Source organism: Micropterus salmoides, unplaced genomic scaffold (assembly GCF_014851395.1).
Source record: "Micropterus salmoides isolate LMB-PRFRI ecotype aquatic unplaced genomic scaffold, ASM1485139v1 Ms_hic_scaffold_15, whole genome shotgun sequence".
NCBI lineage: Eukaryota > Metazoa > Chordata > Actinopteri > Centrarchiformes > Centrarchidae > Micropterus > Micropterus salmoides.
This window is the reverse complement of record NW_024040596.1, coordinates 13894438-14036028: the sequence shown is the minus strand read 5'-3', so window position 1 is coordinate 14036028 and position 141591 is coordinate 13894438. Positions and strand designations below refer to the sequence as shown.

Sequence of the window (141591 nt, the reverse complement as noted above, 5' to 3'; positions counted from 1 at the left end):
GACACCAGGGAAGAGCATAATTCCCTCTCCTCTTAATCTCTGCAGACTCAGGACCAGCCATACCCATCATTATTGGCTCTGTTTGGAAATGAATATGACCAGATTTTTCAGATCATTCTGGACCTGCAGAACACCTGTAGTTTAACTCTGAGGCCACAAGATGGCAGTGTGCTTCACTGATTTATTTTACCCTCTGCCCGAGAAGTCACATGTTGAGGACTTGGATGTTGTATATTTTTATTTCCACTAAATGAACATAAAAACAAACAAAGCTCTTCTGCTGCATTCTGCCCTAACCTAGCAGAGACCCTTTACATTTGGCTGATCTAACTTACATAACCCAGCAAGGACTAATTAAATTTGATATAGGAGGGGTGTCTGCCAAGGCAGCTGTTTCTTTTTATAAGCCTCTTAACTTCATCAGGTTCATTACCATGTGTGGCTGGTTTGAAAACCACAACTATTACAGAGACCACAGTAATACAATCGTTTTAAGAAGGATATGATATACAAATATTGCAGTTGCATACAAAGTTCAGTTTCTAAAATAACTTACAGCCTAGAGGAGACATAAATATCAAGATAGTTTGAAGTCAATGTCTATTGGGTTTTCTGTTTAACTCTTGTTTTAGTCTATGAAACAGCAAATCTAGTCTGTGACTCACTTTTAGATGCCCTTTCACCAGAATGATCATCATAGACAAACATACAGTTAGACTATTTTAAATTACTTGCTTCCGATTAAACACTATAAATCCCTGTACATATGTTTTTATTGTCATGATTAAGCCAACCTCCTTTGACAACAGTCAGCGCACATGCTTATTTTGTGGGATTTGCATTGAAGCCCACAATGGGCAGGCAGCAGCGTTCTGCGTCTGATTCCTGGTTTATAAAACCACGATTGGACAGAGTGAGTCACGTTGTCCGCGAAGCTGTCAGTCTGGTGCTGCACCATTGTTCCCGAGCACCCAGAAGGAGCGCTTGTGGAAGCACTGTGGGTTAGTTGCGACAATTGTGCCGGTTAGTCCAACACTATTCGGAATCCGGTACCGGTTTTAATGATCTCACAGCGGTTGAGGATTTCCGCAGAGGAACATGGTGACATGGTTTAAGGGGGGGTGGGGTGGGTCTCCATTGAGAGAGGGACGTCATTGACCGGCTGGATACTGATGATAGTAAAGAAATGAATGGTGAGTATAACCCATGGAGATAGGCCTGTATTTTAACACATGCATATTGATTAAATGGGAAAATACAGGCCTATTGTCTTTTTTCTCATGTCTTGCATTAGGCCTAAGTAGTAATTGGACATTTTACATGTTTTATGTGCTTGCTGTTTTGTGACCCATCCCTGAATGGTCTATTTGTCAAACTCTTCTAGACATCACACCTCAGTAGTCCTCAGCTCAGGACATATGCTACAAATAAATGGTCATTCAAATTTGAGAAAATACTTCAAGACCACGTTTTCTTTGTTTCACCTAAAGCATTGGTCCTGTTATATCTCAAATGTGCACAAAATAATCACTTCTCTATGTGTAGGCTATGTAAGAAATAGACAGAGAGCCACAGGGATCCTGCATGTTAGAGCTGCTATACACCTTTGTGTATTATTTTTGAGGTCACACAAGTAATGCCATGGAGGCTACTATAGGAGCCATCTGACTGGTATAAGGCCAACTGGCTGAGAGGCTCTCATGCAGACTGCAGGGAGAAGAGAGTCTGGTTCCCTGCAGAGCCTCCTGCAGGACAGGCAGAGGAGGCAGAAAGTCTGTTCCCCTCCTGCCTCCCCGGGGATGCCCTCCCCTCCACCACCTCCAGCTATAAAACACTCATAAAGATTTAGATAGAGCTCTGTCAATTATCCAAGCATCAATGGTGAAACTGCAAAGTTTCCCTTACAAAACCCTTGTACTACTGATACATACAACATATGCATTACAAAAAATGGCCTTGTGTTCATCCTGTTATGGCACCTTGTGTTGACTGGTATAACAAAAATCATTTAAAGCTCACCTCTTGGTTGATCTCTTCTAACTCCAGAAATGATTATGCAGACAGTTACTATAACATGTGGCTGCAGAGTAAATTTATATTTCTCTTCTCTATTCTTCACAGAACCGAGGCAGGTCACTGCAGTGTAATATATTTTTCTAAAGGTAAGACCACGTTTCCGTCTTGCTGTCTGAAATATCATACTGCCAATCTTCACAGTACATTAACATATTGAATTCATGCCTGCAAGATAGATGATGTTCAAAGCTCACACAACTGTTGCTACGCTGCCACAAAAGATCCTCTGATAACAAGATATGATGTGATGTTGATGCAGACAACAGTGTTTAGTTAATACAGACAGCTGCGCTATTCTCACCGGATTATACTAGAGTGATGCCTCTGATATCAAAATGATGAAAAGAGAGCATATTCATTCTAGAGTATGTTGTTTTGTATGTTTGATATTTATTTTTTCAATCAAGCATCAGTGCTACAAAAACGGGGAAATCACAGGACTTGACAGATACAGTTTCTTATGTTGCCTATGAAACCAAGTAGTTCAAATATGTTTACATTAATTAAATCAAAATATGCAGTGTTACCCTTTTTGTTTATTGTTTCTTTTTTTTTTACATATTAGGCTTGAATATGCCTGGTTCATTATCCATCCTTGCCTTCTTTATTGTTCCTCCGCCAGCTTCTTTTGTCAGAAAGAAAAGGCAGCACCAACAGTCCATCATTGTGCGAAAGCATGCCCTTAAACATGCGACCATGCTCACACAATCACACAACCATTTCCATCTCCGTGATCGAGATCTGAAAGGCGTTTGGGGAATTTGGAGCCGCTCTTCTTGTGACTGTGTATTTTTCCTCCTCAATCCATCTGTCCCCTCAATCTATCAGCATCCAGTCCTCAGAGGAGCAGAATTTAATTAGTACATGTGGCACCCAGTTAAAGGACACTGAAACATTAAGTAGATGTATTTACTTGTGAAAAGCTGCATCATTAAGCTGGCTTATTTGAATAAGTGATTCAGCCATGCTGCTATTACATACTGTAGCACAGATGGCTAAAGCTTGATAACAGTGAATGTGATCCATTAAAGATTCGCAGGAAAGGTGTTATGGCTTAACAGCACTAAGGAGAGTCTCTGCAGGAGACTGGTGTGGGTGAATTGTCTGCACACAAAGGTCCACATGCACAGCTAAATCAATTTTGTTTCCTTTTATGTGGGAACAACAGGAATTCACAGATTTACTGAGTCAGGATAAAGGTCAGATTGTAAATTGATTATGGTAAATTATATTTTCTGTACTTTTAAATTGAACGTGACATCTTTGAAGGCTGTATTTTTCCAATTTATTAGGATAAAAAAACAAGGTAACAGGCCAACACGCAGCAACACTGTATATTTGTAGACCAGGCAGCATTTTTTATGAACTCTGCATACCATATTGCATATTCAATGTGTTGTTCATGAATTGTCACTGTACATGTTTTATTTGTGGTTTCTCTTCCCAACACCGAATTGAAATCACAGCATCAGTGAAGTGTGCAGAAGGATTGTAGTATGAGCTAATATCAACCTTTTAGATTACAGAGCAGCTTTGTGTGGCTCAGCGGGGTTCACGGTTCCAATTTAGGAGCTTTTGATGTGACTCTTTTTGTGTCTTTGGCTCCTTCCTGGCTGAGCTCTGAGCTTTTGCGGTTCACACAGAGATTGTGCTCTCTTGAGATGTTGCCATGACACCTATTTGGAATCTTTTGTCTGCCATAATGAGTTTTATTTGTTAGTGCATGGTATGCCACCACACAGACCAATGTGAGTACAGACATTAACATCCAATGTGTTTAATCTGTTTTATTTGCAAATATTCTACAATACAGTACAATTTCACAATTAATACTGTTATTCAGTGATACTAGTAATACCACTGCATTGATACACAAGTAGTTAGTGGTTCAAACTAAGGAAAGCCCTAGTGAAGTAAATTCGGAATTTTGGATAAAAACAATTGAAGAGAAGATTGCACAACAAGTCTTGTTATGCAAATACGTTATGCACCATAAGGCTTGTAATAATTTACAAGATCTTTATGTGGAAACACTGCCTCATATCCGGCATTCAAACACCACATACATAAATGTATGATGAGAAATGTAATTAAAAAAATACTTCAATTAACTCTTCACTGCTTCTCATGTTATATTTTGTTGTGCCATATATAAATCTACATTCATTGAATGTGGCCTTGGGTTAATTACCCTATGCTGCCCTATTGGCCAGGTCACTTTTGTAAAAAGAGTATCTCAAGAGACTGTCTGGTTAATTAAGTACATTTAGTGTAGCCTCTAGGTCTGATTTAAACTTTTAAATCTGGATCAGAGGCTTTTCCTTTAAAGATAATGAAAGAAACTATTTTCTCAATCAGCTTCTCCATACGAGTGACAGGGTCCAACACGAACACACAATTTCATGGCGCCTGAGAGATTTCTGTATTTCTAGTTTTTCTCTCTGTTCTTTTCAGTAGTTTGGAGTGGGTGGGGCTCAGTTGCAAAATGATGCCACATACTTCCATGTCCCAATCACGGTTTAGCAAAACATTTGAATAAGAATCTGATGACAGTTGCTGGGTTGTTGGATCACTGTCTGTCAAATCTGATCCAACCAAACCCACACAGTCCTGATGAAGCAGATTAGCAGCATTTTGACTGTTAAATTCTTATTACTTTAAATTTCTGTGAAGATTCTCAGTCCAAGGAAGGTAAACCTATTTAAAGTTACAGAGGATTTGAGATAAATTTTTCAGGTTTTTAAATTAGTTTTTCTTGTCTTTTACAGCAACAAAAAAGTAGTTTTTCACTGTTTTGCATGTGTTGGCACAGTTTGACATGTCTCATGCTCTGACGCAGGTTTTTTTGACCAAAAAAGTGTGCAGATTTTTTGATCTTTTTAAAAAAAATTTTACTAACCAAATGTCTCATTATTTAATCTCTCTCTCTTTAATCAAGAGAAAACTGAAAGTTTTGCGAAAAATAATTTAAAAGAAGAAGAATAATATATTTAATTCAACAACATTGCTGCGATTAATTTTTCGACATCGAGACAGAAATTTAAATTTTAAGTAAAAGTTCAACAATATTAAATAGTGTATATTTGAATTATTGTTACATTGGTTGATATACGAGTCACATTTTACTGAGTAAGGCAGAAACATACCTACAAGATATAGCTGAAAATTGACATAACATAACAATCTTGATTACTTGCCTCACAGGCCATCACAACTTAACAAACTTGATTAATTGTCTCACAATTAGACTTTAACAAGATGTTTATCAGAATCATATAAACATAAACACATCCTAATGGAATTTAAACTCCTAATGGACGACACATTGAATAACACCCCTTAATTTTTTTTTTTATATCACTCTAATTCACCACATGCTGTAATCACATGCAGAGCTGGCCTACTTCACGAATGTTCCCAGATAACAGAATGTTTTGCATATAAAAAATGATTCAAGATCTCAAAATGATACTCGCAATATATAAATGATAAAGCTTGTCTGCAGAATATGAAGCCCACATCCCAGCCAGCCTGTGTGAGAGATGAAAGCAGCCCTGTCTCTATGAAATACTTTGGCAGCCCTGTTTCTGCCAGCAAACCAGCTTTTGCGAACTTTCAGGTGGCATGGGAAAATATAGTCATAAATAAAATATAGAGCCATGAATAATTTAGGTGAGCATTGTGATTGACATGGGGGGGGGAGTACCTGATTATGCTTCCTGCAATGTGCGACTTGAATTACAGCAAATCAAAACATTAGTCTGAATGTGAAGCTCACTCCTTCGTACTTGTCTGCTGCCGTGTATTTTGATCACTGCTTGTAGCCTAACAACAAAGACGGTTGAGTTGCTGGAAGAAATGTCTTCTCAAAGATTAAGTTTCAATTTAAGCATGTAGCACTATTTCATTAAAACACTGCTTTGGAGTGAAAGGAAAAAACACACACACACACACACACACTCACACACAGCATCACGTCAGGAGTCAAATGAGTTCACAACAAAAATATTCTCATTCAAGTCATTTACCACAATGTGGTAGTACACTGGCCACTCAAAATATTGGCAGTTACTTCCAACTCTTTATGCTTTAATACGATGTTAAAATCAAACAGGTGCAGCTAGATATGTAATACTGGAGTATAGACCGCCCTTTGCCCATGTGGTTAATAATGAGCTGTGTTTCCTCTGTTGTTCTATGAGGAGGAAGAACAGATCAATGATTCCCAGCACTCGGCTGTACTGTAGCTGCAGGAGGGAGGCTGCAGCAGGCATCACCAGGCTGCAGCTCCTCCGTGTGCTGAGTGCTGAGCAGTGGGCTACACACTCCCCCCTCCCACTCTATCTCCAGCCCCCGCTCCCCCTTTCATGTGTGTGGAGCAGATCTGTCTGCAGCCTCAGGCAAGTGCAAGTTAACAAATGTACAGAGCGCATGTGAAGTCTCATTTGCATAAATCTGAAGATGTCTCTACATTTCTTTAAATTAATTCCTTTGTGTTTAATTGCTGAATGCTTTCTTGCCTTGTGTACATGTGGAATTCTTTCAAACTGACTGAGAATGAAGATGACGGCATTTGACAATTAACAGTTACATATTTGCATAATTTGTCCATCTGACCTTCATTGCAGTACAATGGAAAAGCAGCCTGAGCAAATGTTTACTGTCACTGTCACTGTCACTGAACAAACTGTCAGGTGTTTTTCTCATTGCTTCCTCCCTAACACGAGTAATGACAGGCCAGTTGCACTTTCAGAAAGGAATTGTGCATACGTAAAATATTTTTAGATACAACATACTGGAGCTTAATTGCTGCATTTGCACATTGATTTTTTTTGAAAATAACTGAATAATCTATGAGGGTTTCTGCTGCTGCCGTTTTTCTGTTCTTATGCGCAAGTTATAACCCTTCAATTTTAACTATCCAATGCATTAATTTATATTTGGTGTGTGGTCCCTATGTGTTCTGCAGGGAAGGATACAAATGACTGTTTATTGTGTTATTCCTGAACATGATGGCAGCAAATACAGATTAAGGCAGATGCCCCCGACCAATTACAAAACACGTTCTACTGTGGCCTTGTGTGTTTGTGTGCTCTCTGTGGCAGGGATCCTCCACTGACATCATCTGTAGCTGTATAATCATCCAGGCCACAGCGTCTCCTCAGGGGAGTCCAGCTGAGACCTAGCCTCTCTCTCTCTGTATATATCTCTTTATCTCTCTCTCGGCCTAGCTTTCTCTCTGTCTCTGTCTTTCAAGGTTGCCATCTATGGCTGAGTGTGACACAAGTGATGGATGAGTTCGAACACAACCTCTGACTGGCTGCATGGCCGAGGATCTTTTGTGGTTTCAGGGTTTGTCCTCGCTCTGTGATTGCATCAGTTGGTTCCACCGGAATGCACCCATAGTCACTCAGACAGGGTCTACTGCATTAAAAAAAATATTTCTCGCATGTACAAAAAAAAGAAGAGAATTAATAAAAAGATCTGCCAAGCCATCTGGGCTGTATAAATGTGTTCTTCATCACTGTGGAAACACTAGTAGTCTGTGATGCGACCAGCCATATTGAATGGCATAGGCATTTGGCAGACACAGATACAGAACAAGGAAGCAAACTTGCAATGCATATCAATCTATACCCACCTAACCCCTATTCCCCCCACACATACACATTTGGAAGTCATTCAAAGAAGAGTCTGATGGTCCTCCTGGAGGAAGTGTATCTCTTAAAGATTATTATTTACATGCAAATAATTAGTGTATACATATGTACAGTAAATAATTAATGCTTTTTTCACATATTCACCTGAAACATTTCATATCAATGCAGATGGGATGTTCATGTAGCGCAGGGAAGGTGAGAGTGTGGAGAGTGTTTGACTTTCACACTGACTTTAAGCTGCAATAAGCAATTTTTGATCAACAGGGGGCAAAAATACTCAGCAAACTCCAAGCAAACTCAGGTGAAGCACAGCTGTTAATGCTAACCTCAAATTGATTTGGTATAGCTAATGTGTTAGCAAACACTTAATTACACAACCTATAGACACAGAGCAACGCTGGCGTCTCACTCTCACAAGTCCTATGTTCACTGGCCTGTTTGGTCTCCACCTTCTCCTGGGCCAAATATCTGGGTGTGTAGTTTGCTAAATGCCTGACTATCTCCACCTGCAGCTTGTTTCCTTTGACTGCTAAGCATGTAGTGGGCACTTGTCTGAGTCAAGCCCCCAGGAACAGTGCGGGGCTCTACGGCACTTTTAGCATAGTGCGAAAGTGTGAAAAACACTTTGTATAATTAGTATTTAATCCATTAATTCCAATAAAATGTGGAAAGTTTATAAGAGCTGAATTAGTAAATCAGGCTATTTCATGCTATTGATGTGTGCTCCCAGTGAGCAACTGTAATGGGAATGAATGGGACGCCATTTTGGAATCAAGTTTTTCATCCATGATCTGAGCTTGTTTGGTGGAAATAACTGCCTATGGTCTTGTAGGAGTGAGATCAAGAGAACCAGAGACTCAGCTATACAGTCTGAGTCTGGCCTGTAAACAAACAAAAAAAAATTATTAGCTTAAAGAGTCTCAAAGCTGCAGAGTCGGATGTCAATACATCATTCAAATTATCACTTTATGCATGTCTGACCATGACCGTGATCTTTTCTTACCATTTCTACCAAATGTACCTTCCCTATAGGTATAGAAAGGACCAGGCATAAAGATAATGTGCAACTACTGTAGTTGCACATTATCTTTATGCCTGGTCCTTTCTATTCCTGGAACCACAGATTTCAATGTAATGAGAGTACAGCGATCGGTAATCTATCATAGATCTGCTATCGTTCTCGTAAGCCTCTCCTTCGTCTCCTCACTATTTATCATGTATGGCGGCTTCATGAACTACCCAACAGAGGTATTCCTGTGCAATGTCTTTCCATTTATTGATGTGGAACGTTTTGTTGTTGATTCTGACACTCTCTTTACTATTTGCCTACGAGCCAGTATGTAGATGTGAGTGGAGTGCCAGCCTTAACATGAGTGAGACTACCTGGCCAATCTGTTCGATATGTTGTCTGATGATTAACCTATCCAGTAAATGTTTGTCTTTCATAATAACTAACATTTGTGGATCTCTTTCCCAGTCGATGTCCTTGATTTTGAGGAAGCACCTCTGGTATACATCTTTTCGAGGCTCTGAGATGTCTGTGGTCCAGGCCTCTGCACCACACGGTGAAGTAGGCAACAGAGTTTGGCAAAAGCGTGCTTGTGTAGCCGATGGTGTATTTCTGTGTCAGTATTTGCTCTGAGGAGAGACAAACTGCCAAAGTAGGCAAAGTGGTACATGTGAGGATATGGTGCAGTCCAGAAGAACACAATGAGTGCGCTGCAGATCTTGTTCTGAATGATGCCATGCATTTTAACTCAACACAGCCTCCCAAGGTCCTGTATCCCTAATGATTGCCAAAGGACCCTGGAAATAGCTATTGCAGGAAAGTATGTGGTTAGTTAGGTCATGTGTCAGAGCATAGACACAAGATAAGCGCCCTTAAATGATTCTTCTCCTGCTCCACATTGTTCACGCTCTGTAAAACAGAAAACAAACAAACAAGCTAAATGAACCTGTACTTAAGTATTCTTTATACAGTATTTGCTGTGAGAAATAACAAACACTCCTCTATTTATGTTTTAAATAATAGGACTCTGTTTGGAGATGTCATTAAAACCAGATTTTAGAATTGACCTTTCATCTGTTACAGTGGGGGTTGGGCACATCTTTTGCATATGACCTCAATTGCAGTATGGGTACACAAATGATTAATTCTTAACATTTTCTTTGTTTATTTTTTGCCTGCTGTCTTCGATTTCCTTCATTGAAATAAGAAAGCCTCTTGAAAGTTTGAGCAAATATAGGTCACTGTCACTGGTGCAATGGTGTAACCAATGTCATCTCTCCAGCTTAAATTTTGCATTTTTATGCAATGGGGCAGCATATATGTGTGATGCTCATGGGTGAATCATTAAAGGAATGCAAATGACGTCATCTAACAACACCGTTCATCAAAGGTTCTGCAAGAAGTGATCAAAAAAACAGGTGCATATATTGTATATTTGATAGTTATTATCATAAAACACTCACAGAGTTATTTTCACAGTGACATTTTAGCCTGTAATGATCTGAACAGAGTTTTGACATTTGAAGATAAAAGGGCAGCAGGACAGAGTTAGATCATGTTGGTTTTGCACCTATTTAATAGATACATGTATACATTTCCTGTTTATTTGTTTGTTTTTTGTGATATTGGGCTATAAATAATATTCCCAATTTTGTTTTGTCCACTCTTTGGTTGTTTTCTGCTAAGACCTTTGTAACAGCAGAGGACCTTTGTTCTCGTAAATCTTGCTGTGATGGAAATTTAATTTTGTCTAGTATGGCAGGATTTAGCTCAGACACTTAATTTAGAAGCTAAAAGCCTAAAGAAATTCTGGATGTACTAAAATAGATAGTAGAAGATAGTAACTTGCAGTGGTTAGCACTGTCACCTCACATCAAGAAGGTCGTGGGTTCAAACATCTGTCTGTGTGGAGTTTGCATGATGTCTGCGTGGGTTCTCTCCAGGTGCTCTGACTTACCCCCACCGTCCAAGACATGCAGGCTAGGTTAATTGGTGTCTCCAAAATTATCCTTAGGTGTGGATGTAAGTGTTAGTGGTTTTTTGTCTATGTGTGGCACTGTGATGGACTGGCAACCTGTCCAGGGTGTACCCTGCCTTTCGCCCGATGTAAGATGGGATTGGCTTGGTTTGACGATGGATGGATGGATGGAAGGAAGATAGTAACTTTGCTTTACACCCTTGCCAGGTGGCCTAGAACTAGACAACACAGATCCAACAGGCACAAATTACTGTTTCCTACCTATTAGTATGACTAAATCATTGGCATTCATTTTGATTGCAGAGTCTTTTAGTGGAGAGAACACACACACTGCTGCTGCAGTTGTGTCATTATGCTTGCTTGTTCTTTGGTCCTTCTAATTCAGCCATAATAGCCAAATGTAATCTTTGAGTGCTCAGCAGAGTCTGTCAGAGTATACTCAGAACACTTCCACTGGCTTCCTGTGTGCAAACTGCATATTTAAAAGGAGCTATTTCAATGGCTAAAGTCACTCAAAGGAGGGATATAAACCCTTAAATACACTGAGTGGCCTTTTATTGTGGCCAGCCTAAGGCACACCTGTGCAATACCCATGCTGATCAGCATCTTGATATGCCACACCTGTGAGGTAGATAGATTATCTCAGCAAAGGAAAAGTGCTCAGTAACACAGATTTTGACAGATTTGTGAACAATATTTGAGAGAAATAGGCCTTTTGTATACATAGATAAAGTCTTAGATCATTGAGCTCAGGTCATGGTGAATGGGGGCAAAAACAAAAGTTTTGCGTTTATAATTTTATTGCTACTACTACTAAACATATCCACGTAGCAAGTTATGTAGAAATGCAGCTCAGATTGCTCAACAGTAGTGGAACATTATAACAACTTGATGGAATAATGACAAAAGAATGTACAAAAAGAAGGAAACAGCACAGGATAACTTCATACTGATGTTTGCTTTGTAAAAGCTGTCAGATCTGTGATAATTGCTGCTTGCTAATGTGTCTTAGACTGTGACTGGATGGTGTTGTATAGCATACAAGAGAGAGACATTATGTGCAGTGTTAGGGAGAGAGAACAGGAATGGAGGAGGAGAGTAGTGCTGTCAAGCGAGGTTCAGTGAGGACACTGGTGAGGATTCAGAACATTATAGAATTGAATGACTGTTGTTTCCTTAAAGTTGCATCAAAGAAAAAACACAAATCCTTTCACAAAATGTTCACTTTTACAGATGTTGTATGAACTAACCCACAGTGGAAAAATTAAGAACCATATAAAAATGCTAATGTGAGGTTTTGAGGGAATGCTAAGTAGCAATGTCTCTAACTGCACTATTCTTGCCTATACTGCATTGTATGTGTTTGTGCTCAGACATTGTCATTTGTTTGTACAGACTGTAATGCTGCGCAGGCTGTAAAAAAGCCTCTAGGCTTATAGCTATCCTGTGTAAGGAAGTGCAGGACCTTTTATGTTAACATATGGTCCAATTGAGTGCAAGAATGATATAATGGCTCTCTAACTGCACAAGCTCAGGCCCCACTAACTCTTCTGCAAAACTTCCTGGCATAGGAAGTGCTGGGCCCACAATCACTACAGTGCAGACAAATCTTATTATTTTGCAGATATTTTATACTAGATGATTGCCAGTTCTGGCAACATTTTTATATATACAATGTGTATTTCGTATACCCATTATCCTTTACGCTTGTATTTTGTAGTTTTATGCTCTCTTTATGGTCCTATTATGTTGTTCTTGGCATCAGATGTTTCCCTTTTTCATGCCCCTTTCCATCTCCCTACACTCACTCCCTCACTCACTCACTCACTCACTCACTCACTCACTCTCTCTCTCTCTCTCTCTCTCTCTCTCTCTCTCACTTCCTCCATCTCCCCTTTACTATTCCCCTCTGAATCCTTCCCTCTCTGCATATCTGTTATACCCCCTCTCGCCTCATCTCCCACTGCCCTGCATCTGCCCTCCTTATCCATTTCTCCAACCCAACATTCTGTCTTTCTCCCTCTTTCTGATCCCCCCCACTCCCAATACCTCTGCCTCCTCCCCCCTGCTTGCCCCCCTCCCCTTCTCCAGCTCATGTTGGTAAAAATATCTGCAGACAGCAGGAGCAGAGGCATGCCTGTCTCTCTCTCTCTCTCTCTCTCTCTCTCTCTCTCTCTCTCTCTCTCAGACATCCCACCCATGTGATCTCACAGGCTGCCTCTGCTCTGCTCCACTCTATTCCAGTCAGGCTCCTGCTTTTCAGCCGGTTGCGGCTAATGAGCCTTTGTGTAGCCATAGAGAGAGAACGAAAGAAAGATAGAGAAGAGAGAGAGGAACACAGTGACAGACAGGGAGTTAAAGTGAGAAAGACTGTCGTCTTGCAACAATAAAGCATATGGTACTGACAGTGCAGTCAGAGCTGGAAAATTACAAGTCTCTCTCACACTCTTGCACATTTTTTTCTCATGCGCGTGGAGCTCAGGGGTCGCTGCAAGTCAGTGGACTGAAACAAAATGGGAACCTCTTCATTTAAAATCTTTCACCTTTTTTGAGTAGCCACATTTACGATTGTGTGGCCGTTCTGCTGTGAGAAGAGGTGAAAGGAGTCACAGTCTGCCAGTGGATACAGGTCAGTTGTTCCTGTCAGGGCATCACTTGGCATGAGTGTTTTGAGCCTTGTGTTGTCACATCGGTTTACTGTCACTGTGGGGACCTTGTGAATGACGAGGTGGAAAATAATTGCATTTAGAATGCAAGTGTGCTACAGTGCTGGGAGCGCTGTTGATTAAGGACAAGAGTTGGTTTCCACAGTTGATGTGTGTGCAAAGAGAGGCAAACACAGGGAGGGGCTTTCCAAGCAGGCTTTTGCTGCATTATTTTCTCTGGGATTTTCTCCCTTGTACCATAGTGTATGCTGCCCAGCCATGATTAGTGGTAAGGCAACAATGAAGACAAAGAAAGAGCTGTTAGAGAGGAGCAACAACCTCTGGTTTTTATTTAGCCATGATGAAAGAGGTTCACCCTAGATTACCCACAGCTCTGTGGCTCATGATGTCATGCCCATCCAGTGTCAAGATTTTAACTTTTGTGCTGTCGTAACAGAATGCAAATGAACTAGAAAGGCATTCATTTGAGAAAGGGAATCTGGTAAATGCATTAACATCATTTGCTTAGATATTAACTTAATTTGCTCAAGCACTGGTGCTTTAGTATAAAGAACTCTATACATAGCATATAGCATTGGAAACTCATATGGGAAATCACTAGTTGTGAGGGTACATTAGGATCTCCATGGAAACAACTTTTGGTATCAAAGCCTAGTGCAGCATCAGCTGAGGGCTAAGCATATGGATAGGTTTCCAACAATGGTATCTAATTAGGACCCTCGCTTGGAAATGGACAAAAATTGCACAAGTAATTTCTGGTGGAAATTTCCACTCCTGTTTGCCAACAAAGAAATTGGATTGTGAAATAATAATGTTTCCTTACTGTTTGATGTGAGATCAGCAGCTTCTGTTGATCAACATTTTACATCTCTTGAGACTAATTTAATATATTTCAGGATTAGTTCATTAGTTAATGTCATTATGTCTTGTCATAATCACTCAGCAGAGAAAGTAGAGTGATGGTTCCTTGTCAGCCAGCTCATTTATTGGCTTTACAGAAGCTTGTTAACTCTTCCTTAGAGTACAGCCTCTTACAGATTTCACTTCCAAATAGCTTTCTAGTGAGGTTACCCTGACAGACACCTCTCTCTTCCACTTTCTCCCAGATGGAGGATGCCTCACATTCCTTAGTTGTAGGTAGGGTTGTTGACTCTGGAGGTTTTCCAAATGCTGGCGGTGCTATGTCACCCCACTGAACAAGCACAGCCTCCTGGGAACAATGACCCTCTTGCTGGCAGCACAAGTCCTCTCTGGGTTGCACCTCTTTCTCTCAGGCAGCATTTGCATCTGTAATGACTTGATAGCAAAGCCCAGATGAAACACTGTGGCTGTCTGTGAATGGAACTCCCCCACAAGCTGCTCTGGCAGATAGACAGAGTGGGACTGGGTGAAGATGCATGTTGTCTTTACTGATTCCAGTTTCCAAGAGAGAATGCAGTGAGGGAAAAGCTGCCAGCCATAGCAATCCTTGCTGTGCTACAGCAGCTCTGTTGTATTACTGAGTCTATTTTAAAATGTGACATGACGTTCCAGCTGCTCTACAGCTAAATACATTAAAGGACTGTATTTTCACCAATGTCTGATGTTATGAATAGTGACAGAGATTAGGTCCTGGACTATTACAACCCATTATGCAACGAAGAATAGTGGCAGGATATTATTCCAAAAGAAAAAGGAGTAAGCAAAATAATATATGGTTTAATAGTTACAGTGCAGTAGTTGTTAGAGCCAGTTCCACAGTAATGGTGATTAGTTTTAGTGTAGTTGACTGATGAGCTTGTTTTTGTTTATTTGTCTAATTGCATCATCAGTCAGAGGGAGTTAATGGCCCCTTGCAATTGACATTGAAGTGGTCTTTAACACTTCTGTTACAATAGCCTCTGTATGAAGTGCTGTAACCACAAACATTTTGCTGTACCTACACACAAAGAGAGTGCCAGTTTAGAAGCCGTGAATAGCACTGATTTAAATGTAGAGCTGTAATATCTATTATCATTCTGACACTATTTAATGGTAGTTATCTCTGAAAGGTCTGTAGCAGGGATAATATGTATTGGTCTGTTTCCACTATTATATTTACCCTGCTTTATGATACGTGATTATTGACTGTCCTTTTTGCAGATTATAAGGCAATAGCCTGTCACAGTATAGATTTTTACTCTGCTCTGCAGTGGTCTGTAGCTGCATTTACCCGAGGCCTGTCTTTTTTTCTGTAGGAAGCATTGCATCTAACAGATGCTCATTACAGATGTACAGGATGTCAGTCATTATATACATAATGCACATGTTTCCATACAAATAGTACTTGCATGTATGTCTGAATTTGTTGCATTGCTTTTTTTGTGTTTTTTCTGTGAAATGCACTGTAATACATTTTAAGCCAGTGGGTAGTTTAAATGTTTTATGCTATTTGGGGTGCAGCTGCAATTAAATGCATTCACTTAATGTTGTAGATAAAACATATATGTTATAAGCAGTGCAAGACAAGTTGGTCCAGTCTCCTTTTTCTCTAGCCTCTCAATCAAAGACAGTGGCATGAACTTCCTGTAAGGCAGACGTACTATGTAATTAGCAGCTTTCTCCTTCCATCTCAGCTCCTTTGTTCCAAGGTGATCAATCGCCCAGGGAACGCCTGGGAGCTGGGATAGCAGCAGGAGAAATTGTGTGTGTTTGTGTGAAGGAGGGGGGTGGTCTGGGTCTCATTGCTAATTGAGTGTATTGAGGATTATGAAGGCACTAAACTGGATATTAAATAATCTGTGGCCTCTCTGCTGTCTTTTGGTTTCAGGTGCAGATGCGGCGGGCCATGAGTGGAATACTGAAGAGGAAATTTGAGGAGGTGGAAGCCTCCTCCTCCCCATGCTCTTCCTTGCGGGAGTCTGATGATGAGGTCTCTTGCAGTGAGAGTGGGGACAGCAGCGACAGTGTCAACCCCTCGGCCTCAGGCCCTTTCACCCGTGAGTGCCCGTTTCTTTTAAATTCATGCATTATGCTCAGTGTGTCTAACGTGCGCTACTGATAGTAATATTAATGTCATCATTTCATCTCAAAGAAAACAAATACGCCTGTCTGTTGATAACATAAATTTCCAGGCATAGCTGTGCAGTGGAGAGGAGAGGAGAGGAGAGGAGAGGAGAGGAGAGGATTGTTTGATGCTAAGTCTAGTGCTGTAATAAAGGTAAAGGATGTGAAGGCCACCTTTATCATTAGGAACAGCATCAGTGTACAGGCCCAGCCAGATGAATGAGCTGATGCAGTCTCAAGCTGTGTGCGCAACACTGTTGCTACTGTACACGTAAATGCACCGCTCTCTAAGAACACTGAATAATCATCTTAGTTATCTTCTTATATACATCATATTTTGGATTTCTTTGAGAAAGGGGCAATTAAAATTTTTGCATAAATGAAAAGACCAGCAAATGCACACTGAAAATGAGACATGATGCATGGTGGGTAAAGCTGAGGGCTGCAACTTTATTATTTTCTTTATTGAAAGATATGTGCAATATTTTCTCTCTATAAAATATCACAAAGTCATAATTTCCTCAAGCCTAAAGTGGCATCTTTAAATGTTAGGTTTTGTCCAACCAACAGTCCAAACCCAAAAGATATTCACTTTACAATAATTCAAAACAGAGAAAATAATAAAAAAGTAAAATAAACTAACAGAGCTATAATTCTGTGAAGTCTACCAGCTCTGCTTTTTAAAATACACGTGGTTCAAAAGAATTCTGCTGTAAGACTCTACGGTAACTCTTGACTCGAACTGACTTAGGTATTAAATAATGCAGTCTTAATGGAAAATAAACCAACCACAAAAGACAGGTCTCCTCTGCAGGTTCAAAAGGACGCGGAAGTCATCACTAATAAGTAACACAGTGCACATGTCAATTTAAATCTATAAGAGTTGAGACAGAAAGTGAGTGAAATAGATTATACAGTTGTAGTTTTTTAATCATTTTGGGGGAAGCATCTAGATACTTGTTGGTGCCAGAACGTCTTAATAATGCAGTTCTTAAAGAACAAAAGACAGGAGTAACATTTAGACAGCATGTGTGTGTATGTGCACAATTTGGCTACTTTCGTTTTAATGAAATGCAAAGTCATCATTAAATTGTGTGTTTTGACAATGCATTATTTTTTAAATCTGTATGAATGACATGCAGATGGGTCCCTGTAGGGGACGCAGTAAGGTGCTGCATCCCCAAACACTAAGCCTGGCCTCAGTGTCAGCTGCAGCTGCTGATAGCTAACAGCAGCAAAGGAGCTGTGCACTCTGAAGACTTCACTCCTGTGATGTGACATGTACAGTGATTGACTGTGTTGGCAGAGAGATGGAACAATTAAGTCCTAAGTGGTTATTCATCCCATGCTGTTGTGTTAGGGAGAGGAGGAAAACATCTGTAATAGTGTCTGTTTTTTAGTATATGAGAAACAGTCAGGTCTGAATCTGTCACTTTAAAGGGTAAAGGAGCACTTGCTGATTATAGCACGGCAAACTGCTTGCAAAAAAGGTTTTTTTCTTATAGGCTTTAATGGAGACATCCTCAAAAAAGCTGATTACATAGACCTTAATATATGTTAACTGTTTTGACACCTAAAACAAGCAAACATAAATGAAGCTTGGCTTTGCTCTGTACTGTCAGCCTGACAGCTCTACATCTGTAATGAAATGCATTGTCCCTTTTGCGTGGGTTGGAGAGCTATTGGAACCAGATGGTTTCTATTTGTCCTGTCCTTTCTGATATCGGGGTGAACACGGGGAACACTGCTTCTGTGAACCAGCACTCTTCATCTCTGGGCCAGGCAGGGGATTATTCATGCTCCACTGTTGCCCTCCCCTCTGCCCCTCCCTCTGGTAGAGATCTCCTTAAAAAGAAATGCAGAGGACTTGCATGCCAAGCGGAAGCACAGAGATGTGATGAAATCCTTCCCTGCAAAGCTGTGCTAAGATATGTAGAAGCTGTAGATATGGCAAGAAAGAAGTCCTCATATTCATAGTCATTTATCTTAACAGGCTTTACGTGGCTATTAAAACTGCTCTACTCCAACATGAAATAATGTATGAATGATAAAAAAAAAATTCAGCTGTACTGAAAGTGACATGCAGTGATTTACAATATGGAGCTTTAATTCTTTCCACATTGGAGTAATGGATTGTCAAAAACAGTTTACAAGTAAAATGACAAGTAAATGTCCCACTTTCTTCAACATTCCCTTTTTTCCTTTGCAGCTGACTCAATACTGAAGAGAGAGAAGCGCCTGCGGACGAGGAGGGTGCATTTTGAGAATGTGACAGTGTACTACTTCAGCCGGCGGCAGGGCTTCACCAGCGTGCCCAGCCAGGGAGGCAGCACGCTGGGAATGTCCAACAGGCACAGCTGGATCAGGCAGTACTCTCTGGGTGAATTTGCCCTGGAGCAAGAAAGGATCCACAGAGATATGCTCAGAGATCACCTGAAGGAAGAGAAGCTCAACTCTATCAAACTCAAGGTAAATACTTTGTAATCTGTATCTCTACAAAGTCATAGTTTTAAATGTTTCTGCACAAAGGAATTTATAAGCATTATTCAACCAAAATCAGTATTTTGGTAAGAAAGATTCTTTGTTTGAAACACCACATTGTAAAATAGCTTGGATGTGCCTCCTTCATTTGTTTTCAGCTGACTAAGAATGGCACAGTGGAGTCTGAAGAGGCCAATGCGCTCACGGCAGAGGATATTTCTGACGATGACATTGATCTGGACAACACAGAGGTAGACGAGTATTTCTTCCTGCAGCCTCTTACCACTAAAAAGCGTAGGGCATTGCTGCGCACCTCTGGGGTAAAGAAGATTGACGTGGAAGAGAAACATGAACTGCGGGCAATCCGGATGTCCAGAGAGGACTGTGGCTGTGACTGCAGAGTCTTCTGTGACCCAGAGACCTGTGCCTGCAGCATCGCAGGGATCAAGTGCCAGGTAAAGCCCATGACTATCAGTTTTATCCACGCCCTTGTAAACAGAAAACACTCTCTATTATTTAACGAGAAGGTGCAGGGATCAATGATTGATACAGTATGTTAAAGGATACACTTGGTTCTATCATGTCATAATGCCATTACACAGGTCATCTGTTTATGTGTGAATAAAATGAGCCGCACAGTAAAAGTTATGTTTTCTGTAGGTGGACCGTATGTCATTTCCATGTGGCTGCACAAAAGAGGGCTGCAGCAATTCAACTGGGAGAGTGGAGTTTAATCCCATCCGTGTCCGGACCCATTTCTTGCACACCATAATGAAGCTTGAACTGGAGAAGAGTCGTGAACAGCAGCATGCGCCCCCTGCCAATGGTTACATTGGCGATAACAACGACCTGGGAAGCGGAAACCCTCTCGTTCAGTCCCAGCACAGGTTGGAGTACTCTCTCTCAGAGGCTGTCCCACAGACGGCCAGCATGCACCTGCAGGCCGCCGATGAGATGGAGGAGCAGCTAGATGATGAAGACGAGGAAGAAGATGATGAGGACGAGGAGGAAGAGGAGAACGAAGAGGATGAAGAGGATGAGGAGGATAGTAGCAGTGTTTGCAGCGGTCTATCTGACTCCAGCACCCAGAGCTTGGCTAACAGTGACTCTGAGGACGAGGAGGACGATGATGAGGACAGAGAGAAGTCTGAGAACTTTCAAGACGACATGACAGCCCTGTCAGTGTCCCATACTGAGGTGGTCCCCTTGTCCTCAGTGCTGTGTTACAGCGATGGCTCTGTGGCACATGATAACCACATGAACGGAAACACTTATTTAATGAACTCTTCTTCAGCTGAGTACTATCAGCTGGGGAGCTCCAGCGCCATCTCTAATGGCCAAACCAGCCAACCCAGTAAACCCTACAGGGAAGCCTTAGCATTCCAGGATCCAGTCAGCCCGACCAACGGCAGCATGGCCCAAGGACCATTCAACATGTCTGCTGAGCAGTACACAGACTACTCTAACCAGGCTGAGGAACAATACACAGCTAATCACCCTTTCACTCTGACCAATGGCGTGCCCGCTGCCCCCGCGACCTGCTACACACCTGACCAGGAGAAAAAGATGTTGTCCAAAGCAACGTTTGTGGAGCAGCCTAACAACCACAATCAAACACAGTTTCAAAACTACCTGAACAATAACACCCAGGGTTCCTACAGCAGCCACAGCTCATGTACGACAGATGAACAGCCACAGCAAGAGTCCAGTGTTAATGGACACTCTGACCTGACCTTACTAGCAAACAGTACTAAGAACCTCCCTTTACCAGACCATTGCCCCGAGGTCACAGCTATCTAGTGGGCCTCGTCTTTTGAAGTGTTCTTTCGTCATTACATCTTGAGCCTGACCAAGTGGTATTTTAAGGGAACATAATCATGGCCTTTTAGAATTATCTGACCTTAAATTTCAAAGCAATGTACAGCGCCGTGGTACATTCTCATCTGTAACTATAAAGCCATAGGTTCCTGATGGCAATGTTTTTGGGTGAATAATTTGCCCCTGAAGGTTTCTCCACAACAATGTGTGTTAAACTGCAAGATGGAACAGATCAAAAACATGTTAAAACATCAGTTATGTCATGCTGTGCAATGTATCTTGTAACTTCAGATGTAAAGTTCTAGTTTTAAGCAGATATTGTACTGTAGATTTTTCTATGTCTACGTGTCAAATGTGCAAAAAGGTTTATTGTCAGTTTATTTATTGTTTCTGAATTACGTGTACACGTATATACTGTAAATGTTTTGATAACAATACGCATGCTGTTTTGGGAATCTCAGTGACATTTAGGGGGAAAAATTGCCATTGTTTTATATAAAAATGTGTTGTATACATAATGTACATTTTTCTTCTTCTTTTTGTCACTATTATAAGCTTTTCTATCGTTTTGAAAAGCATGAAAAAGCCTGAATTCTTATTTGTATGTTTGTAATACAATATCAATAGCATACAATGACAGAAATCAATTAACAGCCTTTTGCACTTATGTGTGGGGTTCCAGTGGCATGCAGTTGGTTTTAACTGGTAAAATATGGCCCCTCACTTGTTTTTCTCCACTGTTCTTACAATACCGTGATTTGCAGGTGTCACTACAAATGAAGGTTTATTCTTTCATTGATACAGGGATATTAATAAAGTAGCACTTTGACATATCTCCAAAAGTATGAGGAGCTCTATTCATTAAAGACAACATAACTCTTTATCATTGGATTATCATAAGAGGCTTCGTTTGAAAATCAGTCTCCATCAAAGTTCTGTAGACAAAATATTGACCCAAAATAATGTCAATATTTCATTAATTAACTGGTTATTGGATTTCTGATTCTGAACGCTGTAGAAACTACATTACACTGTCCAATAACTAAGTTTATTGTTTATTGTATGTTTATTCATGTGGATCTGATAATTATGTTGATTTGTTCTACTGAAGTGTTAAGTGCAATAGTTTGACAGTTTTTAAAAGACATTGCCTTTTAGAGGAAATCCTTGGAAAGCGGACTGAGATTGCTTTTAATTGCTTGTCATGGTACTTAATATTTTACCTAAAGCACCATTATCTTAATAAAAAGTATGCCACAGTTTCAGTAATTGTATGTAGGCGTAAAACAAATGTTCAAGGTTGACAATCAAGGCCTATTATCAAACATAATTCATATCAGTAAGTAAGAGATCCACAACTCCTGAGTCACGTGGAGAGCCATTGAAAAAGACTGAAAAGTCAGATATTCAAAAATTGCTTACCAAAAACCTGTAAGTAACCTTTCAACACATCTTACATTTGTGACAAAAAAGGAAATTGGAGTGACCACTGAACAATTGGGGGACTGCAATAATTTAGTGAGTAATTCTACTGTAATATGTTGCTGAAGTTCTTTACCTTGAGCTGTTTGCGCCTGCATGAATACAGATATTTGTCCCTCTTCCAAGCTTGCAAATATCTGCACACATTTTATAATCATTTGCATCAATATTGGAGTTTTGGTGGTTTTCTGTGACTGTGGAGTAGCTGGAACCTCTCATTCCACCTCAGTGGTACAAAAGAAGTGTACAGACTGCTTGCAGGGAATCAGTGGCATCAATATGGCCTATAGTACTAATATAGAGTAATTGTGCCAAAGCATACAGTGTGAGAAGGCTTGATACAATGAGACTGCATCCAGTTAAGAATCCTGTGTTGGATTTTTATGTTCTAGTATTTATTATGAATGATATATTGAAATGTGTATTTATTGTGGTTTACTAAAAGTCTGTATTGAGTAAATTGATTCACTATCTTAAAATTGTCTTTTGTTTCATGCTGGTTGGGAGTTGTAATGCTTCATGTACCTGATTTATTTAATTGTTTTTCTTATTCTGTGAAATGCATACATTTTGCACAAAATGGTAAAATTTTTTCCATGTATTTGGTTTTCCAATTGTAGATAGGGCCAACTTCATTTTTGTTTTGTTTTTTAAACATGGTTTTGAAATAAATTAAAACTGCTAAAAAATTAGTCAAAATTGTACACTTGATTTCTTAGTGCAAAGCGCCCTCTGCAGATCACAGGGAGAAATGAGACAAGGTGGTACTCAGTCCTACCCAACTTAATTTTTATTGACCTAAAAATAAGACCTCTTAATACAAAGTCTAAAAACAAAATAGGCAATTTCCAGTTTCCAAACACACAAGTATTTTACAATATTCCAGAGCCATCTTAACACTAGTGCCTGCACCAGAAATTCATTTGTGGACTCCTGTTTAGAGGAGAGTTTCAGGCATTTAATCAACAAATAGAGCTCCTTCGGTGCGTTCACTTTAAATTAAACATTCCCTTTTGATAAACACCAAAGCATTAAATTTGTTTTAATGAAACAGGTAAACCTTGTCGCAAATAAAAAGAGAATGATGCTTAAAAATCAGTCAAAACATCTGAGTGTTTGTATGTACATACGTATGTTATCAAAGTATTAATTATAGGTCAAATAAAAATGCATTTTAATCTTCATTAACCCATTTAATCTGCAGTCAGCTGCCAGCTAATTAGGTACAGCTAGGTAAAACTTACACATTCCAATATAACAACCCTGCAAAAACTACCTTCATGAACCTTATAATGTTTGTTTTTTCCAGCCTCCAAAATAACTATAAAGTTGAATCAACACTTCTCTAAAACAGATGCAAACTAAAACTGAACATTATAACCTTCATGAAGCTAGTATTTATTCCAGGACTGTTGTATTAGACTGTGGTAGTTAAACTGGCAAATGAGTGCATAGAAATTCTAAAAACTGTCTTGTAAAAGTTTTCTGGTTTGAAGACTAAAACAATTACCTCATGAAAAAATGAATTAAAGTATCCAATCCAACCCTGATCCGAAGATCACAACACTGTAAAAGCCATTATTCTGCATCAACAGAAAACTGCAGCAACCCCACCCCCCATCCCTCCACCCACCCAGTATAAAATGACATCTAAGGAAATGGACGTTAGCAAATAAAAGGTTTTGTAGTATTCCAAAAAAAAGGGACAATGCACATCATACTTGTGATTCAGGTTTTCACTTTCAGTTGCTTTGGTGCATATATTTTGGGATTTTTGTCCAACTTGAAACTCTTGTTTACAGTATATATGAATTACTGTAGGTTTTGTATGATTATGTTTCAGATTTTTACATCACGCTGGAAAATGTTCAGTGTTGGCTTTATATACCAACATACTGCATGTGTTGGTTGTGAAGACTTGGAGTAGTGAAAACATCACAAATACAAAAGAGGCACTTGTCAACACAGTGCATCGTCATTGTTCCAAGAATCTCAGTTCACAGTCTGATAGGGAGCATTGTGTCAATGCGTCCTTCCAGCAGTGGCACACTGTGGCTTCTCCCAAAGTCCAAACTTCCCAGCAGCAGCAGTTCAGTTCTTCTACGTATAAAAATAAATTAAAACTTAATGTCATTAATCTAAAAAAAATGCAGTCTTTTATACTCCTATGTCCTAGTTTGCCTATGCAGAGTAGCTATTTTTAAAGTGGTAGTTTGCACACTCAGACGAAGGACCAGAGCTGGAATCTGTCTGCGGGGTTGCAAAGGGCCAAAGAGGGATGCTCATGACGGGCACTCAGGCACATGTTTGATCTTGAGTTGTAGAACAACTGGTTCTATATGAAGAAAAGACAAAACTATTACTTTCCTAAAAAACATAACCGTAAGTATCAAAATCACAAACTGCTGCACAGAAAATGTAAAAGAACCAACTCACATCCTTCAGTTCCCATTTTTGCTCTGCTCCTACAAATGTGTTGCCGCCTTTATACTGGCAGTCGTCCAGCTTCACAGCCCCCTCTGCCCCGTGCAAACATAGCTCCTTCTGAATGTTGTGTCTAATCTCGTGATGTGTGGAGTACTCAAAATACTACAGCAAAGGAAACAGAAGGAAAAAAATGCCATCAACCACAATGATTCAAGTGAATCACATTTTAGAAGGTACATTTTCTAACCGACCTGGTTTCCTCCTAGTCCATGACATGGGTACATGATCAGCTGTTTCCCACCCTCATTGTCTTCTCCAGCATCTAGACATGAGTCTTTGCCCACATTTTTCACCTACAGAGAAAGAGAAGGGAAGGGGAAAGCAGTCAGAGGAAACAAAATGAAAAACTAACATCCAGTGCAAGCTGTTCAAACAACTTTAGTCTCTGGAGTGCTGTCAGTGGTGTCAAATTGGAACTGCTCAGTACCCTCTGGAGATCCTAAGTGGAAACCCACAGTGGCTAGACAGAGCTCTGAGGTTTGGAAAGATGAGAGCTGGTGGTGGGGTGTGTGATCTTACTGAGCCAAAGCGGAGTGGGTTGAGATCAGGCATGAAGACTTCTGGATAAACGTTCTTCAAATACCATGAGAAGCCCTTGCATTGCAGCTGCGCACGGAGGTCCACTCGTTTGGAGATATCTCCAAAGGCCCTCTGTGAAAACATTGGCAGGCAGGAGACAAAAGTGGTTCCTTTACATTGTTCATCTACGTTAGATACTAACAGGGCTTATTTTGCAGGGTTGACCTAAAATGCAATGATGATCTTTTTATTCTTATAATAATTAGTCACCACCCCGCTCTTTATCACTATTGTGTCATGTCTGAGAAAAACAGTCAGCTACAGAATAACGCCACTTAGGAAATGCTGTGAGTTTTCTGAATAGGGCACCATAGCTATCTGTACCAAATTTCATGACAATCCATCCAATAGTTATATCAAATATTTCCACCTGGACCAAAGTGGTATATTGACCAACACTACCATCCATAGAACCGCACTCATTGTCATCCAGTTACAGAAATAAGACATGACTCCATCGCAAAATTAATGGCATCAAAGAAAAATAGTAATATTCCACTTTGGATTTTTTATTTTACCTAGAATATCACCTTTCTAAAGTCAATGACTCTATTCCAGTGCTCTAATGACTTCTTTGTTGAACAAATTAACTACAGACAAGTACTCGATCACCATTCCTTTTAAACTGAAGCATAGCAGCACATTTAAAAGGACCTGCAAGCACCTCATGCTGGGACCACTAATTATAATGACGAGGATGCGGCTCACACTAGCGCACACTGATAGCTACTACAGTGGATTCCTCGGAACTGTTAACGGCAGCATCTCTCTTTGAAGCCAGTGGGAGAGGGCTGGCCTGCTCTGTGAGGCATAGCCCTAAGGGGAAATGTTTATGGCACCTATGGGACCACATGTTGGGAAATGCTGAGAGCCTGTCATTTACCAGAGCTGACTTCCTTCAGGCCCCTTTTTCTCTGTCGGTTAACAGTTTTCAGCCACTAATAGCCTAACTATTGCTCTCCATTTCAAAGAATGTGTTTCATTTCTACAGAATACACGCATTGAGAATTACAATAGTGAATTGCTATGGTTCTCCCAGTTATTATAACTGTATGCCTGACAAGTAGAAGTGAAAGATAAAGCTGCAAAGTAATTTGCTGCATTTAAAAGCATCACAGGACAGACACGCAGGATGTCAGAGGCGCATTACAGCCAGAAGCAGTACGTACATCTTTCGCCAGCTGCGCAGCTTGCTGGTTACGACGGTAAAAGATCTCCTTGTATTCGTCCATCCAGACCTCCGCCAGTCGCACCTGGTTACGAGCAATCACTTGTGTGCCCTTGGGAAAGGTGTGGGGGCTCTTGGTGCGGAAAACATGACCAACAATGGAACAAGGGATGATCTCCAGCTGCCCGCCACACTGCCACACCTGCAGGTTAATGGGAAACGGCACAGATATAGATAATGGCATGCAGTTAGACAAGCCTATACAGCCATTTGGATACTGGTATGATTCAACAGGCAAACAGGCTCAATGAAAAATCCTGCACATCCAGAATGACAGCTTAGTAATATCTTACCCTAAATGACATTTCAATATTCTCGCCACCCCAGATTTCCATTTCCTCATCATAACTTCCAATACGGTAGAAATACTCTTTCGAGATGGAGAAGAGCCCACCAGCAAATGTGGGAGTCCTATAGAGAAAGAAAAGGTTTTTAATGATTTCTTAAAATAAGCAAGAATTTATATAGTATAAGTTTGATATTCTATATTCATGCACACTTACTTTATAGGGTATGTTTCATCCTTCCTCCTTTGTTTCTCATGATCTGGAAGACTCTCCCAGCCAAAGGAAAGGCCCCAGTCAAAGTTTCCCCGGTTGTGGTTCTGGCCATATGGGGACGGTTTCATGAACTCAAAAGTATTGAGATCAATAGTGGTTATATCTGGACTCACTACTGCAGTGTAGTTCTCGGCTATCCTGGCCAGCAGAGGCTCCAGCCACCCATTAAAGCATTCACCTGTCATTCAACACACACAAATCAGTCACTGTGTCACAACATCTTTCTTAACAAAAGCCATGGCTTTACATTCCAAAACATTAGGAAACATCAGGGTTGTTGAGCAGTGGGTGTGTAAGTAAGGGTGTGTCTAGCATGCAATTGGTTTTAATGTGTGAGTAATATAAGTGGTGTTGACTAACAGTGGGCGTCCAGAAAGGTGAGCGTGTCGCCAGTGGCCACGGAGGCACCCAGCAGCCGAGCGGTGATGAGTCCTTTCCTTTCTCTCTGGCGCACAACACGGACAATGCTCAGCTGCTTCAAATACGCATCAAGCTCATCCTTCAACACATCTGAAAGTATGGGATGGTAAAGTTAGTGACTTAGAATATAAGTACTGAAAAATCTGATGAAATGATATATACGAGTGAATCTTGCTTGGTCTTATATAAATTGTCTCATAAAGATTATTGATAAAGTGTAAATAAATAATATTCACAGCACTCAGCCTGGAACATAAACAAATGAAAAAGGACAAAGTTGTCTTCCTTTCATCTTTAACATCGGACATGACCTCCATCTGTGGCCTGCTCCAAACAAATTACTGAGTTTAGAGTGTCAGATGGACTGCATTCCCAGAAATCTCTCTCCTCTTTAAGCATTTTGTTTCCTTCCTACATCAAACTGTTTACAAGAGTTAACTCTGACTCATTTCTAAGCACAGCCACTGCTAATTCCTCTTAGGAAAGTATTCACTAGCCCCTCGCTTCCTGTTGTAACCCACTTCATGGGCCACAGTAGGAGCAGGGAGCTCCTGTCTGCACATTTCGTGGCACAGCAAAGAGCTGCCCACCCAACATGCTGCATGAAATCGAACCCAAAAGAGAGCAGGGCGGTCCTGAAGGGCCCTATTGAATTTTACCATCCACGCTGGCGTCGTCCACCAGGATGATCTCTTTGAGGAGAATGGCAGGGGAGGTGTGGAGGACACTGTATACTGTCCTTAGCAGAGTGCTCCAAGCCTCATTGTGAAACACAATTATCACACTGGTGGTTGGCAAGGGGGGGCATCGCTTGAAGGTTTGTTCAATACATCTGCAGCGAGAAGGAAAAATAGCACAAAGATCTGACTGTCCTGTACAGTTCCTGAGTGGCACAATAGTCTAGTTATTACATCTGCAGACTCTCCCCCGTGGGGTGTCCATTTCAGCTGTGACACTGCATGTGTGGCAGCCTTTTGAAATACCTGCCACATCAGAGTGGGAGAGACTTTGTAATTCACTCAAATAAGATAGCCAGTACATGGACAGGCTTTATGTCTGTGTCATGTACTGAAATATACTTGGACTTACATGCAGTTGGATGTACTGTAGCTAGCCAAACATAACTGTGCTCTTTTCTGAACTGGCCACAGTAACTGGGCAGGCATGCTGAAACAAAGTCCCAGTCAGAACAATCATCTCTTGTGGTTTCTGCCTGAGACTTTCCTCAGTTGCAAAAAGCAAATATGATGAATGTGTTTGGGTTAGACAGTCAGTTTTGCACTGATCTGTGTGGGTGTTTTTCAGTGTGTGACTTTTAGGTGAATTCTGGGCCAGTGACTCAATCCATGGAGTCCTTGTAATAGTAAAGGAAGAGTACTTCTTGTTCAGCACCAAAGCTGAAACCACTAGGTGGTGCAATTTACATGTTGTTTCTAAATCAAAATAATTTGGTAAATGGAATTAGCTCAACTGTGTTCACTTTTTTTATAAACATGAAGGATTTTTGCACAGCATCACCAAAAGCATAAAGATTGTACAAAGTGACATACTCTGGTGGTCTTGTGTCTGCGCCCAGGTCTCTGCTCAAGGAGATGCGGTCACTGGCATAAAGGTTAAAGCAGTGTTTCTCTTCACCCCTGTCCTTCTCCTTCTGCTCTTCAGGGCTCAGTGAGTCTGTGTGATAAGGCTTCCCAGCTGCTCCGGGAGCAACGGGGTTCTGAGGTGGTCGGTCCAGAGCTGGCCTGAGCTCAGCAGCAGTGTAGTGACCTGGCAGACAGGGCACGCTGTCTGCACTATCCTGCTGCCGCACCGGGGCTCTGATCTGCATCTTTGGCATTGCATCCCTGAAGTTATTGACAGCTCCAATCACCATGCCCAGCATGGCATCCCGCTTCACTACGATATCCTTCAGCCACGGGTCCTCCTCTTGATTTTGGCTCGCCACTTCCCATTGTATGAAGAACACAAACGTAACAAAGACAAGGGCCACTATAACAAGTTTAAGTGGATGCAGTCGCCTTCGGAGAACTCTGCGCAGAGCTGTCATTCTTCTTCAACAGAGAGCAGGCTGGTTTTGGACTGAGGTTCAGCTATAATAAATAAATATATCCAGATGTTTAATGATGATTAAGCAGCACTGATGTAATTATCCAATTTAAAACATTGGGGTTTCAGAAAAAAACACAGGCAACATAGTGATCCAATACTTGTCACTACATTTACATCTTAGTGTTTAAAGCAGTTTTTTTAACTTTTTGTCATTGAAATCAAATAAATCACTTAAGTTGCAGTTCATAGTTAAGATAAAAGTAGCCTGCTGTTATCTACAAATCACATATTTAAAATCAGAAAACCAACCCGTGCTCTGGATTCCTTCAGAGAAAAAACACCACGTACCATGAGTCACTTAACTACAGATTCAGGTTAAAAAAGCACTTTAAATTATTCTTGTAAAACTCAAAGAATGGCATCCTGCTTCCCCGGATATCATATTTTTGTTGCTGTAAGTCCAAAGAAACCTTTCGCGGAGACAAAAGGATTTGCTCTCTGTTCTGCCTTCACAAAACTTCCGTCTCGTTGGAGCCAGGTGAGCTCTTCTCAGGTAGAGGGAGGAGAAGTGTTGGCGCGCCTGCGCAGGCGAGGCTTCTGCGTGTCAAAATCCATACCTGGAATATATGTGAGAAAAGTTAGAAGTGATCCAATCAACACGTTTGGCGGTTTCACTATTTGCCTTATAGCCTGACTTCTGTCCTGTTAAAAAAAAGTAGGATAATATTTGCCAAAATCACAGCTGCATCAACATTTTTCGTGGCAAACCTGTTAGCCTATTGCGCGAAAGTTAGTCTGCAGTCACTTCGTCTTCAGGAATAGCAATCTGCAGACTGTGTTCTCCACGGAGTTCCTCCGGTTCAAAAATGGTGTCATTAATAGGATTTGTTCAACTGGTCATTCACTGGGGCAGTTGCTGGGTTACAAATAACGGAGGAATGCGCTATACCCCACACACACAGCCCACCGCGTCCAATCAGGGTCTCTCAGAAAACAACCACATCTTGCACATACAGCGTCAACTTGAGGGAAAACGCACATGGTCAAGCTTGCATTTGGAAAAGTGAGTCGTCGTTTCGCTTGGGAGCTGCTTGGATTATTAATCACATCTGAGCTTTCCTTACTACTGATACAAGTTGTAAAAACTGACACTCACCACCGGTCACTGTAGTTTATCTAGTCCTTTAATTCCCCAGGTTCCCCACAGCGGATGGTCTTCATAAAGAGTTGAATGGTTGAAGGAGTCGAGACGTGGATTCCAGCCGCAGGGAGCCTGCTCTGGTGCCCAGTTTGAAGTCTCTCTGCCTTTGACTTGCACAGTGACTCCATCTGTAGTGACTGTGTTCCCCAGCACTTCCTATCCACGGCAGGCATCCAGTTTGTGTGCATTAAAATGTTCAGAGTGCCCTACATTCCCCCCTCCAGTCACGCTTGTAAATGTCTATGTGGCAACTGTCTGTGGGGATGCTGATGATATAAATTGTTTTAATCAGGAGGGGGCATTATGCTTCTAAACGCATCAATTCAATCTTGAGAAAACAATAAGGTCAAAAGGCCCCCACCATATTTCTAAATAATTTTATTTTAAAATAGAAATGTAAAAGCAACAAATACATTTATCTACATCTTTATAATATTCATCACAAGATAAAATATTTTAATATTGATTTCGACATAAATATACTATATCATTTCAAAGACAACATGTATGTCATGTATAAAATAAAAAATAGTTTGTCTAACAGAAATGTGAGCCCATTTAAATTTTTGATAAAAGAAGCTTTAATGTTCTTTAGAAAGTGCCCTTCTGCAAGACCCCATTGTTCCTATGCTACAAAATCAGAATTATTGTGGAGTTTGGCTTTGTAAGGAAAGAAAAAGCTTTCAGCTGAGTGTGTGCCCGAACCCCTCTGCACTGTTTCCTCTCAGGTTTGCCAGCACCCAACTATTCATATACTCAAAACAAATGTACATAGCAATGTGTTCAAGGGGTTTTCCCCAAAGAAATAATACACATAACTGCACAATCTTTTAACTTGACAGTAAAAGCCAAACAATAAAAGTGGATTCAATCAAAGTAACTTAATTCTCTTACAGAAACATTGTCTCTCTCTCTCTCTCTCTCTCTCTCACACACAGTTCCAACACTAAGATCTTAGAGCAGCACGAGCTTTGTCCAGGATGTCCTTTCTCATTCTCGGATAATTCGGATGAGCAGCCAGAACCTGTGGACGGAAGCAAAGATGATTTCACGGGATAAAAACAGATCTAATCTGTCAAACTGTAAACATCCACAGGTGGCTCACCTTGTGACACACATCTATAGCATCAACGTGCCTTTTTGCTTTCAAGTAGTTGAAAGCAAGCTTGTATCCTGATAAAAAAACAGATATTCCATGTTAGAAAAATACTTCTCATAATCCCTTTTCGTCCTTATAAATAGAACTGGACCTGTGATTTTGGTTGACACACCAATAGTTGGGTTAGTTCGATTTCCATATTTCCAAGCCAGTTCATAGTTGAGTGCTGCATCACGGAATGCTTGCTCTTTTTCCATTATGTAGCCCAGATATTCATAAGCTTTACAGCATGACTGTGGAAAAAAAGGGCAATTATTATCACAATGAAATTTACATAAAGTACGGCCACTACATTATAAAGTAACACAAACCTCCAAAAATAAGGGGTAAAGTTTTTTTTAAAAGAATTGCACTACCTTGTGAACCACATCATATTCAAGCGGTGACAATATTTTCAGGCTGACCTTGTTATGATTGAGGCATCTCTTTAAGAGGTCCCCGGCCATGTCATACTTCCCCGAATGGATGTAAATGTCTGCCAAGAGCAGCCAGCTCTTCTCAAACTCATCGGCGTCAACAATGCTCCAGTTCATCTTAGCTATGCGTTTGAGCTGGTTCCTGGCGCGGGGAGTTTGTTTGAGCATCATATAAGCTGTCGCCATGGCCAGCAGTGCCGGCACATGGTCTTTCTGAATTCAATCAAAGAATCCTGGTTAGATGGGATGAATCTGACAACTCTTCCCCCACTATCCCATTTCCATTTGTTTACAGCAAAACCACACCGACCTCACTTCAGTAAATAAAGTTAAATAAGAAAACATAATGTTAAAATCTAACAAATAAAATTCACAAAAAAAACTACAACTGTACAAGCAATGATATACTGTGCACACTCCATTAAAATTCAGCCTGATGCAGTGTAATGTGCACTTTATGACCAAATGGAATGACTGACATTAAGAGAGAGTATGAAATAATGCATGCTTCCTGGTGTGGCTATATTTACACAAGAGAGAGTGATGTAACTCATGCACACCATCTGGAGTTTACTTACCTCATTGTTTGCAATCTCAGTGAAAACACTGAGGGCTTTCTCTACATTGGCCTTCTGCTTAGTCGCCAGAAAGCAGTAGTTCTCCAGGATGCGGAGCTGTGTGTGTCCACCTGGTGTCTGAGGCTTTAACTCCTTCAGCAGCTTCTCAGCTGTTCTCACAGCAAGCTGCTCGGACTCCTGCTTCTCTGTGGAGTTCCTGATGAGAGACGGAGGTGAGCATTAGAAGTAAGTCTGTGGGTTAAAGGGATATACACACATACTCTTAGTATGTTCCAACTGCCACTCACCCAATTTCACCATCTAAATTCTCAAATACTTCTCCTCCTATGATGTCATTGTCAGGGTTTAGGTAGATTTCAATCATGCTATAGACAGCGTTTTGGCCCCAGTCGTTGTCTTTCCGTGCTTTGTTGAAGTGTCGCAGAGCATCATTAGGTTCTCCTGTGAACCTGAGCATCAAGAGCAAGCTTAGTCACTTATCTTAAAACACATGTCGCCTTTATTCCGAGGAAAGACTTTTCCAAACTTACCAAAGATAAAGTCCTTTGCAGTAGTTGAACCCAGGGTCAAACTTGGTCCTGGAAGAATATTTTTCCGCCATATCAACAAATCTGGGAACTTCTTCCAACTTCCCAGCCCTCCTCAGCAATTCAATAAGCCGTGACAGTGTTAGGTAGTTGTCTGAAAGCAACAGGTGTAAGTTACTATGCTTTCCGTGTAGAGAAGATCAAATTATCGGTGTTTGAAACGTGGCTCTGTTGTACCTGGTTGACGCTCCAGGAGTTGCTGAAAGTGGAAAACTGCCTGTTCATAGTCCTGCTTCCTAAACATAATGTCAGCCATCATCTAAAGGACAAACATATGTGTAATATAACTTAATGAATTAGTTCCATAAAAGGGTATGGTTAAAACTGTGGTGAAATACAGACAGAACAAACCAGGGTTGCATCTTCATTAAACTGATCATTCTTCAAAATGATGCTGCATTGGTCCTGGCACGCATCAACCTCGTCTAGAGTAAGGTACAACCGTGCCAACTCCAGCATTACCTATGAACAGGGAGTGCATTCATTTGAATTCATGGGACTACGTTCTTGGTAGAATCATGTAGATACATCAGACCACTCACTAAGATCACAAAATTTCAAAAACACAAGCACCAGACTCTAAAAGATGCCAGTGCTTGTTAACCACAGCTGCAGTTGAGTACACAGGACGTTTTTGATTCAGCTGCACTGACCTTGCGATCGGTCTCACAATACACAAGAGCTTCTTTGTAGAATTTGACTGCTCTCTCATAGCCCCTCTGACTTGTGTAGTGTTTAGCGATCTCAGCGCAGATCTCGGCAGCAAGTTGCTTCTGCATGGGGACAGCGTCAGGCTGCTCCAACTGCACTCGCTTCAACACCTTGGCCTGCACATCCCGTGCCTATACACAGCAAAAACACAACCTCATTTTCAAGACAACAATTAGCATCATCCTTATCATCTCTGTAGGAACAATTAAAAGAATATTGAAATACAACAGTGTGCATGATATGCATGATATACATCATGCATACATCATGCATATCATGATATACATATATGATATACATGATTATATATATATATATATATATATATATATATATAATATACACACACACACACACATAAGTGGAGCCACTTACTCTTTGTAGGGAAAGTAAAGCTTCGTCATTTTTGTCAACCTTATTTTGGATCTTTGCTAACAGGACCAGATAACGGCAATCATCTGAGAGTGCCAGCAGTTCATTCACTGGGTAGGTTAGAAGTTAGAAACACAACAAAACAATAAACAACTATAAACAACCAGTAAACATTTCCCAAAACATATTTAAGAGACGTTAAAATTTGCATTCAATTCAAAGCAGTTTGCCATTGCCAAAAACAATATTTGCAAATATTTTCTTTCCATCTTTGCATCAAGTTATTTATAGTTGAGCATGTTTTGCATCATGTCTGTGCACAAACTATCATCAAGACTAGATTTTCTTATTCTTACTCATTGTGCTGCTTGACATCAGGCCTGACGTGTGTGAAATACTGTGGCGTCTTAAGTACCTGGTTCATGGGCCAGAGCTTCATGCAGGACCCTCTCACAGCGCTCATGTTGCTTCATCTTCAGCAGCAGCTCAGCCAGGTCATAGCGCAGGAAGTTCTGTTGCTCAGTCTTCAGGGCTGCTTCATAGTAATTTATTGCCTGTGTGTGACATCAGTCTTGTGTCAACACCGGTTATTTTTTCTGAGTGAATTGTGTTTATCTTCAAATGAGTGCACAACACAAACCTTGATGTAGTTATGAGTCTTCACCAGGGCTTTCCCAATCTTGCTGGCTAAAGCGCCGTCTTTGGGGTTTTTCTTCAGAGCATGCTCATAAACCTCAATGGCTTTCTCTGGCTGAGGATAAACACATCAGAGGATATGTGGTGTCACAAGTTGTTGTCGGCGTGAAGTTTTTATAAATAATCTACAAGAAGTCTAACACGTTTGATTATTATTATTTTACCTTTGGGTGAAACATTGTGTGGTAACTATTAATCCTGTTTCCTCCTTTATATTGCCTACATAAAATATAGTGTGACAATCTTCTACTGTAGTTCTGATCTAGTAATAAACTGTTTATTATTTTTGTTAAAGCTTCTGTTGGAAGGTGTGCTGCTCAATGATCCCCTTTGAACTACCATACATACCATCATAATTAATAATTGATTCTAGTCCTAAACATAGCAGTTTTAGCTGATTTCTGTTGCAGGACTTGAAACAGTTTGCACTCCCTCATTACTCACAACACATTATTTTCCCGAGACATTTAAGTTATCCTCTCATATTTAAGATGATGACTTGAAAAGGTGTCCACAATTTTCCAGGTTTTCCAGGACACATCCAGGACACATGGGAAACTGACAGTAGGCCGAAGTATTGAGATTACTCCATTTGAACTCTGCCAAGAAGTGGAAGTAGACTTGCTCACTTAATGCCAGTGAAGGTGTTGACAACTAAGTCGCACTAATTCAGTCTTTGAGATACTCACTCTGTCTGATTATTAAAAATGGGGACACCCTGTGTCTAAACAATATTTAGCAAATTGTAGATGATGTTTCACAATATAACATCTCAGTTCGATTGCTTACTCCTCCACCAGAAATGTGGTCTTTTCCTGACCTGTCATTAAAAGGCTCCTCATTCAGAAATATGTGCAGTAGTCTTGTGGAGCTTTCCTTCTGTGTTTTCTATAATTTACAGCAACACATCTCCATTGATATTCTGTTTCATTACACTGCTCTCAACTGCAGGGCATGGACTGGAAGAGAGAGGCCCTGTGTTCCTTTTAGACTAATCATCTAAGGTAAGACCTTGGTGATGAACTTCATTACAGATCCAACACAGCGCAGACAAAGGGAAAAGATCTGACAACCACGAGGCTCCTTTAGTTGAATGGTACAAACAAGAATGTATAATAAGACTCAGAACAATAGTGATTACTTTACACAGAGGCTACACATTTCTATAACTCTTCTATTTATAATCTGTCTATAATGGACAGCTTTTCATTACACCTTTGCGTTTAGCTATTTTGTAATAGGTATAAAAGACTTGATCAAAACATAACTAGTATTAGACAAGATACCACAAAAATGTGGTTATTTGAAGTACATCACACTTTTAAAGCCATTCCAAGTTCCACACAAATCAACCGTTGTGAAATAAAAATATGATCATGGATTATATTTCCCACTTACTTCTTGAATGTTCATGTAGGCATCACCTAGTAAGAGGTATGTGTGAGGGCTGGGCAGCTTCTCCACTATTTCTCTGGAGGAAAGACAGAGATATCACTATCTTCATTATCTAGACATACAGTCTACCGGCCCCTGCTAGTCTGCTGTTCCGTCATGCTTTACTACATCTCAGCTGCTAATACAAGTAGCATCAGAGACCAGCAGAAGACTAGATGCAATTGTGCACATTTCATCTTCATTTCATGAATGGCTTTGGTTAAAAATCTTATTTGATTTACTTTATGTTTGTGGTCTTTTAAAACCTACTACAGACTCGGCTGGAAGAAGGTTGGTGCACTGTGGCTGAATATCCAAGAGTCATATGTTTAAGTTTCAGCCATTACTGTTCAGACAAACATTTACAATGCATTTAGTATAGTCGCTTATATGTTTAGCCACTATCTTACATCAAGATCACTTCAAGATTTCAGTATGCTTTGTCTGTTCATTCAGATCCAAATTTACTGCTTACCTGTAACAGCTTGCATAGAGACGTTTCTCTTTTCTGTGGTTCAGATATATGTCTCCCATTTTCTCCTTTGCTTGGACATAGTAGGGCTGCTCTGGGGTAATGTTTCTGAGCATACTCAGTGCCAGCTCGGTGTCACCACGCAGCAGGGCCAGGTCTGCATTGGCAATAGTGACACGCAGCTCCTCAGGGGTTCCCGAGAACTCATTTATGGCATCCTGCATCACCTTTGCTGCTTCATGCTGAAATTTTAAATGCATTCGCATTTTTACACTGCATGTTTTTCTTCAAGGATGATTATATATGTGAAAACCCAACGACACTATTGGGATGAAACCATTAAAAGGTACTCACAGCAGAGTACAATACAACACTATTACACATAAACCATAAAGAACAATATCTAGAGTGCTTTAAAGAGTACTTTCCAAATAAACGAGAGGGTATCGTGTAATGACATCAAAACCCACTGTTTTACCTGTTCTCCGTTGAGCCACAGGGCCTCAGCTAACTCCAAGAAGACAGAGACACAGTCAGCAGGACTCAGCTCAGTCTTCTTGTTCTTAGACTTGGACGTGGATCCAGCTCTGCGGACACCTGGAAGACTCATGGCCATCTGCAGTGTCTGAATAGCCTCCGCCAGCTCACCCATTTTCTTCTTAGCCTGAGCCTGGATCAGGTGGTACAACGGGTGTTCTCGAATCTGGAATAGACAAGAAGTCATGACCCATTCACACATGCGATCCCTGTCATTGACCAATATTAATATTGTCCAGGTTTTTTAATAATTCTGTGGTTGAGTTTGTGATTGTAGCAAGAAATAACATTAACGTCATTTTGATCATCCCAATCCAGCTTATCTGTCACTGATGACACTGACATTGATTCTGTATTAACCTGACTCACTCTTAAACCACTGCAGTTTTTAATAAGCCCAAACCTGACTACATAATTGTTTGTTGGCATTCAGCAATACACACTGATAATCTTGTCACTGCCGACAATATCTTTAAAGTTCCTCTCTGTGGAGACAAAGTACAATTACTGAATATGATTTTCTTCTTCCTGTCCCCTAAATCCTTTTCTATATTACTTGCCTATGAGGACAAGCTGACATGCTCCTGAATGTTACAGATAAAGGAGGCAGAGCTGCAATGTATCTGTACATTTGCCGTGGGCCAAATAAGAGCCTGAATGCACACTGTCTTGTAAACATTTAGCAGCCAATAATACTGTCCATGTCGATGGTGATCTTACCTCAAAGTTATGGCTGAGGCAGAGTTCAAGAGACTGGGAACACAATGTGAAGTTCCCCTGCAGCAGATGGATCTGTGCCATTAGCAGATGAGCATCAGCATGAGAAGGACACTGGTCCAGACAATGTTGAAGACTGCTCTGAGCAGCGTCAATGTCACCTGAATGAACACAATGGCAATGCAGTTTCAAATAGCATTTGCAGAAAAGAAACCAAAACATATTTGAAATGCAATGCTCACCAGACTGATATCTGACTTTGGCTAGCAAGAAGACTCCTTGAGGGAGACCTGGCACAATCTTGACCACTGTATCCAACAATGTGGAACAGTGCTGGAGCTGAGGAGCAGGAGGCTGGCCCTGGGCTGGAGGCTACAACAAGAATAGTACAATCTAATGCAAAGATTCTCAAACTTTTTTTAGTTAAGGACCAATAGCGATGAGTATCCTTGTCATACCTTAGCAGGACAAAGTGCAAGATACTCTTTGACAATCTCCAACAGGAAGTCAGGGTTCAGCTTTTCAAAGTACTCCACTCCCAGAGGCAGACCCTGCAGTGTGGAGAAGTGTGTGTCCACTGCATCATTCAGCAGATTGGTCACCTCTTCCTGGGGCCGGCGCCTTTTCACTGCCAGAACGGCACGTAGGTACAGTAGCTCCTAATGAAAGGAAAAAAGTAATGAATTAACAGGAGGAGAAAAGCAAAAATTGTTGGATAAAAGAAGAGGTACAAGAAAATAGCAGGGAAGAAAACCTCACAAAGACAAGTTGGATCAAAGACACCAGAAAAAAAACAAAAAGTCTCCCAGAAAGAATAATTGAAGAAAAAATACTGAATACTGCCAGGCGCAGCTGCTGCCTATCCTGCCAGGTGCTCCTGTTTAGTGCTTTTCAAACTTTTTTTAAAAGCATAATAAATTACTCTAAACCATGATGAGCCTCTTCCTCTAGGATACTCTTAATAAAGTGAAAGACATTTTATGTTGTCTGCATTTCTAAAAATACATTACCCCTGATTTGCCAATAGATTGTTGAATCTCTGTGAGAAATTCCAACTGTTGTTCTGCATCTTCAAGATGGCCCTCTATCAACTGGCAACGAATTATACCTGCAGAACCAAAATAAAAAATGTTACATCAGAAATTGAAAATGGTATGTAGTTTCATGTAGACAACATATTAATAACTGTAACACGTTACCAGTCAAAGCAGAAACACTTGTCTCATCCAAAGTCATGGCAGTCTTGTACCACTTCATAGCCTCCTTGATTCTGCCCTGAATCACCATCTGGTAGCCCAACTCTGTGGCTAATTCTGAGTCCCCTGATGCCACAGAGAAGGCTCTTTCCACCATCCTAAACGTCTGCTCAATCACTTTCTCATTTCGCCCACACTGAGACGAAACAAAAACAAGAAAAGCCATGAATGCTTAAATTCCAAAAAACTCTTCAGAAGTAAAGAGAACCAAAAATGTAGCATTAAGGATTTTAAAGAAATACTGAAAATTGTCTTACAACACGGGTGAAGGCTAGAGACATCCTGTAGAAAAGCTCTGGGTTGCGTGGTTCCAGAATCTCCAAGCTGCTGATGAGGTTTGAAAGCTGCTTTACTGACTGCCAAGGGAGATATAAACACTATTTCTGTAAATTGATCAGCACTTTGCCACAACTCCATCACAAAAGTCAGTATTTACAAGTTTATTTTGCAAGTTCAAAGTATGAAAGTGTGAACTTTACCTCTGTAATATCTCCATCTCTACTTAAAGAATGTAGAGCTAGCATCCGTAGTGCCTCCAGGTTATTTTTATCCTTCTGTAAAAGTCTGAAATATGACACAAGGTGCTGGGAATGAAGTCCATCTTCTACACTTAATAAGCTTAGATTTCTTTGATTGATAGTAATAGAAAATCTGATACTGCTGCAGTACTGTATTGAGCTCCCAGACAAATAACATTAAAACTAAAAGGAATTATGAAGGCTGCCAAAGGATGTAGAGTATACTGTGTGGTGCCTGCACCTCTCCCACTTCACAACATCCCAGTGATGGCACCACAGCGGCTCAAAACTCAGTGCAACTTGAGTAATCACACTTCCTCCTGTTCAAAAAACCTGAAGCAGCGCATCCTTGGAAATGTATTAGACTTCTGCACTTTGGCTCAAAGGCCTTTTTATGCTGTCTGACACTGGCCAAGGTCCAGAGGGGCAAGCACAAACAATGGTGTAATCAGTATGCACTGGTTTGAGGCATCACACTAGTGTTTCATTTGCACTTGAATGCTAAGCCATTTGTAAAGGCAGACTGTTTTTTCTGACATCCATGGTGGTGATTACAAATGTTTCTTGTGCTTTATGATCTCACCAGAGACATTGTAACGCTTCCTCCGGGGAAGAGAGCCCAGATAAGCTTGTACTATGAGATGTGACCTGTGTATGATTTGGGAGAAAGCTCCCAACCACCTCATCAATTACCTGTGTGCTGCATCTATGGTTTGCTCCCAGTCTTGAAGGCTGAGCAGCAGTTTCATCTTCTTGATGAGGGCAGGCAAGTACCCAGGGAAACTAACAACGACCTGGTTAACCATCTCCAATGCTCCGGAGTAGTTCTGACGATATTCATAATATTGTGCCTAGGACAAAACAAACATCACCAAGAGTATGTTATCATACACTCAGGCTAGTACAAAACTATAACTATTATTTAATATGAATGAAACGTCTAAATGTAATAAACCTATCAGGAACAACAACAATGGAAAAATATTTAAGTGACAGAGGAATAATCCAATTACTGTACTGTCCAAAAGAACTACAAGAGATTTCATATGATGATGGGAATAGCTGAACTAAACAGTAAACATGCACAAATCACTGTGATGGCAAGGGACACATTACATGCAACACTGAGTCACACTAACACAATAAGTACTGTAAGAGGCATAGGAAATGTGAGAAATGACAGCATCGCAACATTCTTCCTCAATTACAGCTGAGGAAGACTATTCAATATGGATTTTTAATTCCTATCTCACCTTTCCCATTAGGGCAAAAGCATCTGCTCTTTCTTTCAGTCCCTCATCAAAGTATTTTCCAGCCTTCCTGGCGTAGGCGTCTTTACCAGATGTCACATCTATCCAGGCTTTTAGGATTATTCCCTGTACAACACATATCAATCTACATTTTACAAAAATGCAAACAGTCTACATGAGAAGCCAGACTGCCCCTCTTATCATTACATACATTCCAAGACTTTGATTATCAATGGAAAAGTATTACTATTCTCAAAAACAAGACATAAATGCAGATCTCACCTCTCTAGAGCCACTGGAGAGTTTGATCATTCTCTCTGTGTACTCCCTTGCCTTATCATTTCGCCCTAACAGCCAGAGAAACATCCCAGCATAGTACAGACTCTTCGGAGATGCACTTTTGCGATCCTCTTTGACCTTAGCATCAAGTTCTTGAATTACTTCTCTGTCTGTGAATACAAAGACTCTTATTAGAATATTACAAACAAGTGTGTCCTGTCTGGGCAAACATCTGTGACATGAATAAAAAAGACTATGCTGGCCTACCTGGGTTTGTCTTTTTTTTCTCAGCATAGACAAGGGCCATTAGTGTGCAAAGAGACAAGTCTTGGCTATCTCTTATTGTTTCCAACTCTACTGAGGCTTCTTGAATTCGATCTGCAGTAAAGTAATGACAAAAATGCATGTATGACAGATGGCAGAGACTAACTAGAAAAGGCCCATGCTAATATGTCACACTTAACTTACCTTGCATAAGGGTACCATATGCATGGAAAAAAATGTAGATAGGATCATTGCTGAATTTCCTCTGAGCTGCTGCTGCAGCGTTTATAGCGTGATTGAAATACTTTTCATAGCAATAGTACCTGATCATAGCCTGTGGAAAACAGAAAGAGGCACGGAGTTTGTAGTTTACAGGTGGTAACTTTTAATCGCTATTTATCACATGCTGCAAGTTACAACCAATGTCCCTTTAATAACATAACACAGTAACATAGAAACCAAAGTTAAAAGATGAAACCTGTCTTTAGCTGCCTAAATTTTAACGCTAGCTAACTTAACGTTAGTAGGTTAAAGCCATTAACGTTAGTTAAGTTAGCCGATGTCCTTCTTCACCACGTCCAAAAGCTCACGTTAGTATTAATGTTATACATTTTTTGAAATGTCTTAAGAAAATTCCTTTCACATTTGTAGTAAACTCACTTACTAGCTTAACGTCTCTACATAATTTTGCCACTGTCCTGACTGGCTGCAATCCAACGTTAACGTTATTATAATAGTTAATTCAGACTGGGTGAGTAACGTTAGGTCGCTTTTATCTGGAGCCTTGCGCGCTTACATTGCATTAAAACATGCTCGCTTACCAACACCGTTTCTTCATCCTCCATCTTGAATGAGATGCTATGTGCTTAAACAGTAACTTAAAACGTAAAAATTACTGCTGATTTAGCCGGGTTGCATTGTACTTATAAGAACGATATTATTGCAGTTTTCGTTGTCTTATCGCCATCTTGCACCAACTCAGTTAGTGTTACCCGGTAACTAAGTAACAAATGCGTGTGGAACAGATTAGAGTCCCTTATTTTTGACTTTCAGGATCCCCTGCCGTTCCTGCTTTGTGTATCCAGCCTCCTTCACTATGTTTGATTGGTATATCCAAATCCCAACCTTATTTCATATTGTTTGTACATCCTTGATTGTTTATTTAGTAATGTTTGATGGGCGATGATTGGTAAACAGTGTTGGGTATCTCAGCCTGGTAGGAAGCCTGAGAGACTAAGCTGGGGAAAAATTACACTATGCCCTAGACGCCATCTTTAAATTTGAGACGCCCTTTGCCTTTGTATCTCCAGGTGGCGCAGTCATCCTTTCATAAAATGTGATGCTATGTATAGGCCGACTATAACTGCTACTATTACTACTAATAGCCCAATAATAAATACTATCTAGCTGATACTCTGCAAAACATCTATATTGGATAATATAGGTATAATCAACTGAAGTAATTCACAATTCAGATATGGTGAAGGGTTAAGGGGAGGATACTGTGTGTTTAAATAAAAAGGAACTAATTGATGAATTTCACTATGTGCCATGATTTTATAACATAGCATGCTTTGACTTCTACGGCATTTGAAGTAACATTATGCTACAGAAAAATATTGCATGTCAAGTTATGTTTAACCTAGGCTACCTTGAATATATGGAAATAATTTGAGGGAGGTCAGTGGCTTGGATTAGCCTACACTCACAAAGTTTGGATTAATGTGGTCAGTGGGCTGGTCAGCAGGCCTTCTGTTTGCACCATCCCAGTTTAGAAAATAAATTTAAATGTCAAGATCTTATCTCATTATTGTTATTGTGTAACATAAACAATATTATTGGGCAGCTAATAAGAAAATAAGGTTACCTATTAACACATCTTTACGTAGTTTACCATGTGCAGTGGAAACATATTTCCATTCAGCCAATGGTAATTGGTGGCCCAGTGTTATGCAACACCATGCATTGAACTCTTGATATCTACAGTGTTGAGTCCATGACAGGAGCAGCCAGTGTCCAGCATGAGTTCAACTGTTCCAAGAGAGACCTTTCCATGCGTTGTCAGATACTATTTAGCACTAACTCTGGCACATAATCATTACTCTCTGCGGCACACATCAATGGAAGAGTAAATCAGGTTGGTATCGAGCTCTGAGCATGTGCAGCAATGGGAAATGTCTGTGTGCTGTACCACACAATTTAGCTCACAGTTTTGAAGCCATATTGTGAGAGGCTCTTTACCAGAATAAAAACACATGATAAATAATATGATCTATTTAATTTAAATTATTTTGTGTTTATTGATGCATTAATCCAAATGAAATAAATTTTAACATTACTCATACAGAGTAGTTACATTGTAGATAATGAAGGTGTTGTACTGAGCAAAGCACAATAAATACTGCATGTGTTCTTGCACTTACAAAAAATGCAGTTGAAAACCTATTAGAGGAAAGACTGTGGAATATGTATCCCCTGGGATATACTGCTATAGCATTCTAATGGCTATATCCATTGTGGTTTGTACAGACAATTATTGATCAAAGAGCCATGAGCAATAACACAAGTAGCTCACTGCTAATGAGCTTTTATTTCTTTTTCCATATATGTTGCAATAAAAATGTTGCTTGACATTTGATTGCCTTACACTTCAGTGCACATTCATACAGTATAGGAAATGTACCCTTGTAAACATTCAATAGGTATTATATTGATGGTCAGGGACTTATATTTTCTTACATTTTTGCAGTAGCTATACTTTAATATCTGATGAAACAGAAACCGAAAATGAGAAAGGATTTGTACAATCCTCTGTTGTATTTCTACTTGGCATGGTGTTGTCTGTAAACAGAGGTATTTGTGTTTGTGTGTTATCATATGGCGCCGCAGACAGCCGCCTCAGGATTACGCTCCGTAGTGCTTTTTGTGTTTTTGTTAATTCTGATTTTATTTTATTATTATTTTATTATTGTGTTATGGTACTTTTTATATGAGTAAGCACATCATGAGCAATGTGCAATCCTGAGTCAAATTCCGCGTATGTGTACACATAGCCTACCTGGCAATAAAGCTGATTCTGATTCTGATTCTGATTCTGATTCTAAGGGAGTGGTTCACTGTAAACTGTGTATGTGCGATTTAGCGGTTGAGATAAAAAGTTAGTGTGTGTGTTTGTCTGTCTGTCTGTATGTATGTATGTCTGTCTATTAGCACTACGGGAAGGTAGGGGGTACTCACCACTACCTATTCAATGGGATTTTCCTCCAATCTATCTACAGCAAACACAATTACAGAGCTGTTATGGGTAGCATTCTCAGATTTCTCTCTGATTTGTTTTTCACCCAGCTCCTTCCAGCATGCCAGTGGCTAGATCCCAAGCCAAATAGACATCCTTTTACATATAACATGTCCATATATTATTCCCCAGCTCCCGAGACTCCAGGGGTGGGGACGGTAGACCAACTTCCGACCTCCCACCCTAATGCAGTCTAACAAAGGAGCTTGATGTCATGTTGCTGGGCAACGGCAAGGAGAATCTGCAGAATCACTCTTGATTTACTGGTCATTAAAATAGGCAATCTGCTGTTGCCATCACTGGAGCTGTGTGCTGGTTTCAGTCATAGGCTACATTTCAAAGTATATTGGCTCTCTTACATCTATTGGGGGATGACATAACAGGCAAAATTTTTTTACAGACTAAGAATCTTTTGACATCTAAATAATTGCTTTTGTTATAATGTCTTGAGTTCTGAGGGCATGCTACATTTATTTAGCGACAGCTCAATTGTTCTGCTCACTGGAAACAACATGTGAGCCATAAAGTACTGTGAGTGGGTGTGGCGCAAACTGATAATCGCATCATCTGTGAGACAGAATTGCAGGAATAATTAGCACTTTGCCATCAGCCTCGTGTTTACTGCCCTCAGGATTCAGCAACCACAATAGGAAAGCGATGTTGGACTGTAATGAATATTTGGACTATTATTAATAATTAATAAAAATGTTCTTTCCACTTAAGATGCTAATAGTTTCCGGCAGGAGCCACAAAGCGCACTCAGGAACAAGATTCTAGCTTTAGCACAGATGTTTGCTAAAACATATTGCACACTGAAAATTAAACTTAAACCTGCACACATTATGAGTTTTGAAGCTCCCTCAATGGCCAGGTGTGACTCAAATATTTTTGAGATACAGTTATTGCAATGTCACTCAAGAGGGTTTGCTTAAAGTGCTTTCAATATCCCAAGAGATTCAATAGATCAATATCAGTTCAAGCATTTACAATTTTAGGGCTCATTACATTTGAAAGGGTCACTGATAACATCAACATTTTACAGGTCCTGAAATGACAGTAATGCTCATTGTGTTTGGTAGATATCCGCATTGTAACAGTCATAAAGCTTATAACTGTAAAAGCTGATGCTTAATTCCTCTAAATGTGGTTAGCACTTTAGATCCATTTTTCAAAAATAAAATCCCCTCACTCGAAGCTATCAGGGCAGTCTAATGATTATCTATCAACTTCCTTGAGATATGATTATGAATCTGTGCCCTGACATTAATGAGATTAATAGGTATTATGATTAGCCTACACATAGTTTGGTCTTATATTATTGTATTGTAACTCAAGGTGATCTTGGATGATTGCAGGTTTTTAATATTTGTAGCTTACTTATTATTGTCAGCTGTATTTATTTATTTATCACAGAGAGGTGCATTTATCCATTATCTTACTTATAGTAACATTGGATTTTTATACATGTGTGGTGTACTGTTATTCTTTTTGTCTCTTGCATTTCCTGCTGAATCTGCTTTGTATGTCGGGACGTCAGCCCCTAATGTGTGGTTTTTGTCTGTGTATGTATGTTTTTGTCCGCAAAGCTGCAATGTTCCCTTTGGGCCCCCCCAAAAAATCTCCTTGGAGACAATAAAGTTAATCTAATCTAATTAGTTTAACAAACAGGGATGAGGTGCAGTTAACGTAGGGCATTGGTTCCTAACAATGGTTGTTTGGCTTCTGATATATAATCACAATGAAAATCTTACCATAAGAAAATAAGCCTTTGTAATTCTATTGTGAAGAAATAAACACGTGTGCTCAGACCTTCTAATAAGACTTTGCAACTTTTAGTTAGGAACAGCTAGGCATGACATTGAATCAAAAAATGTGGTCTTTGAAATAAAAAGTCTTGGTAAGAACAATATGAATTAATCTGATTTCAGGAAATAGTGTCAGCAGACATGTTTTCATTTATGCATATCAGGGAGAGGGAGGCGGTTTTTGAATAAGTGTAGATTAATGTGCTTCAGCTGTCAACTACAACTATAACATGTTTATCACTGCATAGTCAAAATTGTCAGACCAAGGTAGACAGGCTGACTCATGTTTTTATAGAATTTGTAAAATAAAATACCTCTGTTTGTGGGAAATAAAAATAAGAAACATGTTGAAATAGAATCATTGTGGTATATATTAGGTGATGTTTAATTTTTTTTTTTCACACATTGCCTACTCTCCCAACTGCAAGCAATGCATTTATGCTATTTGTGCTAGTTTCAGTGCCCTGTCAAGAATAGGCGTCAGCCTCTCTGTCTCTGGTGCCCTTTGAACAAATGACACAAGAGACCGGCCCTATGTGACCCAGCTGTGCCCAGTGCTCTTCTCACTGGAAATCCTACAGCTTATTCAAAATAATGCACACTGAGATCGGGACAAAAAATATGAACAACATTTAGAAAAAGAAAAGAAGAATTATTAAGAAGTATCATTTTACACCAGTTCTAGGATCTCTGCACCAGTTTCCTGTGAATAAAAATGTGCACATCACAATAAGAAGGAAATCCCTTCAAACTTCAGAAAATTTAACTTTACATGGGTAAATGAGGGACACAATGTACCTGCACATACTGTAAGAAAAAGTGAAATGAAGCACACTATTGCTGAGAAGCTCAGGCCCTGAACAATGTGGATACTGGAAACGGAAAACCAAACACTCACAAATTGCTACTCTGCTACTACTTATGTACTGGACTGGTAGCTCTGACCAGCAGACTTACATTTTTGTTTTCAGCTTAAACAAATGTTGATGAACATTGCATGATGAAAAGAATTGTTACTGTAACAGAGGATTTGAAGAGACAGAGTGACAGACAGTTTCACCTGAACATGTTAACAGGATCATTTGTACTTTAAAAAAAAAAGAACATGCAAGTGACATAAAAAGCAAAGTAAGCAAAGCATAATACTGAGCCAGCATTTAGTCTCACTCTAGTAAATATTTTTCCTATAATCCCCTTCCCTGAAACTGGACAATACCCAAATACAACAATACATACATGTTTTTATATGGCATGATAAAAATAAATGAATGTTTTAGGCATACTTGAGGTACATATATAATCTTTATTCTTCTTTATTCGTTTCAGTGAAATGGGTTATAGGAGTGTCTTGCATGCAGTTTACTTATACACTACAAGCAGTGTGCATATGAATGATGGGAGATGCTAAATTATATGTGATCAAAACATTCTTTCATTATGCATAAAGTATAGTGTAAGTACTGAACGTTTTTAATTTCATGCAAAATATACTTACATGAATGGAATTATATTTTTTATAACATTGAACAACAGATGTAGTTGTGATACAGTTTGGGTTGATGTCATAGCTCTGTGAAGAACTGACAAACGTAGCACAACTGCACACTATAAAATGTAAACCGAAGAAGGAAACGGCCAAGGGCAGATGAAATGTAGGATGCCAAGTACTTAAGACAATCATTCAGAATATTCTGAGCTTTCATCCAACTTAGATATTTATCATGATAAAGATTGTGAGGTAAACTGTAGAAAAACAGTTTACAAAGCACACAAAAACATAAAAGATCAATTTTCCATTTTTTCCAGTCACCATTTCCCACTAAAAATAGGCAGTTAAAGGTCAAATGAAGTGAAGTCATAGTCATATAACATCACCAGAAATCAAACACAGGGTCTTATGAAAAAAAAGATTACCGTCCACATAACAGTTTTCACGGACATTCATTATTTTTACCTCACAGCTCTTGCTGAATGTACAATGTCTCTGTCTACCTGAATATAGTAGAACATGGTGAATATATTTGGTTTTATATTCCAGGTTATAAATAGTAATTGTTCCATAAATTCCATAATCATTGCAGAATGCACAGCATTTTCATCATCAAAGCAATGTAGATAGAAAACAGATACAATGAGGAAAAGGTGGACACATGGAGGAAACATTTCGGAGAAGTAAAAAATTGTGAGATGAAATATGGGAATGATGTTTTTCTGCCAAGTGTTACTCCCCTGACACTGATAATCAAACATAATCAACACACTTGGCTGCATTTGTTTGGACTGTAGGCTAATGTCATGTTTCTGTAAAAAACGGCCATGTCATGGATGTATACTTTGCGTCATAAAGCATGATGGACAGGGATAGAGCATGATAAAAATAGTACACTCTAGCATGCATAATCATGGAGAAACATTCATGCAGGTCAACATGTCTTCATTAGCTGCAGCAACTCTGACACGGTCCCTTGGATTTGTCAAGTATTCTAAGAGCTATCAGTTAGCAAGACTAGCCTAAGAGCACTGCTGCTCACTGTAAAGACTACCCCCTGAAGAACAACCCTTTTGAAGATTTAAAAAAAAGTTTATAAAAAGTCAGTTGACTAAACTATAAATTCTTAAAGTAATAACATTGTTATTATACTGTTTTTTTTCTTCTTGAAAAATAAGTAGGTAAAGTAATACAACAGTCAGTGATATAACAGTAATTCAAGACACTGGATAGCAGGACTAGCTGCAATAGAAGATAAAGCATTAACTAATAATGTGTCTTCCCGAACACTTCCACATCCCCCAAAATAGCCAAAAGCTATCCTTGCTCCTTAACAATTGTCCCGTTAAAACCTGAATGAGCCACTTATCCATTTTAGGCACCATCCTTAAGACTCAAGTAAGCACGGTCAGTTTGGCATAGATATCCATACTAAGGAAGGTTGTAAACATTTGGTCATTAATTAAAATGTCTTTGTAGCATTCCAGCATTATTTTACAGATCTTGCTCACTGACATCTTTGCACAAGACCTCCTTTTCCCTTTTGTCTTTTTCATATTTGTTTTTTCCATTTGTTGTCACACTGTTAGATGAGGGTTGAGCTGTCGTTGAAGGTGTCAGTTCACTTTTATCTGCGCTAGAAATTTCTTTGAGTTTGTCTGCAACAAGATTGTCTTGTTCAATGATTGTTTCATCCTTTTGATTGTTATCACTGGCCGTGTTAGAGGACTTAACGGCAGCATTTCTCCTTGCATACTGTTTGTATGCTCTCTGGATGACAACGGCTGATGTGTCCTCCTGTTTGCGGCGGAGCGTGGTAGTGATGGGTTCGTACGACAATTTGGAAGGATTGGAGGCCATGAAGCGCTCCTCCATTTGCCCCCTTAAGATGTCCATCTCCCCACCTTCGCCCAGAACACGTTTTGTGAATGCAAACAGGATGTCCAGGCAGTGAATGCGTTCACCACTCACCATGGGTAGATCCATAGAGATCAGTTCAAGCTTGTTAGGTTTGGCTACACGTAATGGTGGTTCCAGAGCATCTGCAAATTGTGACAGTTTATAGTACTCCATGAATTGTGTTGCATGAGGATCAAACCTTTCCCAGACCTCATAAAACATTTCAAAATCATCTTCACTTAGTGGGTCTGCGCTCTCCTCTGTGGCCACACTGAAGTTTTCCAGGATGACTGCAATGTACATATTCACCACAATCAGGAAACAGACGATGATGTAGCTCACAAAGAAAGCAATTCCCACAGGAGGATTTCCACAGTTTCCTGTAGTAGGACTGCCAGGGTGCTCAGTGGAATTGCTACAATCTTCTTTATCTGTATTGAGAATGGGAGCTAGTAGGCCATCCCACCCTGCTGAGGTGGTGATCTGAAACAAACAGATCATGCTGTTGCCAAATGTCTCAAAATTGAAAAGGTCATCAATGCCTGCTTCGTGCTTGACGTAAGCAAAGTTTGACATGCCAAAGATGGCATAGATAAACATCACCAAGAACAGCAAGAGACCAATGTTGAACAAGGCAGGGAGTGACATCATCAAGGCAAACAAGAGTGTGCGAATTCCTTTGGCACTTTTAATAAGACGGAGGACTCGGCCAATCCGAGCCAATCGGATGACTCTGAACAAGGTAGGCGAAACAAAATACCTCTTTATCACCTCTGCGAGAAACAAACCTAAGGAAAGAAAGCAAAGCATATTAAACAAACTGTAAACAATACATGTATACAGACAAACTTCATGATTTTAATTTATAAGAGCACCACAGTAAACAGTGGTGAGTCATACCAAGGATTGACAGGATGACTACGATGAAATCAAATACATTCCAACCATTTGTGAAATAGTACTGGCGAAGCGAGATTATCTTCAACAAACACTCTCCAGTGAAGACGCAAATGAACACTTCATTTATCCTGTTGAGAATTTTGGCCGTTTCTTCTGACTGGTCATCAGTTTCCACCATCATGGCCACCATATTTAGCCATATTAGAACCATTATTACAATATCGAATGCTTGTTTTGAGGTGAGGTCAAAAAAGTATCCTTGAATTTTGTTCTGAAATGGTGGAGAAAAAAAAATGCATTTAAGGTGCTATGAAACAAAGATCACATTTGTAATGCAAATTACAGTAAATGCAGTCATGATTAAAGTTACATACTGATGGTCTAGGAATAGGTTTTTGTGGTTTCTTCGACCCCAACTTTTTCATGGCATTGTAGTATTTCTTCTGTTCTTCAGTCATGAAGATGTCTTGACCTCCTAGGTAAAGAGGGGATGTGAGGCATGTTAAATCACAGCAAAACTTATGAAGAGATACTGCAGAAAGAGAAACTGAAAGCAAAAACACTGCATCTCCACCACAATATGTCAGAATATCATATTTGGCTTAGAAAGTAGATTTAATACATATCTTTTTCTTTTGCTGATTGAAATTGTCTATGATGACACCAATGAAGAGATTGAGCGTGAAGAAGGCTCCAAATATGATGAAAACAACAAAATATAGGTACATCTTCAGGTTGACCTCATACTCTGGTTGTTCTTCTTGCTATATTAAGAAAGTGGAAACATTAGTATGTTAAAGTAATAATCCTTAAGATTTAAGTCCTGATTGATTTGGCTACAGGTAGTAACAGCATGTGAGATTTAATACAACAGGTCCTAGAATTCTGGGGGAAGCAAAGACTCCTTGACCAAACCTTTGGTGTATTTATTTACAGTGAAGCCAAACAACCTCATGTTGTAATAATTGCAATTGATCTGATTACATAACAGCTGGGCATATAAAACCGAGTTAATATACCCTTGAAATGGCGTTAAAAACAAATAAAATAAATAAAGCAGTACAGTAATATGTAATATGATGTTTTTCAATTTTGCATGGACAAAGGTATCATCTCAAAAAATAACAAGCTCTGTTACTATTTCTCATGAAAACTATTGACAGTGTTTTGCTTTAGTATTGACAGGTTTAAGTTGCCTTGTACTAGACAACACTGAAAAGCAATGCATTGTTTTCTGTGGTATGGAAAATGAATGTCAAAGAAAAACAATTAATTAACTTATAAAGACAAGCTGAATATTTGTCATATAACAACATACAATAATCTGTATTGTATTTCTTTTTAAACATTTGTTTGGTTTGTTTTTATATTTAGGCAATTAAATCTGCCATCCAAAGAGATAATTACAGAATCAATGCTGGAAAAATGACCATAAACAGAATCAAAAACATGACTTGATTTCATTAAATCAAGTATTACAAAGTATTTGGATATTGAAAGGCCTAATTTATAAGATTACAAAATGTAACAAACAGGATGAACTCAACTTGACAATTTGATTACCTTGTTTTGAGAATCTACAGCAGCATACATGATGTCCATCCAGCCCTTGAATGTAGCCTGTATAGAAATGATTATTACCAAAATATATTGTAATAGCCCTTTGTTCTGTCTATCATTGCCAATTTTCTACCAATACAGCAGTAACATAGTTAAAATTCCTCAGATTGCAATTATCCAACACTTGACATACATGATTTTGTTACTTACCACTTGCAGCAGTGCAAGGTAACCAAAGCCAACATTATCAAAGTTGACTTTGACGTTCTTCCAGCGAACTAGTTCTAGGTCCTTGGCCAAACAATCATTCATGTTTTTCACCTCTGATGGAAGGAAAGGCTTGTCTGTGGTTTTGTTGACACAACGGCCGTACTTCCCCGCAAATAAGTTGACTCCCATGATGCTGAAGATGAGCCAGAAGATGAGACATACCAGCAGCACATTGAATATGGAAGGAATGGCTCCCAGCAGGGCATTGACAACCACCTGCACACCAACACAAAAACATAACCCATCTGTACAGCAGCCAGAGACCACAGAACGTGGGAATGATGCACAACACTGTATACTTTGGTAATGGTAAGAATAGGAAAACACAAGAGTGAATGTTTCAGTGCCAAAATAAACATCAGCATGAGCTCATCACAGCTATGACTAACAACAACGCTCAAACACATTGATAACTGCATGGTATAGGTGGGGAAAGAATTAGGAAAAGAGGCTGGAGATGCTGTGTATCTAAAAGTGGTTCAAGTGGGTTACAACTAAATTTTTAAGAAACATTGAAACAGAACACCTTGTAGAGGCAGGATGACACCACAAAATGTGCTTACTGTAAATGGAAACATGAAGAAATCATGTTAAAGAACCCATCAAACAACATCCAAAACAGTGAAATTACAACAGAAACTAATGTAGCACTATGGATGCACATGAAGAGGCAGTTCATGCAAATGAGGGAATTTACTGGCTACCATGTGAGGAAAGACCAACATTTTTAAATCTAGACCACAACAATATGAAATAAACTAATCATTTAGTTTAATCATTTAATCATACCCCATTCAGTTTCATAAGTTATCAAACCCTGTTAAAACCATGCTTGCACTGCATGACAAAATATTGTAATGGTATGAGATGTAACAAAAATATTTATATATAAAATAACAGACATGGCAGTTACTGTGCTCTCAGACCAAAAGCAAAGTGAGCGTTGGGGGGGTGAGTTTACATACAAAGTCAATGCAAAGAAGCGTAGAGCCGCGACTTCCTGTTGGGTGGCACGAAGCGACGAAAGGGGGCGGTGCCGGCGATGCGAAGGCAACTTGAAGGCCTTCGCGTGAGTTGAAAATTTCCTACTCGAGCGAATTTTTGCGGGTTCTAATCGCCTTCTCACGTTGTATGTGAACACTTGCAGTGAATGTACTCGAGGATTAAATTTGCGTTTGGTCTGAAAGCACAGTTAGAGGGAGATACCACTCTTATCAATCTGAACATGGAGCCACCTGGTTAGCTTAGCAGAGCATAATAACTGGAAACAAGGCAAAACACCTTCCCTGGCTCTATCACAATGTAACAAAATCCACCTACCAGCACATCTAAAGCACACTACTTTACATTCTTTTTCATTTGTTTAATATGTAATTTGAGTGTGTCACTTGACACTTTCTTGGGTGATGCTAATGTGCGCACCTTGGGCTGTCACTCTGTGCTGTGCAAGTGTTTTGGCTATGTGTATTATGTTGTATTTGGGAGCCGAGTTTATGTTATACAAAGTCCCACTTTTTGACCCTTTTCTCTGGATCTTTAACTATTCGATCACCCAAATGAATCTCAGCATGTTTGCCATGTTACTGCTGTTCCTACTAGCTGTGGGAACTGATGCCCTGCTCAGATGGGAATACACTCAACCACTCAACCCTGCAAAAGAAGGAGCAATACATTGTTAATCTGGGACAAAATCTGCTAACCTGATATTGAACTCCTTGCTCTCTCCCTCTGCCCATTTTACTTGCCTTGTGAATTTTATTCTACATAGTTGTTTACATCCATTCACGGGCAAATGTTAACAAAACCACTGATCTTTTAGCCAACACATTACACAAACCGGATACCATCTCACCAGACTCCCCCATATTCATCCTTTGGGATGAATCCATTGTTCCATGTTCCATGGACAAATCACTAAATGGCTACCATCAATATGTGAACTGTATCATATCCATGCATAAGATCCTAGATAAATATTATGGCCCAGTTCCCGGAGCCTATAGGTCACTTGGATTGACTGAGCACAACATCATCATCAAAACATAAACTCCATAAAGCACTGAGGACACACAAGGGTTGTTTTGATTGCACCGCATGGTACTTGTTCCTGGATTCAAGTACAAGTCTAGATGAGCAAGTGTATTGATGTGGTAATTCCCACTAAGCTGATCACTATATTCCCAAATAACAAACCGCGGGTGACCAAAGGATCTGCTGAGAAGAAGAAACAGGTCCATAGAAAGGTGAAACAGGCCATCAGGCAGGGAATTAAAAACAGCTTTAACACAAAGATAGAGAGAAGACTGGTTAGTGTGGAGGGGGTCACTGATTTCTATCTGCCTAATGGACTAAACAGGTTTTACACCCACTTCTAGAGGCCTGGCCTGGCATCTCATATGGCGGAGCTAAAACATAGCCTTATGCCATCCACCACACTCAACATCCAAAAACAGGTTGTGGTAAACCTGCTCAAAGACACCCCAACCAACAAGACTTCTGGACCTGATGGCATCTGTGGCAGGACGCTCAAGCACTGTGCTGAGCAGCTCTGTGGGGTCCTCCTGCTGCTGTATCAATCCTCGTTAGATGGTCCCCAAAAAGCACATGGCTCACATCTCTGGTCATGAAGGGCCTAGAGAAGCTGGTCAAGTCCTACATCATGTGTAGTACTGGTGCTGTCCTTGACCCTCTACAGTTTGGTTACCACACTAGAGGAGTGGTTGATGCTAAACTGTTCCTACTAGAAACCATTCACAGTTACCAGGAGAAGATTGGGACCTTTGCTAGGCTCCTCTTGCCAAGAAACTAGTCACAATCTAGACCAAGATCTAATTTTATGGATTTTTTTAACAGGCAGACCTTAGTGAGTCCTTACTAATGGCACTTTATCAGACATGTTGTGCACTAGCACAGGCTCACCACAGAGGTGCATCCTCACACTCTCCTCCGTTCATGACTGTAAGAGCATTCATCCCAACCGTCACTTCATCAAACTAGCTGATGACACGGTCTTCCTCTCACGTCTATCAGGGTCTGAACAGGAACATGGCCCCGCCCTCTATGATTGAGTCGTGTGAAAATGCTCTGCTAGAGTTGAACATCACCAAGACCGCCTGGTGAACAAGGAAACTAAAAAGGAAGAAAGACTCATTACATCAAAATACCAGTATTCTAATCCTCTGTTTATTGCCAAACTTTGGTGCCAATTCTATTAAATGTATGGGAGATGCATGGGGAAACACACTAAATAAAACTCAACATATCTTCGTCATATAACCTTTGATGAAGTAATGCTCTACGTAGATCACACTTCAGAAAATACATTACTGACTGATTTTTCTGTATGTGCACATTCATTTATTTGCAGTTGATAAAATCAACACTTGGGCAGTAATCCCATTTTTTCTGTGGCCCTGTTGTGGCTATACCTAACGCCTGGTCACTATATCAAAAACTGTAGATTACATAACAGGCTCAGAGTTACTTTAGTTAGGGTATATCACCATTTAGCTAAGCTGCTAACATTAGTCTGTTACTGACCTCAACCACATATGCATAAGAAGCTGCAGTCCATTATAAATCTAGCTTAACAGAAATGTAACTTGCATGTAAATATATCATTGAATTAAGAAACATTCGAACTAAATGTATCTTCAAAACACATGAAACATTACCTAAATAACAACACAACAAAATGCCATTGCCTCCATCACCCAGACTGTGAATTGAGAGGGGAGAGATGAAGGAGTGGTCTTCCCATTCACCACTACACTAACTGCAAACTGAGTTTTCAGGTGTGGCAACAATGTGCATTCAAGTGCTAGAAAGTAACATAATGACCCTTCCTTCTCTTTAGGGTTCCAAGCAGCGAAGCCCTCTTGTTTTGTTGTCATTGTTCTTTCTTTCTATTTCTCTGTGCTACATTTTAGTTGTGAAAAAGGAACTGAAGGACAACTCTGTGCTCCATCTGGAGATTGTCACACAAAATATTTAAATGCCTATCCCCAAATGGATTTTTTCATTATTTATTTATTTTTTCTTTCTTCCATGTTTTAAAAAAAAAAAATGCATTTCAGCTCAACATAGTCCCAAACACGTCTATTGTTTTTTTCCAACGCACTTTAGATGAAACCACGCCCACTTCCCTTTTGTCATACATACGTGGTTTCATCTTAAGTGGATTGGGAAAATGATAGACGCATCCCAGCGCTTTCGCTTGTAATTGTCAGTCTGTGCATACTGGAAGACTTCATTTAAAAGCCGACTCCCAATTAGACACCGATTCCTTTTACTGGCCCGGGTGTGGCTACACGTTTTGACAAATAAACAGGTCTCAATTAGATGCACAATCTGGTGTTTATAAAAGTTCATTAATTTTATGAAACCTCTCAAAGCCCACCAGGTCACCCACATGAGCTAGTTCCAAGCTACTTAGATTGCACATACACATATAATGTTTCTAACTTTTGTCACTATGACATCCTACTCTTCATCAGTTAGATTCTCCACAATTCAATCTTTAACTTAAATTTTTGGAAACCATCAGCACCACAGTATAATTTATTCAGATTTACCAGCATGGTAAACAAGAGAGACAAAAAAGTGTTGACTGTGTTATGTAAGGGACCTCCAATCAAAAGAATCAAAATGTTTTTTCATTAAAATAAACCTAGATTAACATTACTACAATATCCTTCGGCTTTCATTCTTTCTAAGGAAGGCTACCTCTACTTTGATATAGGGCATTCTTTCTTTCCTCTCTCTCTCTCTCTCTCTTTTCTCTCTCTCTCTCTCTCTCTCTCTGTGAATGAGGTGGGCCTAGATGCACTGTCTCTCAGAGCTAGATCAAATTAATGATTCGTAATTGATAATTTATTTGATAGCTTCATTTTTATACAAATAATATTCTTACTGCTGTAATAAACAATTTAGTAGTAGGGGGCAACAACTAATCGACGTCGTCGACAAAAATCGATTATTAAATTCGTTGCCAACGAAATTAAACTTAAACCTTCACAACCTAAAACCTCCAGAGTGTGGCAGCACTTCACTCTTCAGGCAGCCAGAAAGGTCATGAACTGCAGCAAAGCTGAGCTCTCCTGGAAACACCGGAGCATCTGAAGAGGAGGCGCGTAACGTCGTGTCTCTGTGGATGATGAAGACTCGTCTCTGTAAGGTAGTTACGAGCTAGCTTAACACGTTAAAGCCGTGTTACTTCATGTTATGAGCTGAAACGTTTTCTATACAGTTGGTCAATTTAATTGATTACAGTAATGGAGCTGTGAGTAGCACATAAGTATGATACACAGCGGCCGCGTTCACATTCCAGATGTGCCCTGACTTTACAATCATAAACGATGCATCGCTCATGGCGACGTTCCCAGCTGGAGAACGTGTTGGAGAACAACACCGGACAATTTCATTCTTTCTAAAGAAGAGAAAACAGTTCTCCTGTCTGTGCGTGAGGCGTTGGCCAATCCGTCCCAAACTCCCTTAAAAGAATCATGGAGTTTTGTGAGTTGTTGAGTTAGGTGAAACTATATAAATGTTATGAAACGCTGTATATTACAAAATTGTTATTATTGATCCCCTCTTGTAAATTCGGCAAATGAAATGCATGACGCTATTCCTTTCTTTGTATACAGTGTCAGTTTGTCCCGGGGTTTTGCAGTACTGGCGTGCTGCTCCGTCACTGAACAGCAGATCAGCTGCTTATCAAGAGTGATTTCTGTGGAACTTTCTGTTGCTGCAGCAGAAACGTTCATTAAAAGATGCATTTTTGAAAGCAGTATTTATTTTATTGTCTTGACTGTTAATTAGCACGTGCCTAAAACAACCTCAGGTTTAATTTAAAAGCTAATAGCTAAATGAGAGGCATTGTATCATTTTGTGATTCATAATCTGAATAGTCGATTATTTGTTTCAATAATTGATAGATAATTGACTATCAAAATAGTGGTTAGTTGCAGACCTATTTAGTAGTAGCCTATTTCCCATCTTTGCTGAGCAAGAGTTTTGTGGGAAAGGAATTAAAGGCCTGTCCCATACAGACACTGTCCTAAATATAGGCAGGCTGGGTTTGTGATTGAAGCAAATAAAAGCCTGGGCGATTAATTGAAATTTTACAGTCTGTTTTTCATCAGTTTTTACTTTTACCCAAAATCAATTTGCTTTTGTGGATTATTTGAATTGAATGTGCCAGACAAAGAGTGAATTCCCCAAAATGTAGAACTATTCCTTTAATCAAAAATTCTCCATCACTGGTGCAATTTAAAGTGATGTTATCTAAGGGTTGACTTAAATATTTAAATGAGAACATTCATTTAAATATTTTAGTCAGGGACAAGGATGATAAATAACAGCTGGAGAAAGAGGATTAGGGAAGGAGAGGAATGCTTCATTTGCATGCATCACATTTTTAGGGTATCTACTCTCTAAATCTTATAAAGCCATAGAGCTTTCTGCTGCTCTTCACCAGACTTCCGAGTGCACATGTTCTTTAGCAGTGCAGTGAGCTGGTGATAGACAATGTACTGTGACTCAGAGTAGGTGGCAAAATCCAGTGACTCTTACCCTCATGCCTTCGAACCGTGACAGGGCTCTCAGGGGCCTCAGAGCTCGCAGGGTTCTCAGAGACTTGATGGGACCGAGGTCCGAATATCCGATGGCATTGGCTACCATACTGACCAGTGAGACCTAGAGCACATGCACACACAGAAGTCAAGTCATAAACGGAGGGGACAGATTACACTTAGTTTAAAGTGAGCATTGTCAGATACTACAGCATGCCTTTCATAAAAAACAAAACCTATTAAAAAAATGTTGTATGTGTGTTTCAACCTACATCAACAATGAGGAAGTCCAGCCAGCACCAGGCATTTGTGAAATACTTGGCAAATCCATACGCCACCCACTTCAGTAGCATCTCCAGAATGAAGATATAGGTGAAGATTTTGTCTGCAAACTCCAACATTGTTTTAATGGTCTTCCTCTTCTCAATGTAGATGTCTTCAAATGCCTGGATGTGAAGACAATGACAGTGTGTGATTAAGTGTAAATATTAATTTAAAAATAGATCTCACTTTACTTTGCATAGAATGAGACATTTTAAGTATTTTTAACAAACCACATCTGTGAGAACAGATTAAGTTGAGACTGGGTTAACTCAATAACAATAAATTAAATGCTTTTTAAACCCTCTGGTTTGAGAATCTACTGCTTGACGAGATATGCCACATACAATATGAAAATACATGAGAGCAGCCAAATCAGGTGTTTAAAAACTTTATCTACATTTTTCTTGATGCACGGACTTACCAGTGCCCCACTGCTAAGTAGGATCATGAAGATGATGAAGCTTTCAAACCAGTTGTGTTCCACTATCCGGTAACAGGTCTTTCTTAGAGTCCACCACACCTTCCACCAGCCCACCTCCGTATTTACCTGACAACACTGGAACTTTTGCACACAGCCTGAGCAGAGACAAAAGATATATGGTGATTTACCAGTGTAATATGCAGTATGATATTAACACCAAGGTTGTAGTAGGTTAAGTGGTGATAGAGGGGGTAGTAGTGTTCACCGTCGGGAAAGCAGGCATCAGGGTCCATACATTCTTCCAGTTCAAAGTCTACAGACTGTCCTCCCTCCCCACCTGCCATACCATCCACTGTGCTGCCCTCAGAGGAGCTGAACTGGTCATCGTCATCTATAAGCTTTGGATGAAGTAGAGTAAAACCAGTGTTAGATGAGCAAATGTAATAGAGCCATGGCATATGTGAGGAGCTGACATGCTGAGCACCTGCCTGTCCATATGCATTACATATCTTCAAAATGAAGTTATTTTCATAAGAAAATAAAAAAAACATACAAAAAGACTTGCACAAAACATAGTATGTTTTAACTGCCACTGAAACAGATGTCAGCTGATGTCTTATTTGAGGCTGTTGGTAAGAAGGACTTCACAAGAATCACACATGATTTCATTCATTTGAATCAAATGTATGACGGTTAATATAAAGAACATGCATGAATTAGTATTTGCTGTCACAAGATTTAAAAAAAAAACTTATCTGTAAATGTTGACATGACAATACTCTTCCTATCCTCTTTCTGAAGTGAAAATAATGAATTAGGACACCCTCATTAGTGCTTGTCAATCAGGGGTCTACATTATAAATGCTACTGTTGTCTAGCCTTGCCATCAACTCCACTTAATGTGTAAGAAATTACATTACACCAAAGGTGATAATGACGCTGATTAGTCACTATCATTTTAAATGTTTTAATTATGCAGCTGCAGTTATTTATTTAGATAGTCAAGAGTATAACATAGCCTATAAAAACATACTAAAACTGTCTGCCCAATTAGAGATACTCACAAAGTATAAAGTAAAAAGTAAGTACAAAGTCAGCATTTAATAAGGGAGAATTATAATTAAAAAAAATTGGAGATTTGAAGCCTGGTGGTGTCGTAGCCACATGGTCTCTCCTTCAGCCTGTTGTATGGCTTTCTACAGGGTGTGTCTCTTAATAGCTGGTAGCTGATAACTTGAATGCCTTCCTGGAGAATGCAGGAGCACTTGGCTGTCCTGGGACCAGCTAATGCAGTGCAGGGAATGATGTAAGCATGTTCCTGCAATATACTGTGAGCACTGAAGTCAATGTCTTGATGTTTTTTGCTTCAATCCATAGACAAAAAGGGTGTATCCTTATCCAAAATTCTTTTTCAGGTGCTGGATCAGAAGGCAAGAAACCACAGATCTGCTATACTATCTGCTGTACTGTGTAGATACTGTACTAATAGCTCCCATCAATGTTTTTCAAGCAATGTTTCAATCTTTGTGCTTCAATCCATCCATTGTGTTTCTGTCAAGAGTATATCAGCAATGTCACGAGTAAACAGTGATACATTTAGTGTCATTTTGAATCGTCTAAAGCATGGTTAGCAGAAAGATATGTGCTGAAGAAATAACTACAAACTGCCAATGTGTTGTCATTATCCCATGTGTCCCCATCATTATCCCATATCCAATGTTATGCTATTTTCAGATTACATATATCCTGGCTGGTCAGTGGATCATTGTAGTGCAATGGATTTGATGTCACAATGCAAAATCCATTCACAGTTTTATTAAAACCCCAGAAAATGAAATGAAAATGTACCAAAAGCTAAAGTAAGAAAACTGTTATTTTTCATTAGTAAAATGGTTTTCATAAATATTCCAGCATCAACCAAAATACAAATTCACTACTACTAATACTAATACTGGAGGGTGAATGAAATAAGGCCAAAAAAGGATGAGTGATCTGCTAAAAAGGTTATTGCATAATTATTGTAAATGAGGCAGTCAATCTCCACGATGAGTGTAAAGCATAGTAAAGTGTTCTTACAAGTCTTCTAAAACTTTGAGAGAATCTGTAAAGCAGCAGCAAGCAAGCAAGCAGCAATGATGAATTTGCTTACAAATCTTCGCATAAAATGTTGCCTGTAGGCAAAAATTAGTAAAAGCTGGGACAAAATTTGAAAAAGTAAGTACATCTGCAACAATAACATTGCAACAATCATATAATAGACAGTCAGTTGGGTTCTTTTTTTTCCTTTGAGCTTTTCTCCAACACAAAACAAACAACCCTCTTAAGAGGAGGATTCAGCTCCAAAGCACTCAGACTTAAATTGCACATAATGTAATCTACACACTAGTATTTTCCTGTCTATATGGCCTCTCCTCGTTAAAGGTTGTGGTTGATGCAGTGGTGGAAATGGCCACGTTTTACTGGGAGAACGATACTGGGTGGGTGTGTGTGTGTGTGAGAGAACAGTATCGTATGGGGGGGGGGGGGGTTGTTCTGTCTTGCTGTCTCCTCTCCTTTCCTGCTCTGCTCTCCTGCCCAACAACAACAATAAACACATGAATTGTCAAATATAATCAAGATTAATACAAGTTAACTATATAGTTAACTATATTAACTATTTTAAATGTAACTTAATATTGTTTCTAGAGCAGCAACAGTAATGTTTATAACAGCAAAGTCACTGTATATTCTTTATATTCTAAAAATGCTTTCTACATGTTTAAATGTTTATGCTTGTTGAACAGGTGTATTGATTAAGTATTGGCTTTTTACTCGTGAAGGTTTTATTGCATTTACAACTCAAGAAATTGACTTATTTTCCCCTGATTCACTTCTCCAACGTGGCCCCTCTGGTCTGCTGACCTCTGACTTTGCTCTGTGTGTGTTTTTGTATGAGCTCACAGAGAGCAGGTTTTCTGTGATTTCAATTTGTTCTTGATGTTCACTATGAAACATTAGCATAATTACGGGGCTAAAAGGGTGCGTCAAAAGTGAGTTTACTGGGTCCATTTGGATTTTAATGCATCAGAAATGCAGGATAGTACCTATCAATATCCCTGCCGCTTCCAGAACACCTGTAGTGATGACAACGCTTGAACAGAAACGTTACTTTTGGGACTAGTTCCATGGACCCTGCAATGTCGCACCTTCCCATTTGTTGTATGTGCAGTAGCTAGATTAGTGATGTGTTCAAATAATACAATAAATTAGATGTGTTTCATGAACACGCTTTAGAAACAGTCTAAAACAGCTATAAGCAATTTCCCACTATAAAAAAACATTGAATAGATTTTTTAAATCTAAGCTGTAACGCTGTTCCGGGAGTAAAAGTTGTGAAGGAACGGCGTTCCAGCTAAAAACCTATTGAATGTTTATAGTGGGAAATTGCTTATAGCTGTTTTAGACTGTTTCTATTTCCACCACTGGATATATGGGATCTTCAGTGGATTTTCGCTTCATATGCACTTACCTCATTGCCATCTACTCTGGGTGCTACAACGTGACTAGTGCGACTAATCATATCACTTAGCTTCAACAACAGATACATTCACCTAGACCCAAAATCAACAGTGAAATCCTATGTCATCCATCACACGTCATAAATATTAATCCACTAGTGATGTAGCTGGTAAAACTATGATTTAAAGGTGCATTATTTAGATCATCTCCAAGAGTAAAGGAACACTGACTGACCAACTGGACCAATCCACAATAGTATCCTTACCACATGGCATCCTGCTGCATCAGACGAGGCACTGCTGAAGTCCTCTGTGTTGAGGTTTTCAAAGTCAGACTCTCCCACAGCAATAGGAACACTGACAGTCAGACTAGGATTGTTGATGAAAGACATAATAGAATCATCACTCTTGCTGTAGACTATGTACTTGTCTCCATTTTTGTCCACGCCAGTCACATCCCCGTTGCCAGGAAAGTCTTTGAGGGTATGGTTGGGGACACCATTCGGCCCTAAAGACCTGTGGAGCTCATCCAGAGATTTGTCCTTATCCTTTCCTTTCTTCTTTCTTCTTAGACAAACACTGTTGCAGCTGCTTCGAAGCAGGGACTTAGCGAAGGCAATGCCTTTATGGATTCGCCCAAGGGCAACCTGCAAATTGTTCATGTCGCTGTCATCTTCCGTTGCTGCCAGGTTGTCAGCACTGAAGGAACTCAGCAGCAGGGCCAGAAACAGGTTCAGCACCTGTCATATAATGACATGACTTTATGTAAGATTGCATTATCGTATTTTATGATAACAGAAAAACATGTAGCAATTTAACTGGGTTATTCAATCACTTAAATCTACAAATCTGAGAGTTGGCATCATGAATAAGAGATGATAATGTACCACAAGGTTTCCAATAACCATGACCATCATGTAGACAATGATGCACATGGTCGTCCCAGCCACCTCCATACAGTCCCACATGGTCTCTATCCACTCTCCACACAGCACTCGGAACACAATGAGGAATGAATGGAAGAAGTCATTCATGTGCCAACGGGGCAGAGTGCAGTCCTCAGAGATTTTACACACACAGTCCTTGTAGTATTTTCCAAATAGTTGCATGCCCACCACAGCAAAGATGAAGACGATAATGGCCAGCACCAGCGTCAAGTTGCCCAAAGCCCCCACTGAATTACCAATTATTTTGATCAGCGTGTTAAGAGTGGGCCATGACTTAGCCAACTTGAATACTCTCAGCTGTAAAAAAAAAGAAGAAAAATTAGTAATTGCACACATTTCAGCACTCAAAATGCACCTGGATATATTGACTATGGTACATATATATTTAAGGCTTACCAATCTGAATGATCTCAGGACAGACATGCCAACCACATTTTCCAAACAAAGCTCCATCAAGCTTAAACTAACAATAATTCCATCAAAAATGTTCCAGCCCATCTGAAAGTAATAGTATGGATCCAAAGCAACAATCTTGAGGACCATTTCAGCCGTGAAGATGCCAGTGAATACCTTTTATTTAAAAAATGAAAAGAAAAACACTGACCATTTAGAAACATGATACCTATTTTGGAAAAAAACATTTTCAGTACACTATACTCTGAAGTCCACTCACCTTATTGCCCACAGACAGTGTATTGTTGAAACCCCCTGTCATTGGATAATGCTCCATGGCCATAAACAGTGTGTTCAGTACAATGCAGATGGTGATGGTTAGGTCCACAAAAGGATCCATCACAATTAGTTTAACCACTTTCTTGATCTTGAGCCATGCAGGACAACATTCCCAGATGAGGAAGGTGTTGGCAAATTTGTACCAGCAAGGAGGACACTTCTGCCTCGACTCTTCAAGCTCTGATGAACACAAGTGATTGCAAAACAAAAGCTTTTTTTTAAATCTGAAAGTAAAACGTACCATTTATCTTTTCAATACTCAATATACTGTATAATCAAGATAGGATACTCATGCCATGGTGAATAATACATACCCTCCATTGTGCTTGTTATGACACTAGCTATACTATGAGCTCTCTGCCTGGCCTCTGGGCCCTCCAGGAAGTCCATAGACTCTTGTTGTGTTCCTCCACCGGCCTGTCTGTACTCTGTGTCAGTGGTGTCAACCTGGAGACAGGAGATGGAAACCATTGTTACAGCTGCAACTTAGATAAAATATGGTACCATGGATATACAGCAGTTACAAACAAGTGTTATGCAAACGTAAAAGGAAATAACAAAGGGAATTGCGTATTAGAAAGTTGCATATTTCTATACCAAGTCATAATAATGACATCAACAATAATGGCATCCTGTTTAGATGGTCAGAAGCTGCAGTTATGATATGCGAATCATAGTGGATTGAGAAACAAAAGTGTAATGGTAAGGCCACTGGTTTTTGTCATTCCTGATTATTAAAAACAGCCTTACCAGTTAAAATTGGCTTTAGCGTCCACTAAGACTCTTGTGCCCTGAGAAGACTTTCTGTCTGTCACTGAAAGTTTGCACCAGTGTATCACAGATGGAAATAGGCATTTCTGAAGGGTCTAAAGCTGAGTTAAAATATCAGTCGCTTTATTCTTAAAGTTAATTTATAATAATTTTGAAAAGGACTAATTTTTAGCCAGATTTTTGGCTTTTAGTGAAATTCCTCGACAACTATTGAATTGAACAAATATTGATGAATGCTCATGAACTTTGATACAGATACATGGTGCCCAGAGGATAAATCTAAAAGAATTTGGTGATGCCCTGACGTTTGCTCTCATGCCACCATCAAGGCTGCATTTTTATTTTTGTCTTATGCAAAACTGATAGCATTCACATCAGCCTCAGCTGTACTTTGTGTTTTGCGCTAATTACCAAATGTTAGCATGATAAAATGCAAACCTAAGATATAATGGCTGCAAATACATACTTTGGAAAAAGATCAAGAATAATAGTATGCATAGTTAATGGGTTAAAATTAGATAAACCACTGGCATGGTTTTTTCACTTCTCATGAAGATAGACAGCACAATAGGCAATGCGAGTCAGACAGGAAAGGACAAAGAAAAAGAAGAAAACCGAAATAGATACAGCTATGTACTACAGGCAATAGGCAAATGAAATAAGGCCATTGGGGCTAGACTACCATTTCTTACAATGTCTTGGGTGGAGGCCATGTCTACCGTCACTTTAGGCAGAAGGAGCCCCACAGGTGATGATGGGAGTGACTGCCCACCCACCAGAGACACAACCCCATTGCAGTCTACAGAGCTGTGCTTGATCCCATTGGTCGGAAGTAGGAGATGTGACAAGAAGCTGCAGTGGCTCATACTGCTGGCGCGTCTATCACAATGCCGTGGAATAAACAAAGAGCCCCTCCGACTCAAGTTGTCTTCAAAAATGCTGTTCTCATCATCCGCAAACTCATTTTCTGAGCCCATGTCCTGTGCTTGGCTTCGGAAACTAAAAAGGCTGGTCCTGCTGTTCCGTCTGGACGAGAACAGGGGTCCACGGAAACTCAGAAAGGACTAGGAGAGAGAGATATTCTTCAGTGGATACATGCTGAGTGTGAAGAGGTGATGACAACAAATGTCCTACGTACTGGGATGGTGATGAAAGAACTGCATGATGACAACGACGATGATGAGGATGATTATGACTATGGTCAAATGTTGTCAGTGAGCATTGTAAGGAAACACAAAAAATAAAAATACATGTTGGTGATGACTGGGAATGGTGGTGGTGGTGATGATGGTGATGATTATGATGGTGATGATGATGATGATGATGATGATGAAAATGCATCTTGATGATGACAATGACAAGAACGTAAGAAGAAGATGATGATGGGGATGGTGAAAAATAAAAAAAAGCATCTTGATGATGATTGACAGTGCAAGAACCAGTTAATGAAGACAAAGATGATGATGATGATGATGATGATACCGATGACGATGAAAATAAAAAAATGCGATTGTGATAGATGCAGTGTTGGGCAAGTTACTCAGAAATTGTAATATATAGTTACTTATTACTCCTTAAAAAAGTAATATTATTTACTTATTACTGGGTGATAGTTACTTTACTCGTTATGTTACTAGTTACGTTAATAGTTACGTTACTAGTTACAGGTTGTGCCCCACCCCCTTCACCCCCAAACAAAGCAGCCTCTCGCGACTTTATTAACTAATATTATATTTATATTATTTTGCAATTTAAAGGGTGTAAATCATACTGAAAAAGAAATTGTTGACATTGAATATTATAGCTCATGCCAATGTGGAACTGTAAACTGGAGATTCAGAGAAGTTGCTTCTTTGAGAGGTAGGCACTTTAAATCCAATAAGGTTAAACGAGGAATTATTGAAGCCATTTCTGTAGAATCAACTGGATTCTATTTGTTTTCCAGGGTTTAGTGTAGTTCTTGGATGAATGTCTTAAGTTTAAGATGGACATTAGTGATTATAGGGTTATTCGTAAATGTTAAGTGATGGAGGTGATTTAAATAAACTGTCTTTTGAAAATAAATCTGAATAATTAGGTTGAAAAAATACAGAATTTATTAACTTATATTGAAAATTTTATATTGAACCTTAAAATAATTGATAGGAAGATGTAAAAGTATATATATCTATGTCTATATCTATATCTATATAGATATAGGTTTCTTTTACAGTGTTATAGTGTACAACATATGGACAGTGAGATTTCAATCTGTGAAAGGTCAATCACCAGATCAACAGACCGATGTGCTGTATTGAGGCACCACCGTGATGAAGGCAAGATAGCTTCAAACGTTTGTGTGCATACTCTCAAAGTAAAAAAATTGGGACTGTGAACTGAAAAAAAGTTTAGATATTAAGTTGAAATGCATTATGGTATCATTGTTGACTGATTCACACTACCCTAATGAAGATGCAAAAGTTAAAAGAACTGGAAATGTACTATATAAAGAGGACTTTAGAATTGAGAGGGGCCATATTAAGCTGAAAGCAGGGCAACAGTTCAAGATCCATATTGTAGGTAGCATAACATCACTGTTTTCATAGACAAATCATACTGACAGATCGTACTGAACCTGATGTGCAGATGAGCATTTCATATCATAGCTGAGCAGGTTTGCATCCACAGAGAAGCGGCAGCGGGCTTTCTTTATACTGTCCTGTGACTCGGATTTAGGAAACTTCTCATCAGCCCCTTTGCCCTCCTCCTCCTTTCTTTTTTTTCGCCTGTTGCGTCTCTCTTTAGCACTTTTGGAGCTGAGCTTGGAAGTGTCAGAGGAGCTCTCAATGCCACCAACTTTGCCACCAACCTCCTCGCTCTCTGAAGCAGCTGCAGTTGCTGCTGCCTAGAGGAGAACGGAGAGGACAATAAGGGTTAAACAGAGATGTGTTTAACTGCATGGAGTAGTTTGGGTTTAGTTTCCACCTTAACAGAATTTTTCCATTATATGTGAGAACAAAAGATATTCACTGCCACACAGGCAACATGGAGTATACAAAGTAAGTTTACATTTAAGTTTACATTATACTAATACCTTGTTTATAATTAGACTTTTGAAATATCTCTTTAAAAACAGGTTTCTGACAGTTTTAGTTACTAGATACTAGATACAGATTAAGATTGTAATAATAATTATTATAATTATAATGAAATTAGCTCCACCTTAACCAACTATGACAGTAAAATACTACTTATATATTATATACATCAGTAATAATATTAGACGTTTGTTATTACTTGGATTGTTTTGTATTCTACTTATTTAGTTAAGAGTTAGTTAACTATTTTGTGTTAAATATTTTGTGTAACATTTATTTCCCAACATTTAAGTCTAACTGCTATTTCAAATCCTGAAATGCTGAATCAGTTATTTATTCACTGGTCTAAAACTAGTCAAATTTAAATATAGTGGACTCCCGTCATGTGTACTTTGTTAAGTATAAAATGTAAAGTCAAACTCGGTGTCCTCAATAGCAGCTGCAACCGTAATAATAGTGTGGTGGAAATTTTTCAGCATTGAGTAATTTTGATGCTTAAAGTACATTTTGCTAATAATACTGTTCTTTAATTAACATTTTCAATACAGGACTTTTACTTTAAATGGAGTATCTTTTCAGTGTGGTATTTCAACATTTACTAAATGCTTCCTTTACCACTGGTAAAATCCTATTTATCATGCATACAGGAAAGTGTACTGTATAACTGGTTTGCTGTTTGTTCAATGTCTTATAGGTGGCTGAAAATTAAATGCATTAGATACATTTGCAAGGAACCAAACTCAACCCACACAGCTCTATTTCATAAACACTAATATGTTATAGTGCTAAAGATGCCTTCCAACTTCATGTTATTCCACTGGAATCAGACCTTGTTAGGATTCAATGTGCTGGAGCAACATTATTGAGCTAAATGGAGATTTTGGATTGTCCTGTACCTGAGCGTCCTCTTGTTGCCGTTTCAACTGCTCAAGCATGTCCTGAAACTCCTCCTCCTTCTGCCTCGCCTCTTTTATTGTGGCCTGGCTCTGCTCCTCATAGGCCATAGCTACTACAGCAAGGATCAGGTTGATAAGGTAGAAGGAACCGAGGAATATCACCAGCACAAAAAAGATCATGTAGGGCTTCCCAGCTGCCCGCAACGTCTGGAAGAAAAATGAACAATATATTGGTATTATTTTATATACTTACACATGATACATCATATACGGATGAACATTTCTTCTTCTTTTAATCATGTGTTTTTAATTCCACATTGCATTCGTTATTTTCTTGCATTTTTGTAAATAATTTGGTAAACTGTCTGCTTTGTGCTAAATGCCACAAGTTATCATTATAATGATAATGATTGTCTTTGTCCCTCCATTTGTTTGTCTGTGACCAATATTTTATGAAAAATACTGTCCAGATTAGATCATTCACATTCTCAAGAGTAAGAACCCACATGAAAATTAATACAATTAAATTAAGTAAATTAAATACCCTGTGAAATTTGCTGTAGCGACACCATCAGGTCTATCTGTCAATTTTCTAATGAGTTTTCTGTGCAGATTCACATGCAATGCTGCGGTACAATGTTGACTGTGAATGTAACTCACTAGCGAGATTATTGAATCAGGATGTTGTGGATGTTTCCCTGCTGTTGCTATGATTATTATACAACCACAGTGGCTTTCTTCAATAAGAAATTGCAATTACAAACAATGTTTACTTTTATGTATTTAAGGATTCAAATTTGAATTGGATATGGTAGTCTATCAAAGTAAAATAAGCTATAATTTTCCCATCCCACTGACATCAAAGAGCTATTTGATAGTCCCAAACAGGTAATCCTACCCAATTACACACATGAAAATAAAAATGATGATGGGAGCTTTGTTGTTTTACTGGTTGCTTTACATGCTGATATTAGCAGTAGCCCATTCAGTGGCTTATGGGCCATTTAAGTTGTGTTTGCCTGACTCACAGTGGGACTTTGATCCTTCTGACCAAGATGCACCTGCACTGCACATTCAGAGGTTTGTTTGAACACTTTTAATACCAGTACTGTAATGTGAGAATGTGTTGTCTTTGACAGCAAGCTCTGCCTGTTTATGTATTTACTGAAGCAGACAGTACAAACACAGCATCCTGCACCACAACTTTTCACCAACCTGCCACCAAACATGGGTCAGTGCGATACCAAAGGACCATGGAAGACCAGTAATGGCAGTTAAAGTTTAATAATTAGCTTCATACAAAGAGAGATACACAGAAAATTCTGGACTAAATTAACAGTTCATCTTGATGATCAAAAAGGCCAAAATATTTTTATGATGAAACAAACAGAATGTCACCTCCAGTCAGTTCTATGAGGGGAAGGTGGCAGAGGGGAAGTGGTTTCAATTGGCGGTAGGGGTTTGAAGGTATGGTCTTGCAGATACGCGGTTTGCCGGGTGGCTGCCACGTGGCAGTGTGAAACAGGCTTTACAGACACACCACTCACTTATTTGATTACATTGTGAGGGAACTTTAAATTGCCCTAAATTGAATGACAAAATATATAACACTACAAAATGACTCCTGCTCAATAAATACTTTCATACACTAACAGTCATGGATACCTTCAAACATTTGGATTAAATCTTTCAATTTGTTGTATTTATATGATCAATATTTTCTGTGATTATTGGAGTTCCACAGATTCTACACTTGGGTCATTAACTTTCCCCTCTCTCCATCAGACACAACATGTAGTGAGTATCATAACACACCTCAGGTCACCGTCTTTAAATTGTCTTGCAAAAATCCTAGTAGAAAAACTGATGAATGGAATCTGACAAAGCATTTAGAAACTAGAAATATGTAAGTCTAGGTCAGTGTTATCATTCAAGAACTTACAAACTGTTCAATATCATTCATCACACATAACTGACTAATATCTTTAATGCATTTTCTTTTAACCTGGGGTTTTTAATTGCATGGGATTTGAGTTTTAATTGATAATAAATTATCATTTTATTATTGGGTTTATTATTTAACTGTATTTATATAAAGCATTTAGTGATAGATATTCTGTATTCTAGCAGCTTGATCGAAAAAGTTTTTACTGCAAGTTGTATCGGTAAATGTGTTTATATGTGTTATATTCCATTTATTCATCCAGTCTTTTTAATTCCACTGCCTACCTGCTGGTAAAGGTTTTCCCAGAAGTCCTGTGTCATCAATCTAAACAGAGAGAGGAAGGCCCAACCGAATGAGTCAAAGCTGGTGTAGCCATAGTCTGGGTTAGTTCCCACTTTGATGCATTCAAACCCATCCGGACAATGCCTGCAACAAAAAGAGAGTTTGTGAAGGTCAGAAGGAATCGTCCCTCCCACTATTTACACTGTTACACTGTTAATGTTAATACAGATGCAGATGCATCATGCAAGGATTATACCCATTCTACTGTATATTGTATGCAGTTTCTAGCAGTTGGGGACTAAGCTTACCCAGCTGCACTGCCATTTCCACAAAGCAATGGATCTCGTTTGCCTGGAAGGTAATAATAATTACCTGATGGGAAAAGAAAGAAAATCACAGTTTTGCTATTTGTGGTGAAGTCAAAGAAGCCCATTTTAATAGGTACACCTAATCTACAATCTAATACAATCCAGGACGGGAGCGTTGCAATACATTATCTCACTGTGAACATTGCAGTGTTACGTTTTTGTTGACACTGGGTCAACAAAAACTGGGTGCATTTTTTAATATAATGCAGTCCAGTACTGTACATGAGCATCATTAAATATAACCACATAAATTACAATGTATCTCTGCAACAAAAATTAATCATTAAAAGCCTCACATAGAAGTGACATCTTTAATGGTTTGTGTTTTTCTTTTTGTGCCGGATCAAGTTGTGACCAACTCAAAATAAAACAGAGGAAATAAAAATGCAACTCACGCGTATCAAGCAAATACGCAGTCTTGTTGAAGACTTTCTGGCCTGTTCCATTCATGTAGGTCTCAATATATGATGTACCATTCAAGGTGGAATTTGCCATTTTCCGCACACACTTCTGCTTTAATGTGCCCATAAACAGTTGTAACCCTATAAGGGCGAAGACACTCAAGCAGAACACGGTGAGGATCATCACATTGGCAAGCTTCTTCACTGACTGGAACAACGCACCAACGATGGTCTTCAGGCCTGCCAGACAAAGTATCACTTGTTACTCTAAGTAGTAAATTAAAAGACATTGTCAACATTAACATCAGCAATCAAAACACAGTGACACCAGTGAGGTCTGTCTTTAAAGGAGTACTCCACCAATTTAGCAACGGACTCCTATCACATTGTCCTACTTGTAATCCATCCATCCATCCATTCGTCGTCAACCGCTTATCCTGCGTACAACGTCACAGGGGGATGGAGCCAATCCCAGCTGACTGGACTCGTAATGAACATTTTAAATAAAAAATTATCTAAATCATTGCAGCAGAACCAGAGATATCATCTTTTTAATTCCACACATTGTTCTACCTTGTCAAAACCTGGTGCCTACATTATCCAGTGCACAATGTTTTTTTCATTTTCAAAATTGTAGTCTTCAGACCCAACTCAACTCATACGCGATTGCTTGGGGCAACATATCAGATTTTGTGCAGCTCCCTCTATAGCCACAAAAGGCTCTAACTTTTTCACACAGGTGAAATTGGTGGAGCTCCCTTTTAAAGCAACACATTTATTGTTTTTTCCAGTATCATGTAAGCCATGAGAAAGCTCATTCGGATGCTGTTTATCAGTCAAAAATCAATGCCGCAATCAGACAGAATAAAGTAACACAGGATATTAGGATCATGTATGCCAATGATGATGCACATACACAATAATGGGACACAACCCAACCACAGATTACACTACATTATGTCTTCATTAACCAAAAAGCAAAGAGGGGCAAATGGCAGTCAAGGAATAGTCCACTTAAAAGCATCAGTGCAAGAAACAAAAGTAGCAGATTGCTCAAAAGGCATAAGCAAATGTCACAGATCTCACAGAGAAACCATGCAAACTAAATCTACCATCGCCCTGTTGGAGGGAAAACAAATAATAACTTCAAATATTTCATTTTGCTGCTTACGATTTCTCGGTCAAACAATTAACCATTAAAGACCTGAAGACACAACCATTTGAGCTAGCTCTCACCTGGAATACCCAAGATTGTTTTTAGGATTGTGGTTGTGTTCAGATTTCTGAAACAACTCTGTGACATATCTGTGATAAGCAAAGTGGACGGGTGGGGTCAGGGAGCATCTCGCATACATGTCATGACACTTGCAGGAAGGGAGGTAATTGGAGGAGGGGAGTCTGAGGGGCAGCGGGAGAATATCATGCAAGAGGCAAACTAGCATGCACTTACTCCTACTGCTTACCTGGGATAACTGAAATAGCTTTAAAAGCTCTCAGCACTCTGAATGTGCGCAGAGCTGAAAAATTGCCTAGGTTTACAAACTCGGTTACATACCTGCAGGGAAACTTAGAATTACTATGGGATATTGACTTAGACAACAATACACGTAACATACATTAAAGCCAACAATCTTAAATAGATGTAGATACTACATCATTACATTTTAGTACATACAGCATAAAATGAAGCAGTCAAACAGTAAAAAGTGAGGCATGCACAGTGATGTAATGTAAAATGATAATGAAATGACTGTGACGAGCAATAAGATATGCACCAGGTCCTATGTTATACAAACTTAAAGGGTAAGTCTGGTGATATTCTATGTTGTTCTTATTGTTAACAAATCCCATAAAAATACCCAAACCAACAATGAATGTTTTGTACTAACAACTATTGTCTGTTGCCAAAGCCTGATTTGTTGTGCTGTAGACCTCCATTGTTGTCCACAACTACCAAAAGAACATAAACGAGCAACATTGTTGCACTGAGTGACATATTACTTTATTACTATGAACATGGACAATACAGTTTATTTTGAGCCAATCCCACTTACCCCACCCTGCTGCAGTATATGCTCACATACTCACAAGCACTCCAAATATGTATTCATCCACAGTTGAAAATAGTGCCTAAGAAATGCCACATTCTCTCCTATTTGTGAAATGTATCTAGCTTTTTTAGAAAATTATCAAGCTTTTAAAAAAAAAAAAAAAAGCTTTAAATTTGTGAGCAGGTTTAAAAGACTTAGGTCTTCACTAGTAAGTTATGGCTGAGTGCCACACCCAGGGTAGGGACAAAAATATTGGGAGATGTCCTAATGCTTTATTGGTTTGGGATTTGTTGACTGTAGGAAAAATGTAGAGTAACACCAGACTTGATGAAAAATGGCTTTTTAACTTCATGAGAACTGGTAACAAAGATATAAATAATGATCATACTTTAGATCATGTGTTACAAACAGTAACACATTTTGACAAAACTGTTGCTTTTGCTACCAATAATAAAACCAGTAAAACATAAAAAGTGTCATCTGCACCTTTAACTCAGGCTCTACACTAAGGAACCTTTGGGGAAAAGATGTCACAAATGTCAAAATGTTAACTTGGGGCAAGTACTTACGCCATGACAATGACACTGAAATCCAGCCAGTTCCAGGGATCTCTAAGAAATGTGAACTTCCCTATGCAGAACCCTCGAGCTAAAATTTTAATGAGGGATTCAAACGTGTAGATTGCAGTAAATGTATACCTATTGGAGACAAAACATAGTTGTTAAACCAAACTGCATTTCCACTGTGTGTAATATATTTGTGATTTTAGTACACGATTTAGTGTGTAATTCATGGGAAACTTACTCTACATTCTTGGTCCAGTCAGGGGGGTTACTCAGTGTCATAAATCCACAGTTGGCAATGATAGTGCACATAATCACAATGCTGAACAATTTGCAGGAAGTTGTCAAGGAAGCCACTTCTTTTACTGGGGACTTTTTTGTACAATTCATCATATCTCACGCAAGGTAGCAATATGAACAATACACCTCTCATGGATAGATCATAGTATCCACAGATTTAGTGTGGGCTCAACACAAACATGATTCATGCCTATCAGATTAATATCTTGATCAAAGGATATGAATGCACCAAAATCCTAATTGATATCCTTCTAAGAAGGTTGAAGGGGCTCAGGAGGTACAAGGCAGGAGCGGCGTTGAAGCGGAAGATGAAATTCCCTTTGTTTAATACTATGAAAGTCTGACACAGAAAGAGGAGATATGTATAAAACACTCTGACTTGCAAGACTGTATTATAGTTATATATATATATAAAAATAATAAATGATAGTATCATAGGGCTACTTACAACTACAAATTAAAGAGTACTTTAGCCCTTTGATTCACTGCACACATTTCACTGTACACGTCACTAATTATATTTTTTATATTATTGATGAACCTCATTAAAATCTTCTTTACTGGCCTGGTTTTCTCAGGTCATCTACGACTCAAATGATAACACTGATATCAGTTGCATGCAGTGCTAGATGAGAGAATACTTGTTTCAGTGCAATTCTCATCCAGCCTCTATAAGAATCTTAAACCACACCCACGTCTTAACACAGTTAAGAAAAAATCAAAATGTGAGCATGGAAGTTGACCTTTGAAAGAAAAGCTTCATATGTTGGTTATGTAATAACAACTGAGCTAATTGCATTTGCTGAAGATTTTTGTTGTAAAAGGTTTTCATCCAATCTTTATTCTTCATGCTCAAGTTTTAAATCAAGCAAACCTACTCTCTGATTACAGTAGTAGGGATCCAGGTCCTCCAGCGGTGTCGACACCATGCCTTTAGGAATGTCCCCATAGAGAAATGGGAGTGATTTGCCCGCCTCCAGGTCACGGCTGGGCTTGAGCCCATTGTCATCAGTGCGTTTTCTTTTCTCTCCCTTGGGCTTCTTGGCGTTCTCCTCAGCGATCCGCCTCTCGATGGCTTTGAGGGACTCACGACTAAAGGGGCGGAAGCTGTCTGGACCTGGTGGTACAAGCAGCTGTGCCATCTTTTCATCCTGCACCTTCAGAGTGAACAGCTATCCTCCAACATGAGAAAGGCCTGAGGGGTCAGAACAGATAAGGAGCTCTGATTAGAGGTTGACAACTGTCTTGTTAAATCTGTTTTGTTTGAGTTATATCTTCCTTGATCTAACATGAAATATTATTTTACTGGAAACAAATAATTGAAAGTATTTCTGTCAGCACATTTCTATTGGAAGATTAAAACTGCTTTTAATGGAGAGGAGAGGAAGGTGGGTGTGGTTCTGTTCTTTGGTGAGGGATCATCATCTCAGGCAGTGGCAGGCTATAATGACCCTCAAGATGGCTGTCATACACATAGATTCCTGCCAGCTATGGTAAAATTAGATCTAATTATCTGCTCTTCTGTAGATAAAATTAAGATTTGACATGACAATGATCAATTCCAGGTAAGACTCTTGCTCCTCTCTTCCATCCCTCAAAATGAAAAGAGCTAACTTTTCCCTGAGAGCCTAAGACAGAGCGGTGGGAGGAAAAGATTCATCCTACTAATAGGCCTGACTGGTATTATGTGTTAGGCAGACCTATGCAGTATTAAATATGAATGCACTACAGACTGCACTGCATCTCTCTGGCTGCCCTGCTACTGAGAGCTTTGGCTTGATCTGAATATAATAGTGTAATAGAACACTTCCGATGCCAGAAATCCATCACAAACACACTTTTCAATCAACTGCCCACAACACTTGGTTGTATATGTGATGTAATTGCAAAAACAAAGACAGGTCCAACTTCGAAAAAATCTTGACATTGATAACAGTGTTTGTGAATGTTGTTTGATATCTACCTAAATGTTTACGCTGAGAGAAACTGACACATTTGAAGAGAGATGAATGGATTTTGATCTAAGGATTTTGGTATTGTACAATACACTATGAGCATCTTGTGCACACAGTCCTACAAAACAGCATTAACATTAGTATTGTCAAAAGATTTTGATTTTTGCCTTGCGAGATGATCATTTGCACGTGAGCATCAGTGGTGCGGTGCTGTCATTTCTGGACAGACAAATGACCAATGACTGAACTGAACTACTCAAATGTAGTGCACGAGCCTTTGCAAGTACATCGTGTTGGCTAGACACATTTACACCTGCTGTGGGCCTATTATTCATCTTATTTAATAATGTCACTGTCACAACAGAATTCAACTTGTGGAATTAATCCGTAAATGTTTGTTGTCGTTATTGTTATTATGGGCCAGTGCCTAAAGACCTGGGGCAAGTTCAACATAATCCAGGATATCTTTTCCTTATCTGGCTTCTCTAAGCCAATTTTTTTAAAATTTCGGGATAAGCGGTCACGCGAAGCTGGTTATCAACTCGGTAAATCAACCCAGGGTTTCCCAATCCAGCACACATAAAAGAGGCGGTGTTAGCAGCAGATGACCAATTGCAAACATGGGGTCCACTGGCAGCAGAGTGGCATATTTAACAAACCAAGAGCAAACTGTAAAATTAGACAAATACCCATAGTCTAAGTAACATGGCTGCAGCTGACACATGCAGGAAGACAGAAAATCGCAGACAGTGTGAATAACTAAATAAACAGGCATAGTCTATAATAATATGTTGATTTGATGTGCTCTTATGGCGTCTATGAAAATATTGGCCTTATTCCTTCAGCTCGGCTGTGTGTCGGCATTTCTAAATTAAGTCATAAAGCAACGAAACAAAAAATCCATTCATGCCATAAAATGTGCTCAAATAGTGGTTGAAACACTGAATATTAAACTTTAGGCTACTGAAAAAAACTAATCAGCTCTCTTGGAAAATGACATTACCATCTGTAGGAAATCCCACAGACTGTTTTATGTTTTATTTAGGCTGCTTTATGTTTGCTGCGGTGATGTGGAGAAACTCTTGTATAGCGATATCATCCTACAGAGACTGATTGAAGTAGTGCTACTAAAGCCTTGAAGGCTACTAGTCCTACTCGTAGGTTTTTAAGATGTGACAGTAGGCTAAGCCTACTAACAGCTTTGAATGAATTTATATTTTTTATTTGCTCCCAAGTCCGTTTTTCACGCTGTTGCAGCTGTTAAAATAAATCTGGGTTTCATTTTTGTTATGTGAGGCTGAATATTATGAGCATATAGTTTGGTAGGCCTATTGAAATTAAGTTTAAGAAGTTTCTCTTACCATTGTTCCAATGTTGTTCCTTTTAAGAAATGCTATCTTGTATTCCGCATAATAGTTATATGAACTGTTCTCTCATCACACATCAGAGGCACTTTATCAATGCACTTGATACAGACAAAAGCTATGAGCTCAGTACTTACTGTACTATACATTATGGAAGCAATGTGGTGCACTGTAACAAATGGCTTTTACCCAAATTATGACGTATATAGACTTATCACATTTGTTTTCACTCACAAAGGCAACAGCAGAGCAGAATAGTTGTGCCATTAACAATATCATCCATTAAAGTGGGCAAATTTGAAGCACACTTCACCGCTTAACAAAGCCATTGCTGTAGTGTGTTTGTGTTGGATTTTAGCCTATTGCCTGATCTGGTCTGTACTGTCTGAAAACATAAAATAAAATAAACCTTAATTTGATGTTCACCCAACAAGGTCAACATGCAGTATCTAACCTTTCAAGAGGTATGCATCATTCGGTCAATCTGTCCCCAACTCATTACACATAACTTGAGATATGCACTGCCACTTCGAAGCTTCAAATAGGCCCACTTCATTTTATCTGCAACCTGTCGGCATCATGACCTTGTGCCGACTAACCTAAAATGGATACATTTGTTTCCCTCAACTCTTGCTGGAACAGAAGTAGTTTGGTATTTGCTATTCAACCTACATTTAACTGCGCTGATGAGCTTTATGTGATGACTGACCTTGAACTTAGGACATCTGATTTACTTACAAGTATATTACACACTCAAGCAGTGTCAAACAGCAGCTCAGCTTTAATCTTTAATGTACGTTACTCATTTCAAAATGCTTCTTGGTAATTAATGAGGTAAGAGATGGTTTGTGACAGATTGTAGCCTTTTGCTTCTAGGCTTTCAAATGAAACCAATGGAACAATTGCAGGGTAACAGTGCTGTAGGCATTAGTTGATATTTTGACAGACTTATATCTATGTGTTAATTTTGGTTTTACAGAAAAACTATTTCCCAAACCTGAATATCATTCTGATGAATACACTAGAGCAGGACATGATACAGTGTGTCTGCTGCATAACAAAGTGTCCAATGTTCTCACCAGGGTCGTGCCTCTGCCTTTAAAATTTTGCCCTTGTCTTTGATTATTGTGATTGATTATTGAAAGTAGACTTCAAACCAGTCAGTGATCTACAAGCATGAGAGAATAAAGACAAAAAGACTAGACTATTACAAATGTTATTTCTTTGTAAAGCATTTACAAATTGCTCAGTAACAGCTTAATGTCCACGATGCTTTTTCACAGTAAAGATTGGTGCAGCTGGCGTTTTGGGAACTGGGTTAAAGGAATTTTTTACATTACAACACAACTATCACATGCCCATATGTACATTAAAAAAGTTACTACCTCTGCCACAGAGGTTATGTTTTTGGTGCTGTTTGTTTGTTTGTGTGTCAGCAGGATTATGGAAAAATGATTTGCATGAAACCTGGTGGAAGGGTGCAAAGCAAGAAAGAACCCAATGCATTTTACAGTAGATCTGAATCACAGGGTGGATATACAAATTATTTTTCACTTTCATAACCATTGCGCGATAGATTAATTGTAACACCAGTGTCTATGGCAAAATCTATTAACGTAATTAACGTGAATGGTGTTCTGTGACTAAATATAAAAACTGTGGGTGTTCTTCACATCACAACATACTATACAGCTCAGTTTCGGCCAGTCCTTGCCTATTATGCTGACCACCTCAACAGGCCTACAAATGAGCTGTAAAACTGGGACAAAGACAACTAGAGTGACTAACACAGAGTTGGTGATAAGAAGGACTGACTTTTATCAATGAGTAGGACTGAAATAGCATGTTCTTTAAACTTAAACATACCTGTATACAGAGTGATCACGCTTGTCCACGGGCTCCTAAGGGACGAACACACTCGCAGCACTTAAGTGCTCACAACTCATGCTCGCTAATGCCTTTTACAGAATACAGGATCAGGATTAGATCATTCAGGGCGTTGACGAAATAGCTGAGGAGCTGTTAACAAAGTTATCTAGAATAAAGTCACTTTTTTTACCTACAAACTACCAGGCTAGACTGTGTGTGTGTGTGTGTGTGTGTGTGTATGTGTGTGTGTGTGTGTGTGTGTGTGTGTGTTCAGTCTGGATAGAAAGAAAACAGGACAGTCTAATCTCTAATTGAGAGCAATCTAATAATGATGTTGACAGTCATGCAAGCAGGAAATCATCTAAGATGGCTAATAATTGCTGCCATGCCCATTAACTTCTGTAATATATATTAACCCATGCTTTGCAGTCTAGTCTTTGTCCATATGGACTACATTGAACTATTCTCCCCTACCAACACAAATACATTCATAATAACAACAATAAAAACATTATAATAGAATGTGATATACAAAGACTACACTATATTGTCAAGCATAAAACCCTTCAGGCACAACTCTTTAAATATGAGGTCATTTAATATTTTGACAATAGGAAAACGACTTCATTGTGATCAGATAGATAGATAGATAGATAGATAGATAGATAGATAGATAGATAGATAGTTAGATTCTAATAACTCAAAACTACACGTTTTATCCTCAGCTACGAACTTTTTAGTCAATTTAAGCACCATTTCTTCTGATAAAAAGCACTCAGATACAACTTTAACAGATTCTGTTACTCACCATCAGTTTCTGATCCTGGACAGATGAACAATATAAACGGTGTGGAAGAGCTTCAGTGTGAATAAAATGTTGTTTAAAAAAAATCCTGTCCGTCCGTTTAAGGTGTTTTGACACTGGTAATTTCCACGATTCCGACAGGAAAACGCAAAAAGAGAGAGAGTGCGTGTATTTTCATCCGCCCCTCCGTGCGGCAGAGTCAGAGTAACCTACTGTGGTGCTTCCGGATGTTCTGGGTACCAACTGCGGGTAGAGATGCCAGAATGGCTGTTGAGATGATCTTGTGGTAGACATTAAAGTGCGTAATTATCGGGAATACAGATGTTTAGCGTGTATCACAAACTAAAAGCTACAACCACAACTATGAAACAGAGTGTGTTCTAAAACTCTGTGTGTGTGTGTGTGTGTGTGTGTGTGGCCTATGTGCTAAAGGAGGGGGCAGTGGGGGTGAGTTTTCAGAAGCCTATAGTTAGGCTTTTCAAACGTCTGGGTCAGTATTCAATCACTACACCAACCTCCTGAGTCAGAAACACATCAGGTTGCAGCATAAGCAAATCGCATAGGCCGCCTATATCTGTAACTGCTTTTGATGTTTTGCATATCAGTAAAGTAATAAAAGTAGTGAAGTTCCGATTGTGTGCCAGGACATTCACTGTGAGTGTAATGCCACCTGCTGGATGCAGACAGCATTGTCAGATACATTTTAAAAGGTCTAAATCCAGCCGGTGCGTCTTTTCATATAAATCCAATAGATATTTGGTCGGTATGTTGTTCTCCATTGCCTAAAAAAAAGAACAAATTATACTGTTTTAAGACAGAATGTGATAAAGTTTTAAAAGTTTTAACACAAAGTTCGAATTATTTTAAGAAAACAAATGTCCGGTACTCGAAAATATGCCTCTGTGTATATGATAGTAGGCAAATAAAATAATTAATATTACAAGAAAAAAAGTCTGTGTTTAGGTCTGTGATAAGTATGGAAACCAGATAACATAACAAGAGAAGACTTTATTTTAACTCCACCTCTTTAGCATTTATAAGCAGAATATAAACATTTACATTGTAAACATTATAACTGTAATAAAGATAATAATAATAATATATAATAATAATCATCATCACTATCATCTCCATCATCATCATCTATACGATAATGTAGTTATAAGTGGTAATTCATGTATTAGTCAACAACTAAAACTGGAGACTGATGTACACAGAGATAACGAACGATGGCAGTATAATCACATACATTATAGAAGAAGTTATAATTGTTCACAAATACTGTACATTAATGAACACCATGTGTATTATAAACAATGCATTAAATACTTGCTGCATATAAATGATAAATTAAAGTTAAAGCAAAGTGTTACTTCAAATTAAATTTAGCAGTGGTTCAGACTGAGTTTACAAAATAAACAATTCACATCAACGATATCAGGTTTAGACTTTGTCATGTAATGCTTAATGAATGTCTGCGTGTATATCTATGATATGTATGGAAAATAGGCTTACACAATAATGTGGTAATACATATTCCAAGTCTGATCTAAATAGTTTTCTCTACTGTGTGTATGACTTAAGAACAGGTGGGGGAAAGGTTTTGCCAGGATCATTTTTCTAAGTTACTACTTTTTTTTTCATCTAGGTGAGATGTTGTTGTAATACTCATTTTGGCCACAAGAGGCTGAAGAGCACCACTTCAGATCAAGACAGATTAAAATACATTTCTTGCCAAAAGTAAGACATGACAGCAACGTTATGTGACTTGCTAACACACAACCGTACCTTGTGTTTAGAGTGCATGGAGAAATTAAAACTCACCTGGAAGGACACATGAATGCTTTTAGTCTAGAACAATAGGGTAGTGGTGCACTTCAGCCTCTTGTGGTCGAAATAGGTATAACAACAACAAACACAAAGAACACGCACATAAACACCTGCCAAAACGTTTATCCACCTGTTTCACAGATGGAAAAATATTAAGGGACTAATAATGATGATCCTGGCAAAACTTTCGTTCAGCTGTTCTTAAGTCATAAACATAGAGTGCAAGCTATTTAGATCAGATTTAGAAATTGGATCACAAGAAGTGTGTTCTCACTTGTCTCTCATGGCTTCCAAACAAACATTTTCTCTACCCTGTGAACATGGTTTGTTTTTAAAACAGAAGGAAGCTCTGACCTAAACTATAAAACTGCACAACATGAGAAAGAGTTCTCTGCGAATTTTACTGTACAGTATACCTTCAATTCCTTCCTTACTCTTTAACCATTTTTGTCCCTGAACAAAGGCGTCTTTTTAACAATCAGATTTACAGTATAATCTTAAAATCCTTTAATTCCTAATTTCCATGCATGTGTCAATACATATTTTGGCAAAAAGTTTCAAAGTTCAACCTGTTTCTCATACATTAGTTAAATTAACTGCTGACAGGTTTCATAAGGGCAATTTCTTTGCTGGTAGAAAGTAGTTCCAGTGAATACTGTTGACATCCTTCTGAAAAGAGATGTTGCAACCTGACTTAATTCCATTCATGTCCATCGTACTGTTGAATCTAACTATGTGGCCATATACCAGCAAGGAGAACATTTTGAATTAAAATTATTTCTTTATTTATTGGTTATTTGGGTGAGGCAACCCTTTAAATTTGTTATTGAAGCAATTATACATTGAATTCATAGTTCACAAAAAGTGTACAAAGTGAAGTGTAGTTCCTGTCCATGCCAAAAAATAGACATATCTTTGCACTGCAGATAGTAGTGGTACTAGTAGTAGTACTTCTACTAGTAGTAGTAGTATAATACATTGTGTTTTCATTATCAGGCCTACTGTCTGTTGCATTATTTTCTTATTACTCAAGTTATATTATAAGTTCCATGCATATTATTATTGCACTTAAGCGGCAAACTGAAAACTTCCTGTAGAAATCCACTTGAGATAGCATAAAATAATATTATGATTCTGCAGAGAAAACGATTTTTCTCTTTTGCTTAAAATAAAAATGTACTCACAGGTTTGATTATGCTGAGCCCAGTGATGCCACTATATAAACTTGGTAATTGTGTGTAACAGCGCACCTGTTTGCTGCGCAGGAAATGGTCGGTTTCGGTTAAGGGCTACTGCAAGATCACAATGCCACATCTTAGGATGTTTCAGGTCAAAAATGCAGTTCGGATGTAACGGGGCGGAGCTCAGCTGTGGTGGGCTCCAGTCAAATTTGAGCCCTCAGTATCGGTCTATGATCCACTAGGGGCGCTGTTGAGAGGCTATAGTGGAGAAAACTGACAGTTACTGCACAAACTTCGCCTAATGCAGTCACACCGCAGATATGTGAGTGAAACGCTGAAGAACCGTGGACAAAGAGGAACCAAATCAGCGACCAGCAGGTGCCAAAGATGGCTCAGCGGGTAGGTCTAAAGTGATGCTATTGTTGGTGGAAATGAAAAACAGACCGATAGTTTTCTGTTGTTTTTATCACTGCTTTGTGTTCTTATTTTCCAGCTTATCAATGAAGAAGGGAGCACATTAATTCCTACACTAGAACCTGCCGGAGAGCCAAAAGGTTCAATGATATCTGCGTCTTTTAATTTTATCAATTCCATTATAGGATCTGGAATTATTGGTAAATACTTCAATATTTAAGAAGCCTAAATCATAATGCCTTACAAAACCTAATAATCAAATCATATGCCACCGATTATATCAATGGCAAATCATAGCCCATTGAACTCTTAATCTTAAGATGATTCAGTTCAATAATAAGTTGCATTTGCAAAGTTTTGGTGCAACAAGGAGAAGCTTTCATGCTGTGCAGTGGTAAACCCTCTGCATCATATGACTAGCGCCTGTTGCACCCATTCTCCCCTTTAACTCTTTCATATATCTGTGTTTTGACCAGGTTTACCATATGCATTGAACCAGGCAGGACTCCCCTTTGGCCTTCTGCTTTTGATAGTTGTTGCATTCATCACAGGTAGGCATATTGAAGGCGACATTATGGATATGGAGACATGAATTTATCAAATGAACAAACGAATAATATTATGTTTGCATGTCATGGCAGACTACTCTATCATCTTACTAATCAAAGGAGGCAACCTATCAGGGACAAACAGTTATCAGTCACTGGTGCAAAGCACATTTGGTTTCCCTGGATTTCTAATTTTATCTGCACTGCAGTTCCTTTATCCTTTTATTGGTGAGTTGTTTATACGCAAACAGATCAATCTAATGTTGAATATTATATCACAGTATAGTAGCATTTTATGTGTAATTTATGTGTAATCATCTAACAAATGATTTTATTCTATTCTCTTTTTGCTATTTCTGTTCCATTCCTTTAGATTTTGGTTTAGTCAAAATAATACTGCAGATTAATATGAATAATAGAATGATGCATCTTCTTTGTTTTCTTTCTCAGCTATGATTAGCTACAACATCACCACGGGTGACACAATGACCAAAGTATTTCAGAGAATACCAGGAGGTATGCTGCATATAGTTTATGCAAGCAACACCATGTGCAAAATAAATAAAGTTTCTAAATTAAAACATATACAGTGCATCTATAATATGTGAATTTGTCAGATGGTTAATGTATATGTTGCCATGTGTTGTGTTTGCAGTTGGTCCAGATCACATACTTGCTGAGCGTCACTTTGTAATCTTGCTATCAACTGTTGCATTCACGCTGCCTCTCTCGCTTTATCGAAACATAGAGAAACTTGGGAAGGTAAGTCTAATTATTATACAGTTGACAGTGTCATTTAGTGATGTTAAAGCTGCCTGTAAAACATCCATGTGTGTTACCAGGTGTCCTTCCTGTCAATGGTGCTGACACTTATCATCCTCATCATTGTAATCATCAGAGCAGCTACCTTTGGACCTCAAATGTATGAATGAATATTCTACAATTTGCTAATCCATGGTGATTTTCATTTAAATGTTCCTGTGTATGAACCATGGGGTTCTTTTTTTAATAACTACCCACTAAAATGCTATTATACAAACATAATCATGTGTATCTTTGTCCTTTGATGACTGAATATGAATATCACTCTCTAGCCTCCCTACAGAGAATGCATGGGCATTTGCAAAGTGGAATGCTATTCAGGCAGTTGGTGTAATGTCTTTTGGTGAGTTTGTCTGCATGATGCTGATGATGGAGATGCCTAGAATATATTTTGCAGTATGATGTTGGTAGACAAAAATGTACGACTGCAGATAAAAATACAAGCCAAGGTGACAGGCAAATACATTTTTCATGGAACAAAACAAATTGTGTGAACGAAGACAGATTATCCACAAAACCCCAAAAAGTTTAAAGGGGTTATCACCTCACCTGGAAAAAAATTGCATCACCATACACCTGGGGGAGGTTAGTGCTACATAGACCAATAGAGAAAAACCATTTAGCTCGTTGTTTTGGTTTTACAACCTGTAGGCCTACATACTGCATGGTTAAATTTCACTGCTGTCATCAGTCCTGTATCCAGCAGCAGCTGTTTTAAAGAAATAAGCTCTGATCAAACCAATGTCTGCTCCACACACCCAGCACCTAATGGCTGACAAGGTACCTGGTGAAGAAAGTAAAACATCTGACAAGCTTAAAGCAGAAGTGTGTAGGATTGAGTGGCATCTGTGAAATTGGATGTGCAACCATTTGAATACTGCCCGCCTCACCATCCCCTTCCAAGCTTGAAGGTGAAACGGTGGCTCTCTAGAGCCAGTGTTTGGTTTGTCCATTCTAGGCTACTGTAGAAACATGGCGGTGCATGGCACACTCTGTGGAAGGGGACCTGCTCCCTCTGTAGATAAAAATGTTCTTATTCTTATTTTCAGGTGATTATACAGTAATAAAAATATATTTATCAATTAGTGCTGTATTGTGCAAATAGTCCACTAAATCTTACACACTGAACCTTTAACATATTTTTCTCAGCAGTTGGTGAAGACCAAAACAGAGCTAAAATACCCGTGAATCTTGGACTTACATTCATTAGGTTGCCAAAAACAGGTTCCAATAGGATGATCTGTTTCTGTAGTTTTGCTAGATTGTTAAGTATACCATTGTTTGCGAACATGTTAGCTATAACTTAATTTCAGTGATAAAATGGCTGTTTCTGTCAGCCGCTTAGTAGGCAGAAACCGACTAATGCAGCTTTAATTTAATGTCATTAAATCGATCGCATCAAAGAGCCGAAGCCCATGGCTTCAAATCACAATGTTGCCAATTCAGGATAACACACGAAATCCAGCTTAAATATGAGAAGATTGAGGCTATTATTTAAGTTAGCACACTGTCTAAATATTGCTCTGCTTTTGGAAAATCAGTGTACAACATCTCAAAGAGTGTCTGTTGTCATTACCTTCTGAGTGAGACTCTGCCTCCCAGTGCAGCCTGTGAGTAGAGGTCTAGGTCTTCTCCAGTCCACCAGGTGGTGAAAATCATGGCTTTGACTCAAGTGTGTTAATGATAATAGCTACTACTGCTACAAAGGAAGCTATTTGGATGGGGATGTGTATGCTCTCAGGAAAATATAGTGCTGTGTAGTTTGAACTAAGACTGGTATAGTTGCTAGTCTTAAAGGGGATGGATATGCTTAATTTACCATTAAATCCATTCTGCAGTAAGGAAAGAGACCTTCTTTGTTCCTACAAGGTTAGCAAGAAAACTTCAAATTAGACATATATCCAAGGAGCAATATTCCTCAGTGATTGTATTCTATATGTTAATCTCTGCTATTCTTCCTCTGTGTGTCTCTTTAGCCTTTATATGCCACCACAACAGCTTTCTTATCTATGGTTCTCTGGAGCAGCCCACGCTAGCTAACTGGTCTCGGGTCACCCACTTGTCTGTAGGCTCTGCGCTAATAATTAGTGCTACCTTTGCTGTTGCTGGCTATACCACCTTCACTGGCTACACACAAGGTATCAGTATGAGAGGTGTTGAACTACATGCCTGTAATTTCTTTTAAATATTACAAATATTTCTTATGATCTCGTATTTCCACATTTTAGGAGACATATTTGAGAACTACTGCAGAAATGATAACCTGGCAACGTTTGGTCGCTTCTGTTTTGGCCTCAGCATAATAACCACATTTCCACTGGAGTGTTTTGTTACACGAGAGGTAAGTGATACTTTCTTGTACGCCAACCTAAGAATCAGTTAGTCAGGAACAGTTAAATGTTTACATATGTGAGAGAAAGTGGTATTCTGAGGTTTTGAGCTATAGACGTGGCTTTGAAACAAAATTAACAAAAAGAAAGTTTGGCACCCAATTGCTACAGCAGAACTGCTCAGTGGGTAACAGTGTGTGGGTGTGTGTGTATGTGTGTGTTTATGTGTGTTACCCTCTTTTAACTTGCAAATATGATGCTAATTTGAATTGTTTTTCCATTTGCAGAAAAGGCATACACACAAATATGTGTGCAGGAGGACTATTTTATTGTCATGTTCTTGTTTATCTTCTCAGGTCTTATCCAATGTCATTTTCAGTAGGGATCTTTCAAAAGCTGAACATGCGGCCATAACTTTGCTCATAGTTGCAGTTTGCGCATCAGTGTCTTTGGCCTTTGACTGTCTGGGAGTTGTTTTGGAGCTCAATGTAAGTCATCTCAACTCAGCCAATCTATACCTATCTATACTTACCTACCTTGATGATGCTCTCTTCTGCCATCCAGGGTGTTCTGAGTGCCACACCTCTGATTTTCATCATGCCGTCTGCGTGCTTCCTCAAACTCTCCACTGGCCGCTGGTTCGAAGGTGAAAACTTGATACCCACCATCTTGATATTAATTGGCGTGTTTGTAATAATCACTGGCTTGACAATGACTGGCCTCTACCCTCAAGACTGTTCGCACGGTGTGGAGATGTTCTACTGTGCAGATGCTAATGTCTCGGGCACTGTGCCACCTGTATGAAATTAACATCCAACAAATATTTAAATTGTCTTAAACTTTTTTTTAACAACACAGGCTTTATGCACTTACCATGGGGCTTTTTTATGGCTTAGGCTAAAGTTTCCTTAGTTCTAGTTACGGTAAATCCTAATGCTACACCATGAAATGATATTTCAGAAAATACTTTTGTGTGCTTTCAACTTTGTGGCAACACTTTGGGGAAGATCTTTTCCTCTTTCAATATGACAATGTTTTTATTGGGTTTGGAGCTGAAGAACTTGACTGGCCTGCACCATAGACTGTTTATAAAAAAGCCTGCACAGACCCTGACCTCAATGCTATTAACGCCTTTGAGATGAACTGGAACACTGACTGTGAACCAGGCCTTATCACCAAACATCACCAATGCTCATGTTGCTAAATGGGAGCTAATTGCTGCAGCCAGGTTCCAAATTATTCTGAAAGTCTCCTGAAAAGAGGAGAAGCTGTTAAAGTAACATATTAATGGCAATGATTTTGGAATGCGATGTTCTACAATCACACATGGTATAATGTTGAGGTCGGTTGGCCACATATTGTATGTAGAAATGTTTAATTTTTTGTTTTTCCTTTTGTAATTAATAGTAAATCTTGATATTTATTATTCTGGATTGTTTGTATCACACAGAATTTATCGTTTCCATATCCAGCCACACGATGTCACTGTAGACAAATAAAGCATTTATTAAAAGGAAGTACAAAACAACAACAACTCTGATGTTTTTATGATTCAGCTTATCTCAAACTAAATGATTGGTTGTTTAGGGTTGTTGCTTTGTGTGTGTGCTCGGCCAAGATGTAAACGTGGACAGGATACCGCTATGTCAAACGCCAGGACCAGGATCCTGGAGGGAAGGTAAACTGGATCTGAGAGACGCCCAACTTTTACAGCTCAATGTTGCGATGCAGTGTCTTGGATGCAGAGGGGAAAGTTGGCAAGAGTTTTTCACGGTGTCTGGCTCAAAATGATTTAGATATGTCTGACTAGGTAGTTTAAAAGGAGGAGAGAAATATCTTACCACACTGGAATGGTTTGCGTAAAGGGCGCAAAACACGGAACTTCAGAGCGGGGTTATGGATCATTTATCCAAATAAAGGCTGTTTGTAGTCTGCAACTAACGTTACCTTTGTGAAGGCTGATGGAAGGTGACAACTGCGTCGAAAACCAACTACATTCATGGTGAGACATTATTAGTAAATACTTTCAATCGTTAGCCCTATTTCCAGAAAGAAGGAAAAAAACGGTTCATATGACTGAAAACTGATGACCTCATGTGGGATTCGCCCCTATTTCAGTATTTGTCCGTTTGCATCACTTGAAAGCAGCAGGTTAGACTATTGCAGTTATAAGAATGAGTATGTAAACGGTTACTAAAAATGAATTGTGATTTTTGTTTGTGTCTGACCAGTCCAAGGGATTTGGTTAAACCAATGAGTTTAGTCATGGATGATCATGGATCCCAGCCACATCCACGGAGCTCTGGTCTGAGGTATGTAGCACTCTCATTTGGATTACCAGCTGTCATATCGGTATAGTGTAAAACATAAGAGGGACATGTGTGTCCAGTAGCCTTTTTATTGGAAATTAAGAAATATTAGTTATAATTTATTTTTTAACTGAGCCAATAAATCTGCATGGTCCCAATATTATTGTTTGGGAAATAAAAGTATAAAACAAGTTAATAGAAAACATTGGAGAAAAGGCCTGGAAATGAAAAGTGTGAGTGGCTAACTGCATGGAGCTGACAACAACATTTTGGTAACAGGGAACCCGCTGTGTTCTGACCAAATTGTTTGAGGTATGTGTTAAAATTCCACCTGTGTTAAATAATGCATCTGCATAACCAACTTTCAAATAACATTCCTTTCACTCAGTGCATCTTGTTAGAGTCAAAGTTTTTGCAGATGTTTCAACCTTTGAACTCTCCTCATTTCCTGCTTTCAGTCTTTTTGCTGAGAAATTGCCTTGACCATATGTAGAGGTCATGGGAAGTATTTTGCAGGCAAAACATTCAGCCTCCTCTGTCTCTGTGATGAGCACGAATGTAATTTTTCTTGTGGCAATCATGCATTCACTGGGCTTGAAACTGATATTCTATAAAATACTGATTAGTCATGTCCAAAAGTCAAAGAAAATCACATTAAAAAGTGCTGTGATTACATGACATGATGGAATTTCCCATCAGTTTTGGTTCAGGAACTTTGAGATGATGTCAGCTGCCTGTATTCCAGTGGTTGGAATCATTAAAAAGGAGGAGTGAGTTTCCAGAGCTTTTATACAGAGTCACTACTCACCCGTTTGGCATTCAGATGAGATTTGCCGAGTTTAAGAATTAAATTAGAGGTGAGATGTTGAATTTGAACATATGATAGTTTCCAATTAAGTATTCCATGATGCTATGCAAAGTTTCCAGTCATGCCCTGCATACTGTAGTTCTCCATTTCTAAAAAAAAAAAAAAATAACATTCAGGCACTTCATATACAGTCTACAAAAGAAAACTCTCTCTTGGTGTGACTTATATTCATATTTCATAAATGTTGTTGGAGCACAGCCACCCTATCAATGGAGACTACGTAAATCTCTCTGTGGTTTGACTATTATTTGGAAAAGTAAACCACACTCTTCCATAAGCTGCTGGGGTGTGGGGAAAGGCGCATGTTCTGTCTTATTTGTGGCTTCTTATATTTGGAGCCAATAAACTGCTGCTGCTCCTTGCGTTTTCACATGGAGTCATATGTGAAGACTTTATGTGACACCCCCCCCCCGAAAGCTACGCTACATTCATTAAACAAATACTGACCCTGCCAGAATCACTGGGCTGGCTGTTCTCCAAGCAGAGATGCTGCTAGCCCCCCACACAAGACAGACGGTACATTATTTAACATGATGTAGTCTTTACACAATTAGTGAAGAGGTTATTGGAAAAGTTATTTTAAGATGTTTAAAAAAAAAGCAATAATCATAATAGTATATAATCACTGAATTATAATCAGTGTATTTTTGTCGCTTCTTAATTGTAAATCTTCAAGATTCACTAATTCATTCTCAGTCTAACAGTGCACTGCTTGGTGCTGGGTTTGCTAATTGGTCACACCTTAAACCGTGATCTCACAGGGCTGGCTTTCCTTGGGGCAAAATGTGGAATTAGTTAAGGTATTGTGAATCCCCACAGCTGTTTCTCGACATGCAGGCAGTCCAAGGGTACAGCTGCTCACATGAGTCTAGGGATGAAAATCATGGCAAGGCTGACTGAAGTGAGAGGGCACGTCAAGTTGAAAACACTTGCTTTTGAATTTCACAACAACCAGATACTGTATGTAGAACTACGAGGCGTCACAGTTTAAGTTGAAGTGACGCAATCAGTGCACGACCATAATCAATAGAAACAGACACAGGTGTGGAGGGTGCTGAGGAGAAATTGTTTTTCAACTTTTTTGTCTTGGCTTTTCAGTCATGTAGCTAAGCCTAATGAATGCCTATAGGGACGGACTTGATTTCAACGCGCTTCTATGAATCCACAATAATATGTGATCAACTCCTATGCTTCTAGTCTGTTGACACCAAAGACGAGACAACAAACATCACAAGGCCTTCTAACTAAAGCGTAACACAGCGTTTTCATCTCAGAATGATCCTCACAAACAACAAGGCTTTCTTCATTCAGGAAAATATATAATTTGGTCTACAGCATGCAGCCCTCAGGAAGCCCACTCAGATTTTCTGTGCTCAAGAAGCAAGATAAAGGATGTCATTCAAAGACATCCACCCACTAGAAGTGTAATAAAACGAGAGGAAAATCAGCATCAAGGCCCAGCAAGCTCGTCCTAGCAATGAGCTGGTGTGTCTTTGTATCCTGGAACGTTTAATCTCATGGATGCTTTCTGCCTCACAGGGCTGAAACAGACAAAATGGCAGGGAACAGGGAATAATGGGTTGTCTTTGTTGCCACACTGAAGCCAACGCATTGACCGCAAATACCAGTGATTACATCTCACTGGGCAGTTTGTGAATATTATGAAGTGAACAGTTTGTTGGTTATTATAGATAATATTTCTTTTTATGGCTAAAGTAGATTTTAAGATTATATATTTATATAATATTGATGTTGTGCACAGCAGCCTTTTTAGACTCCGGCTAAACAGACTGCAAGTCTTGGCCCCTCTTTGTCATGCACTCTTCCAGGGCATAACAGTTGGATGCCTCCCACTCTCGGCCTAACATGAATTAGTTCTTTGTGTGCTCTCAATAGGAACCTTTACTTATCTCCAATAACATTCAAACATTTTATGCGACAAAGGAACAAATTGCCTTGATTTGCTTGACCTGCATTATCAGTGTTTGTGTTGTTTAGATGAGATATTAACAGACAAGGCCAAGCCAGTCAGGACATTGGCATTGATTGAGCATACAACAGGTTTGTTTAACAAGTTCTTGAGAAGCAGTCCAACAGTTATTATTGACCTATCATAAAGCCAAGCTTAAACCGACATTAGGACAACAAAGGGCAGGTATTAAATGGTAAATGCAAAATTGCACACCTTGAGATGGTTCTCTAGATGGCACTATCACTGTACATATATATGTTCATAGTGTTGTATCCACCCAGATGTTTGCGCAGTAGTGTTACCAGACTGGTAATGAACTGATAAACTGAACCTTATCATCCCCTAACATACACTGCACCAAGCTAATGAACCACAACATGACACAAACCAACCAGCAGCCAGCAGTTTCACTGAGGATATTCACACTAACAGCAAACATTAGTAAGGAAAGCAAGCCGCTTTATATTAAAGATCCGTCACTTTGTATATTCCAGCTGTATTTAATTCTGCATCGTTCTTCTGTGCTGCTGCTTTTTGTTAAATTTGCAGTAGAACTTCAGTATTTAGTTCTTGACAGAGTTGAAGGAAAGGTGCAAAAGCTCCTCCTATGACCCATGACACTGAAATAACAGGAGAGTTGTGTTATTCTTGCCTCACAGGGTGTAACCCTGGTGACATTAAGATGAAGTCTTTTTGGGGGGGGGTTCTTGAGGGTTGTGCAATAGTGAACATTCTGTTTACACTATTAGCAATGAAATGGGATAATACTGAATGTGCCTGTGCAGAGGTACTGTGTGCACATACACTGTTTAGAAACGTCAGTTCATGTGATTAGCAAAAGAGGGTAAGCATGCTGGTCTGCCTTTGAAAGATGCCCCACTGTAGACAATGCTTCATTGTTTCAGATGAAAGGACACAGTGTGATAGTTATTTTTTGACTCACGTGGGGAGCTTTCTCTCTCACCAACTTTATTTCATCTAAATATTGGTCTCACTTAAAACTCCACACATTTGGCCAAGTCACTAGAGTTTAGCATGATAATTACCTACCTAATCTCTTCTGTACGGTATTTAAGCAGTGTAGGGCGGTTGTGCGTATCTGGAAATGAATGCCTGCAAACCCAAACAACTTATTCTAAGTTCACATTCTTGAGAGGTTTGTTAAATTCAAAGAAATGTATTTGTGCATCAACAGAGACTTGAACCGCATATTGTGTTCTTTTCTTTATGTTTAGCACACATCGTTTTGTTCTTTGCAGATCCAGGGTTTTGTTTCAGTGCAATGTTTAGAGCAAAATATTTTAGCTGCTCTGAGATAAGGTTAGGGTAATGTACCGTAGCAGACCCCAGTTCACAGACTAGAATATGAAAGTCAGCTGTTTCAGGCATTGTATAGGGAACTGAGCAGTCACACCATACAATCTCAAATCTCATTACCTAGCTGGCTGGCAGACCTGCTAGCTTACTTTGGCTCTGCTGTAGTATTAGGCACTGTACAACATGTAGAGCAAGAGTGACCACCACGGGGAGTAATAATGCTGAGTGAAAATGAGGTGGATCATGACAAACGGATATTAAAGAATGCACTGAAAAGCTAATAATGTCACGAGGTTGGTCCTAAAATATTTATCAGAATTGTACATAATGATGTTGAGGACGCCCTGGGAGTTTAAGTTTGACGAGGCATGTGCTACAAAACGCTGTGGGAAAAAGTTTTTTGTTTTGCATGCAATAATAAACAATACACATAGGAAGTGGGAAGTTCTCATAGGGTCCCTGTGCTCTTTTTCTCCATAATCTCGTTCCATCCCACACTACTTATGAAGTAATGGCCTCTCCAGAACTTCTTTTAAAAGCCAGTGTTTACTGTGAGTGACCTCTCACCAAATTACCAGCTGTGGCTCTGGCCTGTGTTTTGTCTTTCCTTAGGGACCCCCATCCCCACCCCCACCCCCCTTCTGTGTAACTCTTTAACTCCACCTCCTCTGGCCTGCTTCTACACACTAACATCTACATTCACCACTTTACCTCCTTATCAACTGATGGTATTTGGTGGTGGTTGTAGAATTGGCCGCACATTCTTAAGTGAAAGTGCAAGGCCACTGATAAAGGACTGGCACAGAGCAATTACTTCATAATGAAGAGTCAAACGTATTGCTTCCATATCAGACAGTGTACAGTTTGCAAAAAAAAGCTATAGCTTTAACACTGCATCAAGCACTTGCATCAAACCTGCAGAAAACAACATTCATATTGCAGGTGATAGGGTTCAGGAAATGTAAAACTTTGTTGGAAACTCTTTGTGTAGATCAGTGAAAGGAATATATATGTGGCTAAAGATAAGTCTGTTTACATGTCATTCCTCAACTTGTCGGGAAGTGATACATTTTCCCATTTTAGATTGAATGCATTTTAATTTGAGTCTATTGTGGAGTGTTGATTAAGTTAACAATGACAACCTACTAAAGGCAGTGGCTGGATCTGTTAGAGTAAGTGCAAAGTGCTGACAGCTTCTTTTGAACCATTTAACCAGCTTTCATTTTTATTGACTTTAGAAAGTTGTGTTAGTCATAACTTATCATGTTTCTGTTTTGAGATAAAGCATGTTGTCTGAAATTATGTGTAATTACTAAAGCACTGTACCATAGGAGTTTTATGTCTGCATTTTGTAGCAAAGAAAGTGAGGAAAAGTGATGAAAGCATCACAATCCCAATGTGAGGCTCCTCAGTGTTTACATGTAGGAACTGCTTACTGATTTTGTACGTTAACCTTGTTTGTCAAGAATTGCTACCGTTGTCGTTACTCTCAACCGACAAGTCTTCTAACATGGCTTTAGAGTGAGTCAGTTCTGCAAAAGTAAGGTGTGGTTGTGAAAAGTTGGCAGTGGTTTTCATAACGAAATGCAAACACAGGAGAAGTACCTGATGAAGGAGTGGGGAGGATTCCAAGACTGTTTTAACCCTGTGAGAAGATAATCCATGAGATATGAGTCCTCCTGACTTTGCTTGTCTTTTACTCTGATCATTACCAATATGATAAGAATTTAGTTACATTCATGATTTAAACACATCATGATAATTCATTGTATTTAATCTCGTCTTTGTCTAAGTTCCTGAGCTACCAAAGAGCTCATGCTGCAGTGTGGTTCAGTGCACTGTTGCTCCACTGGCCCCACCCACAGGTTCCTGTCTGCACAGGGAGGCAAAGCTGCTTACCTTTCTGCTCATGAACAAGGGGGGAGTGCTACTATACACTGTGCCGTCGGAGCTTTCAGAGACGCAGCGAGGGGGCCGACAGGATTTAGGTAGAGGGGGCAGATTTCTGATGTCACAGCTTGGGTGTGGTATTAAGGTGGATCTTTACTACTACTACTAAGCTATGCTAACAGAGTTTGGTCTGTCTGTCTACTCATGGGACATACACAACAGAATGGAAATTATTTGAGTGGATACAACCTTAGGCAAAGAGGTAAGGGTGTGGAATGAGATGTTGGCATACTGAGAGGAAAAGCAGGTCTGTCACACCTGCTCTCCAAATTTCTGGTTCTTTCCTCTTATAATGACTACAGTGTAGTTTTGTCTTTACAGCACAGCAGTGCTCTCACTGACTTCCTCTAAAAGTGCTGCAGAGGACCTTGAAGCAGTTTTGAGAACTAAATATTTTTATACAGACTGTTAACTGTCAATGTGTTTTGACTTGAATTGGAGGGTGTGTTGGACTTGCAGCACCTGTAGCGTGTTTGAGCCTGTACATTTGAGTGGCAGCTAGCTAGTAAACTACTACTTGTAAAGTTCTGGGAGGGAGTTTATGGGTCACTGGAGCATTGAATTGTTGCTCTGGTGTCTTAAAATAATTGGGGTGTTTTCTGAAAGTGTGACTGAGCAGAAGGGACCTCTTTCAAAACTTGTTTGTTTCATTGTACATGAACCCTCCATTCCCCAAGTGGCTATCTTGCTACCTAGCAGCCGCTAACAGTAGGCATTTTAATGCTTCACCTTCTCAGAACCTCAAAGGAAAGTTAAATTTCTACCAATTCTTTGGTCTAGTTTCTTCTCTTGACTCCTCCTACCTGCTCATTGTTATACGTGATAAAGCATTTGTATGAAGGGACTTTGATTGATTGGGTGGAAAAAATACATAGAAGTGACTGAAATGGTTTTGGTGAAAGTCCTGCCAGCTGGACCGAAGTGTAATGGAATGTAGGGAATTTGGAAATTCCTTTGTTCAGCTGGATGATTCCTGTTGATATTATGAGGATTTGTTCATTTTTTAGTTCTGATAACAAAGAATATTTATGTATTTCCACTATTCTTCAAACTTTTTCTCTCCCCCATCTCTCTCTGTCATTCTGTGTTTTTCACACATACAGCGCAAAACTATTTGAAGTATTTTTACACAGAAGCAGCATCTGGTTCCTTTATTTTAGCATTTTTTCCCCACTGTCTCAGCTTATCCTGTTCATTTTCCTCAGGTGTGAGGCAGAACACCAGACATCCGAGTCCATTTGTTTGCACTACCGAAGTTCACAAGATTACCGTATGATGAAACATAACAAATGGCGCAATGACAACAGGCCTGTTATTTCCTGGTAGTCTGTGATCATGTCTGACAAGCATGTCCTCTGATATTGAATGGGTTTGTTTGTGAGTGTCAGACCTCCCAGGGAAACCCTGTGAATGAGGCATCAGCACAGTCAAGCTTCAACACGTCTCCTCTCATTCAGAAACACATCCTGAGCCTCTGAAAAAGCACAGGCCTGGATGGCAAAAACAAACCAGCCTGTGTGTCCCTGTCTGTCACCTGCCCGAGGTGTCTTGATAAAAATCATTGATGACACAGTTGAATAAACTGGGCTGATCTTGAACCTGAGGCAAGGCTATTGTGTAATTTTCCCATACTAATTTATTAATTGTTTGTGTTCAGGGCATTCACAGTCAAATATCACATGATACATTTTCATCAATTAAATTAATTTACTTACAAAGCCCAGTTTTAGAGCATCTGTAAAATATGTGGGAAAAGAACGTTTAGACACAGCGTTAAAGGATTAATCCCATTGCCAAATAAACAGCCAGTCCGGGAATCAGGACTTTGTACCAGTAGACACCAGAGTGTAAATGTCTGTTTTAACTAGTCTGTCTGTTGACATATATATACAGTGTGTAATCTGTATATAATTATACATCTAACATGTGGTTCCTTACTTCTCTACGCCCTTCCAAATCACCCTTCCAGTTTGGGTTGAGAACTTTTCAACACATCAGTATTTTTCACATAACAAAAAAATCAGAGGCACAGCTGCTGGTCTCAAGAGGTGGCTAAACAACATTTAGTACACAATTTGGCTCTTTTTACTTAGCTGTTTTGGTTAAAAATGTAACATTTAGCTTCAGGGTGGAACCACCACCCTGCTCTGTGTACCATCTGTGTACTTTGCAAATGTTATGGAAATCAGCCTGTAGTCTATGTAACTCCGTGTTGTGTGGCAATATCAATGATGTTTTACCCTTTTGGGACGATGAATAATCAACCGAGGTTTTTTTTGTTGTTTTTTTTTTGTCTTGTTTACCAAAAACGCAGCAGGAAATCGGGTTGATCAGAGTGGTAAGACCAAATATACAGAACATTTGTGGGCAGTTAAACTATGACAATTAGCTAAACATGGCTGAAAAGCTCTGTAGGCCTCTGCTTCATTAGTAGGTGATAATTGTCTGTGTCTTGGCAAGGATTTGGTTGGCACTCAGGCAGTTTAACCTCTGTTCTAAATCAAAGTTTTAGGGAAGTGCTATTAAGCTACAAGTAACCATAGAAACAATAATTCTTTTGAACATAAGCATCTGTTGTCGGAAATGGACATTAAGTCCAATAATACACTCTGTGATTTCCTGAATTGATGAAGTGGAGCAGTTGTTTTTTGTTTGTTTTTTACATCAAGAGACGGTGTCTGATACTGGGACTGTTCTTTGCAGTAGACTCAGCCTTAGATTATTTCCCCTTGATGTTTCACATGATGTCTTACATGTCAGTAAGATATCACTTGACTTATAATGTTTCGTAGTTTATCTAAATGTAGTGTGTCTTTTAAAGTGAGATGTGGAACTTAGATACTCTTAGTTGTGAAAAATACTTTAATATAAATGTTAGCATGCTAGCAATGCTAGCTGGTCATTATTTACAACTGCCATCTTTTTAGAGAAGGATCTTAGTGCAGACCTCTCTCCTTGGGACCGAGTCAGTGGAAAGAGTGAAGGGGACGAGGTAACATGTTTTCCATGACTATGAAAACAATATTCTAGATGATATATATTAGTAAATTCATCATAAATAGGCAGAGATTTACATGTCACTAAATTAAAATGAGTTTCACCACACAATTAGTTCTTGCGTAGAGTCGAGATTAACTTTATGTCACTCAGTAACTGTGTAACTGTTACGTAGCTAACCAACTGACAAAGCTAACGTTAGCTTGCTAATATTCTGACCCGTTTAGACTGAAGAGTAAAACAGTTATATGGTCGAAATGCTGTAACTTACCTGATACATCATCAAAATGGTGTTTAATTTCACAAAAATAGACAATGTAACTCAAATTACAAAACATTATTGCAATACTGTTTGACTGAATGACCAAATAACATTGTTCAGGTTAGCATCCTTGAATATCTAATATTAACTCAGAAGGACATATTCCAGTCTGCACAAATAAATAAATCAAAATCACCTACATTTACAAAAGATTATCAGTTTAGTCTAATGTGAGGTTTGGCCTCCTGAAACTGTTGGGAGAAAATAGTATGTTACAGCTCATGATGCTACAGTGCCTTGACATAGTTGATTGCTTTTGATTAGAAGGTGCTACAGATGTTTCCTAGCAAGACATACACATTACATAAGTTTTTGCTCATGTGGCTTTATCATCCAGGCTAGTGGTGCTATTGACCTAAAGATAAACAAGTTTGTTTCTCTTCTCTTCTGTGGCTTCAGACGGAAGTTTAAGTTGTTCACTATTCACTAGAAAACCATGTCGTATGTCAATACAACACTGGTCATTTGAGGTCACGAACATTGTGATGGTGGTTTTGTTAGTGACCGTCACATTTACATTGCATTGTTGCATATTTCAGCTCTTCATAAATTTTAGTAAAAATGGCAGATACAGTATTTTGGAAATAGTAGTGCATGATTTCAGACACATCCTGAGTCTTGGAGATCTTAGCTAGAAGTAGGCGTATTTTAGAATGCTGCATTATTAGCTACCGGAATCTGTGGGTGCCGCTAGCTTGCTTAACACTCACTTCTAAACACAAACTTAAAAGGGGGTTGTGTGAGTAGTCCTCATTATTATCCTTGTACCATCATGTCACCATCATCAAGTAATTAATTTACTCACACTCTACTGTAGAACCACAGGATGGTTTATAATGTGGAATGTAGCTACTTGTCCACATGAAAACGAAATAGATCGATAGATAGATATAGATAGACCAGAAAAAGTCACCATAAAAACTGTATTAGAGCTTTATGACAATAAGTTTCCTCTCATGGTAGTATAGTATAAAAGCTATATTGGCAGTAGCCTACAGTATATTTTCCAGGTCTAATTAATTCATTATTAGCATTATTAATGTAGGTATTTAGGTCCTATACTTTAAAAATCCCATTTCAACAAAATGGCAAAATGACAATACACAAGAATACACAAGTAAGTGCCTTAGGGTGTGTGTTTGTGGGTGTGTGTGTGTGTTTATATGTCATAGCCATGTTGTTTAAGGACAACCTCCCCCATAGAAAGACGAATAATCCTTAGCTTGACGTGCCTCAGTGGAGCCTGTGACCTTGCATTGTTTGGATTTCTCTGTTTGAATAAGCAGTGCCCCCACGTGAGACTTTACAAGCTATAATTCAAGGCAATGGGTCTTCAAAAGTCTGTTTTTATCTATATGCTGACTGAATGAAGTGACATTTGAACGTCTCTAAAGATATTGATTCCTTGGCCCACTGAACAAATTGATGGCTATGCAGTACAATAGTGTGACCTTTGCTGATCTTGTGTTCACTTTGGTTTGTTATCATAACATCTGCAGCTTTCATTTTAAGCGAATGGTAGCACCAAACAAAATGTGTTACAGCTAGTCATAAAACAGTATTATTATGACCCTGTTCAAATCAAATCAGTTTTTTTGTTTACCTACAGTACAGCATGTATTTATAGTCCACCACCTCTTTGACGAATTATGAGAATGGTGTAATTATCTTCAATAAAATACATCACAGATTTACTGTGCCTGACAGTCCAAAAGATGGCCAGCTGACAGAACATCTTGAAATGAATGAAATCATAGTATATACAATATATTGGCCTTGCTTTTTGTGTGTTCCTGGTCTCACATGACTGCTTATGCTCTCTCCCACACTGTATTGTCACAATGTCCAGGAAAATAAAGCCTAGACAAAACCTCAAAGATATACTTCAAAACTAAAATGTGTTTGTCATAGGTAGTCATAATAGGGTGGGGTGGGGGTGGAATCAGAGCACAATAAGTAATGTTCACTAATGTATGGGGCGTTGACTCTGTACTAAAAAGAACATACACTACGCTATAAAACCCCTTTTTACTACAACATACACTATAAAACACAGTGTCTACAGTTACACTTATTATCAGTCTCTCTCACATGTCTCATAGCCATTTCTGCAGGCTCAATGAGTAAATCTGTCCACTTGGTTGTCTTGTGACTTGTTTGCAAAGTGAACTTGAGCTCTTTCATGTAATAGCCTCACTGCTTTCTAAAACCTGAGGAAGAAAGGATTCCTTTCATGCTGTGTGGTGCACTTTGATTTTCAATCAGATTATTGTCTGAATTTTTAAAATGCACACACATGCACATTGGTGGAAAGCCATACCCTGTCACCTCTAAAGTGTTGTCTGACTGTGTCAAAGCAGTACTTTTTCCAAATGCTGAAACAACTCTTGAGAATAAATGACACGTTCTTTTCCAACTGTAGGGTGTCGACCAAAAGCAAAGCACCATCCCCGCCAGGACTAAAGTGTCTGGATTCCCCAGGTTTCTCCCAGTGGTACCCAGGAAACCCTCATTTTACCATGGATCAGAAGGAGAACCTTATTGATAAAGACCTCTCTTTGGTTGTGGTTCTACCTGGCGGAGAAGAAAAGACGACCGTAGTCAATGGAAGGTACAGTTAGACTACTGTATCTATATCAGCATCTCTCAATAATAATATGTAAAATCATACAGTTACATATAAAAAATGTTATGCATGCAGTTTGAGCAAGTAAACCATTGTGCATGCTGAATATTTCAATATTACATGTCAACACGACGTCATGAGACTGATGTCAGATTAAGTCATCACACAAAGTTCGGTTCCAGTTAGACTGAGTCAGATAGGTGGGGTGTCTGAATGTGTGGTTTTAGTTAATATGCGCACGATGGTGTGAGTGAGCATGAATGAACTTTTGATTCTCCAGCTGGGTAGATTATCACTTGATTGCATGCTACAGTGCAAAAAAGGACACACACATGTTAAGATTGGACTGCGTCACCTAATCAGATCAACATGTGTAAACATAACTCTATGTCAAAGTTTTTCGAGAACAAGGTTAGTGTGTCCTTCTGTGAGTCTGCTCACAAACACAGACTTTCCATCAAAAGAGTTTATTTAAGATAACTTTATCTTAATTACAATGCAAGCAGTTTACAAACATTCTTTTCAGGTGTCTTTTGCACCTTGGCCCGTTGAGAAACTACTGAGAACAATCCATTATGAAAGGATTAAGCACTGAATTCTTTACCTTCTTTTCTCCCTTTAAACCTGTTCATTGTGCCTGCACGACAGAGGTAATGCTTTATTTTGAGGATTAACTTTAAGGCATTGTGTTTTAACTGTATTATCAGTGTCAGGAAAGCTTCATGTGGCTACTGGTGCTACTGTTAACTACTGTAAATTAGCTTTGAATTGTTTCCACACATTTTGTGCAGCTTATTTGAGTAAATTTGAACCTTTTAATTTAAATCAGTGAATGTGCCAAGATATGAAATCAGCTGTCTTTTTTTCGTGAAACAATTAGAGTGGCAATGATTAGTCGATTGATACATTCTTGGGGGGGGGGGGTGAAACATCAAACTATCCTTAAATCAAGGAATAGAATGAATTGATAAGCGAAGCAATATTCATACCCACTTTCATCAGAATGTTTTATGTTACTGGCACTTAACCAGATTTCATATCTCCCCTCTTATGCCGAACAAATTATTTTCTTTTAGTTTTATCATGTCCTTGTGTCTTTCAGCCAACCCCTAATGGATCTATTAGTGACGCTTTGTGCAAAGTATCACCTGAACCCATCGAGCCACACCTTAGAACTGGTCACCGCCAACAGCAAGAGCACCAAACTCAAGCCCAATGCTCTTATAGGAACGTTGGACCCAGAGAAGATCATAATTAAACGTAAAGGGGAGGATAAAAATAAGAAGACAAGTCCTCAGATGCCTGAGGTACGTTTAGCACATGACACCATGCTGGCACATAGAGTAAACACCACTACTTTCTATTTATGCTGGGTAAGTGGCGCATTTTGTATTCTCCAGGCAACTGTTCGAATGGTGATAAACTACAAAAAGATGCAGAAAACTGTACTGCGAGTCAGTCCTCGAGTTCCCCTGGCTGAACACTTACCGGCCATCTGTGAGAAATGTGAATTTGACGTGGAGACTACAGTTCTGTTGAGAGATGTCCAATCACTGGCCCCTTTGGATGTGTCCCGCTCTCTTAATGATTATGCAATAAGAGAGGTTTATGCAAGAGACACCAAAGGTAAGCACTTATGTATTAAAAAACTGAAGTATGCTGCATATGGTGTGGAAGTTTGCTGTTTTTAGCATATTTACCATTCATTATTTGTCACACTGTATCTCATTTGTTGTCTCGTGGAACCACTTGTTCTGCACTATATTGTATGCTTATTGGCTCTGCAGGACAACCTGCTTCTCCTGTGTGTCCAGCCTCGCCATCTCATGCAGGTATTTCAGTTTGTAAACTGTACAGAACAGTATTGAGCTGTCATATTTTTGACTAATGTTACTGTGTGTTTATATTTTTGTCAACAACAGTCACGCCGGGCAAAGATAAATATCAGAAAGAAGAAGAAAACAAAGGCCTCTTCAGCAAGTTTAGAAAAAGCAAGAAAAGATCTGACCAGGTAGTGCAGTGTTTTCATGTACTGTTCTACAGCTGTATCAGAAGGTAACTTTAAATGTTCAGAGGGAGGTTTGTTTACTTTGGTTTGCCATTGGTTGACGCGCACTGGGTTGTTTGGGAACAGGCCTCTTATCGTGTTGTGATTGGATGTTTGTACTTTAAAGGGAACGACAGCCAGTGCCCCAGCTTCTCCTGTGCTTGTGAGCAAGCCTCGACCTCTCAGCATGGCCTTACCCAGCACCAATTTGTCTCCGATCATCTCCTCTACTATACCCACCGATGTGCCAAAGAAGAGACGTGCACCCGCGCCCCCTGTCCTTGTGTCTCAGAGCTGCCCCTCGGACATCAGCACTCGCCCGAGATTCAACTCTGAACCTAATGACCAACTGGACAGTGACCAGGTGAGTAGACTGAATATCAAGACAGAAGCTCTGAGATCTCAGCAGAGCTTATATGATTTATGTGTTTAAGTGCATTGATTATATAACTTAATTAAATGTTGTTATGTACCATAGATGGTTGGTTTAAGCCGTGGTTCTTCAGCAGAGTCTTCACTAAAGAGAACCAAGCGCAAAGCTCCTCCACCCCCCACATCCTCTAGTGCTGTTGTCCAAGAAACAGTCCCTCTAGATGAAAATTTGCCAGGTTTGTATATGTTTACATTTGCAAACTTTTGTGATCGCTCAGTGTGGCATACATCTACATAATTTCACTGCTATATTGAAAGTATAATATTGCCTGTTGTGTGACGTTTTGTGTACTTTGGCCTCAATGACAAGGATGGGTCTTTTCAAACTTGCAGCCAAAGACTACACTACTATTTTATTTTAATGACTCTTGTGCCTCCTAGTGGTAATTTTTGAACATTTTAAACACATGCTCATGGGGACTATGGTGGTCAGAGCATGGTAGTTAATTAATCTGAATAGCTCTTATGTTTGACTCTGTGCATTCCGGTCCATTTCCATTGGTTCTGCATGTTCTCTATACTGCCTTTTTAAAATTCATTTAGTGTTCTAGCGCTCAAGCTGTGCCTGTTTTTTCAATCTATATTTACTATGTACCTCTTCTATCTACATCTGTCGTTGACTTACTTGAGGCAAGCTTTTTTAGTATTTTTGTCTCTTTTCAATCCGTGGAAAGTTTATCTAATTACCAATCAAGTCTTGCTTATTCAGATATCTGAAATGTCTTTGTAAAAAATCAAAACCTCAACAGATGTTTGGGCATTCCAAATTACTGTATTTTTCCTGGTATTTTTTCTTGTTGAGTATAATTAACTTGCTTTGACACTTTCCTGTGATTGTGTAGACCCATCTGACCCTAACTATATTGTTCTGTGAGGGAAACTCCACCCGTCCTGAATACAAAGGAATTTTAAGCAATAACAAGAAAATGTCCCCCCTAAAAAATTAACTGAGGTCTAATAAGTAATAAAAATGAATAATAGGAAGAAATAGTAATAGAAGAGAAATACTATGACTTAAATCCTTAGATAGAGTTGGCTTGAATCTTTTTTTAAAGGGTCTGTTCACAAAAATGTGCATATTATCTCACTCATCATTGCTGGCATCTAGTTATGCAATTAGTTGGTTTATTTGTTGAGGTTTGAGGCAAAATTCACTTCACTCTATCAAGTGTATTCTGATTAGACATTGAAAGAGTCCTGTATATCCCACAAATATAGCAGTTTTCTTTCTTGTCTTCTCCTTTCAAATTACTGTCTATATGCCTCTGTGTCTTTTTCTTCTTTACATATTTGTACTTTCATTGTGTTGTTACATTACAAAACCTCACAGCTCCTTTGTTACCCATAGCCCCTTCACTAGCTGCATATCTCCTAGACCTCATTAATAGAAAGTGTATTCACAGATTTTATATTACCACTGCTGTCTACATTCATACACCGCCATTTCCGTCCTCCCATTGCTCCTAATTTTTCAAACACTAAGTTCACAGAGAAAAAACACTTCCTCTGCTGTTTCCCCAACAGCCCAGTGCTGCTCTGTAGATATAGAGATCAGAGGCTGGGAACAGTGAGAAGCTGCAGTTTTGTTTAAGTAGCCTAGAAATTCGTTTTTGCTTTCTGCTCCTCGGTGATGAACTTCCTGGAAGTGCTAAATTAAGAACTAGATAAGATGTAAAATATTAAATGGAATTCATTCATCAGAAGAACTGAACTTTATTTATTTATATATATATATATAATAACTTAAAAGCAGTTGAGTTAAAGATATTCACACCATTGCCAAATATTAATATTATCATATTAACAGTTTACAGCTAACACATACCCTTGCTAAAATAGATTTAATGTTACACCTCAGATCACCTTGCAAGGTGTTTTAGATATGGTAAATGTGAATAATTTTACATGACTTCTTTTATGATGTTGTTTTGACAGGAGATGCATCTGCTAACACACTGGAGGAGATTATGGAGCAAGAGGAAAGCACTGCCTCTGTAATGTCTGCAACTGCTAGTGATACCCAGGGAGAGGACAGCAGCCTCAACATGTCTGCTGATGTTTCATTGCATTCCCCGTCCCCAGATACTGAGATACTGAGCACAATGTCCGTTGAGGGCAATGGGGAAGATCAATCTTGTGATCTGTCCTCAGATGGCAAGTACGAACTCTAGTGTGACTTCTCAAGCCTGAGCCATGATACTCTGTTAGTATTAGCAATACTTTTAATTCCCTGTCTTTGCTCGATTTTTTTATAGTCAACTGCAGAGCACAGTGAATGATTCTGCAACTCTGAGTGATGTGAAGACAACTGTTGGCACAGACTCATCTGACGTGGCAGATACTAGTAGGTTTGCACTTTGATTATAGTGGTATTGTTCATATCTGTGCTGCATATATCTTGCAAAGATACATACTAATGTTTATGCCAAGTCTGTCTTTTTACGTCTCCAAGAAAGACATACCTGTCTCACATGACAAACTGTCATTTCTGTACAGATAGTGATCCACGTCAAGTCCAACAGCTGATCACACCGGAAAGTGTCGAAGGTGTTTGCAGTACTTTACCCAGCAGCCTCCCTCCCACTTTGATGCAGGATGCAGAAGCACAGATCTCTGTTCAGGCAAACACTGAAATCCTCTGGGAGCAGACTGACAGGTTGGAGAGCCCAGAGACCACCAGCACATCACGCCCCACTGGAGAGGATGCTCAAGTGCAAACAGATTTCACACCATCGCCTGTGCCTCCACAAGAACACATTGTAGTTCCTTCCCCAGCTAATGCGCCTGCCTTTGAATCTGCGGGAAAGACAGATATGGCCACTTTGACGGAGGAACTGGACCCGCCTGACCTCAAACACGCCTTATCCCACACCTCAGAGACGTCATCATGCCAAGACTCAACACCCAGCGCCCCTGCCACAACAAAGGCACCGTCTATGTATGCCACAAACTCTGAGCCAAAGCCCAAGCCTTCCAACGAGCTGACAAGGGACTACATACCCAAAGTGGGGATGACAACGTATACTATCGTGCCTCAGAAATCTCTGGAGAAACTTAGATATTTTGAGGTTGCACTGACACTGGAGATGCCTGCAGGTCCAGAAGAGGGACTTAATATTGGTTCTCTTCAGTTGGAGGAGTGCACAGAACCAAGTGGACAGACAGAGGTCTTAAAGGAAAAAAGTGAGCTGCACTCTGCTATACCCAGGGAAGATTTACTGACTAGCACTACTACTACCCAAGGCACTGTTAATGGAAGTATACCTGAATCCATTCATTCCTCATCACCAACAAATTTACCTAAAGCAGATGACAAGATCTCATCCTCGGCTGATGGAGCTTCTCAAACAGGTTCACCGGCGGAGGTCAAGGAGAAGAAAATTCCACCCGCAACAAAACCTAAGCCTGGTTCTTTACGCTTGACACAGCACAAAAAAAACCCTGGGTATTATGTAACATCAGCGGCAGAAAAGAATCTCAGTGCCAGTCCTGACTCTGGCCAGAGGGAGGCTCAAGGAAGTGCAGAGAGAGCAAAGTTACCACACCCTCCTCCACCTCCTGTGCAGTGTCAAGAGGAGACGACAAGGGCCACTAATGCTGAGCTGAGCACTAAAGGGCATGACAAGAATGTAGCCATCATGCGAATGACTAGGCAAAGTAGTTTGCCATGTAGAGACTTAAGCTCAGGGTTAAGCTTGGAAAAATTAAGGAGCTTTGCAGCCCCTAGGCCCTATTCTCCTGCGACACCATCCCGCTTCGCCCAGGCAGTGTCCTCTGCTGTGAGAAGAAGCCAGTCCTTATCCCATGGACCAAAGTCGCCTCAATCGCCTGTTTCACCACCCATCTCCCCAATTACAAGTCACTCATCAGTCATAGAGACGAAAGAATTATCTAAGCACAAGGTGAGTTATGATAGCATAGCATACTTTTAAATATCTAAATAGAGAGCAAAGCAGCAAATTACAATTTTTTACTCATGAGATCACCATTGCTACTTATAGGTTGTTTTAAAAAAAATACTTTAACTCATACACTGATGTTTTAATGCATGAGTTGAAGAGCACTCTGCACTACTGATCAAAGCACATTTTTAGTTTTCTCTTCAAAGAGTTAGACAGAAGTGGACAAGAATGTGACTTATCACACTGATACTTTAGTTAGCTTTGCTACTGCTGTGGCACTTGTTTTTGGTGCTGTATCAGCCATTTACACTGTGACCAGTAGTGAGTTATTGACTCATAAACATTTTAACATCTGCAGCAGAATACTTTGTAATAGTTCCTGTGACCCACTAACTTAAATCAGAGCCCAGGGTTTGATATAAACTATCTGCCGTATTCCCAAGCCCTTAAAAGGAAATAACAGTGGGCTTTCAGTTTTAACCTCTTTGATTTTTTTAAATCCTGTTTAGTTCATTTGAAATTAAGGACCAAGAGGGTTTATAGACTATTTCAGAAAATCATAAAAGAGAAGCAGAGGATGAGAGGTTGCAGTTTTAGACAAAGATGGAATAATGGGCACAATCTGTTGACAATGAATAACTAAAACGATTCAACCTTTTTCCTATTTTATTTTTTCATTTCTGTAGTGTATTTCACACAGAATAGACTGAGAAGTTGAGACAAAGACTGTATATCCAATAATTCATTGCTATCTGAGCATATATATGCCTAAAAGAAAAATATACCTTATACAACCGTTGGACTTTAAGGCTTTCTGACAGTGCCATACATTGCATGCCTTCTGATGAAAAATATTTTAGTTAATGTCCAAAGTAGATTCTAGATCTTGAAGTGAAGATGTACAGTCTGTTAGTGTTTGTTCTTGCCATTAGTATTTAGCAAATTTTGATTCAGGACTAACTCCGGTGCATAGCCATGCAGATCGATATAAAACCAAAATAAATTTGGATTTTATACACTGATTTGATTGCCCTGTACCCAATTGAAAGCTACAAAATATCTTAGATACAATTTGTTTTGCTCAGTGAAATACTTCACACAACATACTCAAATACAAAACTGGCTATATGTTATTGTCCAAGTTTTTTTTCCACAATGTGTGCAGGTCAGGAAATAGTCACATAGTCCAAACAAATGAAAAGAATTGAGTCATGATATAATGCAAAGTCCTTTGCTTTATTCCTGTGCTAAAGATATACTTACCCTTATACTGGGGACATTGTGGCTTTTTTGTATTACACTGTGTAAAAACAATCCTTTTTTCTCTACCAACATATTTCCCCTGTATCTCAACTCTTGACCTGTAGAAATACTGTATTTACGTTTGTTGGACTCAATATAGTTGTTTTATAGGCCCTTAAAATACCTATAAAAAGAGTCTCTTTATGTTGTCTGGCACAGTTATTCTTCAGTGACTGCATACATTGTGTCTCTTTTTTAATATCACAGGACGATGAAAATACAGAGGTGGATGGTGACAAAGGCTCCACTCTGCAGGGTGTAGAGGGTAAACCACCAGCTTTTAGTGGGAATGGTCAAAAGGAAGGAGACAACATGCCATAGCAGTGCCTTAATTCTTCTGAAAGTATCTACTGTAAGAAAAATCCAAAACACATTGCAAAATGATATCATAAATGTATCTACAACACATACATGAACCATTGTGTTTTTTTTCTTTCAGGAGGAGCTTATCCTGTCTACTTTGAGTCTCTAGAACCCTTTATCCCATGACACAGAAGCAGAAACTGTCTTTTGTTTTACCTCTCGTGGTAGAAGTGTACATAAAATGATGCATTATGATCATTAATAATTGCTGTATTTTGTTTTGTTTTTCTCATGTCATTAAGTAATATCCCAAGCTGACCTGCATATTGTAATGCTTCTCTTTTATTTTATGTGATGACTATCTTGCATTTAATGCATTACTGTTGTGAGTGAACAAGAACCTTAAATGAGTACAATTCTATAAGTTATTAGACTGATCTCCACAGTTGTAATATTATTTGGTTTATTCAGAAAATGTCTAATAATAAGTCTAAATAATACTGGATGTGTAGGAGAGACCAGGTCTGACCTATGGTACTCGAATGCTCCTTAGACTATACATCAAATCTATATTTAAATATTACAGAGTTTTGATTAAGCTATATGCAGAAATACACTGATGTGCACAGTTCACCTGTTGTTCTCCTCAACCAGTGTTGTTACAAATAAACTTTTTATCATTCCATTTGTCTTTATTAAATGCATTGCCTTCATTGGGTGTATCGATGATGTTTCTTTTTCCCCTGCATAAACTGCTGAACTCGGATGTTTTACCTGCTGTTTTTCACAGTAGGTAAAACAGTGTGTGACGCAAAGCACAGTAGAGCACAGTAGAGCACCTGTGCTGCACGTGCAGCGAGTTTCATTCCCCGCTGGAGCAGCGATATGAAGACCAGGCTTCAAGGTTTGAATTGGAGACTCCACTTAAAGAGGCACAAGGTAAGAACAGCTGTAAAATGGTATGCCTGCTCAAACAGATATTACCGAGTGGGGTTGAAGCTCGTGTAGAGAGAGCAGGAATGACTGCGACGAACTGACTTGGAAGTGTCGCTCTGGTTTTGCTGTTGAAGTAATACCTTTTATTGAATTGCAGGTCTTAATGTTTTGTAATGAAAATGAGTGACTATTAGGAATTATCGCAACATTTACCCATACAGTATTAAAGTTGTTAACATCTATGAAAATAGTTGGACTTCGGGAGAGTATACGCTTTCCCTTACTTTGGTATTTCTCCACTGTTTGTAGTACTCAGCAATGTGTTGAAAAACACCAAGGTCGAGCTTTCTGCCACGCGTTTCCTAATCGGCAGACGTCCCATTCAGAGGCTATTGTCAACGCATTTTATCTTTAAACATGAACGCGTGTTTAATGTTAACATCGCACAACTGTTGTACATTATTCCTACCAACAACATTTCTATGCTACCATAGCTCACTTAACCAGCGTCAACCGCCTATGGCGTCAACCCACTTAACATCGGCACCGTCAGTGTTTATACATTACAACGCCAACGTTTGCTATTCAGGAGCAAGAACAGGTCTATGTTGCAACATTTAACTTTATTTAAACAAGATATGAAGCAGGAAATGAGCATTCGCACCTTTCACATTTCATGCGAAATACAGACGACTACGAGTAAATTTCACCTAAGAATTAACATGTTCTGTGATTGGAAACACATTTCATTATGCACAATTAATTTACCTCATGTAGTTTAAAAGAAGTTCCCAAAATTATTATCAATTGAAAAAAATGAAATTATTTCCCTGACAAATGGCATTAATTGAATATTAAACAGTATGTAACTGAAAAGATAATAATTTTATTTTCAAAGAAGATTCTAAGTCTGAATCCAAACTAGGCATTCTCAAAACACAGGCTCATATTGGTATTGTAATGCAATAACTTCTCTTTGGGCATTTGCAGCATATTAAAATACGACAGCTAGCTGCATGATACAGTTTTGTTTGGTACAGTTATCCTTGCTTTTCCACAACTTTTTACAACATGCTAGACATAACACATTGAATTCAAGTGTGAAATGGCCCAATGCACTACACTATTCTGCCAAGTCATGAGAAATTACATGATCAGTGCTGTCTCACATCATGAATGGGCTAGTGTGGATTTTGTCCTGCAATACAAGTGTAAAAAAACCTTCCTTTCCCTGTTGTCTCCGACAGCTGCTAATGCCTCACTCCATTGCATTCCACATAAGCCAACCGGCAGAGTGCACAAATGCTTTAACCTTTCCATTTCATTAGATGGGTAGAGTGCATCAAGCTGAATGGGACAGCTGTAGCTTGACTAAAGCTCACTGTGTTCTTTAGCATGAAAGATTTTGTCTAAGTTATACCCCGCAGATCAGTTGGTGAACCAACAGCTCACACTTTTAAAACTAACTTGAGCACAACAGAAAGTGCTGTTTTAGAAGGACTGTCTTCTATAATACTAAAAATGCTGGGGTCTGACGAAGATGGACTATGGAACAAAGGAGCACCCAGGGAGGGCAGTAATGCAACATGGGCCATTACATAGCCCTTGGCAGGCGAAATTGTTCGGCTTCATCAGATCTAATGTCTTGAGCTGATACAGAGGTCTTACCTGTTGTTACAGCTGTGACTGGGACACACCCAGCAGCTGCACGTTGTTGGACACAATTGCCAAGTGGATAGCAACGTGGAATATCCTGTTAATATCCAGTCTCCTTGTCCATTGCTCTGCTGAGGGTTGGCCTGCAGGATTACCTTTGCAAAAGTGTGGAGGTGACTCTGAGACTGGACCTAGTTATTATGCATGGATGAGGTGGCACCCAACTTTTCTTCAGCGTTTTAATCTAGATATTTTAGAACAACAGTGGGTGTACACCTTACACACCTGACACTTAGCACTCTGGCAGGCCAGCAATTTAAGTCAAGGCACTCCTGGTGAGAGACAAGCTAGTGGCAACAGCCAGTGTCTCATTAGATCAGTTAATCTGTGCCAATGATGTCATTTTTGGTGCTTAGCAAAAGTACAGTACTAACAAGGGGGATTATAAATGTGTATATAATTGTGTTATTTAATAATTGACTGGCATATTTAATGACAATTGTATTACTTTTACAAAAGTAAAGTGATCTAAAATTTCAATATGTGAAACTAAAACCAAAGTTCATTACAGTGTGGAATAATCACAAGAAAACTGTATCCAGGTTATTTATATATATATATATTTTTTTTTTTTATTTTGGCCATGGCCTGACAATAAGAAGGCCGAAACAACGTTCAATGTAGCATGGAAACTCCATGAAAATGATAGCGTTACAAGGACAATCAATCATTAGTTATCAATATGAGGGAATTAATTTAGCAGTTGTTAATCAAATTATTGCAATAAAAGAAATCTACCTATTTGTTAGTTAATCACACAACATTTTTGAAGTATTCATTAGCAAATAATTCTTTGTGCAACTATTCATATACTTAAACAAAACAAAAAACGTGTCTTACAGTTATGCGAAACAGTGTTTATTAAGTCCCTAAAATAGATCTGGCGTTCATCCTACACCACTGTAATTAGCTTTTGCATTGAGTGATACCAAAAGAATGTGTTCCAGGCTATGGGTTATTTCTGGACCTCTCATGCTGCCTGGCTCCCTTCAGTCCACCGAAGGACCTCAACTGAACAGTTTGCCTAAACCCAGCTCCCACTACCCTCTGCTCACCAAAATCAATGTCAAGAAACTAATACTGATGCTGATCGTTTCAACTTAATCCAGAGCAGCAGTGCCACATGGAGGCGCAGATTTGTCTAGTGATTGGGTGTTTATCTCGTGTTCATCGTATGCTTTTAAAGTGCACATAAGAGTGCTTCTATAAAAAGGTAACTCAAGCCATGTAGAGTTGTGCTATTGTGACAGATGCTATGGCAAGTAGATGTTTTGGAGAGCCACAGGTCATACAGATCCCTCTGATTTCCATCTCCAAGTAAGAGATTTTGTTTAAGAATAAAACTACGACACGTATTCAGGGAGAGAAAATTCATGACGGTCATCATTCTGAGATGCAACATTGTACTATTTCCTTACTCTGTATTTCTTCCCCTTTTTTAAAAGTAAAAACTACTGGACAACTGTGCAAGCTTGTCATATTTACCACCGTAATGAAGTTAACCTTGTCTTCTGTTAATGTAGTGAGGTATTGCTTTAACCCTATGCTGCCTCTTTGTCTGTACTCCAGTAGCCTGTCCTCCTGTGGCCAGACTCTGTTACACATTACCTTTCAGAAAGATGTTATCATCGCAACCATCCCCCACATGGAGCCTGTCACTGAATGACACAGCCCACAACACAACCAATCTGCTGGACTGGCTACTCTGTACAACCACATCCCTTCTACAGTGTACTAAGTTTAATGTGCAATTTGGATCCCTGTGCGAAGTCCATGACAAAAGAACAGTTTGTTTTATAGTACTGGCGGCCCTCCCAGACTCATTACCGAGCTACGGACACCCCCTTTGTGTAATTGTGCTTTGTGTGCACATTTACTGCCTTCAATGTTGCAAAGGAAACTATATCAAAAAACAAAAGATGGGATAATAAAGCAACAACATCAACAAAAGACTTGAGGAGGCTGAAGAAATTAGTTGATTATTAGTACACCACTGTGTCAGAGCAAGGATGACTGTTTTGGGAGTCATTGTGTTAAAAATATCTTTATTGTGGTGGATCATGTTTGGGTAGGAGGGATCGTTTTGCCCCACTGGGCCAGCCTCGTGGGCAGCAGATGAGCCAGAGAGACGTGAGTGCGTGTGTGTGTGTGTATTCGCTCTGCTGAGCTGTGAGCAGAGGAGCCCCGCCAGCCAGCTTGCTCTAACTGTGCTCTGCACACACTCCAGTCCAACAGCTCGTCTTTTCTCTGCTCCAGATGATGCCTTGGATTTAGCTGGCCCACATGAGTGATATGAATAACACACTGGACAAAATACACACTTCTGGAAGCCTTGGAGACAAAGCAGAGATTTTTCAGAGTGCCAGTGGTAATGTGAGTGGCTTTCCCAGCCCAGCCCTCATCCCTTTGCGAGCTCCTTTACTGATGCCAAATGCCCAAAGGATCAGAACTACACTCTGCAAGGGGAACAGGTACGTCTCATTTTTCTTTACACTACACCATAAATGACACCAATCTATTTTATAAGATTTAATTATGATAAATTGAATTCCACTAAAACTGAATGTAGAATCTTCTACTATACAGTACATTCTGAGGTGTCTAAAAGAATAGTGCACTCTTTGTATTTGCAGGAGTGATACACAGAAGTCCATTTGAAAGCTGTGGTGTAGACTTTTTACCTGTAAACACAATTGGCTCGACCCAAACAAAGCTGTCAATGAAGTATAATGTATTATTTCAACTGTGCAGTTAAAGACCTGGAATCAAATCAAGCACCTGTTAGTTTGTGGGAGATAATTAGTAACTCAGTAACTGCTGTGTTTACAGAACAGTAAAGAAAGCGTTAGTCAGAGAATGGCACCTTTCAGACACTGAGGCCCTCTCATCTGCTAGTGTGCTGAAATCTAACTCTCGTAATCATGATGCCAGTGGCATATTGTAGATGATCTGTTCACACAGTTTTCTTTCTAAATGATTTTAGATGTTTACTATAAGGACATGTTAAATACATTTGAGTAGTAAAGAACAAAACGTTCATCCTGGCTACTCCTTACTGCAGACATTTGCAGATAAGGACAATGCAATCCTTAAGGATTGTGATGATTGACATGTAATTATGATATTGCTGGATTATGACAAAACAACCCTTTGATCATGATATTTTTTATGGTGATAAAGTTTGATTTCCTCTAGCCAGCAATTCTCACACGTTTAACGTATATGACCTATATTAGTGGTAAAATCAATTATCTGCCATCTTGTCAAAAGTCAGATTGGTGAGTGGGGTGTGTTGTCTGGTTTAGAGCAGGAGGGGTACATGCACAGACAGCTGTGTGTTTTGATCAGATCTGTCAATTTGTTTATCACTTGCTCCATTTATACTCCCCATTCCTCTACATGGGACACCCATAACAGAGGAACCGACAATATGTTGTAACAGCTCTCTAAACTACAGGTTGTGAAATCAGTCTAGCATAAAGTCTAATACATCATTCCAATGTTACAGTCTAGACTGACTCTTACAAGCAAAATAGGCAGACAAGTGATCTATTGTTTGATTTAATCTTTTTGATTTTGCACAGAAAGTTTCTTACAGTATCGCATAAGCTGTAATTCTGTATCTGCTTGATCAAACATTTCACTGAAGCTTACATCTAAAAAGAATATTGTATGCGTGTCCATCAATTTCTACACATTGCCCAACCATTTAGCCTGACATACTTGTTGCTTTTGAACACTATGGGATCTCCATATAGAATATGAAACAAGATCTGAACAATGCTTGCTGTGTTTTATGCAGCATCTGTTTGTTTCTCTTTCCGTGTCTATGTTTTTGTCCTTCAGGAGCAATAAAGAAGGAGAGGAGTCATTCTGTTCCCCTGTTCCAAACCCTTTTCCTGAGCTTATCCCTTCAGCCCTCGCCCCCCTTGTCTCTGAATGTTTATTACCATGGACCAAAAGTAGTGCAACTCAGGTGAGTGTTCCATTTATAGTACTTGGGGGTGTTTGTGACAAAATAAGTCCTCTGATGTAACCTTTTCTATATGCTGCCTCAGTCAGTATAGTCACGCTATCTTTAATTCGAGTGCCAGAAAAACAACTGCAGCACTTATTTAAATATAAATAATATTTAATTGCATATTTACATGATGTTTGGCTTGTGATTTGTCTGAAACTTCATATGGATGGTAGGACCAGTTGTGAGTAGCCTATGTAAATTGCTTGCAGTGAAGAGAGAAAAATGCTTTCATCTCATTCAGACAGTCCCCGCACACAATGTTATCAATTTTGAGAGCCCAGGTTTGTGCATACAGTGGCTACTAAACCTAACAATGATCAATGGATGTGATGTCTGATAGCACCTGTAGATATTGTGTTTGAAATTTGATGTTTACCTGACTAGTGCTCAACAACAACTCATGTATGTTTCTTTTAGCACAGGGTGGCAGATGCTCTTGACAATGACAACAATTCCACATTTACCATTCAAAATTTATGTTAACTTTGGAAACAGCTTTTCACACAGAAGTAGTTATAAGGCTTCTCATTTGCTAGCCAACGCCTGAAATCCCAAATAGCAGACTTTATCAACTGTAGCTAGCCAGATAGCTAACATATTAATGCTAACCCTGTTAGTTGGCTGAAAAATATGTCTCCAGCTGACTTTTTACTATTTCCAGCTGACCATTTTGAATACGAGAAACATCTCAAAGATTCTCTATACTTCCCCAAAACAAATAAATCATAGGACAGACCTGTTAACCCACCATCACCCTAAATTCTTATATAGTTGCTGCTTGGCTCCCACACAGTGGTTGTGTTGGTCCTGAAGGGGGATTTTTAGTGAATAATCAATTACCACAGTAATTTCAGTCTTGAATATTTTGTATTTTTCTTAAATAACTTATGAAAGATTAATTTACTAATAGAACATTTCGGTTGATGGTTTAAACTGCCATAGTGTTGTACAGCCACTGTTGCTTGCACCTACAATCTAATGATTTCATGTCAATAGATACGATAGCTAGGACAGACATTTACGCAGGTGATACACAAACCATGATGAATCTTGTAATTTACTTTGTACTTTTTCTTACTTTTAACTAATGAGTGCAGATCAGATGGAAACGTATTATTATGCACAGTAAAAAACAAAATCTGACCGTGTGATTTGTAGTTGATTTTTACATTCATACAGGACTCCCTGCCAAATTCTAAAAAGAGAGCACATTCATTATGTTGGAAAGCTTACAATTATGGGTCTGCTTCAGAAGTGCATGGGTTTGTCTATACATTTTCCAGGGCTGTTGAATTAGTCTGGTTTGTCAACCACTAGACATTTCCTGGATGTGGATCCCTATGCTGTATGCTGATGTTGATTTCAGGTTTTTCAGTATATTTGTGGTGTGTGTGTGTGTGTATTTCTGTGTGCATGTCTAGCAGCAGGGGGCAGCTCGAAAGCAATGACTCATAGGAAAGCTTGAAATTACATAGCTCAGCAGTTACCAAGGACTATCAGCAGTATTTTACCTCTCTGCTCACATGTTGATTCCATGCTGAGACTGAAAAATACATACAGAAAGTTGTGTTTTCTGAAGCTGAATCTTGTACTCTTGTAGTATATGTGTGATTGCCACAAGATTGTAATCAAATTGGTATTTGTTCTTTTGCACACATTGTGGTAAGATGGCTTGATTATCTAACACTGGAGTGTCACCACTTGATATACAAAGTGGAAGTCTCAAATGAGCCCTTCTACTCTATCTATCTTCACTCAATTCAAGGTTTCACATCCAAAAATTACAGTGAATGCCAATTCTCCTGTGCTCTCACCAACCAATTTTGAAGACTGTTTGGTAAATGCATAAAAAATCCTCAAGTTTCTCAGCGAAGTGCCAAAATTAGACCCAGTTGACCTCACTGTGCAACAATGTGGCTTCCTTGTTAGCAAATCTTAAAGTGGTCCTTATGTATCTTGCTGATGAGGCCTGTGCCTTCACTTCATGGGCCTGGCAGCCTCTCACTTAGTCTTTTCAGCAGCGGTATTGGGAAGACAAAAGGGAGTATGTCAGGCTGACCCGCTGTTTTTGTATCACAATCCTCATGTCACAGGGTTATGACCTTTTTTCAGTAGCACTTAAGAAACCAAATGACATCATTGTTCCAACTGTGCAGCACCCAACCCCTCACCCACCCATTTAACTTTTCTGTAAAGGAAAATTGTCTATTTAGCTTCCCAGTGTGTCTTTTGGGCTAGTAATAAATGATAATCTTCTACTAAGGACAGGCTTAGATTATGAAATGAGCAGCCTAGGAAAATGGCAGTGGGATCTGTAGTTGTGGCAACTTGGTGTCCAGCTGACCACGTTTTCGTTTTACTGCACTTGATTTGAATGGCTCTGCTGAATTGTGGCAGGCAAGACCTTTTGTTTGATGTTGCTTTGTTTCACACAAACTTCCAAGCTTTTTCACTAATGAGAAATTGTTTTATCTGAGCCCCCTGTTAGCCCTGTGTTTAAAATGCCATGGTACATTTCCATAACAAAACCACCAAGTCATGACTGCCACATTATGTAAATGAGAAACCTAGATTTGTTGTCAGCACAACAGCCTCCAAAAAAAAAAATAAATAGACATAAAGTCAGTGTGTGGTTCAGTTCATTTATTATTATCCCAAGTGGGAAACTTGATTTGCAGTCAGGGCACAAGATAAAACATACAAGGATCAGATAAACACAAAAATGCACACACACAAATGTGACCAGTGCCCTGTTTCAGAAAGCAGGATTAACAAACTCTGAGCTTATCCCTGAGCTGTGGGTTGATTCAGCCTAAGGTGGGAAACTCAGAATTTTCGGTTCCACAACAGCTGATCAGAATAAGTTCAATCAACTCTGAGTATGTGGAACCTGATGGAAGCGTGTGCGTGGGGATGAAAAAAATCATCAATCAATCATCATTGGAGCTCCGATACATCATAGGCTCAAACGCAGGAGTGGAGGAAGGATCAAGGCATTAACATTATTGGGCTACTATACAGCGTTGCTCATTCATCATTTAACAGATTGGAATTTCCTTAATGAATGATAAAGTGCTACAGCCCGTAACATTCAATTTTAAATAGGAAGGCCATATTTATTAAGCTGTAACCCGACGGGACTAAATGGCGGTGGCAATCGACTACCTAATTATGAAAATAGGTAGGCTATATATCAAATATAACACATAGTTTACTCATGAACCTGTGATTGTAAAGTCACAGTCATAAGCAGCAGTTTAGCCTATTATTGACTTTTTACAGTGGAAAATGTGTCTATAGCTTAAAGTTTTAGACGTCTATTTTACACAAATAAAATCTTGCTCATTTTGTATTTTATTAATGCTGTTAAAACACATTCGGACTATCAGCAGGTAATGGAAAAACTCACTTTTTAAACCTTATTTAGGCCTGTTTGTTTCAGCTGCACCACAGTCATCCTCACTCAGAAATAGTCACAATATCTCCAGTTGATAACTACGATAGGAATGTTCCGATCTGTGGTACTACAATATGAAAGATTACTGTTCATTGATCAGATTTATAGGTTACATATTAAATAGTGATTACTGAAGTAATGTAGACCACAGTAAGTGTTTTCAGTGCAACTGTCCAGAGTCGCAGCGTTATACCTAAAGACGGATAAATCCTCGATGTTTGGAGATCTGTCCTTCCTCGATGACAGATGGATCATAAAGCAGTCATGTTCAAAATCATGTTTGGGTAAAAGACTAATGGCCTATCTAACAGGGATTTTAAAGTTTTTAAAGATGTAAATGCGTTCAGATATGTGCTTTGATATCGACAGCATGAATTAGGAAATTAAACGGTGTGTCACAGAGCCGCCTCAGGCTCCGCAGGAGAGGAGAATTTAGAGAGAAACTGACAGTTTTCCGGCTTATCCTGTGAACCTAACCTCAACCCAAGGAGGTTAGGTTCACAGCATTAGTTGCCGGAGTTACTGATCTAGGGATTATCTGATCTCGCTCTCTGAAACAGAAAACCCAGAGTTTCCCTCATCACAGGCTTAACATACCCAGAATTTTCACTAATCCCGCTTTCTGAAACGGGGCCCAGTACATACCAGTATGGGTATTTATGTGAAAATCTATTGTTATATGTACAGTAGGTTAAGACAACTGACATTTTTAGGACTGATCGGTTTGCATCGTGAATGAATCCGGATGTGTCCTATACTACCTCAACTGTAAATATGCTGTATGTAGGATTGAGAAACCTGTAATGCTACCAGTTGGTCATTCTGAACACAGATCTGTGATGGAAGAACTGGCTTATTGTCATGATACAATGGCAAAATAAATAGTCCAAGCAACTGGCACAGTCTCCACTCTCCAGGAATATAGTGGGCACTGGGCAGTCATGCTTGGACTCTTACCAGAAGCACGCAGACATTGTGGATCCAGACGGTGTTGAGTGTTCAGTTCAGCCATATGACTCAGACGAAATGCCTGACTTTAGAGATGTTATTTCAGATGCTACATTGCACCATGTCCGTGTTCTTCACTCTGAGTTTCAGCCTCTCCTCTGCAGATACAACAGGGTCCTCAGGGCCACACTTAACAGACATAATTTTATCTCCATTCAGCTACTTAATAATTTGTGAGAACGCTGCTAATTGACAAAATAGAGCTATGCTACAAACTTGAATCAACATTTGGTGTATCAGTGAACACTGTTGTCAAGAACATTTTGTTATTTTTGTTTTCTCAGTTTTTTTTCACTGATTTGAGTGGTTAAATAGTGCAGTTATAAATTACAATGCAATAGTTTAATGTGAGAATCAGAGGAGTTAGAATCAGGAGTCATGGTATGTAAGCTCTACACATAGCTTATACGCCACACTTTTGCACAGTACTGTATGTTTTCCAAATGTACAAGATCTGGTATTATTCCATGGTTTAATTAAAGTGATTTTCAGAATGCTAGTCAAAATGCAGTATGTGTTTGTTTCAAACACAAGTAGCATCTCCCTCTGTCTTGCTAATTAAAGTGTTAATGCAACAAAAAATGCAAACCTATGTGGATTTGGTCTGTCAAACATTTGGTCGTGTATTACACAGCGCACAGCGCAGAGAGTAACAGTGGTGTAACAAAATACTGTACTTAAGTACAATTTTTAGGTATTTGAGTATTACATTTTCAGGATTTCAAGTCTTAATCTGAGCACCTTTTGAGGCAACAGTGGTTTGAGTTGCACATGATCAACAACATGTGCAGGGCTGTGTCTGCCATTGTAACACCTCCAACTTACATTACATCTATTTCATTATCTCCTGCAGATGATTCTTTCTCTACAGTAACTGAGGTTGTGGTTGTTGTCAGTTTAATTTATCCTTTTGATTAGGTTTTATTACGTGCGTTGGTGTTGTTTACATCCTGTATGTTATGTGTGTGGACGATGACTACTAGTTTTACTGTTTTTAATCTAAAATCACCCATTTTATACCTTCTCATGAAACTCATTGGTTATACATACCTGCATATATCCACCTCTGGTTGCTTGACTTGTTACTTTGACAGAGCCTGCAAGGGGTCTTGATTAAATCAACCCTGGACAAGGACGATGTGTCTGGAGCTGCCTTTGTTATGGGAGTTGCGGAGACTCTGTTATCGTTCTGGCTCCATTAATTCCAATTCATTTTTAGCTGTGTGATAACCAGCAGCGTCTGCTTGTCTGTGTTCTCACAAGTCAGTGTGCCGTGTTTCCAGATAAACATGAAGCCTGTTGTGGGAGGTTCTTCTTTTCCTCTCTGTTCTCATGAGTTCGAAAGAGCGGGCAATGATTGGTGCCAAACGTCCAGATTCAGTGCTGTGAAGTTAAATTTGATGACACATACTGTATATGTAGAAAATAGAAATGAAGACCCATGCACATTTTCTCACACAAATATTCACAAAATTAAGACTAAAGTGCATCGATAGTGTGTTGATTAGTTCATTTTTTTTCATTTCCTTTTCTGAACACATACAGTATACAAACCCAAAAGAAAAACATTAATTATAAAATATGTACTCTTAGCCTCTATGCTTTCAAATAGCTCATACTTATATGCACAATTTCGAACAAACATGACTGTGTGTGTGTGTGTGTGTGTGTGTGTGTGAGGTGTGTTACCTTTGGACACTATTACTATTACTACTACTGATGATGATAACTGAACACACAAGTAAGTAACAGCACACACAAAGTATATGACATGAATGTGAAATTCTCGTGAATATGCTTATAAAATGTTTGTTCAGTCAAATGTATTGTATGTGTGAGACTAAAAATAGCTGTGTGTAGTGTCTGGCTGCAGAGTAAGCAAAAACAATGTGATACACATGCTTTCCTGGAAATGTTAAGCTTCTTTGCTGTGTTTTTTAACATTATCGCAGTGCAGAATGTATTACTTCAATTCCAAGTATTTCTGTCCAACATGAGGGGGTGGGGTGGGGGGGGGAATTCTTATTTTTTTCAGTTTTGTTTATTGGAACTGACTTTCTAAAAGGAGAGAAAAGGAAAAAGCGTGTACATTCCCAAGGACAAAGGAGGAGTTTCTGTTGTGGGGAGGCAACATTACTTAGTTTCTCACACTTAGTTTCATTGTGAAGGGTGTCACTATTAACTGCTTCCAAAAGGCTACCATATAAGTCTTTTGTATTAAATACTATATTGTATATTATCATTAGAACTAATTTGTAAATGGTCCTTATATTCAGTTACTATGTATGAATGTTTTTTGCGTAGTTAATTGTGCACCTAAGGCAGAAGCATGAATTTCCATGCAAGAAGAGTCACCTTGCCTGCCATCACACCACTTTGTCTGCAGAAGCGGGTAGGAATCTCTATCTCTTCACATCTTCATTTTTTTCATTGTGAAGCGCTACCTTCTGTTCATTTTCCTCGGACGCCGGCTATATAAGGACTAATTAAGTGTAAAACTTTCCAACCTTTTCTGTTCACGTTAACAAGGAGCATACAAACAAAGAAAGCCAACATGTTAAGTCAGCAGATAAATAGACAGTGTTTTTTTTATGTATTGTCGATGAGGCAGTGCTTAGAATTGGTAGGACATACCTGATTGGAGTGTTGGTTATGTGATTTATAAGAGTTGTTCATTTTCACAAACATAATGTAAATTTAATTCTTAAACTTCTCCCCGTTTCCCTATTTAAAACTTCTTTTATGGATTTATAGATTCTTGCTGTCCATCTTCTGATGGCTTGCTCTTACTGTTTACTTTAACATGGGGGTGTTAACCTGTATATCATACTAACATGAAATCACTTGTTACAGACACGGACAACCTGGAATGTAAACCATCTGGGAAGTTGAAATGCACAATGAAGTGTGGACCTATGTGACAAATATGGTGCCTTCTTGTGAACCGTGTAGCATGAGATGAATGTGGTGTTTATAAAATTGTACACAGCTAACTATACATTTTCCATAATTATAAAGCCACCTCATTTATCTTTTGTGTCGTATGTCTGAGTGAAATATGTTTTGCAAATCAAATCCCAACAAACTCAAAATGAAAATTGTCTTTTTCCAGACCGCAGCAGTGTTGAGCTGCTAATTTTTACTGTGTAAAGTAGCAACTAGCTTTCCAGCATGCTTATCTCTGTACCATGATAACATTTGTCTGCAGTTGTTGTTCACCTCCTCACTGGTGCTTGCTGAATTCTCTGTAAAGCAAATAGTGTTGTGGCTATTACTCTGTAGTATACAAGTTCTGTTTCAGCACTGAGAGCACAGGTAGCTCAGTTGATGTTTGGGAGCACTTTGCTCAGTCAAGGTGTAAATAGCACCTGGTTTGGGCATTAGAGAGGAAGTCCTATTTGAGGCTGAGAGTGTAATTTTTTTAGTTGTTACATTGAGGACCAGGGAGGACATTTATCAATGGTTTGAGATAGACAAGCCTGGAGGCCACCTCCTCACCACCACTCAGTGATAGAGCTGCAGCTGTGGGAGTGCAGTTCAAGGTTAAACCAGAGCAGTCTAATTGGTGAAATGGTTCATGCTGTTCTGTCCTTGAGATAAGAAGGTCTAATATGTTCAACAGGACCATATGTAGTACTGCATACTCAATGTCTGCATTTACTCTGCCTTGCCCATTTTTGTTTTGCATTGAATAGAATAGTATAAAGTTTATTGCCATTTGCACAGGTACGTTGCAGTACAGGTACATTGGAATTTCTTGTGCGTCTCTGAGTCATCTTTAAAAAGTGTGTGTGTCTCTATCTATCTATCTATCTATCTATCTATCTATCTATCTATCTATCTATCTATCTATCTATCTATCTATCTATCTATCTATCTCTATCTATCTATCTATCTATATCTATCTATCTATCTCTATCTATCTATCTATCTATCTATCTATCTATCTATCTATCTATCATTAGTTCTTGCACATTGTGTGTATGTGGGATCAGGTAGTAGTCAGTAAGGAGTGAGGTATTTTTTTACCCTCCTTAATGTCCTGTGCCACAAGCCTGACAGTGGCTGGAAAGAAGCTTTTGTGGAAACAGGCTTTGTGAGTGCTGATACTCACAGACCTGCACTGTCTCAGGTTGTAGCCTGAGTCCCCCCACTTAAACACAGCGTGAGCTGGGTGATGTTTGTCCCTGAGAATGCCCTGTGCTATTCTACTGCAACACAGAGTGTATATAGTGTCCATGGAGGGGAGGTCAGAGCCGATGACCCTCTCTGCAGTTTTGATGGCTACAGCGATTTCCTTTCAGCCAGGGTGGTGTTACCATACCACAGTGTGATGCTGCGGGTGAGGATGCTTTCAGCGATTCCTCTGTTGACTTGGGTGAGGGGCTGGCGTCTAAGGCTGTTTCAACCTCCGTCCCCTTAATGATGACATGCTGCAGAGCAGGCGATCTTTTCCTGAAATCCAGAATGAGTTCTTTCGTTTTTATCTATGTTGAGAACAAGATCATAGTCCTCTCCATAGAAAGTGATCTTGTGAACCAGGTCCCTTTACGATGACTCATTCCCTCCTTTGATCAGGCTAAGGATGGTCGTGCCATCCGTGTACTTGGTGGTGATGTTATTGTCCTGTGTGGAGGCACAGTCATATGTTTACAGTGAAAAGAGTTTAGGGCTAAGACAACAGCCCTGTGGTGTTCCTGTGCTGACTGTGAGCTCAGCAGCCAGAGACCTTCGTTCCCATCCGCACCACCTGAAAGGCCTTTTGTGCACATCATGTTATGTTGCGCTGTCCCCCACTTTATCTCTCATCTCTGAGATGCAGCTCTACAAATCAACAGTCTAGCTGGAATCAGAGTATGTTGGCTTGTGTTTGCATACTGTAGCGATAGAGGCTGACCCATAAATTGGTGGGCTGATATGATTTCTGATTTGGCTTATCACGTATACTATAGCTGTCACAATTGATGCAAGCAGGGTAACAGGAATAGGACCCAAGTGCAGATGCCTGAGGCAGAGCTGATGCAGTTCAGTAACTTAATGCAAAATATAGGAACACAGGCTTACGGCATGCTGAGGCAGGCTAGGGTCAAAACCAGAGAAGGCGGGCCAAAGAGGCAAACAAATCTGAGAAAGAGCAGGCAAGAATCAAAAGTCCAATGGTCAGGCAATAAGGTCAAAAACACACAGGTATGGCAGAGAGAAACAGGGAACCAAGACATGAAGCACACAGCAACATAACAGGGACGATCTGGCAAGGAGTGTGTGCGGAAATGGGCTGGTTAAGTAGTGCAGGGCTGATGAGGGAGAGTGAAACAAGGCTGATAAAAAGAGAAGTGGTTGGGGCAGTCAGATGTGGAAAGGAGGGAAAGGGCATCTGGTGGATGTATTGGAAAATAGCAACGAAGAAGCCTGGGGAACCAGAAAAGTGGTTGAAGAGGAGGAACAGAGAGACCAGACTGTGACAATATCAGTTAACGTTTATATGTTGGCTGATTAGCATAAAAAAAATGCAAAGATAAGATTGCGTTTATTTAGAAACATTTTATAGTTTGTCCACTAGAGGGCACTTTAAAATATCTCACCCGTTATACATCTTTGTCACGATTCTGTAATATGCAAAGTTAATGTATTATTTGTTATATGTTTTTGCTTTATGTTAAAAAATAAATATTGGCCTATAAATTAAAAAAAAAGAGTGACTAAAAAAAGTTTTTAAAAAAGTATGAATATTAATATTATTGGTACTGGGTCCTATTATGGATGACTGGAAACTTTGTTGCCCCAAAAAGTTTCAGCAATTAGACATCTGATTTAAGCAGATTTAAGCAGCCTTTGGTGATGAGAGGCTATTATTTTCAGATAGGGCTAAGGGCGGGACATTGAGCAAGATTGCAGAGTAGTAACCACAGATGGGGAGAGGCGCTACATCAAAGCCAAAGTGGCGCAATTTTAAATTAATTTAACCCTAACCTTTTTTTTTTTTTTTTTGCTCATCCCAAGAAATTTGTGACCAATCTGTGACTCAAAACCTGGTATAATGTTAAATGTGAGTTTTGTGATCTGCTGCTCCACTAGATGACAGTGCCACCACTGAAATAAACCATTCATCAGATTTTATCTGAGTTCTGTTGATAGTATGCACTGTATATTATAAAAGTATGTGTATTTCTCCATTGATTAGTGAAAGTTGTCATTTGCTGCTTTTAAATTTTATATTTGTAGTATGCCAGCCTTCTTTAGATGTAACATGAGTAAAAGACTAAATATCAACAAAGTGTGTCCGGTTTGATTTGTTGCTCTGATTCACATTGCTGAATGATGGACAAGATGCTGATATTCCACAAGGTTTTAAAATATCATACTTTAGTATATATTTAAGCCAAAATTCAAACACATGATGCCATTTTATATAACTGGACTATTCCATCAAATGGAAAATCTTGTAATGTTTTATATACGATTTTATACATATTTATTTGTGATTCAGTTTGGAATATCTTTGATGTTTGGAAACCGCATCTGGTACATTTCTGCATGACTCGGGCTTCAGCTAAGTTAATTAGTAAATCTAAAACAAGCTGCCGAGCAGAATCTTTTTTCCTTGGTGCTGTGTCTCGCTTTTAAATAGCTTTTTATAACAAACCATGTAAACACCATTTTGGTGCCTTAGGCCAAACACCCACTATTTGACATCAAATAATTGGTGATAATTATGCAAATGCAAAAACAACAAAAAATAATACTCACAGTAACCATGGAGACAACACTTACATTCACGGGAAACTGCTCTGCTTGTGTGGCTCTGATGTTCACCAGCAGCAGTAACATGGTGATAAAGTAAGTTCTTAAAAAAATCTTAAGAAGTTTCTTTCATAGAAAGGATTTCAATGGGTTTTTTCGTTGCCTGCATGATGCCCTCTACAATCCCTCCAAGGTCTACTGTAGAGACACAACCCGGATTACGATATGACTGGTGCAACAGTTTGTATGCACGGTGTCTTCATCTCAGCTGTGGAACACAGTAGATCCTTCAGAGTTTCCATAGGTCTTTACAAAACTTCAATATGTAGTGACACAAATCCTGCTGTGTAACACTGTGTAGTCTACTTGTCTCTCCCTCTTGTAAAATAGACATGTAAGAGGTTGTCTTGTGCAGTGGAGTTTACAGGCTATGGTCTGAGGGATCCCTGGATTAATTTCATGGTTCAGATAAAATGTCATTTTCAAAGGTCATTGTCAATATGTGTCTTCTCGCCATCCAAACAAAACTTCCCACAAAACACACTCTTAATATTTTCAGTTGCTCTGTGTTAAGTAATGCAAACATAAAGTACATCTGCAGTGCTAATGCACCAAAAAGGTTTCCTCGCCGTCTGACAAGCCCTACCCTGTTCCTGGTGAAATGTGATGCCTGAATGATTTGATTTGGCCAACTCTCAGGAAGGCCACTTCCTCACAGCAAGTTAACTGAGGCTCAAGGTAGATGCAGTTATCAACAGATACCCTGTTTTGTTTTTTTTTTAAATCTAGGGCTTGTTTTGCTCTGCTGGTCAAGTTCTCAGCTGATGTTGTCTTTGTCTCAGATTTGGTTCAGAACTGTTTTTGGTGATTAACCTGCAGTGTTAACCATATTAAAAAAGCTGCTGGAGTGATCTGTTTAATGCAGGTCCTCGTCTTTGTCAGACATACAGACTTATTTTGTTAGGCTCCAAGCGGGCTGATTAACCACTAAATGGTTTACACTGAGAGGTGATGTCATCGCTGGAGGCTCCCATTTGCTGATGACTCCTTGAGGGCGCAAACCTCAGCCCTGTTTGAGAGATCTGACCTCCTTTCTCTCCACAAAAGGAATCGGGCTCATCCTGCCCAGCTTAAAACCACCAATAGTACTCTTTGAGAGAAGAGACACTCTCCCTCTCCACACCCACCTCTGTCAACTTCAGACTCAGTTCACTCAACTAGCACTACATTTAACTAGCACCTTTTGTAAAGTGCTCTGTGGGCTCTTGCAGGGCATTATGCTGGGAGCTCTGCTTGCCATGGGCGTGTGAATGTGAATAGAAAGGGGGTTGGAACCTTCTCTTGCTCGCTCTCTCTCTCGCATGTGTGAATGAGCAGATTGATATCTTTCTTCTTTACGCTTAGCAGTGGAGAAAGGTAGCAGGTGATTTGGTATCAAGCTCCAGTAATACAGATATGTGGAGTCAGGACAGCCCTGTGCTTAGAGGCAGTTTTCTCTAATTGCCTCCTTTCAACTCCACTGCACAGAGCAGAGGGAGAGAGAGAGTGTGTCGTTGCTACCCAGCTGAAATTCGCAGTGCTGTCTGATGCATGTTTTTATGTTTCTTACTAAAGCTATCTTCTGCAATGCTGTGTACTCAGCCATGCATAGGCTACAGTGCTTGCCCAAACTCACAACTCTGCTTGGCTTCAAACAGGGGGGTAAGTTGTTCTTTCAAAATGGATTCATTTAAGTGTTTGTCTCAATGTGGTATTACAAGATTACTACATGGTTTTCTTTGCAAGCTCAAATATGTACATCCTGGAATATACTTCACAAAACTGGTTTGCTTTTTAAGCGCTCTATAAATCTTTGACTTCTCTATTTTGTAGCTCTTTCATCAACTCTTTCTGAATGTGCTGCAATACAAAACAGGGGCTATCCTAACTGGTGTATGTGGGTCAAACTGATTAATTTGTCTGATACTTTGCTCGCTTTTAATTCTGTTGATTGCATTACTTCAAACCAAAAACAACACTCTGCTTGTACTCCCTTGAAGGTAAAAAGTATCCCGTACTGCTTAAAGGTTGGAATGATCATTAATTCAATGCTTCTGTTGCAGGTAATCAAAGTTTATAGTGAAGATAACACCAGCAGAGCAGTAGAGGTTCCCATTGACATCACAGCCAGGGACATATGCCAACTGTTTGTCTTGAAGAATCACTGCATTGATGACCACAGCTGGACTCTTTTTGAACACAACTCTCATCTGGGAATAGGTAAGGTTACAGTTTTCTGCATAATTGTCTTCTTTTTTTGCGAGAATGCATAAATCCCAATCAGATCTCAAAATGCTGCAATTGTATTTAATCAAAGGATCCCACTGCAAACCAGTGTATCAGAAGCTCAGAGCCACTCTGTCCCTGTACATTGTAACCAAAACAATACTGTCTCAGTTAGTGTTAGCCATAATCTTTTGCAATTTTAGCCAAATAAAGTTTTCTTTGAAAAGGTATCATTTGAATCTATAAATCAATTTTGAAAACTAAATGGCTTTCTGGCTCCAGGATCATGTGGCATTTGTGAGAGTCTAAGTTAATGTGCAGAGTTCAGGTTAAGTGCTATTGTTCAAAATATGCATAAAGCAAATTTGATTTTGACATATAGTATGTACTGGTATTAATCATGTGATGGTAATGTTGTTAGTCTTATGGGCGAGGTTTGCTTGGTTTGGGGGGAGGCGGTAGGTGGTTGGGTGGTGAAATGTGTACATATGCTGTATGTGTGAGTGGAACAGAACACTGTCCTCAGTCATAAACCAATCGTTAACCAGTCACATTGTGTAAAATATAAGGAGCTGATGTTAGTACTGATTGTGTTTTAATCACTGTGAGGCATCAATTATAGATCTTACCTTTGCATGTGTGAAGACATCACTGTCTACATTAGCGTATATAGATTCTCTCTCACTTGTATAATTTTTCAATCTTACTAGTACTTTCTGCATGGCTTTTGTTGTGTAATGCAAGACGTTACTGTGAGGTCTACATTTATATGCAGCATCAAAAGCTGTTCGGTGTAGCCATTTATGTTACATTTACTTTGACAGAGGTATTTGAACACAAAAGGCACATTACTTCCATTTGTATTCAAGAAAGGAATGAATGTGAATGTAATGAATATAAAATTTTGTTCTTATTAAGCCAATGGCTTGTTAATGATTTTATTAACACTGATCTGCTAGGGGACAGTATGACTGCATAAAATATTTCTCAACGGCATTTTCACACTATTGCACACATTACGTAATTCATCCATCTGTTCTGTTCAAGTCATCAAGGTTTTTTAATCAAAACTACATATTATTGCTATCCTGTAAAAACCATATATCTAGATATTTGTTATTTGGCAGATGAACTAAGGGTTTAAATGTTCCTTTGTGGGAACCCCTGAACTAATATTACTCTTAAATGTGGTGTATTTGATTCTGGAGGAATCTAATAAGAGAGCAAACGGTAATCTAATTAACATTAGCTAAGTTGAGATGGTTTCCCAGAGCCAGCGCAGCAGCTCCAGACAGCGGTACTCACAACTCTTATGCTACTATATCTAACCCAACAATATTATATTTTAAGACCACTAGAAAGTAAGCTAAATGTCCGTGGGCAAGTAATTTAACATTACCTGACACACAAATCGTGGCTGGAATACTGTTGAGCGGCTCGGACCAGGCCACTATGTTCGTTTCACATTCGGACAGATAGAACCGACAGCTAGCAGGCCGTGAGGACATGTTTGCTGAATTTGACAAAGACATGTATTGGATTAGAACCGCATACCCCACCTTTAAAGAGCCCATTGTCAAAAGGCAATGTCTCAAAGCTCAAGGCTCTTTTTCTTAATGTGGAAAAATAATTAGCATTTTGAGATACATGTTTTTCATAGTATTTAGGCTATAGACTATAGTTTTTTTGCACAACACTCAGAGTTCATATGTAAAGGTCACATTTATAAATGCTTATTCAATTAAATCATTTACAAGACGGGGCATATGCTCTTTTTTAGAATGATCTTATCATCATAGTCACTTGTTGTTGTCTGACTTCTTGGCTGAAGAAAAAAAGTTTGCCATTAATTCAACAACCATTTTAAATTCTAGGAAATAATTAATGTTTATGTCGTACTGCTTGACTTGAGAGCCACACTCTCATCCAGAGGTTACCCATTGATATAAGGTTAATAATCAAACGCTGTGCCTCAAAGAGAAACAATATAGCTCTTTTCAGCAAAGCTTTTGCAGACATCATTGCATTGTGATTTTGAGAAGATTTAAACGTAACTTTGGTTTGACAGCTGATTCCATTTGGTCTGCCATCTTTTATCCATAGAGAAGTGACAAACCGGTTAACCTGCCATTCATTTTCTTTCCTCCTGGTCTCACTAGAGAGAACCATTGAAGACCATGAGTCTGTTATGGTGGTGCTATCAGGCTGGGGAATGGACACGGACAACCGGCTGTATTTTAGGAAGAATTATGCTAAATATGAATTCTTCAGGAAACCTCTGGTGAGTTTGTGATGAAGTTATTATACATTTTGCATTTGGTATATCCTCTCTTATTCAGTATTTCCTCTACTGTGTGGGTTGAGGAGTTTAATGAGTAATAACTAATGCTGCTTTCATATTGGTAGGACTTTTTCCCAGATCACATGGTCTCCATATCAAGTGAAACCAATGGGATGGTGGATCACTCTCAGCTTATACAGGTATCAAGTTCTTTCTGTTTACACTGCGCTCTCTTTGCCCTTGAGGGCCAACTTTGCTCTGAATCTCTATCTGTTGTTACCTTAAGAATGTATTGAACACATGCATCTATTTACAAGTATTTCTCTACCCAACACAGACCTTTCTCAACTCCAGCACTTGTCCAGAGATACATGGCCACCTCCATGCCAAAGAGCAAAGCAGGAAGTCTTGGAAGAAGTTTTATTTTGTCCTGCGGAGGTCAGGGCTGTATTTCTCTAATAAGGGAACTTCCAAGGTCAGTAAAACAGAATGACAGATAGTTGGATGCATTTTGAGGAAAATCAAAAGCATTTTATAAAAAAAAATTACTACATGGATTATTTGTTGCATACAACTAAAACCATTATGTTGCATGCAATCCAATTTTGATGTAATTGCATTACAATGGTCATGTTTTTCCCCTTACTTGAATTAAATACACATAGCCCTTAGTTTACACCGTAAACATGCAAGATAAAACAAATGCATGGCACCAGTTGGAAAATTTAAATTCTTGACTCCATCTATGAAGATACATTCTAGCCCTCTCTTTGTACACAATGGGGGTCACCAGTTCATCCTCTGTATATATCTCACTCGTGTTGTGAGGGGGGCAGTGGAACAGGTTTAGCTTGATTTTCCTTAGGTCAGCTGGCATAGCAGCCGGGCAGAAATAGTACTCCCAATGCTGTGGACAAGTGAAGCTTATACCTAGGCACCAGCCATGCCAACACAACCACTTCTCAACTGCTTTCATTTCCTACAACAGTAGGCCTTTTGTTGTCGAGTGCAGGAAGGCTCTTTGGTATGGCACACACTTTTACTCTAGCAGATTTAACGTTCATCTGCAGTCCTGGGCAGCCACTTTACTAGTCAGTCAGAGCAGACACTAACGGCTGTGGGGTTACTTTAAAAAGGAAGTGGGAACAGTGCGTGACGTGAAAGAAGAACAATGGTAGTCTTTGTGCTTTCATTTCTTGGAAATGTATCTTTGGCACAATGTGGCTGTTGATACTGTTGTACAACCCCTATTAATATGTCTAAATTATCCTTATCTCTTTCATTACATTCATAGATTAACCACACCCAGAATTACTGATAACAGTGTTATTTATAGATAAATATGCATTGTGTAAATTTAAGTGCGCTGCACCTAAATGTTCCTTCTGCCCAAAAGATTAGACTGTTAGCATGGCTTGATTGAAATGTAGGTGGTATTTATCCACAGTTCTTAAGTTTTTGAATAGATGCATGTACCATTTATCCCTAAAAGTAAACTACTTTCTGCATTATTCAATTTTTTTTGTTGTCTTCCTCACCGTAGTGTACACATTATAAAATAAACTGGAGAGACAAGCCTCCAATACTGACGCACAAACGAATACCTTACATAAGTATCTGTCCCTCATATACAACAGATTTACAGATGTGTTGTGAAGATGAATGCTAGACCCAAAATGTTGATTTGATGTTGCCTGAAAGTTGATATCTACTGTACCATTTTGTTTTATAGGAACCAAGGCATCTGCAGTTCATTGCTGACTTTAGTGACAGCGATGTCTACACAGTGTTGTCAGCCAAAAAACTACATGGAGCACCTACAGATTATGGCTTCTGTGTCAAGGTACCATCACTATCTAGAAATGCCAAAAGTGTACAAAAAGGAGCAGAAGTAGAGTATTGATTCCCAGCATGTTGCCAACTCCTTTTTTCTCCCTGTAACGTCTTTCTCCAGTCCACAAAGTGTAGTTCAGCCCGGGACTTGAAGCTGCTTTGTGCCGATGATGAGCAGACCAGGACCTGCTGGATCACAGCCATGCGCTTGTTAAAGGTTGGCTTACTGATTGCTAACTCTGGGTGATGTCTAAGAGGAGGACCGCTGAGTCAGTGCTAGAATCAGATTTAGCTTTGAGAGGAGGTCAAGGGAAACTATTGAGTGACGCTGGATTAGCACTCCTGTTCTTTATAGAAGCAGCATGTGTTCATTGTCTGGATATCTGCTGGATACAGTTTAGAGCATTAGTCACTCTCCTGCTGGTCTATAAATAATATACAGTACAGCCTAACCGACTGTGATTTATTTGTGTCTGCCCCTTTTCATCACTACAGGTCTTTTGAAAGTAGTTTAAAGTTAACATGTAGTTACTATTTGGGATTAGAATTTAAAATGCTGACATTTTTCTGTCTTTCAGTATGGGATGCAACTGTACCAAAACTTTATCCATCCGCAGCAGAAACAAAAAGCTTCACCAATGGTAAGCTGAAGGTGTTATTTTCATGTAATGTAATTTACTTGAAAAATTCTTGAACTTGAAAAACCAACTCTGTGCTTTGCCTCATCTTCGCCTTATGGAGCCTCTTTTAACATTTGCTCATTGTTTCGGGGGGAGGGGGGGTTCAGCCCACAAAGCACTCATCAACCTTTTTTCCAGCCACAGTAGGCAGCTCTTTTTTCAGCCAAAAAAAGCTCTGATAAACCCACTTTGTGATACCTGCCAAGCACTAAATGACAGACTGGTCATGTTAGAAACTAGCTGGGGGACATGGTAGAGCATTTGGCTGCTAAAAAGACACTACAATAATACTGGACTTACATTCATTACATGGAAGTTGTATTTCACACAGAAATACAACTCCATGTTAATGCTGTTGGATGTATTGTATAGGTAAATGTTTGCTAACAAATTTGCTATTACAACTTAATAAGGCAGTGTCATGTCAATTTTGTGTTTGTAGCTTGCTCCCCTGCTCCTAGGTGACCAAAAGAAAATCAGTTAATGCAACTTCCCAGCTTTAAATTTTACAATTCCACGTGTTAAAAAGATATTGGCGCTAACACACGACACAGCAGTGTAGTAATATATTTGCGTAGGACAAATGAGGCACCTTCGGTGTGTTAATGTAGATTTGGTTTCCCAGAATAGCCTCAGACTCTACTGGGAGTATTTTCGCAGCAGTGAACAAATCTATTTATGGCTTTTGGACATGTTCATGAACCCTCTGCTTTCTAAAAATACTCAGTGATCAGCTGCTCTCAGATTTAACTACTCATCACCTCTTCTCTGCTGTCGAAGTGTCATATGTGACCAACAGCCTCGCCAAGAGGATTAGCTAGAAAGATAAGAGTGTACATGAGTCTGCCAAATGCAGGGTCAGGCTGCAGAATCGTGTGTGGTTTACTTGACAGATTTAGCTCAACATGCTACCTTGACAGATCTGCTTCATAGGATAAAGAGCAAAATAAATCAAATAAAAGCTGTATTCAAATACATTCCTGAGTATCATTTATAAGCAATGATTGATATCTTGCATCATTGGAATTGGGCAGACTGAAAAAGATGGACGGGAATGCCTCTATCCTCTAAGTTAACACTGCTCACTTTGTTTTAAATTGTAAGCATGGTAGCAGGTAGAGAAACGAATGTGGTAATTCAAAAGCTTCTTGGTAATCCTGATAAGAAGAATTTTGTTGAGTGTGTGCCGTGAGCCACTCACTATATGGCAGCTTAAAGGACTAAAATGTGCCCATGTGTCATTCTTTTCAAAGCCACTAATCTCTTTTCAATGGTATTTTCTGTCTGGAATCATCTAGAAACGATGCAGATGGAGTCACATTACTCAGACACTAGGTGGCAATACAATATCACAAGACAGCAAAAGTCAGTCTACTTCTCTTCCACAGTATACAGGGAAATCTAACCAAAAAAGAAAAAACACTGGGTATTTTGTACTATACATATTTCAAAACATTCGTTTTTTGTGTCATTAGAAAATAAAGCAAAACTCTGAGGATAGATTTAAACAAATATAAACTCATCCAGTCAATAAAAAAGTAACATTTCACTGTATGTGTGCAATTTCAGAGAAGCACCTCAGAGAATTCACTGGTGGCCATGGACTTTTCTGGCCAAAAGAGCCGGGTGATTGAGAACCCTTCTGAGGCGATGTCTGTAGCTGTAGAGGAAGGCCTGTCATGGAGGGTAAGTCCGATTTATAGCTTAAAAAAACCTTCTCCACCTAAGAAACAACAGGAAGAGACATTTCCCAACAATGTAAACAAGAAAGAAGGGCTAACTGGAGGTTGGTAAGCGATTATGCTTTCATATCATATCTGTTATTACTGAATATAACTATTTCCAGTGTAACAAGAGTAAGAATTTCCATAGTATTTTTCAACTGTATAGAGTGTATTCATACACACAGTGGCTTAACACAACAGAATAAAGCTAATAAGAGCAACAGTTGTAAGCACCTCATACTTAATTATTACCTTTTTTGGAATACAAAGGCAAGAGAAAGAGCATAAATTCAACTAATATTGTAGCTTTAACTCATTTCTCCCGTAGAGGAAAAGCTGCCACCGTCTGAGTGGCCACGGGAGCCCCTCCACATCACAGAGCTCAGTGCTAAACATAGGTTTGTGGGACACATTTTTAGCATTTTTGATTTGCTGCCTGTACACAAGTGAAATTAAGTAATTTGTAATATATTGTCTCTTTGTGTCTCTTTAGCTCTACACTTGGCTCAGTCCTGGTTCCATGGCAAACTCTCTCGGGATGAGGCTCAGCGTCTGATCACTCAACAGGGTCTTGTCGATGGGTAAGCAGTTAGACTCCTTTTTTTGTTTACAATGTGTCCTTAAAGACAGGTCTATTGGTAGGTTAGACCACTGGGCTGACAGTACATGCATTTAGTACATGATGAAGGACAAGCTTGGTAGTACTGCTAATAAAGGGTAATTTCCCTGTTAAATACATTTAATATGTAAAGAAATTACATGCATTTATTTATTATTATAATCTTGTGTGGTCGGTAGTTACAATAAATAGTCTTTTAAGAAGGCATACAAAACATTACAATTGCATTATTTTATTGCATTCACAACATTGAACGTGCCTTTACATATGTACATATGTCAACATACTGTACAGAAGTAGACCTCCAAAAAGCAAAAACAAGGGGAGCTAAGCAGTATTCTCTAGTGGTCCATAATAGACTGGACTTTAAGAGACCGTTTGTTCTGTCATTCTTTAAGTGCTTGCAAATGCTGCATAATGTGTTCAAAAATGTTTTAGATTAATTATGTAGTTTAGGAAATCGGGAAATCGGGTAAAAATTAGGATTTTAGAACAGTTGAAAGTTTTCTTTTTGTTTTCAGAGTGTTTCTTCTGAGGGACAGCCAAAGCAACCCCAAGACATTTGTACTGTCACTGTGCCACATGCAGAAAATCAAACACTTTCAGATCTTACCTGTGAGTACAATCCACTGTTTGGATATACAATTCCACAATGTTTTTCATTCATATTCCAAAAACTACCTTTAAATTTGAGCCTCGTCAACTATCTCTTGTGTGCAATTCTTTTGTTTGTGTGTGGGTGTGGGTGTGCATGTATATGTGCGAATACTTCACTGCAGGTGGATGATGAAGGAGCGTTATTCTACAGTCTGGATGATGGTCACACCCGGTTCAGTGACTTGATCCAGTTGGTGGAGTTTTACCAGCTAAACCGAGGGGTGTTGCCCTGCAAGCTCAAACACCACTGTGCCCGGATCACCCTGTGAACAAGGGACCCAAGAGACCCCTCGAGGGCCCACTTGCTCCTTAACTCCGGGACCTTTCTAGACAAACACTCCTATTGTTCTTGTGCCTTGAAGAAGAAAGATACACAGGTGAACTGATCAGCCCCGCTAACTGAAAACACTGTTATCGTCCACATTCATGCTGTGGGACGTGGCCCCTTCTTTTGAATTTGACAACAGACTGTATAATAACTGACTACATGTGCTGAAGATGATTTGTTGTGTCTGGGGAACATTACTCTTTGGCTCTGGCTCTAATCTATGGCTCTAATGTACACAAGGTGGCTGTAAATCCATTGTGCAAAGTCCAAACACGACTTCTTGTGCTCTTGTTGAGCTGAATGTGTACTGCAAACAGCTTGTGATTGTAACAACATCATGACACTAGGTAAGTGACATACGGTAGCTGGAAATGGAGATTTCACTGAAAACACTTCAACCGTATGTCTTCTGCAGTATGTGTACAGTAATTATATACACCTGTCAATTATGGTCTCTCAAAGCTTATGATGGTTGAATCCCAACAAGGCCATCAACTTTTATTTTAAATTGTATAATGCTGGGAATTGTAATACACAATACCTCTGCCCTGTTAATTTTGAGTAAAACTAAGCTATCTTACTTTTCATTGTCATTGTATCTCGAAGTATTCAGGTATTTTTTTTTTTTAAAGACAATGATTGTTGTTTTCTATTTGAGAGATAAAATGACCTCTCAGGAAGTGTCACTGTGCATGCCCTGTAAGCTGGACTGCGAATGCTGTAGAGCGAAAAGGACAGGTAAATGTACAGGTGGAGAGAAATGGCACTCAACCTCACTAGTCTGCACTGTACATTCATTTTAAATGTATGTGATTAAATGCAATCTTTGTATTACATAAAATTAGTTGTGAAATATATTTCAACAAGTTTAGATATAAGCAATTAAGACGGAAATCAGAAATAATGTGTGACTGATTTTGATTATATCTAAATTCATTGTATATTGAAATTTTGGTTTTATATTTTCCAGAGATCCAGGTATACAGTTTGCAAAACATGGGCTGTTTGTATTTTGATGTTATTGCCACTGCTGTGGATGAACAGTTGTTTTCATAAAGCCAACAATACATCTGCTTTTAAAAACAAGGTATTTCAAATCAGCGATTGAATGATCTTGTGTTAGTAGTCTCATTTTTATTTTCCAGCTGAACAGTGCATTGAACAATGAATGTCATGGGAGATAGAGATATAGATGTATGTCTGTCTGTCTGTCTCAAAGTGTGTTTGTAATGTAGGACTTTGTATGAATTATTGTCACGTTTAACAATAAGCTGCAAGGTATACACACTAGTCAGTTAAACCCACATTCCGGTAGGTTTCAGTGATGTTTAAAAAATGCCAGCAATGTGTTATTCGTGTTTGCTTTAGCACGGTAAACTCTTAACTCAAAAGCCCAGGTCAGATCTGGGACAGTGTGAAATAATCAGTCACAAGGCTGATAAAGTGAGCCTTTATTTAAAATATAACACTACTCATTATAGTCTTTGTATAGTAAATAGAGCATACAGGGTTATGATACAAATGCAATGGC

General features: G+C 39.2%; 7 protein-coding genes across 13 annotated transcripts; 4 read left to right on the top strand and 3 right to left on the bottom strand.

Moving 5' to 3' along the window:
- The first annotated feature begins 12974 nt into the window (after nucleotides 1-12974).
- csrnp3 (cysteine-serine-rich nuclear protein 3) lies at nucleotides 12975-22897 on the top strand. The gene is made up of 5 exons (XM_038720456.1): nucleotides 12975-13352; nucleotides 16178-16346; nucleotides 18623-18882; nucleotides 19053-19349; nucleotides 19555-22897. Exons 2-5 carry the CDS (start codon nucleotides 16184-16186, stop codon nucleotides 20692-20694), a joined length of 1860 nt encoding a protein of 619 aa, XP_038576384.1. The 5' UTR covers nucleotides 12975-13352; nucleotides 16178-16183; the 3' UTR covers nucleotides 20695-22897.
- A 69-nt stretch (nucleotides 22898-22966) lies between these two features.
- galnt3 (UDP-N-acetyl-alpha-D-galactosamine:polypeptide N-acetylgalactosaminyltransferase 3 (GalNAc-T3)) lies at nucleotides 22967-30807 on the bottom strand. Of its 3 annotated transcripts, none has more exons than XM_038720452.1 (12): nucleotides 30674-30807; nucleotides 29827-30134; nucleotides 29019-29558; nucleotides 28128-28300; nucleotides 27409-27558; nucleotides 26992-27226; nucleotides 26782-26899; nucleotides 26430-26630; nucleotides 25201-25332; nucleotides 24873-24974; nucleotides 24631-24783; nucleotides 22967-24529 (listed from the first exon to the last, which is right to left on the bottom strand). In XM_038720452.1, exons 3-12 carry the CDS (start codon nucleotides 29513-29515, stop codon nucleotides 24416-24418), a joined length of 1875 nt encoding a protein of 624 aa, XP_038576380.1. In that variant the 5' UTR covers nucleotides 29516-29558; nucleotides 29827-30134; nucleotides 30674-30807; the 3' UTR covers nucleotides 22967-24415. The 3 variants fall into 3 exon arrangements, with proteins under 3 accessions (XP_038576380.1, XP_038576382.1, XP_038576381.1); XM_038720454.1 differs by having other exon boundaries at nucleotides 29866-30134; XM_038720453.1 differs by lacking the exon at nucleotides 30674-30807 and adding an exon at nucleotides 30286-30434.
- Nucleotides 30808-31275: 468 nt separating this feature from the next.
- Nucleotides 31276-42953, bottom strand: ttc21b (tetratricopeptide repeat domain 21B). The gene is made up of 29 exons (XM_038720451.1): nucleotides 42786-42953; nucleotides 42169-42298; nucleotides 41968-42078; nucleotides 41704-41870; nucleotides 41425-41547; nucleotides 40865-41022; nucleotides 40133-40217; nucleotides 39911-40009; nucleotides 39597-39789; nucleotides 39408-39505; nucleotides 38856-39056; nucleotides 38640-38769; nucleotides 38401-38558; nucleotides 37622-37846; nucleotides 37147-37385; nucleotides 36636-36708; nucleotides 35182-35292; nucleotides 34957-35095; nucleotides 34545-34651; nucleotides 34112-34300; nucleotides 33810-33920; nucleotides 33636-33717; nucleotides 33402-33552; nucleotides 33159-33320; nucleotides 32872-33067; nucleotides 32282-32506; nucleotides 31990-32110; nucleotides 31824-31891; nucleotides 31276-31742 (listed from the first exon to the last, which is right to left on the bottom strand). The coding sequence occupies exons 1-29, from the start codon at nucleotides 42807-42809 to the stop codon at nucleotides 31665-31667; spliced, it is 3954 nt and encodes a 1317-aa protein (XP_038576379.1). The 5' UTR covers nucleotides 42810-42953; the 3' UTR covers nucleotides 31276-31664.
- A 5394-nt stretch (nucleotides 42954-48347) lies between these two features.
- On the bottom strand, nucleotides 48348-83098 carry scn1laa (sodium channel, voltage-gated, type I-like, alpha). The gene is made up of 27 exons (XM_038720457.1): nucleotides 82326-83098; nucleotides 77208-77524; nucleotides 76554-76669; nucleotides 76271-76363; nucleotides 76036-76164; nucleotides 74879-74970; nucleotides 73410-73655; nucleotides 72955-73018; nucleotides 72649-72790; nucleotides 70420-70626; nucleotides 69061-69330; nucleotides 67139-67510; nucleotides 65990-66122; nucleotides 65617-65855; nucleotides 65340-65513; nucleotides 64884-65240; nucleotides 64263-64736; nucleotides 60765-60897; nucleotides 60500-60654; nucleotides 60027-60200; nucleotides 59756-59878; nucleotides 53123-53398; nucleotides 52916-52972; nucleotides 51979-52116; nucleotides 51727-51831; nucleotides 51353-51623; nucleotides 48348-51240 (listed from the first exon to the last, which is right to left on the bottom strand). The coding sequence occupies exons 2-27, from the start codon at nucleotides 77469-77471 to the stop codon at nucleotides 50048-50050; spliced, it is 5997 nt and encodes a 1998-aa protein (XP_038576385.1). The 5' UTR covers nucleotides 77472-77524; nucleotides 82326-83098; the 3' UTR covers nucleotides 48348-50047.
- A 2514-nt stretch (nucleotides 83099-85612) lies between these two features.
- On the top strand, nucleotides 85613-90951 carry slc38a11 (solute carrier family 38 member 11). Its single transcript, XM_038720450.1, has 12 exons — nucleotides 85613-85732; nucleotides 85827-85947; nucleotides 86224-86298; nucleotides 86389-86523; nucleotides 86746-86811; nucleotides 86951-87057; nucleotides 87138-87217; nucleotides 87390-87460; nucleotides 89094-89255; nucleotides 89346-89458; nucleotides 89804-89935; nucleotides 90012-90951. Exons 1-12 carry the CDS (start codon nucleotides 85721-85723, stop codon nucleotides 90249-90251), a joined length of 1314 nt encoding a protein of 437 aa, XP_038576378.1. The 5' UTR covers nucleotides 85613-85720; the 3' UTR covers nucleotides 90252-90951.
- A 301-nt stretch (nucleotides 90952-91252) lies between these two features.
- On the top strand, nucleotides 91253-112479 carry cobll1b (cordon-bleu WH2 repeat protein-like 1b). 3 transcript variants are annotated; one of them, XM_038720443.1, is made up of 14 exons: nucleotides 91253-91449; nucleotides 91679-91759; nucleotides 103605-103793; nucleotides 104911-105115; nucleotides 105209-105434; nucleotides 105596-105640; nucleotides 105731-105819; nucleotides 105983-106219; nucleotides 106334-106463; nucleotides 108223-108445; nucleotides 108543-108631; nucleotides 108784-110189; nucleotides 111699-111843; nucleotides 111931-112479. In XM_038720443.1, the coding sequence occupies exons 1-13, from the start codon at nucleotides 91409-91411 to the stop codon at nucleotides 111810-111812; spliced, it is 3075 nt and encodes a 1024-aa protein (XP_038576371.1). In that variant the 5' UTR covers nucleotides 91253-91408; the 3' UTR covers nucleotides 111813-111843; nucleotides 111931-112479. The 3 variants fall into 3 exon arrangements, with proteins under 3 accessions (XP_038576371.1, XP_038576372.1, XP_038576373.1); XM_038720444.1 differs by lacking the exon at nucleotides 105596-105640; XM_038720445.1 differs by lacking the exons at nucleotides 91253-91449; nucleotides 91679-91759 and adding an exon at nucleotides 97827-98065.
- A 125-nt stretch (nucleotides 112480-112604) lies between these two features.
- grb14 (growth factor receptor-bound protein 14) lies at nucleotides 112605-141169 on the top strand. Of its 3 annotated transcripts, XM_038720447.1 has the most exons (16): nucleotides 112605-112733; nucleotides 116703-116917; nucleotides 118293-118422; nucleotides 131288-131374; nucleotides 131776-131932; nucleotides 134098-134219; nucleotides 134345-134419; nucleotides 134557-134694; nucleotides 135952-136062; nucleotides 136174-136269; nucleotides 136631-136693; nucleotides 138302-138418; nucleotides 138785-138854; nucleotides 138950-139037; nucleotides 139597-139690; nucleotides 139855-141169. In XM_038720447.1, the coding sequence occupies exons 2-16, from the start codon at nucleotides 116730-116732 to the stop codon at nucleotides 139999-140001; spliced, it is 1683 nt and encodes a 560-aa protein (XP_038576375.1). In that variant the 5' UTR covers nucleotides 112605-112733; nucleotides 116703-116729; the 3' UTR covers nucleotides 140002-141169. The 3 variants fall into 3 exon arrangements, with proteins under 3 accessions (XP_038576375.1, XP_038576376.1, XP_038576377.1); XM_038720448.1 differs by lacking the exon at nucleotides 131288-131374 and having other exon boundaries at nucleotides 112607-112733; XM_038720449.1 differs by lacking the exons at nucleotides 112605-112733; nucleotides 116703-116917; nucleotides 118293-118422; nucleotides 131288-131374 and adding an exon at nucleotides 125104-125324.
- The last annotated feature ends 422 nt before the right edge of the window (nucleotides 141170-141591 follow it).

What these genes read in the sequence shown, in the direction of transcription:
- galnt3 (XM_038720452.1), bottom strand. Translation starts at nt 29,515, where the DNA reads ATGACAGCTCTGCGCAGAGTTCTCCGAAGGCGACTGCATCCACTTAAA. An exon ending in CTGCGCAGCTGGCGAAAGAT is followed by an intron (nt 25,333 to 26,429) that starts GTACGTACTGCT and finishes ATGTTTTCACAG; the next exon opens with AGGGCCTTTGGAGATATCTC. An exon ending in ATGGACTAGGAGGAAACCAG is followed by an intron (nt 24,784 to 24,872) that starts GTCGGTTAGAAA and finishes CCTTTGCTGTAG; the next exon opens with TATTTTGAGTACTCCACACA.
- grb14 (XM_038720447.1), top strand. Translation starts at nt 116,730, where the DNA reads ATGAGTGATATGAATAACACACTGGACAAAATACACACTTCTGGAAGC. An exon ending in CAACTCTCATCTGGGAATAG is followed by an intron (nt 131,933 to 134,097) that starts GTAAGGTTACAG and finishes TGGTCTCACTAG; the next exon opens with AGAGAACCATTGAAGACCAT. An exon ending in CTAATAAGGGAACTTCCAAG is followed by an intron (nt 134,695 to 135,951) that starts GTCAGTAAAACA and finishes TTTGTTTTATAG; the next exon opens with GAACCAAGGCATCTGCAGTT.
- slc38a11 (XM_038720450.1), top strand. An exon ending in TATAGGATCTGGAATTATTG is followed by an intron (nt 85,948 to 86,223) that starts GTAAATACTTCA and finishes TGTTTTGACCAG; the next exon opens with GTTTACCATATGCATTGAAC. An exon ending in AGTTGGTGTAATGTCTTTTG is followed by an intron (nt 87,461 to 89,093) that starts GTGAGTTTGTCT and finishes GTGTCTCTTTAG; the next exon opens with CCTTTATATGCCACCACAAC.
- csrnp3 (XM_038720456.1), top strand. Translation starts at nt 16,184, where the DNA reads ATGCGGCGGGCCATGAGTGGAATACTGAAGAGGAAATTTGAGGAGGTG. An exon ending in GGCCTCAGGCCCTTTCACCC is followed by an intron (nt 16,347 to 18,622) that starts GTGAGTGCCCGT and finishes TTTCCTTTGCAG; the next exon opens with CTGACTCAATACTGAAGAGA. An exon ending in TCAACTCTATCAAACTCAAG is followed by an intron (nt 18,883 to 19,052) that starts GTAAATACTTTG and finishes ATTTGTTTTCAG; the next exon opens with CTGACTAAGAATGGCACAGT.
- cobll1b (XM_038720443.1), top strand. Translation starts at nt 91,409, where the DNA reads ATGGAAGGTGACAACTGCGTCGAAAACCAACTACATTCATG. An exon ending in ACGACCGTAGTCAATGGAAG is followed by an intron (nt 103,794 to 104,910) that starts GTACAGTTAGAC and finishes TGTGTCTTTCAG; the next exon opens with CCAACCCCTAATGGATCTAT. An exon ending in AGCCTCGCCATCTCATGCAG is followed by an intron (nt 105,641 to 105,730) that starts GTATTTCAGTTT and finishes TGTCAACAACAG; the next exon opens with TCACGCCGGGCAAAGATAAA.
- scn1laa (XM_038720457.1), bottom strand. Translation starts at nt 77,471, where the DNA reads ATGGCACAGCTGCTTGTACCACCAGGTCCAGACAGCTTCCGCCCCTTT. An exon ending in TGGCCTCCACCCAAGACATT is followed by an intron (nt 66,123 to 67,138) that starts GTAAGAAATGGT and finishes TCCTGTCTCCAG; the next exon opens with GTTGACACCACTGACACAGA. An exon ending in AACCTATTCCTAGACCATCA is followed by an intron (nt 51,624 to 51,726) that starts GTATGTAACTTT and finishes CCACCATTTCAG; the next exon opens with AACAAAATTCAAGGATACTT.
- ttc21b (XM_038720451.1), bottom strand. Translation starts at nt 42,809, where the DNA reads ATGGAGGATGAAGAAACGGTGTTG. An exon ending in CCTACATGAACATTCAAGAA is followed by an intron (nt 35,293 to 36,635) that starts GTAAGTGGGAAA and finishes GTTTATCCTCAG; the next exon opens with CCAGAGAAAGCCATTGAGGT. An exon ending in CTATAGATGTGTGTCACAAG is followed by an intron (nt 31,743 to 31,823) that starts GTGAGCCACCTG and finishes TTCCGTCCACAG; the next exon opens with GTTCTGGCTGCTCATCCGAA.